Below are 144179 nucleotides of genomic sequence, written 5' to 3' on the forward strand. Positions count from 1 at the left end.
ATATTAAAACTTTTAAAAGAAGAAAAATCTTTTATAAGTTAACGTTGACATTAAGTCACTAACCACATGTCTCGAGCTAAATATCATCAGCTTCAGTTTGTTGACTACTAGTGGCCTGGCCTGTGCCAATAATCACTCTCAATTATGATAAGACAAAATATAAAATCAGCTAGACTGACGCTATTGTCCAGTTCTTTTCTAAACCAATTCATACCATTGCAACTTTTATGACTATTTTGAAATGCTTGAGCTACATGTCCCACTCAAACGGAGAAGGAACACCAAAAGACCATAAAATCATTGATATTCTTTCAACTATTTAAACATCACAAGTTCTGTTAACCAGTACTCGTTGATCTTCATGTTTATATAAAATTAAACACTTGTACTAGAACATATATCGTTAATATATTTAGGGGAAATGACTATTTGGGTTTGAAAAGATATTAATATGATAAAAAAAAAGTCTACATAATTTTGTATTAATCATTAGTTATCAAATTATTAGGGTTAATAACAGGTTAAGTTTAAAATAATTTAGTTAATCATTATTGAGGTCAAAATTTTAAAACAATTTTTTCTATATTCCAAAACTGCCCCTTTTAGTTTTTTTCCCTATCTCTCTTGTTCGATGGAAACTTTCCTCTCTCTCTCCACCTTGTTCGATGGAAACCACTAGATGGAGTTTTCTTTTAGCTGAAGATCGAGAAGTGATTTTCAACTTCTCTGTCGTGGTATCTTTCTCCATTAAAGAGCCCTAAAGCAAGCTTGTGATATGTTCTTCCACTTAATTCAGAAAATCTTATGAATCTTACTGTTTTTGTTGCGAACATGGAGTCTATGAAGCCACTGTTCGTCGTCTTGCTTCGGCCAAACGTTTTGAATCAATTGAACAAATCTTTGGACTTCATAAGAAATTGCATGACATTTCAAATGAAGGAATCATAGTCGGCTATGGGAAATCAGGTATGTTTGAATAAGCCTCCTACACGTACGACGAAATGCCTGACTTAAGATGTGATCCAACATTAACATCTTTCAATGCCTTTTTAAATAATTGTGTTGATTGAAAAACTTGAAGCTGGAACTTGTATATGCTCCTGAATTGCATTACGTAACTATTTCCTTATACATATTCTGTAGTCTAAACCTTGATGATTAGTATTGAACAACTGTGAGAAAATGAAATTCTTAATTTCCATAGTAACTCAGTCGTAATTCTTGAGCTTTCTTTGTTTAGGTTCTAGTAAAGGGTTCATCCCATTTTCTTGTTTGACGTTGATGTACAAGTGAAGTCTTGTAGCGATTCATTTTATGATGGTCAAAATTGAGTCGTTTATAAAATGCAAAAAAACGAGTTCGTACAGACGCGATACTTATGTTATCTGTCAGAAGTCAAACTGAAGGACCTTGCGTGAAGTCATACGTATTAACTCCACTCCCGCAGTGGTATAATAAGAAATTTTGTACTTAGCGTCTTGCAAGACTGAAACATTTTTGTGATTAGTTGCTAGTTGCTACCTGCAGGAAAAACATGACATAGACTTGTTGATGACAAAGATTTACATGCCCAACTGCTGGATAGCTAATTTAGAGATTCCTCTGTGAAATGGATGGCCGAAAAAGTGTAGTGTTTTGCTTTTACTTTTAACAAATCAGAATTCGAATTCTCATGGAGAATGGAAGGATATTGCTCCTCACTCGTCTTAGGGAATCCCCCGTGGTATTGATCCACTTTTGGATCATTTTTTAATATGGAACTAGTCTATCGACATTTTAGAGATGGAACCTAAAATTGAAGATAGATATATGTGATGTATGTATGTACTACCCCATCAAATGGAAGAATTTGAATAAACTAACTTATTTATATATGAATGGATAATGAACAGATTGTTGCAAACACGTTTGCATAACAGATTATTGCAAACACGTTTGCAGAAAAATGTTAAGGAAAAAAACGCCGATTTTTCTAAGTTTTATTTTTTGAAAAAAAATATTGAAAGTAGATCTTGTTAGAAAAATAATGAAAAATCATTTCTAAATATATAATTTTTATAGATTTCCGACATCTCAAACAAAAGTTATATCGATTTAAAGTTTAAAGAAAAATAAAAGAATTTAGTTACACAAAATGACAAAAAAAGGTATTTTAGTATTTGCACACTTTTTTACCTGAATAATAATTTTCAAATGTTTTGTACTTTTTTACTCATTTTTAATATTATTTTGACCTTTTTAAAAATTACCCCATATTTTTAAGTAGTTTTAATTCAAGCAACTTTACTGTAAATTTCTAGCCTTTGATTGAAATCCTAAATTTAAATACATCATAAATAATAATGTCAATTTAAAAGTAAATTGTTGGAATCAATGGGTAATCCAAGTATTCCATGAATAATAACAAATATTTATTAAAACCAAATTACATTTCATAAACATTCCAAAATAGTTTAAGTTGAACTTGTCAATCAAGATCTAAAAGTAGATCATATCCTTTAAAGTGGGTATGTGCATGGGTAGCAATCTCAGTATGATATTCATCAGTCTCTACTAGATAGAGATGGGGCTATTAACCAACTAAGTTGGTGTTACTAGTGGCTTTAAGTGGTAAGAGTTCACTGTTAAGTTTACTGAAACCTAACATGGGTGCTAGAATTATAAAAGGAATTATACTGAAATTTTAAGTTCATGTTTAAAGCCTTAAATACATTAATTGCATAAAACACATTATATGCTAGATGAAGTATGAAACAACAAAAATACGGTTGTGTTTGTTTTTTTATTTTCGTCTGAATCTGACTTTTCTGAATCTGAAATGGCTGAATTGAATTGGCTGAATCTGAAATGGATGAATTGAATTGTGATGAGCCATGAAAATGTCTCATCGAAGTCTCTTAACTTGGGCGAGTTAGTCCATATCGAGCCGTTACTCTAATAAATTGCTACTATTTTCTTTTTCAGGTGTGTTTACGGGGTTGAGCGCATAAAACGGATAAAATCGGGAGAAAGACACACTTGAGGGCATTTTGGTCATTTGGAGATTAGGGTGTTCTGGAAATTTTAGTACTCGGTTGAAAAATAGAGCCCAAGACGAACCCAACGGCGAAAGCGGGGATCAAATTGGAGTTCGGATGCAAAAACTAGGACGGGTCAAAGTTTGGTTCAAACGCCATCAACCAAGTCAACGGGAGGACACGTGGCGGGGTCGTAGAACGCAAGATGGATGGTAAGATGTGCGTGTGGTACAAGTTCGGGCTGTTAAAGACGGTGCTTGGGATTTTTTTCCGAGAACTTGATTTGGTACTCACTCATATCCAAGCTTCGGTAGGACTTGTGTATATCTGACGACATCGGTAACTTCCATGCTGATCTGATGGCTGTCCTTCTATAGATGAATTTTAATCCAGTAGGTCCTGCTATACTAGATCATCTTTGAAATTAAGCCAGCAAACTTCACGTCAATTGTTGCCAAAGAAATGGGGTCTTTTTAGAGTATTCTCTCTTTTTATTTTAGAGAGAGAAAAGGCAAGTATTAGAAGATGCCTTGCCATGAACAGGAAAGTTTTCTTCCTTTCTTAGAGTATGAAATCTCTAAAGAGAAAACTAAAAATCAAGAGAGGGAAATGTTTATTGAGATCTTATCCGATGGAAACATCGTGTGAAGATTTGATGAGCAAAGATAAGCATTTTCGATGGGAGATGGAAGAAACCAAATCTAGAGAGAGATTTTCCATGATCTCTCTTCTCTATTAAATCTGAAAATACTATTGAAACAAGAAGGCTATCTTCTCTTATGGAAAGAAGATATTCTCAGAGAGGGAGAAAGACTGATTATTCAGTTTCATTCGGCTATATAGAGAGTGGAGAACAGAGGAGCAGGGAGGATCGGATATTTTAATCTCCTCTTTGGGCAGTAAAACAGGGAGTCTTGCATCATCTTCTTCTTCTCTTGAGCTTCATGTATAATCTATAGAAAGAGAGAGAGAGACAGAGAGAGAATTTTATGTTGTTACCTGTTAAGTTTTAGTGAGAGAGAAAGGGCTGGACTGAACAGAATACCTGGAACAGGGAGGCTTCATGAATTGATCATCATCATCTCTTCAAGGAGCTTTTATCTTCTTCTTCTTTGCTTGTAATTGAATTTTTTGTGAGAGAAAGTTGAATCTCAGTGAGAGAGAGAGGATAGGAGTTGGATGTAACAGAGGATGATTTCAGAGAGAGAGAGAGAGAGACTTAAGAGGCTGCCATCTTCTTCATCATATCATCTTGAAGTCTCAATTTGGTGATCTCTATCTTGTTCTTTCTTTGTTCTAAATTTTCCAATGAAACCCTTGTCTGAGATGCTTTAATGATCATGAGTAACTAATTTTCTAGTCTAGGGGTTTGATGAAGTTATGGTTTTACTTTTACACGAATATTGATTTATTATCTTACAAATTTGATAGGCAACTCATGTGAATTGATTTTTGATTAATGTTCGTAATTCTTCTTCGCTTTATATTGTTAAGTTGATTTGTCATATTTAGAGTAACATCTTTAATGACTAATGCTTCTTAGTTAATAGTCGAATGTTGAAACACGGATAATCTTTCATTGCTTATGCTTCATAAGTCTTGATCCATCATATTTAGGTTAGGTTCTTTAATGATGGATACTTGATAGTTGATAAGTAATAGTTAGAGTCGTCAATGATTAATCATAGTGAGCCATAAAAGATATGAGATTTAGGTCAACGGTTGTGGATGATTAGAACGGATTCGAAATCCTAGGTCATCTCCCCCCATTTGAGTTCATACATTTGTTTTAGTATTTTATTATTTTATACCAAAAACTAAATTTTCAAAAACAAAAAAAAACTGTCTTACTTCCAAGTCTTAGAATAGGTTTCACTTAGTCTCTGAGGAACGAACCGGTCTTACCGGAATTATTACTTGACGCCCGTGCACTTGCGGGTGGTGACCTATTTAGGGTAACCTTTCTAGGCCCATCAAGTTTTTGTGAGAATGTTTGTTTTTCAGTCTGAAATACTTAGGTCTGAATCTTTATTTGACATTTATACCCTCAGTTTTAATTTTCAATCACCATTGACCCAGTAAATTTCTTTTTAAAATCCCAGACCAAATAAAATAAATTTTTCTTGTCATTTGCTCCCCACTTAAACCCTAATTTATGGCATCTTGGTCTTCTTCAACCCCTCTTCTCTTTCTACTCATTTTCTTTCTCTACTTTCTCTCTCTGCGATTTCAATTGTTCAAAGCAGCCTTTCTTGGCTATTTTGCAACTTTACCTAAAAACTCAAGCAAATTCGACCAGTCAAAACCCTTTAGTTCTTCTCTTTTTTGGAGATCCTCTAAGAGAACTTCATACGACTCCTTCTCCTTAATATTTAGGTCTCAGAAATCGTCAACCATGTTCTGGTTAGAGTCTGATTACAGATCTGACATAATACTCGAGTTTTCTATACTTGCATCTTGTCGGAACGACGAAACTTCTTAGGCCGAAAGCTAAGTCCAGTTCCTACTCGATGGAAAGGTTACTTTTGAAACTAGTGATCAGATCTGTGTTTGTAAGGTTGTGGTTGTCATTGGTGAGCAAATCTGTGTTTCTTATCTCGGTGGTGGAGATTCGGTCTGCGTTTGGTGTTGGTGTTGGTGGTGGTGGTGGTGTTGGTGGTGGTATTGGTGTTGGTGGTGATGGTGTTGTTGTTGTCGGGGGTATTGCCGGTGGTGGTGGTGTTGTTGTCGGGGGTTTTGCCGGTGGTGGTAGGCGAGAAAGATGAAGAGGGAGATACAACAGATTTTTTCTAATTCACAAGGGTAAAATAGTGATTCAACACATTTCAGAATTTGTACTCTTTTCAGACTTGTTTTAAAGTCTGAAATGAGTGGGCTTGTTTTCAGCCTATTCAGACAAATATTCAATTCAGCCCAAATTCCAGATTTTCTTAAATAAAAGAACAAACATCTGAAATCTGAAATAAGTCCTAATTCAAATTTCAGATCTGAAAAAATAAAAAAACAAACACAACCTAAGTCAGAAAATAGAGATAGGAACTAGTTTACTCTTCTTGACATTTCATCAAACAGTTGTCTACAATAATATAAAGTGTTAAATTATAAAACTAATGCAAGATAGATGTGATCCTAACTTTTTTCTTTTTTTGTTGAAAGGATGTGATCCTAACTTAATAAAGTCATGATGATTAACCAATATCTTTACATCATTTATATTAAGCAAAAGAAGATACAATAGTAGCAACAATTTTATGACTTCATACTTTTCTCTCAACCATTATAAATATGAGTAAACAATCAAAACAATGAAACACAAAGAATGAGAGAAAACAACCAAATCAATGAAATACAAAGAATGGGATAGTTAATCTATAAGACAGCAAGTAGAGGTTAATGCAATATGAGCTGAACAATCTTGAAGATTGTTCTGAATTTTTTTGCTGAAAAAGATCTTTATGCAAATCTCGGTTGAAGAACTTTTGCAAATATCGGGTAAAGAAGAGTTATGAAAATGTCAAAGTAAAGTTTGATTATAGAGAGATGAAGGTGGGTCAAAGTTGTTGGGAGAAATATGGAAGGTGGGAAAGATGGACGTGAGAAAACAACCAAAACAATGAAATCTAATTATTTAGAGAAACTGTTTCTATTTTCAAATTCTATCCTACTAACTTAGTTGTTTCAACATCAACAGAACCTAGTTGTTTCTGAAAACATGAACAAAAAAATGTAATCTCTCTTTCTCTCTATACAAGATAACAATACAAAACCGTCTTAATACCAGAATTATTGTTCTTCCAATTCAGATTCCACCAAGTCTAGTATTTTCAAGTCAATTTGAAGTGATACATCATTGGGCTTCTTCCACCATGTTTACGACTTCCAAAATTTCTCTCAAAACAACTCCTGCACCAAGTTCCACCTCTTCCCCTCAAGGCAAATTTTCATCCTGTTAAAGAAATCAATAAAGAGAAACTTTAGAAATTTCTTTCTTTGCTAGGAACAATAAGAAATAATGAGTAAAAAGGCAGATAACTGTAATAAGAATTGCATTCTCTCTTAACAAACCCATTTTTCAATTCATGAACAACTTGCATATTCCCACCTACTTTTAATAAATTTGTGGAATGTGCCAAGACATTGACATTATATTAGCAAACATAATCTATATATCATAATGTATAATCTTATAATGCATTTTGATGCTTGGTTATAATGCATGAAGATGATTTTATTATCCAAGTTACTTCTTACATTTTCTTTCTCTTACCTATCTACCCTGATCATATCATCATATCAGATGATTCTTTCTATCACCCAAAGGGGCTTGTTACATCATCCAAGCATCCCAGTTGAATATCGTGTCTAAGTGAGATACATCCTTAAAATCTTTTATGGCACTGGACCACGTAAAAAATTGTCCCCTTGATGTCTTCTATATCAACTTGGCTATTTAACTTTGTTTCCTTATAGATTGTGTTGTTCCTGTCCTTATAAATGTTCCAAATTATGGCAGCTGGAATGAGCTTCCAAATGGGTTGCCTAGATTTTTTATTTTTGCCCCTGCCGGTTGTTCCAGTGTTTGTTGAATAGACCTAGGAAAGCACCAGTTTAGCTTGGTGGACTTGAGGTAATATGTCCAAAGGTCTGACGCTACTTGGCAATGAAGAAATAGGTGGTTTACTGATTCTTCTTCCTTTGCATAGAACACATCTGTTGATTAGATTCATACCCATATGCTCAAGTTGGTCTACTGTTGGTAGTTGCTGAAGAGCTGATGCCCACATTGTAAAGCTTATCCTTGGAGACATTGGGATTTTCCATATCATCCTAATGGATTGTATGCTTAGCTGCTCCTCTTTCATAGATACCCCGTTGTAGTAGTTTTTAACGGTACTTCTTCTTCTTTGGGTTTCCAAACTCTGCAATCATCTCATTCGATAGGTGTTAAGTGTCAACAAGAGCAAGGAGGTCTGTTACCCTCTGAATCTCCCAGTCATTTAGGTTTCTACGAAATTGTATCTCCCAAGCTTCCTCTTGTGTCTAGAACTGTTAGGTCCATGTATTTCCCGACCCTGTTCTGAATTCCCCTCCATACTCCACTACCATACTTCCTCTTGTGTCTAGAACTTTTCCAATATTCTATAGCTGGATCGCATTTCTCTGATATGATTCTGGTCCAAAGTTTTGCCTCCTCATTTTCAAATCTCCATAACCATCAAAGCATCTCTTCAGACCACCAATCATCTTATCTTACTGAATTTGAGGATTCACATACTTATTCATACTCAGATTTCTCAACTACCTACTCAAGCCCTTAATCTACTCCTTATCCTTATGATTCTGACCCAATTCACTCCTTTCCTGGAATACATCAATAGCAGTATCATATCCCTGTTCAAAGCACCTATTATCCTAACCGTCTCATCAATCACCACTTTCTTCTACAACTTGGAATCCAGATTCAGGAGCAACTCACCATGTTACTTCCGATCTTGCAAATTTAAATATTCAATCTGATTACGAAGGAAAAGGATATATCAAAATAGGTAATGGCACAGGTTTTCCCATCTCTCACTCTGCTTTTTCTTATGCATGTTGGGATTCTAATTCCTTTTCCTTCATAACATTCTTCCTGTACCTCATATTATCAATACATTTTGTAAGGATAATAATTATTTCTTGCAACTCTTTCCTGACTTTTTCAACACCAAGGACCTTAGAAATGATAGGGAGCTTCTCTCTGGCCCGTGAGAAGATGGTCCATGTCATTTGCAACTTCAAACTCAGCCTCCTTCAAATTGCGAAGCTTACCCCACCTCTTTAGCTACTGATTGGCACTCCAGGTTGGGTCATCCTGCCTTCAGAACATGTGTCCAATAAACTTGCATTTGTCTCTCTTTCACCTTACATAATTAATGTCAAATGGCCAAGAGTCATTCTCTTTATCATAGTCATTGCTTGTCTACAGTCACTTGTCCTTTGAAAATTGTTCACTCTGATATTTGGGGACCTTCTCCGTATCCCTCTGTCAATGGTTACAAGTACTACATAACATTCTTAGGCACATTTACAAGATATACTTGGATATTTTCTATTACTCAAAAGTCTAGTGGGTTTCTAACCTTTCTCTCATTCAAAGCGTGTATCTGAGGATTAAATACTTACAATCTGATTGAAGTGGTGAATACAGAAATGTATTTAGGTATCTTGAAACAAATGGTATTGGTCATTGAATCTATTGTCATCGCGAAAATGCCCAAAATGGGATGATTGAGAGGAAGAATAGACATATTGTCGGGACTGGCCTAGCCTTACTTGCTCATGCTAAACTTCCACTTTCCTTTTGGGATTATGCTTGTGAAATTGCAGTATATCTAATCAATAGACTTCCTTGACGAGTGTTTAAGAATCAATATCGAAGCTTCCTTTCATACAAAACCAGATTACAATTTCTTCAAGATTTTTGGTTGTTCTTATTATCCATGTCTTAGAGTACCCTATAGACATCATAAATTTGAATTCAAGTGATCTTGTCACATCTTTCTTGGCTATAGTCCCAAACATAAAGGTTATAGATGTCCAACCAACAACCAAATTGTTATCACCTCAAATGTAGTGATTGATCAAACCAATTTCCCATACTCACCTCCTTTACCCCTTCATCTATAACTATAGTTGTTACTTTCCTCTCACTCCTCCACCTCCATTTTCTTCTCATCTCCCAACTCTTATTCAGTTCTCTAAGATTCGAATGCTATCCATCTTTTATTGATCTATTTCCTCTAATTTAATAGAATCATACTTCCTCCTAACCTTTATTTGAAACCTAAACATCTAAGACAACGTTATATTCATCCCTCGGAGTTTCCTACACCTATGATTATTGTTTAGAAACAGGAGGAACACTATTGTAGGATTGTCGTCTGTATCCATCCCCTGAAGGAACCAGACGTGATAATTTTTCAGGAGTATATTTATGCACTTGCTCATGATCATGGTTCAAATAGATCGATTCTTCATGAAACTGTGAAAAATGTAGGTTATGGCAATAAATCCAGTTCACTGCTTGTGAAACATTTAATTACTCGAATGTATCAACAAAAGTATTTGATTATTTCGGCTAATGTTTTTAAACAAAAACAATTTGTTGGGCACAATAAAAATGTTTATTATCAAATGATATCCGAGGGATTTGCAGTTATTGTGGAAATTCCACTTTCACTGTGATTAGGATCTTCTATAGAAGGAAAAGGTATAACAAAATCTCATAATAGACGAAAATAGACGGAAATATTTGAATTGAATTCTAAATTCATAAAAATAAATGTTTATGTGAGATTCTACGCACTCCAGAATGCCTTCCCGCGTCAATTGTAAATTCTTGGTCATTGAGATTCATGGTCAATTCGGATTAATATTTAAAGATAGATATTACCTCTCTTTTTTCTTCCCCTTTCAAACATCAAACAAATCGAAATGATTGAAGTTTTACTATTTGGAATCGTGTTAGGTCTAGTTCCGCTATGAATCATTATATAATCTCATATTCTCATAGTGATATGATACATGTTCTTATATGATCTTCTAGTAATAAATTTTCAGAAAAAATAATCTTCTAGTAATATGATACATGTTCATGCATGAATACTAACCGATGTTGCTGGTTAAGGTGGCAGTGGGCCAACATAAACACCGATCTCTTGCAAAAATAACCTTGGAACCTCTCGATCCTTGTTACGACGAATGACAAACTTAAGATCACACTTCCTCATTCCTTGGAAGAAATAGGGGTGGTAAGCATGATAGTTTCCTCTAAACTGAAAGATGATAAAACCCTAAAAAAGAAAATGAGACAAATCAACATCAATACTTTATGATCAATAAAAAAAGTAAATCAGAAAACCTAAATAAATAAAAAATTTGTAATATGCTTACGATATTGCTCAAAGCGAGTATGAATGCGGTTAAAGATGCAAATCGATAATCGTCATGATTTTGAAAATCGTGACGAAATTGACTTGTCTCGATTCGCAGAATACTCGGACTTGCGAACTCAATACTCTTGTAATCATGTGATATGACACATGCTCGTACTATTCTAGCCAACTCCACCACCGACCTTCTTCTTACTCGTCGGTCATCAGCCATAACTGCGAGATCAAACACAATAATAATTCAAGAACAAACATGACTTGGTATTGAAGCTAAAACCAAGGTAAAGACTTTTAGAGAAGATTGCTGTAAAATAAATTTCTCGACTGAGTCCCTCCTTAATGAGAAAGCAAAGTCAACTGCGAATGTGAGGGACAACACTAAGAAATGTCCTTAAATATCTTAAGTTGTAATGTTAGAAGGCTAGGGAGCCCAGCCAAGTCGTTCGCCCTCATAAAGGTGGTCAAAGATTTTTGTGTGCTTTTTTTGTGTCTCCAGGAGACTAAGGTAGAACTTGTCTTTCTCTTTGTCTCTTGTCATCCAAAACAAATCAGACAATTTACTTGGCTTTTCACTAGGGTATATGGCGCGTGTACTAAGATCAGGAGAAGAAATCTTTGGGTGAAACTTGATAATTTTTCGGCTAGATGGAATATGCCATGAAGGAATTCGGAGAGTGGATTGATAGTAACAAGTTGATGGACCTCCCCAAACAAGGTATGGATTTCGTACAATACTAAGCAGCTTACTAATCTACTGGGCAGGAGTGCGCGTTATACCGAAGAGGACCATTAATGAAATAAACAACATATTCGGTAGATTTCTATGGACCGTTGTAGACATGCAAACTCGGAAAGCATCAATTAAGTGGGAAATAATTTGTTATCCTACTGCCAAAAGGAGGTCTGGGCATACAAAAGATAAAAACTCTATTTGAGGCCTTGAACCTTAGACACATATGGGACCTAGTCAGTGGAAAACAAACTCTTTGGGCTCAATGGGTCCGAGTAAATCTAATAAAGAATAAGGATATCTGGATGATGAATACGCAGGCTGATTGTACAAGGTGTAGGAGGCGAATCTTGAGCAGTAGAGACACGGACAGGAAACTAGTAATAACACTTGTGGGTAAGTGGAAGTACAACATAGTTCTGGGTGGATTTGTGGCACCCAAGTGGGATCTTGGTTGACTCTTTTGATGAACGGTTTCAACACGACCCTGACCTACATGCAAATTCGAAAGTAGCGGACTTTCTGGGAATAGAGGGATGGCAATTCCTATCACACATCTCTGACATGCTCGGACACATAGCCTCCGAAGCAGTGACAGTCGAAGTAGACCCAACCACTCAGGATGAAATAATCTGGATACCTAGCACTAATGGAGTGTATACGTTAAAAGAAACGTATGAAGCAATCCGACCTCGGCGTCAACAGGATCTCGGGGTGTATACCACGCCATAGTTTCATTGCCTGGCTGACCCTACATCGGCGACTCAAAACTAGAGCGATTGGCTTAGTGGGGCCTATATAATTTCAAAGGCAAATCTATTGGAGCACTTGTGGGCCGACTGGTAACTCTAATTAATTTCCCATTCAATGAAGTATGACTCAATTCTTTTTAATAGTTTCTTAAGTTATAAAGAAAACAACAATCAAATCAAAGATGAAGAAAACCTAAACCTAAAATGCAGAACAACAACATAGAGCATAACCTTAACCTAAATTACCTAAAATGCATTCAAGAACTGAATCCATAACAGAAGAACAAATCCATAATGAAGACATTCAATGATAAAGAAGAAAGAAATTGAAGCAAGACAAATACCGTATCCGAAGTTGAAATCTCTGCAAATTCGTATCAGAAGAAGATTGTTGAAGACAGAAATTTGGGACGAGAATAGACACACCAGTATCAGAGCTAAACCTAAATTGTAAAAGAGTAATCGTTAGAATAAAAAAAAAATCAAGAATGAAGAAACCAGGAGTTGAAAAGAAATTCTAAGGTGTACCACTAGAAGTTGAAAGAAAATAGAGAAGACGAGAGAAAATATTGAGAAGGGGAGATGGTGGTGATGGCCGGCCGGAGGAGGTGGTTGTGGTATTGAGAGGAGGGGAGAACGGAGAATAAACTTTTCTTTTTTATTTTAATGATGGCCGACCTCCGGCCATCGGCAAGGTTTTTATTTTATTTTTTGGAAACTGCATTAAACAACTGAAAACATACAAACTAGGGTCGTAGTAAATATGGAAATACAGTACAAATAAAATATTTTTTTACCAGGTTTGAGTCCGAGGTTTTGGCTTAGGTTTTCGGGCAGTCCAATTCGAGACTTATGGTCTCAAACTATTTAGTCCGAAACTATTTAGAATATTTAGTCTGATAAACTCCTAAATATTTACAAATTCTTCTAAACCATTTGATATCAATCCAAATCTGATGATAAACTTTTTTCGAACATTTAACTATTTTGAAAATTTTCAAACATTATATTACGAAAGAAATTATATAAAAAAATTTGGATTTTTAGAAACGCTTTCTAGTAAAAGAAACCGGACCTTTTGAACCATTTCTTTAGCCGCTTTCTTCAAAGAACGAAGAATAGATGATGCCGGTAAAAAACACGAAGAATTTAAGGTTTTGATGAAAATCTTGAAACAAAATATCGGAATTGAAATGAATAAAGAAGAGCTTGTCAAGGAGTGCTCGTTGCGCCTACAAATAAAATAGGTGAATATGTGGTGCGAATATAGAATGGCCAGCCTAAAGCAAAGTTGGGCGCCTGTAGAGGCACCTTAACTAAAACACCGCCACTTTAGACCATCCAAATTATTCTTTAGGACATTAAGACTTTGGCAATTAGATTGGCCTGAGAAAGTAACTTTGTTATGAGTCCAAAAATCTAACTTATTTGTCTTGAGAAATATTATATACACTTATCGTATTTACGGAACACACTCACGGGTTTTCACAAACTTGTTTTTACCCTACCACAATCGCTTTTTCTATACACACACATGTTGGTCAAATGTCTTGACTAATTTTCGTTGGTAAGATGAATTAATTTTATACTCAAACTATTGAAAAGATGAAACCGTTGTGTAACGTAAGGAGTCGGTACAATTATACCAACATATAGTAGAGAAGCAAAATCGAAAAAAATTTTGACAAGTTATAATAAGATGAAGCCGTTACAATTCTCAAACGGTCGGAAAGATGAAACCATTGCTTTACTCAAACTGTCAGGAAGTTTTTGATAAGTTTTCCGTCAGTAAGATAAAACCGATTTCTATTACATATCGGTAGCTTCGCGTCGACTAATAATGCAATCCGTCGAACTAATACTTCTGATAAGTTACCTTTATGAAGTTTTTTGCTTTCGAGAATAACACAATTTTCATTGAAAGAAGAACTTAAAACGAAGATTCATAAGATGTTTCTAATCCTTTTTAGTGGGTGATTCTTTATTTGGATCAACAAAAGAACTTAAAGGACTCCCTTTTCAAGATTTTCACCATTAAAACGCCAATAAAAGACTTCAATTACCTTAGAAAAAGATAATTGTTTGGCTTCGGGATGTTTCCAACCACAAAAACGCTTTAAATGGTGAGATACCGAGTGAATAATGGAAGAATTAATGGAGGTTCCTAGGTTTTGTGAGTGTTGGAAGATTTAAATAATTTTTAATCGATCAATATTGACTTAGTGGTGAGCGTGTGTAAATTTTACTCGGTCAATGCAACCAGACCAAGTCAATCCGAATGTGAGCATGGCAGGTAAAACTGATGAGTGTATATAGAATTTTTCATTTGTGTTTAACCTTTACCTTCACCTCTAACCATAACCACCACCACCATTTATCTATCCCTCTCCTTTTTCTCTCTAAATGTTCCAGCAAAGAGCTCCCTTTCTGCCACAAAGATTATATACAGAGAGAAATGGTGGTGGAGGGCGGATTTGGTGGGGGTGGTAGGAGGTAATGGTGAAGATTACGGATAAAAATAAATTAATTAATTTTGGACTCAAAACAATATTTTCTTTAAAAGAAATTTGATTGACCATCTTTATGTCCCGAAGTTAGGATGCCCCAAAACTACGGCCAACCAAACTACCCTTCTGATATCACATTTGACACAACGATTGTAGAGTAAAGCAACAACGACGTACAAGTACTCTCTACATTACTGTAACGCTCAAAGATATAGATTGTAAACAACAAACTTAAGAGACTTGAGAGAAGTTTAACATAGGCGGCTACAAGTCCAAATTATTTTAGTTGCCAACGAGATTTTCAAGCACATCTCCTCCATCTTGAACCGTAGCTGACAATAATTAAATCCTAGAAAAAATAGTAAATTTATGTGGGTTTTCTACTGTGCTTTTGCAAGCGCTCAAAATAATATTTTTGCAGGTGTTTTTGGTAACAATTACAGTGACACCTTAAGTTAAACTGTGTTGATACTTTCATTGACAATTTTGCGAACCATTAACCATTGCAAAAATTTCAAAAATGTCATAGAAAGTGGCACCATCACTTCATTCATGAATATGCAAGAACTTCCCTGACATCAAATTTCAATGAGAATTAGGCTACCTTTGGGTTCGCGAAAAAAAACTTAACTGAGAAAATCTATTCTTTCTAATAGAGATGATAGAGATGATAGAGAGAGACGATGTAATGGGAGTGTAATCGTGATGTAAAGGGAGTGTAAACTCGGCTTAAATAGGTAGTGCCCATAACGAGGGATATTTTCGTCTTTTAAGCTGAAGAGAAAGTTTGTTATAACAAACTTTCCCTCCAACTCTTTCTCTCTCTACTCGAGCTATATAAACTCGATTGTAATGATATTTGATCATAATAATAAACACATCTTCTCAAACTCAATCTCTCTTCTCTCTCTAAACTTCCCTAAATCACACATGGTATCAGAGCTCTAGGGTTTTCTTCGACCTAACAATGGAGGAAACAAGCTCACACTCAAATCCTTCTTCATCTTCTAATTCAAATCATCTTCCGTCCTTTAATGTTACAAATTTCATAGCAGAGAAGCTTGATGAAACAAATTTTTTGCTTTGGAGAGATCAATTCGAAACCATCTTGATCAGTAATGATCTAATTGGCTATGTCGATGGATCTGTAACTGAACCAGAAGCTTCGATCTATGAAAACGATAGAGAAATTCTAAATCCAGCCTATCAGATCTGGAGAAAGCAAGATAACTTTGTTAAATCGTGTCTAAAAGCTACTTTTTCTAGATCTGTTTCTTCAGATGTGCTTGGATTGAAGACTTCTCAACAAATTTGGGAGTATTTGAATACTGTTTATGCAGAAGAATTCGAAGCTAAGCAAGATCTTCTTCGAAGAGAGATTCAAAATACGAGGAAAGGATCAGCTACAATTAGTGAGTATTTACGAAAAATCAAATCCTTATCTGATTCTTTAATTGCTGTTAATGATAAGATTTCTGAAAAGGAGATAATTAGAATCGTTTTAGCTGGATTAGGAAAGGATTATAGTCAATTTATAGTTGCTATTGATAATAGAACAACTAGAATAAACTTTCCTGAACTTAGATCTCGTCTTCTTCATCATGAGCAATGGCTATCTGCTCAAGAGAAGTTTGATGAACAATCTGCCTATTATGTGAAGAACACAGATTATCATAAACCATCCACATATAGTCAAAAGAACAATTATAACCAAAACAAGTCAAATTACTCAAAACCAGGCTATACTAGATACAATTCAGATCGAAATCAGACATCAAATCAAGTTAAACCAAGAAACTTTTCTCAAACAAAGCCTCAAACATCTGAAACACAACATCCACTTCATAACCAAAAAGCTGAGAACTTTGATTTCTCTAGCATTCCTTGTGGATTATGTCACAAATGGGGTCATAAGGCTAGCAAATGTAGATTTCGATATGCTCCTCCTTCTAGACCTTCAGATTCACCCTCATTTGCTGGACTTCATATTGGAGAATCATCAAAATCTCCTCAAATTGATGGTGATTCTGATCCATCTCAAGAGGAGTGTCATATTGCTGTAACAGAAGAAGGTCTTACTGCTAGTATACTTTCTTCATCTAACTCAAAGTCCTGGATAGCAGACACAGGAGCATCAAGTCATATGACACATGACTCAAAGGTACTTACACACTCTACTCCTTATCTTGGTAGTGAATCAGTAATGGTTGGTAGTGGTAACACCATTAGTATTGCTAGTACTGGTAGCTCCAAAATGATGTCTGCCTCACAAGAATTTGATCTTCATGACATTTTACTTGTACCAAGTATTAGGAAGAACCTACTGTCCATTTCAAAATTCACAAAAGACAATGATTGCTCAGTAGAATTCTTTCCTTGGGGTTATAATATCAAGGACTTAGCTTCTCAATCTACATTGCTAGAAGGACCAATGGTTAACAATCTTTATCCTATTGAATTTACACCATGGTCCATTAACCAAATTGAGGCTTTATCAGCTAATTTAGTAGCTTCTCCATCTTTGTGGCATCAAAGATTGGGACACACTGCTCATGGAGTTCTTGAAACTTTACATAAGTCGAATCTTATTCAGCTTACATCTGAAGACTCATCTAAGCTGTGTGATTCATGTCTTTTGGGTAAAAGTAAATGTCTGTCATTTGAGTCATCTTCTAGTGTGACTTCAGCTCCTCTTCATTTAGTCCACTGTGACATATGGGGACCTGCTCCTATATCATCAGCTAATGGATTTCGATACTATATTCTATTCTTGGATGACTATAGCAGATTTTTGTGGCTTTATCCTTTAAAATACAAAAGTGACAGCTTAGCTTGCTTCAAGAAATTCAAACTTACTACTGAAAACTTGTTATCTACAAAGATTAAGCTTTTTCAAACTGATGGTGCTCCAGAACTTACAAAAGGAGAGTTCAAGAAGTTTCTTGATGAATCAGGCATTACATTAAGAATTTCTTGTCCATATACTCCTCAGCAAAATGGAAAAGCTGAGAGAAGAAATAGACAAATAACAGAGATAGGAAATACTTTGTGTTTTCAAGCTTCAATTCCTAAAGAGTATTGGTTTGATGCTTTTGAGTATGCTTCTTTTATCATCAACAGATTACCTACTAAGATTTTAGATGGAAAATCACCTTTTGAGGTTCTATTTGACAAAGCACCTGATTATTCTGCTATAAAAGTATTTGGCTCAGCTTGTTATCCTCATTTGGGAGCAATAAGAAAGGACAAGCTCAGTCCTAAGTCTGTGAGGTGTGCTTTCCTTGGATTCAGTCCTCTTTACAAAGGATATAGGTGCCTTGATGTTCATTCTGGCAAATTCTATATCTCTAGACATGTAGTGTTTGATGAAGGTTCTTTCCCTTTTGAGGATTTTAGCCTACTTTCCTCAAGTACTCTTCCATCTGAACCTTCTACTCAGGTTGTACTTCCTATCCCTTCCTCAAACATTTCTCCAGTACCACAGTTATCTTCTATTCCTACTACTAATGCTGTTACTTTTGAAAATTTTGTCCCCACAAGTGGAGAATCAAGTTCATCTTCTTCATTTCCTGTCTCTGCACCTCTTGCTCCTCCACCTATTCATCATATGACCACAAGAGCAAGAGCTGGTATTCATAGACCCAAAATTCTTCCTGAATTTGTATCACATCACACAGTATGTCATCCACTTCCACAAGCTTATGTTACTCTTCTACACCAATTCATTGATCCCACCTCTTATACTCAGGCTTCTAAGTCTCCTGAGTGGTGTCAAGCAATGAATGAGGAATTCGAGGCTTTACATAAAAATAACACTTGGTCACTTGTTCCTGTTCTTCCTTCTATGAATGTGTTGGGATGTAAGTGGGTTTTTAAGACTAAATTGAAGGCTGATGGGTCTGTGGAAAGGTATAAAGCCAGACTTGTGGCTAAGGGTTTTCATCAAGTTGATGGCTTAGATTATACAGAGACTTTTAGTCCTGTGGTGAAGGCTACAACAATTAGAGTTGTTCTCACTGTAGCTGTTTCAAACTCTTGGGAAATAAAACAATTAGATGTTTCAAATGCCTTTCTTCATGGCATTTTAGAAGAAGAGGTGTATATGAAGCAACCACCTGGTTTCTCTGATCCTAAGCTCAAGGATCATGTGTGTCTTCTTCATAAAAGTTTATATGGTCTTAAGCAAGCACCTAGGGCCTGGTTCACTAGGTTTGCTGGTTTTTTACTTGATTATGGGTTTCAAAAGAGCCTCACTGATCACTCCATGTTTGTGTATACTGTTGGTGCTGACACAATGGTTCTTCTCCTCTATGTTGATGATATTATACTTACAGGGTCTTCTGCTTCTCTCATCAATACTCTGGTTTCTCAACTTAGTTTGGAGTTCTCTATGAAGGACCTAGGATCACTTCATTACTTCTTGGGAATTGAAGTTCATCCTGACAAGACAACTGGTGGATTGCTACTTACACAAACTAAGTACACTCTTGAGCTCTTACAAAAGGCTGGTTTACTAGAGAGTAAACCCATCTCAACTCCAGTCCCTTTTGGTCAAAGGATGTCTGCACTTGATGGTGATTTGCTTGAAGATCCTTTGTTATATAGAAGTCTTGTGGGAGGCCTTCAATACTTAACAACTACTCGACCTGACATTGCTTTTGGGGTCAATTATGTGGCTCAATTCATGGCTGCTCCTCGAACTTCTCATTTTCAGATGGTAAAACGCATTCTAAGGTATCTAAAGGGTACTGTTGGCTCTGGCATCACCATCAAGCCTGGTAATTTGTCTTCACTTTGTGCCTATAGTGATTCAGATTGGGCAGGATGCCCTGATTCTCGTCGATCAACTGCTGGGTATGCAGTATTTCTTGGTTCTACATTGGTTGCCTGGTCTTCGAAAAAGCAACCTACTGTGGCTCGATCGAGCACAGAGGCTGAATATAAGGCAATGGCCAATGCTACTTCTGAATTACTTTGGATATCCTATGTCATGGATGAACTAGGATACTCAATTACTCATCCTTTTATATTGCTTTGTGATAATATGGGTGCTAAGCACTTAGCTGCTAATCATGTCTTCCATGCTCGCACCAAACATGTGGAAATCGATTATCACTTCATTCGAGAGCTCGTGACCTCAGGCATATTACAGATTGATCATGTTTCTTCTTCCAAACAACTTGCAGATGTGTTTACCAAAGGTTTGGCTAACCCACTCTTTACTTCTCTCTTATCCAATCTGATGTCTCTTGTTCAGATTGAGGGGGAGTAATAGAGATGATAGAGATGATAGAGATGTTGGGTTTTACACCCTTCTACTAGTGTTTATAGCGGAATTAAGACATCTAATGTCTACACTAGTATTCCCAGGATCACATGCATAAACCTATGATAATCATTAATTAAAACTAGAAAGATAAATACCTTGTTCGCTAGTTTTCCCTCGAACCTTTCCAATTGCTTATGAGAAGACCAAGAGCTTCAAGTGTAGCTCCTCTACTTGGGACACGAGCAAACAATTTGATCTCCCACCTTGTTGTATAGCTAGCACACCAATGGTGGTTGGAAAAGAAGAACTCCTTTCTTCTTGACTAGATAGATAGTTAATGGGAATTAGCTCACTTTCTCCTCTCTACTTGATGTGGTAGAGTAAGAAAGCTTAGAGAGAAATTCCACACCTTATTCTGTGCCCTAAGAGTGTTTATATATAACCCTAATAAGAATCCACCTCCTTTTAGGTTTCCTAAAACACCCTTTAGAATAAGATTTAGGGAAATAGTCGAAAATAGCAACTATTGGTATTTTCTCAATTCCCTAAGGAGGAGGTGCCCAAACACCACAAAAATTGGCAGATATAATTTTTATTATATCAGCAACTAACCCTCCAAAATTCAGCCCAATCCGAGTCCTAGAAGTACCCGAACCGGTCTAGGCCCAAAAATCCTGTTTTTGGCCCTTTTGTACTATCTTTGCCTAATTCCCTTTTAGGCCTATGAGATATGTTTATGGGACACTCCCATGATTATATCTCACTCCCACTAGTCATATCCTAGATCAATTTGTCACTCTTATGTGTAACCCGTTGTAGGATCCGATCGAAGTTAGCCGCGAATTACTCCGTAATTCGACGATCGTAGTTGGTCTCTAGCTACAACTCTACGATCCCTAAATCAATCGGACTTGATGATCTTCCACATCAATTGTCCTATCCGACAAATTGTTCGCATTGTCACCTTGGTCGAAGGACATCTCCTTCAACTCCTTCAGACTCCCACTTGGACTTAGAACAAGTACAATGCTCGATTCCCATGTCACTTAGTATCCCATCTGATACGTCACGTCATTCAGACTTTCTTGATCTCGAGTACAACTGTCAAAACAATTGATTAACTTTTAATCCATTTGAGCACGGCCATGCATTTTCAGTTGTTGCTCGTCAAGTGGCCCGAGGACACTGTACCCTAACATGGTTAGGAGGACATAATCCATTCTTGCGCTCCCACTCAACTTCATGTCTATCATGTCCTTCCCAGTATCCGCCTTTATAACCTCCTTTTACGGCGCGGCGTTTAACGGAACCAAAGTCAGACATTCCTTACATAAGATGAGCTGAGCACTCATGTTTTGAGGAATCTCTTCAATCTTGTCTTTGTGAGAAGTTTGACGATTTCATCATTCTTTGGATGAACTTCTCACGTTGAGGGTTATTCCAGCGTATAATCCCTATTATGCACTCACGTAGTCGAATCGAATACACTATTCCTGTAGCCCATGAAACTGCGCTATCCCATCGACTCCCGTACTAGTCTTCGTGAGTCATTGTTGTCCATGCAATGACCTGGACTAGGGAATTGATAATGAATCACTCCAAGTTCACTTAGTAGGGTTTCATTCATCAGATCACGTATCTGACAAGCCTACTCGGAGCGTTTTCTTTATCGTGTGGACTGTCTCTTAAAATACCAAACCAAATTTTAAGGACAAAATAAAATTTCTTTTATTTTATTTATCGAATGTAAGTAATTAGGCACATAAACTCTATTATGAATCCAAATTACATTTGTTGCCATTCCCCAATGCGCTTTATACCAATGTCCCTCATGTGTGAATCATGTTTGGGCTGAGGTAACGGTTTGGTTAACGGATCTGCAACGTTATCATCCGTATGAACCTTGCAAATTACCACATCTTTTCTTTCTATGATTTCTCTAATCAAGTGGTACTTCCTTTGGATATGTTTGGATTTTTGGTGCGCTCTTGGTTCCTTGGCTTGGGCTATAGCTCCGTTGTTGTCACAATAGAGAGTCACGCCCTCTTCCATGCCAGGTACGACACCAAGTTCTATCAGGAACTTCTTGATCCAAACTCCTTCCTTTGCAGCTTCCGAGGCTGCTAGGTATTCTGCTTCAGTGGTAGAGTCTGCAACTGTGCTCTGCTTGGAACTTTTCCAACATACCGCTCCTCCATTCAGACAGTAGACGAACCCAGATTGTGATTTGAAGTCGTCTCTATCCGTTTGAAAGCTTGCATCCACATGGCCTACAACTTTTAGTGTATCTTCCCCGCCATATACCAGGAAATGATCCTTAGTCCTTTTCAGGTACTTTAGGATATTCTTGGCGGCGTGCCAGTGCGCTTGGCCTGGATTTGATTGGTAACGGCTACACATGCTCAAAGCATATGAGACGTCTGGGCGAGTGCAGATCATGGCGTACATGATTGATCCTATTGCCGAAGCATAGGGTACTTTCATCATGTGTGCTAGCTCATCAGGACTCTTAGGACACTGATCTTTGCTAAGCACCATACCATGTGACATAGGAAGGAATCCTCTTTTGGAGTTTGTCATCTCGAACCGTTGAAGAATCTTATCTATATAAGTTTCTTGATTAAGTCCGATCATCCTCCTTGATCTATCTCTATAGATCTTGATTCCCAATATGTATTCTGCTTCCCCTAAGTCCTTCATAGAGAAGCATTTCCGAAGCCAGTCTTTAACTGATTCCAACATCGGAATATTGTTTCCTATGATTAATATGTCATCGACATAAAGGACTAAGAAAACTAGGTCGCTCCCACTAACCTTCTTGTAAACACAAGATTCTTCTGCATTCTTGAGAAATCCAAATTCTTTGATTTTCTCGTCGAATCGAAGATTCCAACTCCGGCTTGCTTGCTTGAGTCCATAAATGGATTTCTTAAGCTTGCAAACTTTTCCAGCATTTTTGGAATCTACAAAACCTTCGGGTTGTGTCATGTACACATCCTCTTCCAAGTGTCCGTTCAGGAAGGCGGTTTTGACATCCATTTGCCAAATCTCATAATCATAATGAGCTGCAATTGCTAGAATGATCCGAATGGATTTAAGCATTGCGACAGGTGAAAAGGTTTCATCATAGTCTATGCCATGAATCTGTTTGTATCCTTTTGCCACGAGTCTAGCTTTGAAAACGCTAACGTTTCCATCCTTGTCAGTTTTTACTTTGAAAACCCATTTGCATCCGATTGGTTTTGCTCCATCGGGCAAATCGATCAAGTTCCATACTTGATTTTCTGACATGGAATCCATTTCCGATCTAATGGCTTTTAGCCATTTTTCGGAGTCGGGGCTCGTCATAGCTTGGTTGTAGGTACTCGGCTCATTATCTTCTAACAGTAGGATATCTGTTTTCTGAGATAATTCCTGGAGCCTTTGAGATCTACGAGGGGCCTGAGCAACTTTTGGAGTGTTCTCAACTAGTTGAGATGTCTCCTGCGAATTTAATTCGACTTGAGCGGGAGGTACTCTCTCGACCTCATTTTCCTCTTCCATACTTTGTGTATAGATAGGAGCCACTAAACCTCTTGATATTTCTATATCTGTGTTTATTTGTTGCTCATATCGAATTTCATCGATATCTACATTTCTCCCACTTGTCTGTTTGGAAAGGAATTCCTTTTCAAGGAAGACACCATCTCGAGCAACAAACACTTTGTTCTCAGATTCGTGGTAGAAGTAGTAACCCCTTGTCTCTTTTGGATAGCCCACATAGAGACATTTGTCTGATTTAGGTGCGAGTTTGTCTCCTTGTAAGCGTTTTACATAAACTTCGCATCCCCAGACTTTGAGAAAAGACAGCTTTGGAATCTTTCCAAACCATAACTCATATGGCGTCTTTTCTACAGCTTTTGACGAAGCTCGGTTAAGTGTGAAAGCAGCCGTTTCTAGAGCATACCCCCAGAACGTGTTTGGAAGATTTGCTAAACTCATCATAGATCGAACCATGTCTAACAAGGTGCGATTTCTCCTTTCAGAAACACCATTCATCTAGGGTGTTCCTGGCGGAGTGAGTTGAGATATTATACCACAACTCCTAAGATGATCGTCAAATTCTTGACTCAAATATTCACCACCTCGATCGGATCGAATGGCTTTTATTTTCTTGCCAAGTTGATTCTCTACTTCGTTCTGAAATTGTTTGAACATGTCAAACGATTCGGACTTATGCCTCATCAAGTATATGTAACCATAACGAGTGAAGTCATCCGTGAACGTGATGAAGTAGCCATAGTTACCTCTCGCCGGAGTACTCATTGGTCCGCATACATCCGTATGTATGAGTTCCAAGGGTTCTTTGGCTCGGTCTCCTTTTCCTTTAAAAGAAGACCTCGTCATTTTACCCATTAAACATGATTCGCATGTGTCATATGATTCTAAATTATACGAACCTAGAAGTCCATGTTCATGGAGCTTCTTCATGCGTGTCATGTTAATGTGACCCAAACGACAATGCCAAAGGTAACTTGGATTTGAATCATCTGACCGTAGCCTATTGGTTTCTATGTTGAAGACTTCGTTCTCAATATTCGTAATATAGAGACCGTTGTATAGCTTAGCACTGGTATAAAACATTTCACCTTTGTATAAAGAACAACGATGGTTTTTTATTAATAGGTGATATCCCTTTTTGTCTAATTCTGAGACAGAGATAATGTTTCTAGAAATAGAGGGTACATAATAGCAATTATGAAGTTCTAAAACTAGACCAGTTTCTAGAGGTAGACTGAAAATTCCTACAGCTTTCGCAGCAACCGTTGCTCTATTTGCTACTCGTAGGACAAGCTCCCTTCCAGATAAATACTTGATTCCCTTAAGGCCCTGCACATCATAAATGATATGAGCACCACATCCGGTATCGAATACCCAGGATTGAGAATCAAATGTATTTGCTAAGTTAACTTCGATAACATAGATACCTTGGTCGGAATCGTGAGTTCCTTCCTTTTTCCTTTTGTTCTTCTGAATCAGTTGAAGTTCTTTCTTTGATTCAGACATTCCAATGCCTCTCCAGATTGCCTTAGAAGTTCCGTACTTCCTCAACCGTGATTTGTTTCGGGACATGTCCCTTAATCGACGGATGATTGTATGCGCATCCATTTTCCTGAATCTCTTTTGAAGATTAGGCTCCATGGTTGCCAACATAAGGCAAGTTACTGAAATTGATTTCATCCGGATACTTTTGGCCTGCTTTTGTTCCTCAATCTTTGAGTTCGCAGTTATTTTTGGAATAGGGGTATCCAGTACGTTTTCTTTGTTTGTAGATTTGAGAACACTTCTCAATCTCTTTTCCCAATCAAGGAAGTTATCCATGTTCAATTTGTCCTCATCAAGGATTGAACATAGGTTGAAAAGATTGATTTTTGCCATAGTATAACTACATGAAACAGAAAAAGGATTTTGCTAAGTATTACATTCGATAATTTTTGCAAAAAGTCCTAAGTTTTTGCCACATTATTCAAGATAAAACGTGTCCCTAGATGAATAATGCGATTCCAAGATCCCATCTCTCAAGGATTAAGCGGACTAGGGCCCTGCCCTTAATTCCCATTGATTTAGGTGAGTGAATACTTTCACTGATCATACTATATGATTCTCGGTTGATGGATTACATGTTTAGTGTAAAATCCATCCTTTTGCCTCGAGTATCCAAGACTCTCTTGCTGATCTCGTTGAGTAGAACCATTTAGACATGTAGGCCTCTTCTATAGGCCTACCCGCAATGTCCCAAGGTAGAGGAGGTACTCTGCGAAGGCCGACCCACCTTCCTCGAACAAGGGCGCAAGGAGTGTCTTAATTTGGATAGGCACTGTACTCAAAATTACTTTTAGGGACTTTTACGCTAGTCTGGCATTCGTTTTAGTGAACTAATTAGCCTAACTAACATCCACGACATAAAGCGTAAATAAGTAAGTAAATGCGCGCGAGAAAGTAAATCAAGCACATATGGATCCTAGTATGGCCCCTAACCTAGAAGATCTAATCTCCTTTGGTTTGCTTCTTGTTTTGCCTTTTAGTTCGTCTAGATCTCCGTCTTTGAACCTCCATTGATTTCTCCCACTCGCCTTTGGATTTCTTCCTTGAGTTTCATCAATGGACTCATAAACCCTAAACTCTAATTACAAGACTCAAACGATTCGCAGATCGTGTAAACTTGAAATTAAAATTATTACAAAACATGCACCCATCCGTGCTCAAAACAAGAATAAGAAATAAATTCTATGGCCATACTAGTTTCCGCATTCACATCACATGCAATCATATAATATATTTCAAGGCTATCAATTATATATGCATGTATATCCGGGAGATACTTTTGTCGACATCCGTATGTCATGTACGCACCTTAAGTCTACATCAAAAGATTAGACTAATGGTGTGTCTTGGTTTGATTTTAAAATTTGATTTTACAGAGAAATTCCGTTTGGGCCTTGAATGGCCCGGGTTAATTTCGGAAATATTTGGATTGGAATTTTGGGAGAAAATTTGGATAAAACTCCCACTCGAATAGTGGTCCCTTTTCGTGGTCCGAAAAGCCTTGAAAAGACCCGGGACAAGTCCTAGACAAGTCCCGGCCCAAGCCCACAAAAGGGCTTGGACAAGGTCCGGATATGGCACGGCCCATAGGGCCGGCATGTCCGAGCCGAGGCCAATAGGCCTGATCTCGTCCTGGCCGGAGCCAGGACGCTAGTCCAAGCACCAGACGCGTCCTAGACGCATCTGGTGCTGGACCGGACCAGCACTAGGTGTCTCGGACATAGTCCGAGACACCCAGGACCCCAGACGCGTCTCCAAGATGCGTCTGGTAGTAGCTACTGGACGCGTCTGGAAGACGCGTCCTGGTTAAGCTACTGGTCGCGTCTGGAAGACGCGTCTGGTAGTAGCTACTGGACGCGTCTGGAAGACGCGTCCTGGTTAAGCTACTGGTCGCGTCTGGAAGACGCGACCTGGAGCAGCTGGACGCGTCCTCAGACGAGTCCATCAGTAATCTGGGACTCGTCTACCAGACGCGTCCTCCAGGCTACTGGTCCGGCCAGGAAGCTTCCTGGCCGGACCTATTGAGTTTCTAAAAAAAACTCAATAGTCTCCCCTTTTTTTTTTTTTGTGTTGCAATTTTAAATTGCTTTTTCCAAAATTTGAAACACTTCTAAATATTTCAAATTCTTTTTAGAACAATTCTAAGTTTCCAAATTTTGTTTTTCACAAGTTTCCAAAAACTTAAAAACAACTCTTTTAATCAAACCAATTTGGATCAAAATTTTAGGTTTTGAAACTCTTTTCAAGAACAAATTTTGAAATCTTTTGACACAATAATCTATCTAGGAAAGCATGGAATTGGTCCAAAACTTAGATAAGATAGGCTAATCGCAAGAGGCTCTGACGCCACTGTTGGGTTTTACACCCTTCTACTAGTGTTTATAGCGGAATTAAGACATCTAATGTCTACACTAGTATTCCCAGGATCACATGCATAAACCTATGATAATCATTAATTAAAACTAGAAAGATAAATACCTTGTTCGCTAGTTTTCCCTCGAACCTTTCCAATTGCTTATGAGAAGACCAAGAGCTTCAAGTGTAGCTCCTCTACTTGGGACACGAGCAAACAATTTGATCTCCCACCTTGTTGTATAGCTAGCACACCAATGGTGATTGGAAAAGAAGAACTCCTTTCTTCTTGACTAGATAGATAGTTAATGGGAATTAGCTCACTTTCTCCTCTCTACTTGATGTGGTAGAGTAAGAAAGCTTAGAGAGAAATTCCACACCTTATTCTCTGACCTAAGAGTGTTTATATATAACCCTAATAAGAATCCACCTCCTTTTAGGTTTCCTAAAACACCCTTTAGAATAAGATTTAGGGAAATAGTCGAAAATAGCAACTATTGGTATTTTCTCAATTCCCTAAGGAGGAGGTGCCCAAACACCACGAAAATTGGCAGATATAATGTTTATTATATCAGAAACTAACCCTCCAAAATTCAGCCCAATCCGAGTCCTAGAAGTACCCGAACCGGTCTAGGCCCAAAAATCCTGTTTTTGGCCCTTTTGTACTATCTTTGCCTAATTCCCTTTTAGGCCTATGAGATATGTTTATGGGACACTCCCATGATTATATCTCACTCCCACTAGTCATATCCTAGATCAATTTGTCACTCTTATGTGTAACCCGTTGTAGGATCCGATCGAAGTTAGCCGCGAATTACTCCGTAATTCGACGATCGTAGTTGGTCTCTAGCTACAACTCTACGATCCCTAAATCAATCGGACTTGATGATCTTCCACATCAATTGTCATATCCGACAAATTGTTCGCATTGTCACCTTGGTCGAAGGACATCTCCTTCAACTCCTTCAAGAGAGAGACGATGTAATGGGACTGTAATCGTGATGTAAAGGGAGTGTAAACTCGGCTTAAATAGGTAGTGCCCATAACGAGGGATATTTTCGTCTTTTAAGCTGAAGAGAAAGTTTGTTATAACAAACTTTCCCTCCAACTCTTTCTCTCTCTACTCGAGCTATATAAACTCGATTGTAATGATATTTGATCATAATAATAAACACATCTTCTCAAACTCAATCTCTCTTCTCTCTCTAAACTTCCCTAAATCACACACTTTCCAATGAGAAAAGAAATGAAAAGAACGGAGAACTTAAATTTTGTTGTTCGGTCAACATGATTGGAAGGTCGAGTCTTCAGAGATTAGACTAGTCTTCTCCATCAACTTCACTGCCCAATGTTTGAACATTGGTTAGGAAAAAATATGCATTCCAGTGGGGATCCTAACTTAACATTTGATGCATACAAAGTTAGAAGTCAATAATTTCATCAAAAAAAAGAAGAAGTTAGAAGTCAATATAAATTTTTCTTTTTTTATACTCCCTCCGTCCCAAAAAGAATGACCTATTTTGAAAACCTAACTTATTAAGGGAACATCATTAATTGGTGTTTGACTTTCAAAAATAACATAGTTTTTCCAATTGTATCCTGGTTAACTATTATAATTTACAATGAAAAAGTTGAACTTACCTTTAAATAAAGTTGTTATTAAATTTATAGTAGTAGGTATTATTGGAAATAGTGAAAAGTTTCTTTCTTTATTTTTAGAATTAGGACACTAAAATGGGACAAACCAAAATAGAAATTAGGTCATTCTTTTTGGGACTGAGGGAGTATTATACTCGAAATCGAGAGAAATAAATCCACATGGTCATAAAAATACTGTTACCAATTGAATGAAATTATCAGTGAAACAAGTTTGAGTTGAAGCACATTCCACTGGTTTTGCCTGACCTGATAAAAAGTTAACATTCAACAACCACCATATATAGGCTTTAATGCCAGATTGCAAGATCTCAACAACCAATTGAGAAAGTTGAACAAGGAAGCTTGCCAAATTTTACACGTTATATTTTTCTTTCTTAAATTTGATCAAAATTGGATTCAGAATTATTCGGATTTCCCTTCGCCCATGATGAGATTTTCGGCAGTGTTACCCTGTGTGGCTGTGTGTGTGTGACCTAAATGACCGAGCGGAAGGACGGGGTTTAGACAAATTTCAATCACAGCTCACATCAACTCCCTTCTGCTTCAAGAATTCATTGGCCTCTGTAATGTCCTGCAAACAACTATAGTTCTGAATCTCACATAAAGGAAAGAAATCAAGCACATATAGATTAAATCTAAACATCCTTCAGTATTGCCCACACAAGTAAGATCAACAAGAAATCGAATATAAGATTGGTAAAATATGGAATATTGTGATTGTAATAGTCCCACATTGCTCACAAGAGTGTCCAGAGACTGGGCTATATGTGTAAGCTCAAGCTTACTAAGTACCGAGGCCTTTTGGGTAGGCTTGTGGTGCCTTCGCCAAGGACAAAACCCCGTACCTGTGTGAGGTGGTTAAAGCGGGGACAATATCGGCTACTGCTAAGGCTTGGGGCGTTACATAAACTTCGAGAAAAAGTTGCAACTCCAACTTTCGTCTAATTTTCCATTATATTATTCATGTCATATCGGAGTTGTCCAAGAATTGAATTACACTGTCTTAACACTTTTTGGGGGAGAAGACTTCTATGACACACATCAAAGACTTTGAAGGGTATAAGAAGATCAGATGTACAAGTCCGTTCTTCTAAGAACCTAGGTGGTTGGTTAGCCACTCAATGTGGAATATCACAAAACAACGTAAACAAAATGGAGATCAAAAGACGAAAAAAAATATAATAGTGAGTTAGTGACCACGCCCCAATCTAAGAAACAGGATGCTCAAAAGAAGGGAAATCTCCTCATGAACATTACTAAGCTACAGTACAGATGTGTACATAAAATCAGTTACACCGATACACTCAAAACTATGATGTCAAATGGTCGAGCAATTAGTCTCAATCCTGTTGGAGCATGTTATTTCTGCTAAATTCGATCTCATGTAAATTGTTTCAATTTATAATTAAACAACATAGATATCAAATATCCTATTATAATGAATAACCAAAAGGGTTCACTTTTAGTGTTTCGGTTCCGTTCAGTTAAGTCTTTGTGTTTCTAACAGAGAAAGGAAATAACAAAGTTTCGAAAGTAAAGAGCTTAAGATCTTTTGCAGCAGCCCTGCTTCTTTAGGGCATGTAGGAAATTTTATCAAACCAACTCCAAGCATCAAAAGACGATAGCACCCTAGCGACACAATGAAGTATACTGGTAGCTGGCAAGCCAAACGCAAAAAAGTTAAGCAAAAACCCGAGTAAAACTGACTGTATCCATTAAGGGTATGACAATTACAAAAAGGTAAGCAAAAAACCAAACAATATAAACTCCATAAGATAAGGTATTAGACAGGGGCGGATCCATGGGGGTGTGAGGGAGTGTGGCAGCACCCCCTAGATCCTCCCAAAAAAAGAGTGTAGTAGTAGTAATAATTTTTTTTATATATATGTAGATATGTATATAATGATGTCTGTTGATGACATTAAGATGGCTTTAGCGTAATGGTTAAAACACGGATTTCAAATCAATTTGACCGTAAGGTCATGAGTTTGAACTCCACCCATAGCATTTTAATTTTTCATTTTGAAATGCACGTGCCTTTTATGTTGATATTTAAATGAGCGTGTACAGCTATAATAGAGTAAGAGCTTGGTCGGATGGTGGAGCGAATTGTCTTTTGGACAGGGTACCTAAGTGGAAACCGGAGGGAAGCTCTCCTTTCCGCTAAGGGTTCGAGCCCAACCTCCCCCAATTTTTATTTTATTTCTTAAAATATAATCAATTCAACTACCAACCTATATAAAATCAATACATCTACCCTAAACCCATACAAACTTCAATTCATCTACCATAAACCTCCTACAAACTTCAATCCATCTGTTCTAAACCCCTACAAACTTCAACTCTAAACCATAAATGTTACAAACTTCAACTCATCTACTCTAAAGCCTAAACTCTATAAACGTCAAATCATCTACTATAAATCTTATAAAATTCAATTCATCTGCCCTAAACACCTATAAACTTCAACTCATCTACCCAACCATCCAACTACACAATTTTCTACCTCTATATATATCTCTCATTTCTTCATCTCAAATCACACCAAAATCACTTCTCCTCTACTAGTACTTTTTCTTCTTATTCATCTAATCAAGTATTCAAGTTCAACTAGTAACTATGGAAAGGTATTTTAAAAGAAAATTTTCTTCGGGTTCATAGAGTTCATCACCAGAAATTTCGGACTCGAATCCAACGTTATTTTCCATTCCAACACCGGGATCGACTCCAACACCGGAACCGACTCTGACATTGATAAGTCCTGTCGAATTTAATTTATCATCTTTATCAATTGATCCGGGGCTTAGCCTACCAATTTCAAGTTATGAATCCAAATATAGGGATGAAATTCGTAGACAGTATTTACAGCGTTGTCCATTTCAACCAAAGGACCATAATCTAGAATCTAATATGTACGAGACCATGAGTGGTCATCATTGGTCTGGAATGTTTGTACTTTTTGTGAAAAAACATAATATTGAAGTTGTTGATCTTAATGGTTCGTACATAGTGCAAGGGAGAAGCAGAAGGAATGCACAACAAATTAGAAACATGTGTCACTATCAAGTGTTTATTTTCAATATCGTTATTGATATGCAACATCAAGAATTAGATGCTCGTTTCACTGAGAATAATACAAAGTTGCTCCGTTGTATGGCATGTTTGAGTACATCTAGAGATTTTTCCCTTTTCGACAAAAATAAATTGATGCGTCTTGCTGAATTTTATCCGTCGGATTTCAGTAGTCTTAACATTATGCTACTAAGTTCTCAGCTTCATAATTAAATTTACGATATGAGGCAAAATGATGATTTCTCAAATTTTGATGGAATTGGAGATCTTGCTAGAACATTGGTGGAAACTAAGAGGGGTAAAGCATATCATTTAGTTTATTTGCTTATTACTTTAGCATTAACTTTGCCGGTTGCAACTAGTGATGGCCAACGGGCCGTGCCGACACGGAAACAGACCGGCACGACCCGTTTATTTGAGGACACGGAACGGTCCGTTCCGTGCCGTGTCGACCCGTCACGGGTCTGGCGTGCCGTGTCGGGGCTAGGATTTTAGAGCCCAGACCCGTTAAACACGGCCCATTAGACACGCAGGAACGACACGGAACGGATCGTACACGGCACGACCCATGGGCACGGAACTACACGGAACGGAAACGGCAACAACGACACGCTAGCAACGGCCCAATTTAGTTATTTGAATTTTTAAGCATTACCTAGGGTGTACTAACATCCTCAAAACACATTTAATTTTTTTAATTTTAAAAAGTTACTTAGGGTGTACAACACTCTCTTTTGAGGGTGTTGTACACTCCCACCCCATTTATTAGTAATTGGTGTAGTACAAAAGAGGTTTTACTTTTTTCTTTTTACTTAGATTTTTTTTTTTTTTGAAACAAACTAAAACTTATTTTCAAAAAAATAAACAAATAAAGTGGTAAAGATAGTCCCACACCTAAACCACAAAATATAAAGTAAATGTGGAGAGTCTTTATACAACTCTTTTCCAATAAAATAAACAAAGATATGACATAGACTCTAAAGTTTTTGTACATCACAATTTTTTACTTGAAAAAAATGTAATATTTCTTTTATTACTTTTTTTTGACAAGTAAAAAATATTTATGAATGGGTTGGAGCCACGGGAGCGACTACGGTAACGCCACGGAACGACCACGGGAACGCCACGGAACGGCCACAGAAACGGCCAGAAACGCCACGGGAACGGTCGGGCCGTTCCCATGGGCCGTTTCTGTGCCCAGACCTTTGTGGTCTGGGCACGGAACGGCACGGCTCAAGCCGTGCCTGGCGTGGCCGTGGCGTGTTTGACACGCCACGGCTGCCAAACGGGCCGTGCCGACACGGCACGACCCGTTGGGCACCACTAGTTGCAACTGCCTCTGTTGAAAGAATTTTTTCAGTTATGAAGCTAGTTAAAACACGCTTAAGAAACAGGATGAGTGATGCGTGGCTAAATGATAGTTTAGTCGTAGTCTTTATTGAAAAATAAGTTTTTGGTAAAATTGACAATGAGTCGATTATGCGAACATTTCAAAAAATGAACTCTCGTATAGGTCAATTGCGTTTGTAATCGTTGATGTATCAATATAATTAATGAATATAAATATTTTATTAGTATTGTCTTTACAAAAAAAAAATTATTTAGGTATATAATTCCGCACCCCTAACTGAAAATCCTGAATCCGTCACTGATACTAATAGAACTTTAAAGATCAAGAAACTCACTAGCCAAGTCTGTTTATGTGGGATTACTGATGCCCCTAAAAGACCAATCCAAAAGGCAGTAATTGCCACAAGAAACGTCAAAATCTTAGTAACATGCCTCATCGAACCTTCAAGTGGAATGTTGATTCCTAACTAGTTCCAACACAAAACAATAAAATCTAATTCTAAGTAAACGTTATGAACAAAACTAGTATATCTTTTTCCACAAATAAAAAAACATTTACACAAGTTCCTCCACTGGAACTATCCAGATACAAGTTATTTTTTTACTATAAATGTTTACGTAGTAATTCAACAGAAACCCGAATCAAATACGAATCTGACTAATTTAAATATGAAGCGCCTGGATAAAATAGACCCAAAATCACAAATTAACCATTCGAAAAAACCAACAAAAACATATATTCTGAAATCCGATTGGAAACTATTCCGACCAACTACTTAATACAACAAAAAACAAACTGTAATCAGAATCCGACAAAAAAAAAATGAACGGAATAATGTCTGTGTAGGAGGGATCGAACAATTGACCTCTACCTTATTACTAAAGAGCTTCACCACTGAGCTATTGCTCAATTCTTGCATACAATTTTGTTATAATTTTATTTAATATAAACAGACTACCCCATAAACTCGATGAGAGAGGCCCTCGGGTATGTTGGGGCCCAAAACAACCGCTTTGGTTTGGGTCTGGGCCGCCCCTGTATTCTTTTTAACATTTTGCTATTTGGATGCATTTCTTTTATTTTTTAAAACTAAAAATCTAAAAGTTGTAAAAAAAAAAAATCGAAAATATGTGATATGTATGTAAAATCATGATACAAAAATATTACATTCAATAATTCACTTTTAGATTCAAAATTATATTATACAAAGAAAGAGTACTTTTAATTTTTCTTTTTTGTTTTTCAAGGCCCATATTCAAATTTCCCATTGGCACCCTAAATTCTCAACCACGGCCCTGTAAGCCAACTGAGATCAACCCGAAGCTGATGATAAATGTTTTTTTAGGTATTTAACCAGTTCAGAAAAATTTCAACCACTAGATTAAAAAAAGATAAATTATAGAAGAAAAAGTTGTAATTAAGTTTTCATACTTTTAATCTTTATTAAAAAAAAAATATTAATAATTATATTATACATGTTAATGCATTAAAATTGGCATTGGCATTGTTATTGTTGCTTATGCATGGAATTGTAGTTCTTGGTCTTCTCAATAGCGATTGGAAAAGTTCGAGAGAAAACTAGCGATAAAGGTAGTTATGCAATAGTTTTACTTAGTTCATTATTATTGCTTATACATGAGATCTTGGGAATACTAGTGTTTCACATTAAATGTCAAGTTATCCGCATATAACACTAGTAGAAGAGGTCATAACTCTAAAGTGGCTTCAGAGCCTCTTGCAAATAGATAATTTTGGCTAAGTTTCAGACCAATCAATGTTATTTTAGATAGATAGATGTGTTTAAAAGGGTTTTAAACATGAGAATTTGATTAATTTTGAGTTGGACTCAAAGATTATTCAAATTGATTTCAAAAACCAAGAATTTTGATCTAAAATTGGTTTGATTAAGAGTTGTTTTTCAAATTTTAGAAGTTTGAAAAACAAAAATTTTTAAAGTTTTAGAAAGGTTCTAAAAGTTGGAATAATAACTAGGAGGTGCACAAAAGAAAAATTAGAAAGAGAAGTTTTGGAAAGTTTTTTAGAAACTTCCAAAACTGGTCGGGATGCATGGGAGCATCCCGGGCTAGCTGTCAGTGGCGAAGCCAGGAATTTTCTTTTACGGGGGTATTTTTAAAAAGAGAAACCCACAAAAATTACAAATCAAACAATATATATTAGCCCGTTGTATTTTAATTTAATGTATTGAATACTTTCTGGATAGAGTCAATAAAAAACGATTCGTCCTACACTATGGTTTATTATATTAAGAAAACGACAAACTTGGACGAAATTTTTCTTCCAATCAACCTATTGCTATTTTATCTTATTTGCATGATCTTAAAAAATACGTAGATGAATACCATAATATTCTTAATTATATTTTTAGAGTAATTAAGTTTAAATTTTTAATGAAATATAATACTCGCAATTTAATTTAGAAATATAAATACTAAGGGAAGCAAAAATACAACACTTACTTTTTAGTGGAAGAAATTTACACGTAATCAAAATTCTAAAGGTAAATAAATTATATATATTCATGTGTTTTATCTTATTTGATTTCCAAGGCAACTGACTATCTATCACGTTTTCTACTAAAATATTTTACGTTCTATTTTGGTTGTAATTTAGTGGTTACACTCTAATTTATGGGGGCGGTAATTATAAGGCCCAAAATGGAGAAGTTAAAGAGAATCGGACCCACTACTAAATAATAATGAGGAAAAAACTCAGTAGGTAAAAATACAATTTTATCCTCCAAATTGAAATTTTTCGCCCAAATCAACGCCAAAAACAATTTTGAACATTTCTGAACAATTCTTGGTTTGCTCTCAACGTAAATTTCTGAACAAATCTTAGTTTGTCTCAACTATTTGAAAATTTCTGAACAAATTCGTTTTTGCTTAGACATTGTTTTGTCAAAATATTTCGCATTTTTTTCTTTTGCATTTCACATAGACAAACTGACACAAACATTTTTTGTTTTGCTTTCGACATAAATATTAAGACTAAAGCATTTATTTATTTGTCCTTTACAAAAATTAAAATGTTATGCATATTATCCTTTATATTTAACAAATCCGTTAACAAACAAATAATATTTTGACTAATACATTATATATGTTGTTAAGAACATAATTATATATGACGCCTTCATTTTATAATAAGTCGGGACATTATTATAGATATTGTGAACATTTTATAACAACACAATGATATATGTTGTCAACATATAAGGGTAAAAACGGAATTATGAAAAAATATGTTGTCTTGTTAACAACATAATTACATATGTTGTCAACATTTTGAAAAATGTGCAAAAAATTGGTTTTTTTGACATTATTATTTTTGAGTTGGTTTTTTTCCTATTAAGGTCTAGATTTTTGGGGTTTTCACTCATTTTTATGTAAATAATCAAGTTAGGTAATTAATTTAACATATAAAAAAATGTAAATGTTATGCAAAAAAGTCATTTTATTTCAAAGAAGAGATGATTAGGTAAAATCATTTTACTCATCAGATTAGGTCTACCAAAAAATTAAATTACAAAATAATTGGTATACGTAATTTCACGCATAAAGAATGAGATTATGGTGAGATGAGCTTTACACTATTTTTTTCGTGGTCTTCAATTATAATTGCTTAATTTTTGTGGTGGGTACATACGAGAAGTTGAGAAGTGAGTTTTCTTTAATAACTAAATAGTGAATTCTCTATGAAGAGAAGAATTTAAAAAAAAATCAGCAAAGAATGAAAAAAATGATTTAAGATTACTGTTAAGGGGAGGTCTTGGGAGCATGTGGGGTCACATACCCCTTACTAACCCCGCCCCTGCCAGCTATAGAAGGGTTTCAGGTAATACCGAGACGCGTGCAAATCTCTGGCCGAGACCGAGTGCATCTCGGCCAGGAGTACTAGTCCTCCAGAAGCTGTTGGACGTGTAGGACGCGTCCAGTTGAGCCGAGAAGGTCTCAGTCTTGGAGACCGAGACCAAAGATAGCTTCCTGGACGCGTTAGAAACAAAATCATTACAAATACAAAAAAAAGTTAAATTTAATAATTTTGAAGAGTTTTTATATTTGATATTAAGCAAGATAAGTTATTATAGATCCTTTTTTACTTTTAAAATATAAATAAAAAAAAACGTAAATCTTAATTTTAAAATGTAAAAAAAATTATGAAATAAGACTTAATTTTTTTAAAAAAAATACAAACTTTTAGTTAGAGAACATTTTAAAACGTTTTGCTACGTTTTTTCATTTAATCTTTAAAAGTTGATTCATTATCGTTGTAATGAACAACCTAATTCAAGATTAATTTTCTTAAGTTAATAATTTTAAAATCTTTATTGACAAGTTATATTACTAAAAAGATATAAATTTTTGTTTAAAAGATTTAAACCTTTATTTCAAACATATCTCAAAAAGTCAAAAGGGCCTTAGGTTTTATTAGTTCTAATATTAAAAAAAAATATATCTTCTATCAACATTTTACATGTTAGATATACTTGGAATGAACAGGATGATATGTATAGTAATGTCTTTCGTAAGGATAGTATGCATGGTATTTCATCGAAGAAAAATGGATGGTATGCATGTCTTGTCCCTCGTAATGATATATTCTGTTTCATTCCTACTTAAACCTATAGGGTAAGAAAGAGATGCAAAATAGTAGAGACTTAAAGGTCGAAAGAGATTTTATCGTTCGTGTAATCCAATTAATAAATATTCATTTTAAAATATAAAAAAAGTACATGAAAAAGTCTTAAAACTTTATTATAAAGACAAAAATATTTATTTAAAACAGATCCACATTGAACATATAAAAATGTATAGTTGAAATTTTTTGTTAAGATTTAATACTATTTTTTAATAAATTAGTAAAAGTCGATACCCTATCATGATAACTGGTATCAACATATGCTTCACCTGATACCCTATCTTTGTAATGCATAACCTAATTAAAAATTGTTTTTCTTTTTTTATAATTTTGGAATCGTTACTAAAAACATATTATTAAAAAATTATAAATCTTATTTAAAATATTTAAATCTCAATTTAGAAGAAAACTCAAGAAAGTCAAATGTAATGGGCCAATTAAGTTTTCATACTTTGAATCTTTACTAGGTTTCCTCCCCGTCCTACGGACGGGGAAGATCCCTCTTGGCTAACGCCTGAGAAAATAAATAAATTTAGATTACAACATTCTTGGAAAGAGAATAAAGAAGATAATGGAAAATAAATAGGGAGAGATATTAACCAACAGTTGTAAATCTGACTGAAAATGGTGAGGGAGAGAAATACGTGGGAAGGAAGTTAAATGGGAGAGAAATACGTGTGAAGTTAAATGGTGAGGGAGAGAAATACGTGGGTAGTTATGTAGGGATATCCTAACCACTTTTGGTCGTTTTATACTATTACCCTTCTATTTTGAAGGGATTTACACGAAAAGGGATTTTATAACAGCCATTAGATGTGATCTTTATGAAAATCCCAATAAAAATAGACGGTCAGACTTATCCCCTGGATAACCGACTAAGCTGTTTTAATATAATAGATTAAAAAAACAAAATATCTAATAATTATATCTTACGTGTTAATGCATTAAAATTGGCATTGTTATTGTTCTCATTTGTGTCTGGTAATGTTTAACTGATTTAAGATATATTTATATAATATGGTAAATTGTATTTCCGTACATCACAATCATAATAGAATATAAGTAACACTTGATCGAAAATAGATGAGTCCAAATCCGCGAAATATTTTCACTTTTGAACGCGATAATAGGGTTTTTTGGGCTTACCCCCTCGTCACTAATTGGTAATTGAGTTTACTCCCTTCAATAATGGGTAATTGAGCTTACCCCCTTGAACTTACTATTAGTGACAAAAACACAAAGGCTATGTTTGGCGTACATGAAATAATTGCCACTACCAAGAACAATTATTCTTCAATATGATTCATATTAGGGATTCTATCTCGTTTTATTGTTTGATTTGGTCAGGAATATGATTAGTAAAGATCGATTTTGTTTATATATTATTTACTTTCTGATTTTATTATCACATACCAAACATATCTTTAGTAGTTTTGACAAAAAATCTAAATTCAAGGGGATAAGCTCAATTACCAATTACTGAAGGGGGTAAACTCAATTACCAATTAATTGTGAGGGAGTATTGTTGTTGGATGTGTGTTAGAATTTGATAAGGATCGACACCGCGACTAGCTCGACCACCGCAACCCTGAGTGTGTCCAACATTAGCTTTAAGAAGAAGGAGACTCAAAGAGAAAGAACAGAGAAACGAGAAACCTAGAAGTCTAAACAGATAAGTGAGAAAAAAGATTGAGTGCGTCTATAGCATGTCTAGCTACCTTAAAGATCGTATCCCATAATTGTGAAATGTTCACCCTAGTTTCGAAGAGACTTTTACATAAAAAATTGTGTTCGTCTAATCGGATAACATAAGTACCCACTTATGCTCGTACGGGTCGATTTCACCACCACTAGTCATATAGGAAACCGACATGGTTTGATTAAAGCTCGTATGTGTTTGATGCCTGGTAACTTTTGGATTTGATCATAACTCTGACTTATTTCATCCGTGAACACAATTGTGTTACGGTGCTAGTCTGTTATATTTTCTAGACTTACGATATTTTAGTGCCTATGCAATAACTGTTTCGATTTATTGCATGCCCCAACTTTAACCACAAATAAATATCCTCTAGGAAGTTCACGACTACTTAGCCCACTTCCAATGCTTTCTCCAGAGCAATAAATCCGTCAAGGTCTTTAGGATGTCATTGTTGATCCAGTTATGCATGGCTGCACGTTGAGGAATTTTTGTGATAATTTAGCCCTTAGTGATTTTTCAAATCCACTATTAAACTCTATATCTGAGTTTTCGTTGTGATCCACATATCTTCGTTATACTTCTTTACGATATGTACAACTAAACACCAAGAATCTACTCAGATACCTAAGAACTTTTTATTACTCAAATTTATCTTGCTTGGATTTGTTTAAATTAAATTATTCATGCTTATTGTGGTTCTTGAGTGATCTTTCATCCACTCAGTTCGATCAAATCATTTGAGTTATCAATCTAAAGTAACACTTAAATTTGAAAAACATCGGAATTATCCTTTCTCCAATTCTTTCTTATTCCTAAACAGTAATGTTTGTTATTCTGAACAGATATCTTTCCACATGGGATTTTATACTTGTTTAGTGAATTCTCTTACTTAGACGTTCACTTCGTCAAATATATTCACACACTTGATTTCTTAATCTAGTCACGACTTAGTGAATATTGTGTACAGTTTTTATTTCATAGTTTGTTCTGACTTCAAGGTACTTCATGATTTTCTTTTTCTCACGTCCTTATGGCGTTATATCTTTAGGGTAATTTGGAAATCTTTATGTCATTTATTTCTTTTATGGATTTTCAGTTCCTTCTCAACCCCCCCCCCCCCCCCCCCCCCCACATTGCAAGAGTATGTTATCTTATTCATCGACTTAGATAGAATCTTCTAGTATTCTGTGTAGGGTACCATCCAGAATCCAGATACTTAATAGTATCTCCCCCATATTTCTAGGGGAATCAATGATTTCTCCGTTGAGTTCAACAAACTTAAGGATCCGTTTGAAAGATTACCATCGTAATATATCATAATGATATTTCTGAGTGTATACAATATGTTATTCAAAATAATTTATTTTCTCGAAGATAATTTCAATTTCAGACTTTTGCATTCTCCGTCAACTTTGTATTCGAGAATGTTTTGTTAGAATAATATATTATAGTTAGGGGTTATTTAGTAATTTGCCCTTTAGGGGTCTTTTAGTCTTTTATCTTTACTATATATTTGCTTTCTTGTAAACCTAATTGCACTAATGAATAAGTCTCCATTAGAGTGTTTTCTCTCTTCTTCTTCTCTTTGATTTGTTGTTTGCTTTCACATGGTATCAGAGCGTTTACGATTTAAGAGAAGATTGATGTATATATTTGGGTTGTTTTGATTTTAGTGGTGGTCTTCCTCACGGTCTTCCTCACGGTATTTAGTAGCTAGTGGTTTTTGAAGGGATTTAATAAGTTAGTTTTGTTTGGCAGTAATTGACGGTATTTCAAAGAGGCAGCTTGATTGATTTGTTAATTTGATAGGGATCTGGTATTATTAACGGTATTGACTGGTACTATTGGCGGTATTTAAAGAAGGCAGGATTGAATTTAGTGGCAGTTTTTGGTTTTGGTTTTGAAGAAGTCAGTTTTGTATTTTGTATTTGAAGAAGGCGGTATTGGATTTTGAGGCAGTATTAGTTTTAACAATTTGTTGGTGGTTTTGGATTTTGAGAAAGCTAAAGTGTTTTAGTATTTGGATTGGTGGTTTTTGGCTATTAAAAATATTTTAGTATTTGAATTGGTTGGTTTTGGATATTAAGAAACAGGAGAAATTTGATTTGGGGGTTTTATAAGAAGGAAAACCAGGGTGAGGTGGTTTTGGTGATTAGGGTGCATTTGGATTGGTTTCACTAGTCGGGAAATTATTTTCTAGTTGCACATCTGAAATTTCTAGCTATGCAGCCACATGCTATGTCTACCTCTGCTCCGCAAGACCCTTTAGCTTCTAAGTCTTCTAGTATTACATTAGACTCACTCTCATATCAGTTTCAAAGATTTTTAGCCATGCAACCCCATGCCTTGTCTTCTTCTGAAGGTTTGTTTTATCCTACTTCTTCGCCAGGTATGCCTTCTTCACCTTGGATTTTAGATTCTGGAGCTTCTCGTCATATGTCTCCTGACTTATCATCCTTTGTTTCATTAAAGCATATATCTGATCTTCCAGTCCGAACCGCTGATGGCACACCAATGTCATTAGGTGGTATTGGTTCTGTTGTCACACCTAATCTATCTCTTCGCAATGTTCTGCATGTTCCCAATCTTACTTTAAATCTTGCTTCTATTAGTCAGTTGTGTGATTCTGGATGTTTGGTTTTATTTTCTTCCGCTGGTTGTTATGTGCAGGATGTACAATCACAGAAGTTGATTGGGACAGGCCGTAGGCATGGGGCATTATATTTTGTAGAGAAGCTGCAAGTACCTGATGTTGCAGCTTCTACTCCTGACTTGTCATCCTTCCGTTTGAGTCATTCCTCTTCTAGTTTTTACTTATGGCATTCTCGTCTTGGTCATGTTTCAGCATCTAGGCTCAAATATTTAGTGTCTACTGGTGCATTAGGAGATTTGCAGGTGAAGAACATTTCTGATTGTAGTGGTTGCAAACTTGCAAAATTTTCTGCTTTACCTTTTACTCGTAGTCTGTCTGTCTCAGTTAAACCTTTTGATTTAGTTCATTCTGATGTATGGGGTCCTTCTCCTGTTCCCACAAAAGGAGGTTCTCGATACTATGTTTCCTTTATTGATGATTGCACTCGTTTTTCCTGGATTTTTCTTATGAAACATCGTTCTGAATTTTATGATGTTTATCAACAGTTTCGAGCCTTAGTTAAAACACAATATTCCTCCATCATTAAGTGTTTTAGATGTGATTTAGGTGGGGAGTATACTTCAAATAGGTTTCGTGAATTGCTTGTTATGGATGGAACTGTTCATCAATCTTCGTGTACAGATACTCCTGAGCAAAATGGTGTTGCTGAAAGGAAGCATCGGCACATCGTTGAAACTGCTCGTTCCTTGCTATTGTCTGCCTCTGTTCCTAGTGAGTATTGGGGTGAAGCTGTTCTCACTGCGGTAAATTTAATTAACAGAATTCCAACTTCTCATTGTTCAGGTTTGTCTCCATTTCAAAAATTGACAGGGCATGCCCCTGACTACTCGTCCTTAAGAGTCTTTGGGTGTATTTGTTTTGTTCTTCTTCCTCGTGTTGAGCGTAGCAAGTTATCTCCTCGTTCTGCCATGTGTGTGTTTCTTGGTTATGGTGAAGGTCAAAAGGGTTATCGGTGTTATGATCCAGTTACACATAAATTTTATGTCTCTCGTCATGTTGTATTTTTAGAGCATATACCTTATTTTTCTATTCCTGCTAATGCTCATGATGTGACTCCCTCTAACCTAATCCATATTGATCCATTTTCTGATGTTTGTGATACTCCTACTACTTATGTTGAACCTGTTGCACCTGATGTTGTTGATGTCCCTCCAATCCCTACGGCTGCCCAACCTCCTAATGAGATTGCACATCCAACTTCTCGTTATCCTCATCGTGTTCGTAAGTCCACTCAGTTACCTGATTTTGTTTATTCTACTTTTTCACCTTCTTTTACTTCTTTCTTAGCATCTATTCACTGTCATTCTGAGCCTTCTTCCTATAAGGAGGTCGTCGTTGATCCTCTTTGGCAAAGGGCAATGGCTGAAGAACTCTCTGCTTTGCATAAGACTGATACATGGGATTTGGTACCTTTGCCCTCTGGTAAACGTGCCATTGGTTCTCGTTGGGTATATAAAATTAAAACAAAGTCCGATGGGTCTATTGAGCGGTACAAAGCTAGACTAGTTGCTAAGGGGTTTTCGCAGGAGTATGGGATGGATTATGAGGAGACTTTTGCTCCGGTTGCAAAAATGACTACTGTTCGTATGCTTATTGCAGTTGCCTCGGTTCGTCAATGGCATATCTCTCAAATGGATGTTAAAAATGCTTTCTTAAATGGAAATCTTCAGGAAGAAGTTTACATGACTCCTCCTCCTGGTGTTCCACATAAACCTGGAGAAGTTTGTAAGCTTAAGAAAGCATTATATGGTCTCAAACAGGCACCGCGAGCTTGGTTTGAGAAGTTCTCAAATGTAGTTACATCTCTTGGCTTTGTATCTAGCAATCATGATTCGGCTCTTTTTGTCAAATGTAATGCTGCAGGTCGCATTCTTTTGTCGTTGTATGTTGATGACATGATTATTACTGGTGATGATGTTGATGGTATTGCATCTTTGAAGTTGCAGTTAGCTAGCCAATTTGAAATGAAGGATCTAGGCACTCTCCGTTATTTTTTGGGGATTGAAGTAGCCTCTACCCCACAAGGTTATCTTCTCTCCCAGTCTAAATATCTCTCCCAGTCTAAATACACTGCTGATATTCTTGAGCGTGCTCGTATTAGTGATACTCGGACAGCCGACTCCCCTATCGAGTCTAATGCTCGTTATTCTTCTACAGATGGTACTCCTTTAGCAGATCCTACACTATATCGTACTATTGTTGGCAGTTTGGTTTATCTCACTATTACTCGTCCAGATATTGCATATTCTGTGCATGTTGTTAGCCAGTTTGTGGGTTCACCTACTACAGTTCATTGGGCAGCTGTTCTTTGTATTCTGAGATATCTTCGAGGTACTTGCTTTCAAAGTTTACTTCTTTCATCGACTTCTTCCTTGACTTTGCGAGCATATTCAGATGCAGACTGGGCGAGCGATCGCACGGATCGTAAGTCTATTACAGGTTATTGTGTATTCTTGGGTGATTCTCTTATTTCTTGGAGGAGCAAGAAACAGACTGTTGTATCTAGATCATCTACTGAAGCTGAGTACCGTGCTATGGCGTCTACGACAGCTGAGATAGTTTGGTTACGTGAGTTACTTGCAGACATGGGTGTTTCCATTCCAGAGCCTACTCCTATGTATTGTGACAATCAAAGTGCTATCCATATTGTTCATAATTCAGTCTTTCATGAACGCACCAAACACATTGAGATTGATTGTCACTTTACTCGGCATCATTTCACTCAAGGCACCATCAGTTTGCCGTTTGTGTCATCCACTATGCAGATTGCTGACTTGTTCACCAAGTCACACTCGGTTCCACGCTTTCGTTTCTTAGCTAGCAAACTCTCGATGCTTTTCAACACCACACCGTGAGTTTGAGGGAGGGTGTTAGAATAATATATTATAGTTAGGGGTTATTTAGTAATTTGCCCTTTAGGGGTCTTTTAGTCTTTTATCTTTACTATATATTTGCTTTCTTGTAAACCTAATTGCACTAATGAATAAGTCTCCATTAGAGTGTTTTCTCTCTTCTTCTTCTCTTTGATTTGTTGTTTGCTTTCACATGTTTCTCAGAACTTTCATCATCTTAGACTGATGAATTCTTTTGAATACTTCATCATTTTGCCACCAGTTAAGTGGGTAGTCTTTAGTGACTATCTATGGGGACTATCTATTTAGATGTTTTAGAGTCGTCGTCAAAATCATTATTTTCCATGGCGACTATTTATTTAGTCTCATCCTTGCCACATGTTAAGTGGGTAGTCTTTAGTCAGAGGCTTCACACAACACAGAGAGATAGACAGATCACCATTTTCAGTCCTGTGATTAAAGTTTATCCCCTTTTAATATTTTTAACTTTTTCACAAAAATGGTGGATGTTGAAATCATACTATCTCGTACTTGCTTCTTTGTTTTATACAAAACACAAACTTTCTCGAAAAGCTAAGACCAGGAAAAAGATATGTAAAATGTCTTAAGATTGTTGTTTCAGTGGTTACGGTCGATATTTTTGTATCTCTTTCTCTTGTCTTGATTATGACAAAGCATCCTTTGAAGTGGGGAACTTCTTTTCTCTATATTATAGAGAGATGGACAATAAGTGAATACTAACTTATCAGTAATTCTTCTTTCAGATTAGCTGAGATAGACAAAATTAAAGAAGAAAAGTGAAGGATAAGAAGAAGAATTATGGAGTCGAGGCGAGAATAAATTCTCTTCTCTTAAGACATTTTGCACCCATGTCACAGTACCAACAGTTAGTGTGTATGCCTACGAGGTAAAACGATTATCCTTTCAGTGTTTTGATGGTACTTCAATGTTCTGAAAGCGGACGAACCTTCGTAAATAATATGAGCTCCTTGACTGGTGCGACTTGATCGTTCTAGATATTTGAATGCTTATGACTATTTTCAAAATCAGAATTATATTCCAGACGCACTTGGAATACTGAGTGCAGAAGAGAAGCAGAAGGGAATAGACGGAATTGAATTGGAGGCTCCTTTTTCAGAGTTTTAGATATACTAGAACATTCTGAAATCAAAATTGTATTCCAGACACACTTAGAATACTGATTTCAGAAGAAAAGAAAAAAAAAAAAAAGAAAGAATGGGATGAAGAATTGAATGAATTTGGATTGATTATATAGGAATTGAATATGTACTTTGTTAGGGACACATCTCTTTGTTAGGGATGCAACTCTTGAGAAAGAGTTAGTTACATAAATCTGGAGCGTCAGGTTTGGCTTAAAACAGGGATGGAACGTCTAACCTTAGATATGGCCGAAAGCCGGTCCAATTGATGAAGAATTGGTCGTTAGATGGAGATCTCGCGAGATCCCACCATTCCCCAACGCATGGAGGACGAGGGTCGTTGGATCCTTGTTGATTCAACGCTTTTGGTCTATCCCGAAGAAATGCGGAGTCAATCAGAGCGCGACCGTTAGATTTCCTCCTACGCGGTTGGGTGCGAGCCGTCAAGATTTGGATGTGCACGTTTCACCCAAATGGCCCCCAAACGGATTTGTCACTTTTGCCTTTTAGTCCCTAGTTTAACCGATCATTGTCAAACCTTAAACTTGAATTTTTCATTCAACCGGAATCGAATTTGAGTGATTATTGGCTCTAAATTGAAGAGATCACGACCTCAATGACGCCTTTTATTCTGAATTTGACGAGTTAGGTCGAGCCACTTCCAACATTGTGGTCTTCAAGAAGTCTTTACTTCTCAACTACTTTTTCCTATTAAATATATGTGTAACATATGAATATATTAGAGTTTTTTTTAGAGTAAGGTTATTTCCCAAATAGCCTCCAACTTTGTGACTGGTTTCCTACTTAGCCCCCTACTTTATCAAAAATACTCAGATGGTGCCTTGTTTTAAAATTCTGTTACCACACCGTTAACTAGTCATCATTTCTCTCTCCTCCATCTCATAACTTCTCTCTGCCACCTCGTCTTCTCGCCACCTCATCGTCTTCACCGGCGAAAGTCGTCGGCCGACTAATTTTCCGGCCGGCGACCTTCAAACATAAAAAAAAAAGTACTCTCTCATGTTTTTTTCTTTCCTCTCTCTCTTGAACAGATCCAGAGAGAGATATGTTCATCACGAACAGGCCTTGGTCCGTTTGTGATGAACACGAACAGATATGGTCTGTTCAATTAGGGCATCAAACAATCATCGAAGTTACTGTGCTAATTCTTTAGTTGTTTCCGATGATGAAAAGTACGGAAAGAAACAAATTATTAGTGTAACTTCTCAGCTTTATGAATATATATTAGCAAATGTTCGTGAACCAGAGGTAGATTTTGTTCTTTAGTTTATATTTTACTTTGTTCTTTATAGAAGTTCTTAGTTCGAAAATTAAGTTTAAGGATTTGAAATTTGCATTAATTAGATCTTAAAGAAGCTTCGTGGTTGGTGGTGTTAATTGTTTTTTTCCCTTGATCAGTTAGGTTGGGATCTTTGATTGTTGTTGGGTTCATACAAGTACTTATTTTTCTTTCTTCTCTACTGATTATGGGTAATGATGGTTTTTAAAGATTACAGGATTTTTGAGGTTGAATTTCAAACTAGTAATGGGGGAATACAGGTTCCCTTTTCGAGTTGTATTGGGTTTGATTGCTTTGGTTTCTACTACTATTTTCCAATTATGCCATTCAAATCTGGTAAGAACTCAATTCCCTCCCAAATTTCATCAATGTTCATGAAAGAAAACCCCATAAATTTGATTTAATTTGTGATGGGTGGTTTGATTTATACAGGTGTCTAATGAGTGCTTTAAAGAATCATTTGGTGGGACATGGATTGTTTCAGAAAATGATGGATATGAAGGTAATTTGTTGGTTATTCTTTTACTAGAGTTCATTAATCCTTCTCTCTTTTCATTACCTGAATGGATTTAATCTGTTGTTATTAAATTTCCTAAGTGGGTATTTGTAATCGCAATTGATAGAATTAGGAGGTTGATCTCTTTTCCCACCGTGATTGTGATCTGGTCTATTCGTGGTGAACAGACCTCTCTCTCCCTAGATTTGTTCTAGAGAGAGAGAGGAAAAAAAAATGAGGCAGCAGTCCAAATAATGGGAGGGTAAATGAGAGCCCATATCATTTTTGTCAGAAAATGAGTTTTCAGTCCAAATGTCAGGGACAGCTCATTGTTTCCTAGTTTTCGTTTTTTTTTTCTCCCCCTCTTGCCCTTAGACAGGACATTCTGACGTTTTCTGACAATCTGACGCGGGTTAGTAATTTTTTTTTGAAAATTCGAAATTTTTGGCCGAAATTTTGGGATCCCGCCCGGCAAACTCACTCTTCTCGTTTTCTTTCTCTCTCTAAAACCTTCAGAAAACCATGGATGTTAATTATCTTCTTCCTCTCTCTCTCTAAACTAATCTTCCTCTCTCTCTAAACTATTCTTGCCCTCTCTATCTTTTTGAAAGATTATCGACTTCTGAAAATCTATCTTTTTCATTAAAAATCTTTAGAAAAATATACCAACATATAAGCGAGAATGTTTGAGAAAAAGAAAGTAGTAAGATTAGAGAGAAAAAATATGTTTAAACAGAAATAAAAATAAATAAATAGGAAATATGGAGAGTGAAAAATTTGGAGAGAAAATATGAAAAGGGAACAAAATTTAGAGAGAGAGAAAATAGAAAAAATTTAGAGAGAGAGAAAATAGAAAAAATTTAGAGAGAATTTCGAAAAGTGTCTAGTACATAAAATAATTCCCGGTGCACAAGAAAATTCTCAGTACAAAAGTTCTAGTACATAACCAAATGGGTAGTACATAAAACAATTCCCGGTACGCAAGAAAATTCTCAGTACAAAATTGTCTAGTACATAACCAGATGGGTAGACATAAAACAATTCCCAGTACACAAAAAAAATTCTAAGTACAAAAGTGTCTAGTACATAACCAAATGGCTAGTACACTAGACAATTCCCCGTACACTAGACAATTCCCAGTACAAAAGTGTCTAGTACATAACCAGATGTCTAGTACATAAAACAATTCTCGATACATAAATATTCCCAGTACAAAAGTGTCTAGTACATAACCAAATGGCTAGTACACAAAACAATTCCCGGTATACAAGAAAATTCCCAGTACAAAAGCGTCTAGTACATAACCAAATGGTTAGTACATAAAAAAATTCCCGATACATAAGAAAATGTCCAGTACACAACAAAATGCTAGTACATAAAAAAAATGTCCAATACATAACAAAATGTTCTGTGAATTTTAAGTGAAAAGTTGAAAAGAAAAATTCGAATTGGCTAGAAATTGGTTAAAAATTGGAGAGAAATTAGGAATTGGTTAAATAAATAAATCTGGAAATTTATGGAGAAAAATTCAAAATTAGTTAAAAGTTGGAGAGAGAATATGTTAAAATATGAGAAAATATGGATTGGAGAGAGAAATCTTTGAGATTGGAGAGGGAGAAAGAAAATAAAAAAATAAAAAAGAAATAAATCTGGAAATATGGAGAGAGAAATTCGAAATTGGTTAAAAATATGAGAGAAAATAGGAACTGGAGAGAGAGAGAGAGAAATCTGGAAAGAGAAAAAAAAATGGCAAGTCCGTAAATTCCGTAATGACAATTCCGTTAATTCATGGAAAGTATAGATTTTGATGGGTAGGGCGTCAGATTTTGTTTCAGAATTTTTTAAATTTCCCGGACAATTTTCAATGGCATTTTCCGTAAATTTCGAAAAAGATCAGGGTGTTTCGGAATTTTTCCATACCTGTCTGACCCCATGGACCTGCATTTAACTTTTTGGCAACAATAGACTTGGCTCCCATGTTGAGCCCAGTTTTGGGCCATTCGTCCAATTCCCAAAAAAAATTAGAGAGAGAGAGGAGAGATAATTTTTTTTTTTATGTTTGAAGGTCGTCGACCGAAAAATTGGTCGGCCGACGACCTTCGCCGGTGAAGATGATGAGGTGGCAAGAAGATGAGGTGGCAAGAAGATGAGGTGGCAGAGAAAGGTTATGAGATGGAGGAGAGAGAAATGATGACTAGTTAACAGTGTTATAACGTAAGCCTAAAAAGGGGGCATCTGGGTATTTTTTTTGTAAAGTAGGGGGCTAAACAAAAAACCAATCACAAAGTTGGGGACTATTTGGGAAATAACCCCTTAGAGTATTGCATTGGAGAATGACTTGAATTAGAGACACTCAAGTTAGTCACATACGAAAGAGAATCTCAATTGAGACTCAACACATAAGCTAATTAGAGTTCTTTTAGGTTTTGCGTCAGAGATGCTCTTAGTCTCCCAGTGTCACGGTGAGGGTATTCTTATGGAAAGCTGCTACCTTGGATATGCTGCCCTTAGCTAGCTTCGGTTTTGATGAGGTGGATTTCTTTAGATAACACCTTGTGTCCCAATCCTATAACTAGAACACTTTGTTTTTCTTTACCTTTGTGCTATCCGAACTGATTCTCATCCTCTACACTTATTTAAAGAGGAGATAGCATCATACACTTCCTTCAGTTACTCACAAGCTTCCAATTTCCTTCACTCCTAATTACACTCAACATAGTCCATTCTATGTATTTGAAGATAGAATTTGATGCCTCTATTTGAGACGGTTACAGAGGTCTATGCTATTGCCTTCTTTGTTCATGATTACACATGTGAATGTATGGCCGGCAGATCCATCTTACACTTTACTCGATCAGTAGATGAAGGAGAAGCTTTAGCGTCACTTAGAGCAATACTTTGGGCTAAAGCTTAATGGAAAAGTGTAAATTTTGTTGTTCGGTAAAAAAAAAAAAAAAAAGGTGGGATCTTCTAGCCAAAGTTATTTGGTTCTTACAGAGACTAGACTCTGTCTTCTCCATCAACTTTACTGCATAATGTCCCATAGGAAATTAACATTTAACAACCACCATTTATAGAATTTAACTCGATATCTCGAATGCAGAAAACAAATTGAGGAAGTTGAAGAAGGTAGTTTGCCAAGTTTTAGACGTTTTATATTTCGTTCTTAAATTTGATCAAAATTGGATTGAGAATTATTTGGATTTCCTCTAGACAAATTTCAGTCACAGCTCACATCAACTCCCTTCTGCTTGAAGAATTTCTTCGCCTCTGCAATGTCCTGCAGAACAATTACAGTTACGAATCTCACATAAAGGAAAGAAATCAAGAGCATATAAATCATATCTAAACCTCTTTCAGTATTGACTGTATTGTCCACACAAGTAAGATCAACTCAAAATCGAATATAGGATTGGTAAAATATGGAATATTCGTGACACGGACATGTACAGACCCCCAATCTATGAAAATGGTTGCTCAAAACAGTGGAAATCTTTTCGTAACACGGACATGTACTAATCTACAGCATAGTTATGCACATAAAATAAGTTAACCCATAGGCTCAAAACTAATGATGTCAGGATGATCGAGCAAAATTAGTCTCAATCCTGTTTGAGCATGCCATTCCTACTAAAACACAATTTCATAAAAATTGTTTCCACCTATTATTAAACAGGATAGAAATTTAATGTCCAATTTATTATAAATAACCAAAAAGGTTCACTTTTAGTATTTTGGTTCAGTTTAGTTAAGTCTCTATTTCTATGGGAGAAAGGAAATAACATAGTTATGTAAGGAAAGAGTTTTAAGACCTTTAGCAGCAGCCCTGCTTCTGGAGGGCATGTAGGAAATTTTATCAAACCTACTCCAACCATCAAAAGACCATAGCAGCCTAGCGACACAATGAAGTAAACTGGTAGCTGGAAACCCAAATGCAAAAAAGTTAAGCAAAAAAACGCACAAAACGGACTATCTTGATTAAAGGTATGACAGTTGAAAAAAGGTAAGCAAAGAAGTCGATCAATATAAACTTCATAAGATAAGGGAATAGAGCTTTCAAGATCAAGAAACTCACCAACCAAGTCTGTTTACGTGGGATTACTGATGCGCCTAAAAGACAAATCCAGAAGGAAGTAATTGCCACAAGAAACGTCAAAATCTTAGTAATATGCCTCATTGAACCTTCGAGTAGGATGTGGATTCCTAACTAGTTCCAACACAAACAATAAACTCCAGTTCAAAGTAATGGTTATGAAGGAAACCATATCCTTTTCCACAAATGAGAAAAACATTAACACAAATTCCTCCACTCAAACTATCCAAATACAATACAAATTAGTATGTTTGCTATAAATTTTTACGTCGTAATTCAAAGGGAACTTGAATCAAATACGAATGTGGCTAATCGTATTACGAAGCGTCTGAATCAAATAGACCCAAAATCACAACCCGAATCAACAATACACACAAAAACAAACGTTCTCAAATCTGACTCTGAGACAATTCCGACCTAACTACTTAAAGAAAAAAACAAAAACTAATCAAAATCAGACAAAAAACTGCAATCCAGAGAACGGACTTAATTTAAGTAATAATCTTAACCTCATTTCAGTAGGGAGATCAGAAAATCAGCTGCCTTTCAGCTACATTCTGATCGAAATCCTTAACAAGGTTAGGTTTTCCGAAAAATATGAATTGAACAGTTCAACGAGCAAAAGAATGCCCTAAAAATTTCAAATGATTGATGCTATACAAATAATTCTGAGGGATTAAGAGCCATCAGAGGGGAAGAAAAACCTAAAGATTTGATCTCATTGCGTCACTGTAAATACAATGAACAACTCAAAGCCCTTGCGCAATATCCCAACATCATATGGCTACTTTCTCTTCAAATACACAAAAAGTGATTTAAATATGATCGGTGAAATAGATCGAGCAAAGATTCAATGATTTTACCTCTTTTAAGATGGTTGATTGTGAAGTGGGTTTGCCAGAACTCAATATCCCAACTGAAAACAGAGGGTGAAAAAATCGGATCGTCTAGAGATTGAAATTAGGGTTTCGAGTCTCGCTGGGTAGATAACCTTTCGGTCACAAATGTTGTCGACAAATGTGCCACTGACACATATGAGAAATGACTAAAGGTGTCCACGAACATAATAGCATCTCGAATGGGGCACTCTAACAAACACTCTAAAAGTCCTAGTTGTCAAGGACCAATAGAGATTCTCTTTCCTAAATGTCAATATAGAGACACTCTAATTTTTGTTGGTCTCCAATGGAGATCTCTAAAGTGTCTATGCTTAATACACATGTTTTTTTTCAATTCATAGATAAAAAGTGGTTGAAAAGCAAGATTTTCTATTGGTTGAAATTTAAAAGTAACACTTAGAGAGTCTCAAGTAGACACTCTCATTTTAGAGTTTCTCTCTCTAGACACTCTATAATAAATGTGTCCACCTCATATTAGAGTGTCTAATAAAGTGTTCCATTGGAGATGATTTTTTAACAAAAACTCCAAAAAATCTATGTGGCACTCTAAGGGTGCCTCTATACACAGCCCACTTTTTAACTGTGACGTTTCGCTTGAGTCATTGACTACGGTCAATCCAATTTCCAATGTGAGACAGTAAGCATGTTGTCAGACTGGTTTCAGTCTTAGGTTCGAACTGTCCAATCTAAAACCTTGTTTATAAGTTCGAACTGTGTAGTCTGAAACCATTCAGAGTCTTTAGATTTGATAAACTTCATTAACATTTACAAATTATTGAGAGTCTTTAGATTTGATAAACTTCATTAACATTTACAAATTATTGTGAGTCATCAAGGTCGTGTTTGAGGGTGTATGGACAGGGTGCCCGTACAGAGACCCCACCTATAAGAGGCCCGTTTTCGATCTTAACAGTTGAATATATAAAGATAAAGATACATACCTATGACATAAGAAATCTCTTAGTCAAAATGTTAAGGTACGTTTCATTCCATCTATGTGGTATATGCTTACAGGTATAACAAACAGTACAAAATTGCTGAAAAATCAAAAAAAAAAAACAGAATAGAAAGATGTTAATTTGATATGGGGAAAGTAACATTGGGCCTTATGCAATTGTGGCCCAAGTCATGTTCTATAAACCATAAAACTTAAAAAAAAAGAATTTGGATGTTCCCTGCGAGATTTAAACCTACAACCCTTGTGGTGTTAGGCCACTATTACACCAGCTAAGCTAATCTCATCATATATTTTAAATAGGATTTAAATCTATTATATCGCTTTAAATTTTTCGGGAAAGGGGCCCTAGGGAGAGGAGGGCCCGGTGCAACCGCACCGCTCGCATCCCCTCACCCGCGCCTTTGATTAGTAAATGCATGATCCACGATTGAAAACAAATTATTAGCTCGTCATATTTCTTAATATTTTAAAAATCATTCAAAAACCCCATGTATGATTACGTCTTATCAATTATCGCTATTGTCTCATTTTCTAACACCTAAGCATTACTTAGTTTTGTTTCCGACAATAGTTCCACGAGGTCACCTAAAGACATTAACTCTTGCTATGTTTGACTCTATTGTCTAATAAGATTTGTTTCCTAACTTGTTAATTTATCTGTTTAAATCATCCTCTATATTATTTCTAAAACGTAATTTCTAAAATCACTTTCACGAAATCTTTTCAAAAATCTTTCTTAAACTTGTTAACCTATTTATGTAAATCATCTTCTATTTATATAAATCATCCTCTACTAATTAGTTTCAAAATATAATTTCTAAAATAATTTCCCAAAAATCTTTTCATAGAATCTTTCCTAAACTTATTAATTTATTTATGTAAGTCACCCTCTATTAATTATTTCCACATAGTAATTTCTAAAATCAATTCAAAAAACTCTTTCTAAAAATCTTTTATATACTTATTTATGAAAATTACATCCTATTAACTAATAACTATTCCTAAAATCTTTCCAAAAGTCATTTCATTATTTATAGAAAATGGTCTCTAAAGTTTTAATTTTTTATACTCAAAATAAACAATAGATTTGTATTTTTTTAATTTAAATTTTGATTTTTCAATTTTTTTTAAAAAAAATATATTATAGAAAATCCGGGCTGGCCCGGCCCAGCCAGGCCTGGGTTTATACCCAGTCCCGGGCTGGGCCCTTGTATAGCCAACCCGGGTTGAGCCCGGCCCGGGACACTTTCAACCCGGGTTGGCTAGGTCCGACCCGGTTACTGGCCCGGCCTGGACAGGCCCGGGCTGGGCCGGCCCGACCCGGCCTTTTAAGCATCACTACTGGCTAGAATGGTAGATAGCCTTTCCGTCACATATCGTATTATAAATGCGCCGTTGACACATATGAGAAATGACCAAAGGTGTCCCCGAACATAACCAAAAGGGTGCCTCTATACACAGCTCACTTTTTAACTATGACGTTTCGCTTGAGTCATTGACGCCCGTCAATCCAATGTCCACTACGAGACAGTAAGCATGTTGTCAGACTGGTTTCACTCTAAGGTTCGGCTAAGACTAAGAGCATCTCCAATGTAACACTCAAGAAAAATTCAATTAATCTAATGTGTCAAGTATGAATTGAGTTTCTCTTTCCTAGGTAGCACAATTGAGATACTCAATTCAAAATACTTCTCCAATGCAACACTCAAAAAACCTCAACATTTACTTTAGATTTACTCTTGTTTTTTATTTTAATATATAAAATGATGATGTGGACCAATTGAGACACAACAATAAATGTTGAGATACTCAAAAGAAAACTCAATTGTTGAGTTTTCTTTTAAGTAACTCAACATTTATTGTTGACACATCGTATTGAGTTTCTAGTTGAGTGTTGCATTGGAGAGTGTTTTTTGTTAAAAACTCAAATAATTTTATGTGTCAAATTGAGTTTTACAAGTTGAGTGTTGCATTGGAGATGCTCTTAGGTTTTGGGTCTGTCCAATCTAAAACCTTGTTTACAGGTTCAAACTGTGTAGTCTGAAACCATTCAGAGTCTTTAGATTTGATAAACTTCATTAACACTTACAAATTATTGTACATCATCAGGGTCGTGTTTGAGGGTGTACAGACAGGGTGCCCGTACAGGGACCCCACCTATAAGAGGCCTGTTTTCGATAATGTCTTAACAGTTAAGTATATAAAGAGAAGGATACATACCTAAACATTTGAAATCTCTTAGTCGAGATGGTAAGGTACGTTTCATCCCATCTATGTGGTATATTATTGCAGAATTTATAACAAATATTAAAAAAAACGCTGAAAAATAATAATAAAAAAAAAAACAGAAGAGAAAGATGCTAATTTGATATGGGAAAAAATAACATTGGGCCTTAAGCAATTGTAGCCCAAGTCATGTTTCCATAAACCATAAAACTGAAAAAAGAATTTGGATATTCTCTCCGAGACTTAAACCTACAGCCCTTTGTGGTGTTAGGCCACTATTACACCAGCTAAGCTAATCTCATTACATGTTTTAAATAGGATTTTAATCTATAAGTATATATCGTTTTAAATTTTTCGGAAAAGGGTACCTAGGGAGAGGAGGGCTCGGTGCGACCGCACCCCATCCCCCGCGCCTCTGAGTAGTAAATGCATGGAAAATAAATTATTAGCTCATCACATTTCTTAATATTTTAAAAATCATTCAAAAACCCCATGTACGATGACGCCTTATCAATTATCGCTATTGTCTCATTTTCTAACACCTAAGCATTACTTAGTTTTGTTTCCAACAATAGTTCCACGAGGTCACCTAAAGACATTAACTCTTGCTATGTTTGAGTCTATTGTCCAATACGATATCATTATCATGACATCCAATCCTTAGCATTCATCGAAATTATCCTTACCATACCAGACCAAGCGACAAGTACGAGATAATGTTCATAGCGATGTTTCCAAGAGCCAGTCCAAAAAAGCACTGACACTAAGCTTGAGTACACACTTCTTTTTTATATGGGTTCAAGAATCATTAAATTACATGATAGATGGCATGGATACATCGAGAATCAAACTTGGGACTTCTGGTATGGGGATTGAATGTCCAACCACTAAGTCAAATGGCAGTGGACGTTTGGAAACATTTTTTTTTGTTGAAGGGTAACATATTAAGATAAAGAGTCTATTACAACAAACAAAGTAGAAAAACAAAATTACAATAAGTAAAGTAGAAATACAAAATAGCAGAACTGAGGAATTGCATAAGATAACGTCGATTTTTCGAGCATTCTTCATTCTGTAGCTTGCAAATCTGGCAGCTCCTCTTGGTAATGATATGGAATTTGATCTTAAGAGTCCTTCTGGTTGGTTGAGAGATGAAACTTCTATCTAACTTTCTGTAACATTGAAGATGGATTAAACATACATCCATAGTTTCAAGAAGAAACGAGGATGTCTGCAAGATGGAACCATTAGATGGTTCCGAGTTGTCCCGCCAGTATTCTCCATATAAAGAGGGCATATCAACTCGAGTTCTACATTGTGGAAACAGGTTAGATACCTGGAAAATGAGATCGCCGACATAGCCCGAGTATAAATACCCAGCTAATCCGACAAATGATCGCAAATGAATTGCGACAAGGGGTGGAAGTGAAATTGTTACGGAACTTTGATAAAGAGTTAAGTCTATTAGCTAACCAAATACAAAGGTGATCATCAAAAAGTGAGATGGAAGATAAGAAACAAAAACAACACGCCAGAGGTGGAGATTGATGTTCGAAATATTGTGTCATCCAGGGTCGAAGGGAAAGTTGAGATGAATGCTTTTTATTTTTGTTTTGGTTGAGAAACAGAAGTGCCCAGCAATGGTACGAATAATGTTCCTAAACTGTATAGGGTTAAAGATGGGTGAAACTAGGATGGCTAGCAGTTCAACATGATCGTCAGTGTGTCGACTATAAGATAACACTATGTAACTAGCAAAAGTACTATGATTGAGGTAGGCGTAAAGGTTCAACCTGACTTGAAGACAGAAGGAATTGAAATCAGATAGTAGATTTTTCTCAAAAGTGATGAATACCATAAAGTTTGAATTGTGCTTTGTTAGGATTAAAAAGAAGGTTGAATCTAGGGATTGGAAACATACTTGTAACCCAAATTCTGGGCTCTATTTAACTACTATCATTAGGTAGCCCAAGTGTACTCGTCTGTAAACTCTCACAAACCCCACCAAAATACATCACATTCTAAAATATTACCACCACACTTATAGTGGAATCCCCGATCACTCCAGACTCCTTCAAACAATGTACAATGTACAATTATTACTTAAGAGTCACAACAGGAGCAACCCTCAGCCAAAGTGACCAAAGCAGTCGCTTTGGGCACTGAACTTAGAAAGGGCCCAAATGTTTTGGCAGTAGATGATTATGTATAAGAACGAGTCTACTTTTAAACATCAATGGAGTTCCAGCACAATGGTTAAGAGTTTTTTTTTCTTATGAGAAATGGTTTAGGGTTTTTTTTTTGAAACCAAGTGAAACCATATTTCATTCATAAGTGATTCGACCACAAGTTACATGGATGTTAATTTTTATTTCTTTGAGAACTACATGAGAGTTACATATGATAAGTTTATAGAACTTTCCAATGTAAAGTGCCTCATGAAGGAAAAGAAAATGACCAGACACAGATTGAAAAAGAAAAGACCCTAAAAGCCGACAAAAGATCCTGAAGATCGAAAATGAAAAGACCCTAAAGGTCGAAAAAAATACATAGAACTGAAACTAAAATTGCTCCAACCGAGAGAACTACTGCCGATGATGAATGTAAATCGCAAGGCCAACCACCACCATCACTGCCGAACAAGTCTTTGAGTCCTTCTGTTTAGGCTTGTTACTTGATAGATCCAAATATTCAAGAAACTTCAATCAACCAAATGTTGTTGTATCAATTCCTGTTGAACCCTAGAAATCCCAAATCTCTCTTGTTTTCTGCCTCTCTCACTCCATCAATATGTTACTAAATCTTTCGAATCCTTTAAAAAATTGAAAGAATCGATCAGCTCGCTTTGGGCCACCAAATTTTGGGGGCCACATTTGCAGATGCGCCTGTAGAATTTTGTAGCAGTCACGTTTTTGAACTTAAGCCGTAGAAACTGAAATAAGAGGCACGTATTCAAGAGGAGCTGGTTTCAACAAATGGGCCCACCAAAAGTTTGAACTTTTCAACCAAATGACCATTCCACACGTCTGTTTTTACTCCTACTTCATCTCTCTAGATTCCATGTCTATTGGTATCTCTTAGCCACTCTCTGTTACGGTCTAACCTCATCCCCACTTCTCTCCACAATTAATACATGACCAGCGTTTTGGGGAAAGCTAAATAGTTTTCGGGGTGTAAAATTTTAAAGGGAATATGCAAATTTTTGAAAATTTTTTGGAGAAATATATTTTATGGAGAATACTTTTTACCTCTCTCTCTCCCCACCTCACCTCTCTCTCTCTCTCCACCACTCTCTCTGTCTTCTCCGATCAGGTCGCCGACCGGAAACTTTTCTGGCCGGCGACCTGGAAAGATTAAAACAAAAAGTTCACCCTCTCTCTCTAGAAACTCCGGCGAAGGGGTAAAAATTTTTCCGACCGGCGACCTGGTCGGAGAAGACAGAGAAAGTGGTGGGGAGAGAGAGAGGTAAAAAAGAAAAACTTTTTTTATTGCAAATTTATAATATAAGTTAATATTATATTTTAAAGTGGATACATAAAGTTTTTTTTTTTATCATTTAGCATATATGTAAGTTTTATTTTTACTTTATTGCCTTGTTTTTGTTACGTTCAAGTTATTCCTGATTGATTTTCGTTTGTTGTTAAAACAAAATTAATTTAAATTTCATCTTTTTGGATGGTTTCTATTATTTATTTATTTTTGTTATGTTCAAGTTATTCCTCATTAGAATTTTTAATGAACTATGGTATTTTTAACTATTCTAAATGCTAAAACTCATTTATAACAACTCGAACTCTTCTCATAACAGGAGGTTTAGAATATGGTGGCTGATAGCATAAAACAACTTGATATTTTTCTTTTTGACCGTATAAAACGTAAAACTATGTTTTATACATAATGTATTTGTCTTTTAAATTAGACAAACACTGATGGAGACCATCAAGATGGGCCTCACGGCCGAACTAGTTAGAGGGCCTCATGGCCGAGCCCATTAGGGTTAGAGTTTAGGAGTTTCCATGTTTTAGTATTTCCTACTAAGAGGGTGTTTGATTTTTTAGCACTTACAAGTGCTACCACTTACTAAGTGATAATCACTTAGTAAGTGATATCAAATGTAAGTGCTATGGCGTTTGTTTTCTATCGGTTCTAAGTGCTTGATTTTAATTTTTATATTAATTCTAAATATTATAAAAATGAAAAATTGTCTGTTTTAACCTTAGTGTATTTACACATTAGCATTTTATACTAATTCATAATAAGTTCGTTAGTTTAGGTAAAAGAAAATTATGGTTTACGAATGTTATGTCAAAAATATTAATCGTAAATAATTAAGAATTATGAAGGTGAAAGAAATTAATTGTATCATGGAGTTTGGGTGTTCCATGATTAGTGAAGGAAGAGATGTTAAAAAAATTTAGGAGGAAAACTTAGGTGAATGATGAGTGAAGATAGAGAAGAGTCATAAAAAGATTTTTTATTTATCAATTGTTTAAGATTTTCTTCTTAGTTAAAATTATATTGGTAATTACAATATTAGGAGAAGGATAGAAATGTCTTCTTTAGCACTTACAAAGTAAGTACAGAATAATAAGCTCCAACTTGGAGCTTACTATTTTGCACTTACTTTGCCACCACTTAGAAGTGATTTTCACTTATTAAGTGAAAAAACAAACGACCTAAAATTGCCGGCTCGCACTTAATAAGTGAAAATCACTTAATAAGTGCAAAAATCAAACACCCTCTAAGTCTAGGTTTAGAAGTTTCTATGTTTGAGTATCTTTGATATTTAGAAATTCTAATTTGAGTCTATCTAAAAGTTTATAAATTCCTATAAAAGGAAGTCAGGTCTGTCCTTGTTACTCAGATCAGAGAATATTATCAACCAAGTTTATTATTAATCAAGTTTATTGTTTATCGTTATTTTATCAGTTTTATTTCGTTAGTTTAGTTTATTAACAATGGTGGATTCCATTACTTTTACGCTTCCGCAACAATCTACATCAAACACATTATTAAGAATTTATTAGACACCCTTCAACAAAAAAAAAATATTTGTTGGGCACATAACTTCCAAATACGTTGGATACATATAAGTCTTGGTATCATATAATCAAGGTAGTCTGGGAACTAAGATTACTTCTTTACTTCAAGTCATTGAAGGATTCTTAATTTTTTTATGCTTAACCAAAGTTGGGGGAAAATAAAATAAAATAAGAAACCGACCAAGTATCTCTAATCCTATTTTCGCATTAGAGAATGTGAACCTGTGTCAAACTATTGATTAATATATTGGAATAATCTTATATATACATCTTCGAATGAAGTTGGGATAATGGGAAAGATGTTAAATTTTTAAACATATTTCCGTAGTCGGGACGGCCTTAGGTTCTGGAGAGTTTAAGAGAAAATTTGAATTTGTGTTTAATAGAGAGGGCCCCAATTTCAGATTTCGTTTCGGACCACCAAAATCATAGGGCCGGCCCTGCTCAGAAGGAGAACAACCTTAAAAACTATTTATTGAAGGAGAACAAACTACAAAATGAAACATAAAAGGGTCCTGACGAACGGAGGACTTTTCACCATTTTGGGCTTCCTAACGACTAGGGCAGGCCCTGTCACTGAAGTACACATAACACACTATCTTTTTTTTTATCACAGCCACATGAAATCATATTTGACCTATAGTTTCTTGATTATGACCAGATCACCATCACCAAAAAAATAAGAATAAAATCTTATTCACCCTCACAACCAGCACGGGCACTAAGAACAGAGTAAAGATCAACAGAACTTCTTTCACTTATTACAACAGGACCCTAATTTCAAATTATACCAACTCAAACAAATCCAAGTTCAACTCTATCACAAATATCTTCACCAGGACAATATTATCAATTCACATACCTTGAATCCATATGTTATTGAGATATGTGAGTGGCTGAGATGGCAAATATCACAGATTTTTGCAATCTTCAATGTTTAAGTAACTAACTCCATATGTAACTCTGAAACAATGAATGAATTATGCAACCTCTCCTTTTAACATAAGTGTCAAGTTTGGAATGTGGGCAATCTTGTACCAATCGGTTCCCTTGTCCCTGTCACATCGTCTGTGTAGATCTGGATGACATTCTAGGATCCATAGTTCATTGAGAGATGTGAGTGGTTAGGAGGGTAAATATTTCAGATTATGGCAATCTTTAATAATTAAGGTATCAAGTGAAGTGAGGTTGGCTATCCACCCCGGCAAAGATGTCACCTTAGGTAGGACAAAAAGACACAGAGAACGAAGAACAGGGAGGTTGTGAAACTCATCTGTTGGAAACTCAAATCCCGGACAATCTGCAAAAAATAAAACATAACAAGTGATCTTCTTAGTTATCAGATTTTCTTTGATTTCATGCAACGAAAACTGGAAACATAAAACGAGACAAAGAAAATAAATGATCACTTACTATGGATGGTCAATTTAGTTAGTGAAGTGAGATTATTATAAAGCTCCTTAGTGAGATTCTTTAGCTTATCACAATTACTTATTCTAAGAATTGTAAGATTTTGCAATGTCATCATCATTGTCGTCCCTGATACCCCAAAGGATATTAAATCGTCAACTAAACCAATCTTAAGTTCAAAAAGTTGAACGGAGGAACTTTCTAAACAGCTGACCAAAAACGATTCTGCGCAATTGCTTAACTCTAAAGCTCTTAAAGGTAGCTGCAACTGGGGAATTTTTCTGAACTTGGTACACTCAGAGATGATTAAGGTTGTAAGGTGGGGGAATGAAGTTTGTCTATCTTCTTTTATTCCGTTTTCCACTTCTGATGACGGTGACGACCATTCCTCCAAACTAGGCATCTCAGATATTGATAATTCTTCAAGTGATGGAAAGAAGACGAAACCTGATTGACCAACATGATTTCCATGATAAAACTCATCCCTGATGTATCTCACCGAATCCATTTTACATAATTTAAGATTCTCAAGTACCGGTAGTAGCCCAAGCGCCGGTAGATTTTCCACCCTTTGACAACCATAGAGTTTGATACGGACTAAATTACAGAGGCATGATAAATCGCTTGGAAACATTGCACCTCCATACCCATTTATACGAAGCTCACTCAAATTAGGTAGATGTTTGAGGCTTTCCGCAACAATTTCCAGCACCTCTTCTTGTTGTTCGCTGGTGCTGTAACTATTTCCTTGCTCGAGACTAATTGGCGGTGACCACTCTAAATTTACGACACGCAAATTGTGCTTTCCGATTAAGTTGGCTTTTTTAACGTCAACTACGTTTCTCACATTGTTCATTGCTTTTATCGTTAATTCTCCTTTCAGGTTGTTCAGTCCTTGTAATTGCTCAATAGTAGAACCACTCTCTGCACCTACAATGAAGAAGCTTAATGTTTGGAGATTAACCAATTCTCCCATACCGTTTGGCATTCGGGTTAATGCATCACAATCCTTAATGCATAGGTGTCTGAGGCTTCTCAGTTTCGATAAGTCTTTAGGTAACATTTGGATCTTTTGACAGTAAGTTAAGTTCAATGTTTGGAGATTAACCAATTTTCCCATACCGTCTGGCATACTGGTTAATGCAAAACAACCACTAATGAATAGGTGTCTGAGGCTACTCAATTTCGATAGGTCTTTAGGTAACATTTGGAGCTTAAAACAGTGAGTTAGGTCCAACGTCTGCAGATTTCTTAGTTGACAAAATGATTTATTGTGTAATGAAGTTATACCAGTGTCGGAGAGATTGAGGTACCTCAAGTGCTTCAAATTGCTTATTCCGTCAAGCTTTGTATTGCTTATTCCGTCAAGCTTTGTATTGCTCCTGCTTAAACGTAATGCCCGCAAATTTCTAAGCTTTTTGAAGTTTAGTTGAAGAGGAGTTCCATCGCCAGAATCTTTATATATAAGAGTGCGCAAATTTGGCTTTGATCTTTCCACGAAAGGCACAAGATTGCTCCGCAGTGAACTTGAGAATGACGAAACAAAAGACACATGCCTTAATCTTCTATTACCAGTATTATTTCTTGTTTTGTCATTCCCAATCACAGAGCATTCTTCCCTCATTATAGAACATGCAAGATCATGCATTAAATCATGCATTTTACATGATATCACATTGCCAAATTCATCGTTATAGGTGTCTTGGAAGAAGGACCTCCACAATAAATCGTTAAAAATCTCAATTCCTACATCTTCCAACTCTAAGTGACTACCTTTGAATGGAACAAAACCGTTTGCCATCCATAAATGAATCAATTCTTCTCGGTTGAATTCGTAATCTTTTGGAAAGACGGAGCAATAAGCAAAACAGGACCTCAAATGTGAGGGTAAATGATTGTAGCTCAACCTCAAAATTGCTAAGATATTGTCTTCATTTTCTAATTGAAGTTCCCAAATTTCATTGTCTCTAACAAACAACCACTCTTTCTCTTCTCTTTTAAAGCGAAGTAGTGCTCCTAATGTTTTCGCAGCCAAGGGTATACCTCCACACTTAAGCGCAATCTCCTTGCCAATAGCTTCCAATTTCGGATAAACTTCTATTTCGTTCTTTCCCGTGTCGAAAGCACGATGCTTGAACAATGAAAAACAATCCTCATGGGATAAACCTTTTGGGCGACACACTGGAAGCGTAGACATTATCGATGCCACTTTTTCAAGTCTGGTGGTCACAATAATTGAACTACCTTTGCTTCCACATCTGAATGAGGATTTCAAAACATCCCACTTGTTCATATCATCATTCCATACATCATCTAAGACCACTAAGAATCTCTGCCCATTAAGTTTCTCGTGAAGGCGACGTTGCAAAGATTCTAAGTTTTCGAGATCATTTGCAACTCCTCCTAACGATTCTATAGTAGCTCTGAGCAGGAATTTCGGGTCGAAGTCGTCAGAGACACAAACCCAACATCTAAGCGGAAAATGATCGACAACCCTCTCATCATGGTACACCATTTTAGCAAGAGTAGTCTTCCCAAGACCACCCATTCCATGTATGACACATACGGAAGCGTCTCCTCCTCGACTATGATTTCCATCCTCCTCAACCCCTGTATTTTTTATCAATAGGTTCACCATGTAATCTTTATCATCTTCCCTTCCATAGACTTCTTTCTCGGCTATAACGGAGCTAGTTTCTAGGTGCTGAGTCGATCTCGGTTCAACTTTATTTCTCACTTCCAAATGGAAATCCAACCTTTCTCTGGCAAGCTCATCGAACTTTCTCTGAACTTTTCTCATTCTTTCTGCAATTGCCCGACGAGAATAAACTTGTTTGAAATTGATACAAGATGAGAGATGTAATACCTTAACCTTGTCGGAAGTCTGGGTCTCCATTGTTTGAATGGTTAAAGCTTCAGTAGCTAACTCATCCAAGATGTCCTCGGCATCATAAGCTGCATCCTTGAGTTTATTCAACCAATTCTGAAGGGGTTTGTTTTTAAGTTGTTTTAACTCGGCATCTTCAATGACATCTTTAATGGTGGATAGTGTGCTGGAAAATTTCTCCAACTCGTGTTTGAAACCAGAAAGCAGAGCAAATTCAGATTGGATAAGAGAACCGAGATTACCAAGAACAGTTTCAACTAAAGGAGAGACTAAAACTTGAAGAGCCATTGAAGCAGCCATCTCTTTGTCTGGTGGTAGGGAGATAGGTCTATAGCAGGACTTTACAAAGTGATATCTCTCTCATTGAAGTAAATAAAGACTTAGAATATGAGGTAGAAAACTGAGGCTGATCAAGATAAGTGGACTTGCTGGGGCCTTTCATTAAAGTAAATAGTTGGGGACGGGGAAGGAAACAGTTCTATTATGCCAAATGATAGGCTTATGCCTTGATCTCTTAATTAAGAGAGAGTAAGCTGAGTTAGGTAAGGTTAACTCAGTGGAGAGGACTTACACATTTTTATCATTGGCAACTAGGTCACCCTATTGGTATTTTGGGCTAATCTCACATGCCCCCTCACTTTGTGAGGTTTTTCTGGGCTAAGCATTTTTTTTTCGGGTAACAGTATACATATATCTTCTAGGCCTATTACGTGTAGGTTTAGTTCTTAACATATTAGTCATCTTCTATATTTATCCGTCTTCTCTGTCACCACCAACATATCACCGTCATAAAGCGAATAAAAATGACCCATTATCAACTATAAAACAATAGATAGGCAAACTCTATGTACAAATTTCAACAAAAAAAAAAACTCTATGTACAAAGGATGAGGCTTAAGCAGTTCTAGTCATCAAGAAACAGAAAGCTAATTCCTTTCCAAAAAAATATCGGTAATTTGGGAAATTCTATGTACAAAGGATTTTTGACAAAACCCTTGACTGGATGAGTCATACGGGTAAAAGAACGATCCAGATTAAAGTCAAACTTTAGAAAAACTGTCTTTTAGTAAAAGTGAGTCATTAAGTCAAAGATTTTGTTATTGTACCACACCCCAAATGATTTATGTGAGTACGTGACTGTCGGCATTCTTTGAGTGATGGATCAGAATCCAGCATAATGTTTTTATCATCGTCATCAACTCAAACCCCATCATTGGTCATTGCTTCAGTTTTCTCCGATCACTCTTCATCGTATAACTGCTCTATTTAATTTTGGAAAAGCTCCTATAAACATAGGTAAAACCAAAATATGTAAAACCAAAACGGAATCAACCTCAAATGCCCAAGAAAAGAGTGCATACCAACTAAAATTTGAGCAAGCAAAACAAAACGTAGTAACTGCAGACAGATGATAGTTGTGCTTCTATATTATCATCACTAGACTAATCCCATGTGCCAAAATTCTGAGAAACATCAGTCAGTATCAAGTTTGGAATGTGGGCAATCTTGGACCAATCAGTTCCCCTGTCCTTTTAACATCGTCTGTGTAGATCTGGATGACAATCTTCTATCCATAGATTATTAAGAGATGTGAGTAGCTCGGATGGCAAATATTTTAGATTTTCGCAACTTACAATGGTTAAGCTATCAAGCGTTGCAAGGTTGGCTATCCACTCCGGCAAAGATGTCACTTTAGGTAGTCTAACAAGACTCAGAAAAAGAAGAACGGGGAGGTTATGAAACTCATTTGTTGAAAACTCAAATTCCGGACAATCTTTCAAGATCGAGAAACTCACCAACCAAGTCTGTTTACGTGGGATTACTGATGCGCCTAAAAGACAAATCCAGAAGGAAGTCATTGCCACAAGAAACGTCAAAATCTTAGTAAGATGCCTCATCGAACCTTCGAGTAGGATCTGGATTCCTAACTAGTTCCAACACAAACAATAAACTCCAGTTCAAAGTAATGGTTATGAAGGAAACCATATCCTTTTCCACAAATGAGAAAAACATTAACACAACTTTCTCCACTCAAACTATCCAAATACAACACAAATTAGTGCGTTTGCTATAAATTTTTACGTCGTAATTCAAAGGGAACCCGAATCAAATACGAATGTGGTTAATTGGAATACGAAGCATCTGAATCAAATAGACCCAAAATCACAACCCGAATCAACAATTCAAACAAAACACACAAAAACAAACATTCTCAAATCTGACTCTGAGACAATTCCGACCTAACTACTTAAAGAAAAAAAAAACGAACACTATTCAAAATCAAACAAAAAACTGCAATCCAGATAATGGACTTAATTTAAGTAATAATCTAAACCTCATTTCAATACGGAGATCAGAAAAGCAGCTGCCTTTCAGCTACATTCTGATCGAAATCCTTAACAAGGTTAGGTTTTCCGAAAAATATGAATTGAACAGTTCAACGAGTAAAAGAATGCCCTAAAAAATTCAAATGATTGACGCTATACAAATAATTCTGAGAGATTAAGAGCCATCAGAGGGGAAGAAAAACCTAAAGATTTATCTCATTGCGTCATTGTAAATACAATGAACAACTCAAAGCCCTTGCGCAATATCCCAACATCATATGGCTAGTTTCTCTACAAATACACAAAAAATGATTTAAATATGATCGAGAAATAGTTTAGTTGCCGAGCATAAGAAACCCTAAGTGTTATCAATCGAGCGAAGATTCAATGATTTTACCTCTTTTAAGATGGTTGATTGTGAAGTGGGTTTGCGAGAAATCAATATCCCATCAGTCTAGAGAATGAAATTAGGGTTTCGAGTCTCGCTGGGTAGAATGGTAGATAACCTTTCCGTCACATATCGTATTATAAATGCGCCGTTGACACATATGAGAAATGACTAAAGGTGTCCCCGAACATAACCAAAAGGGTGCCTCTATACACAGCTCACTTTTTAACTATGACGTTTCGCTTCAGTCATTGACGCCCGTCAATCCAATGTCCACTACGAGACAGTAAGCATGTTGTCAGACTGGTTTCACTATGAGGTTCGGCTAAGACCAAGAGCATCTCCAATGTAACGCTCAAGAAAAATTCAATTAATTTAATGTGTCAAGTATGAATTGAGTTTCTCTTTCCTAGGTAGCACAATTGAGATACTCAATTCAAAATACTTCTCCAATGCAACACTAAAAAAACCTCAATATTTTTAGATTTACTCTTGTTTTTTATTTTAATATATAAAATGATAATGTGGACCAATTGAGACACAACATTTATTGTTGACACATGGTATTGAGTTTCTAGTTGAGTGTTGCATTGGAGAGTGTTTTTTATTAAAAACTCAAATAATTTTATGTGTCAAATTGAGTTTTACAAGTTGAGTGTTGCATTGGAGATGCTCTTAGGTTTTGGGTCTGTCCAATCTAAAACCTTGTTTACAAGTTCGAACTATGTAGTCTGAAACCATTCAGAGTCTTTAGATTTGATAAACTTCATTAACACTTACAAATTATTGTACGTCATCAGGGTCGTGTTTGAGGGTGTACGGACAGGGTGCCCGTACAGGGACCCCACCTATAAGAGGCTTGTTTTCGATAATGTCTTAACAGTTAAGTATATAATGACAAGGATACATACCTAAACATATGAAATCTCTTAGTCGAGATGGTAAGGTACGTTTCATCCCATCTATGTGGTATATTATTGCAGAATTTATGACAAAAATTAAAAAAAATGCTGAAAAATAATAATAAAAAAAAACAGAAGAGAAAGATGCTAATATGATATGGGAAAAAATAACATTGGGCCTTAAACAATTGTAGCCCAAGTCATGTTTCTATAAACTGAAAAAAGAATTTGGATATTCTCTCCGAGACTTAAACCTACAACCCTTGTGGTGTTAGGCCAATATTACACCAGCTAAGCTAATCTCATTACATGTTTTAAACAGGATTTTAATCTATAAGTATATATCGCTTTAAATTTTTCGGGACAGGGGTCCTAGGGAGAGGAGGGCCCGGTGCGACCGCACCCATCCCAGCGCCCCTGAGTAGTAAATGCATGGAAAACAAATTATTAGCTCATCACATTTCTTAATATTTTAAAAATCATTCAAAAACCCCATGTACGATGACGCCTTATCAATTATCGCTATTGTCTCATTTTCTAACACCTAAGCATTACTTAGTTTTGTTTCCAACAATAGTTCCACGAGGTCACCTAAAGACATTAACTCTTGCTATGTTTGAGTCTATTGTCCAATATGATATCATTATCATGACATCCAACCCTTAGCATTCATCGAAATTATCCTTACCATACCAGACTAAGCGACAAGTACGAGATAATGTTCATAGCGATGTTTCCAATAGCCAGTCCAGAAAAGCACTGACACTAAGCTTGAGCACACACTTTTTTTTTATATGGGTTCAAGAATCATTAAATTACATGATATATGGCATGGATACATCGGGAATCAAGCTTGGGACTTCTGGTATGGGGATTGAATGTCCAACCACTAAGTCAAATGACAGTGGACGCTTGGAAACATTTTTTTTGTTGAAGGGTAACATATTAAGATAAAGAGTCTATTACAACAAACAAAGTAGAAAAACAAAATTACAATAAGTAAAGTAGAAATACAAAATAGCAGAACTGAGGAATTGCATAAGATAACGTCGATTTTTCGAGCATTCTTCGTTCTGTAGCTTGCAAATCTGGCAGCTCCTCTTGGGAATGATTTGCAATTTGATCTTAAGAGTCCTTCTGGTTGGTTGAGAGATGAAACTTCTATCTAACTTCCTGTAACATTGAAGATGGATTAAACATACATCCATAGTTTCAAGAAGAAACTAGGATGTCTGCAAGATGGAACCATTAGATGGTTCCGAGTTGTCCCGCCAGTATTCTCCATATAAAGAAGCCATATCAACTCGAGTTCTACATTGTGGAAACAGGTTAGATACCTGGAAAATGAGATCGCCGATATAGCCCGAGTATAAATACCCAGCTAATCCGACAAATGATCGCAAATGAATTGCGACAAGGGGTGGAAGTGAAAATGTTACGGAACTTTGATAAAGAGTTAAGTCTATTAGCTAACCAAATACAAAGGTGATCATCAAAAAGTGAGATGGAAGATAAGAAACAAAAACAACACTCCAGAGGTGGAGATTGATGTTCGAAATATTGTGTAGTCCAGGGTCGAAGGGAAAGTTGAGATGAATGCTTTTTATTTCTAGTTTGGTTGAGAAACAGAAGTGCCAAGCAATTGTACGAATAATGTTCCTTAACTGTATAGGGTTAAGGATGGGTGAAACTAGGATGGCTAGCCGTTCAACATGATCGTCAGTGTGTCGACTACAAGATAACACTGTGTAACTAGCAAAATTACTATGATTGAGATAGGCGTAAAGGTTCAACCTGACTTAAAGACAGATGGAATCGAAATCAGATAGTAGATTTTTCTCGAAAGTGGTGAATACTATAAAGTTTGAGTTATGCTTTGTTAGGATTAAAAAGAAGGTTGAATCTAGGGCTTGGAAACATACTTGTAACCCAAATTATGGGCTCTATTTAACTACTATCATTAGGTGGCTTAAGTGTACTCGTCAGTAAACTCTCACAAACCTCACCAAAATACATCACATTCTAAAATATTACCATCACACTTATAGTGGAAGCCCCAAACACCCCAGACTCCTCCAAACAACGTACAATTATTACTTAAGAGTCACAACAGGAGCAACCCTCAGCCAAAGTGACCAAAGCAGTAGCTTTGGGCACTAAACTTACAAAGGGCCCAAATGTTTTGGCAGTAGATGATTATGTACAGAAACGAGTCTACTTTTAAACATCAATGGAGTTTCAGCACAATGGTTAAGAGTTTTTTTTTCTTATGAGAAATGGTTTAGGGTTTGTTTTTTTTTTTTGAAACCAAGTGAAACCATATTTCATTCATAAGTGATTCGACCACAAGTTACCTGGATGATAATTTTTATTTCTTTGAGAACTACATGAGAGTTACATACGATAAGTTCATAGAACTTTCGAATGCAAAAGTGCCTCATGAAGGAAAAGAAATTGACCAGACACATGTTGAAAAAGAAAAGACCCTAAAGGGCCGACAAAAGATCCTGAAGATCGAAAATGAAAAGACCCTAAAGGTCGACAAAATACATAGAACTGAAACTAAAATTGCTCCAACCGAGAGAACTACCGCCGACGATGAATGTAAATCGCAAGGCCAACCACCACCATCACTGCCGAACAAGTCTTTGAGTCCTTTTGTTTAGGCTTGTTACTTGATGGATCCAAATATTCAAGAAACTTCAATCAACCAAATGTTGTTGTATCAATTCCTGTTGAACCCTAGAAATCCCAAATCTCTCTTCTTTTATGCTTCTCTCACTCCATCAATATGTTACTAAATCTTTCGAAATCTTTAAAAAATTGAAAGAATCGATCAGCTCGCTTTGGGCCACCAATTTTTTGGGAGCCACATTTGCAGATGCGCCTGTAGAGTTTTGTAGCAGTCACATTTTTGAACTTAAGCCCAGTAGAAACTGAAATAAGAGGCCCGTATTCAAGAGGAGCTGGTTTCAATAAATGGGCCCACCAAAAGTTTGAACTTTTCAACCAAATGACCATTCCACACGTCTGTTTTTACTCCTACTTCATCTCTCTAGGTTCTATGTCTCTTTGTATCTCTTAGCCACTCTCTGTCACTCTCAGTCACGGTCTAACCTCATCCCCACTTCTCTCCACAATTAATACATGGCCAGCGCTTTGGGGAAAGCTAAATAGTTTCCGGGGTGTGAAATTTTAAAGGGAATATGCAAATTTTTGATAAGTTTCCGGAGAAACATATTTTGTGGAGAATATTTTTTACCTCTCTCTCTCTCCCCACCTCACCTCTCTCTCTCTCTCCCCACCACTCTCTTTGTCTTCTCCGATCAGGTCGCCGGCCGGAAAATTTTCTGGCCGGCGACCTGGAAAGATAAAAAAAAAGAGGTTCACTCTCTCTCTCTACAAACTCCGGCGAAGGGAAAAAAAGTTTTCCGACCGGCGACCTGGTCGGAGAAGACATAGAGAGTGGTGGGGAGAGAGAGAGGTAAAAAAGAAAAACTTTTTTATTGCAAATTTATAATATAAGTTAATATTATATTTTAAAGTGGATACATAATTTTTTTTATCATTTAGCATATATGTAACTTTTATTTTTACTTTATTGGGTTGTTTTTGTTACATTCAAGTTATTCCTGATTGATTTTCGTTTGTAGTTAAAACAAAATCATTTTAAATTTCATCTTTTTGGGTGGTTTCTATTATTTATTTATTTTTGTTATGTTCAAGTTATTCCTTATTAGAATTTTTGATGAACTATGGTATGTTTAACTATTCTAAATGCTAAAACTCATTTATAACAACTCGAACTCTTCTCATAACAGGAGGTTTAGAATATGGTGGCTGATAGCATAAAACAACTTAATATTTTTTTTTGACCGTATAAAACGTAAAACTATGTATTATACATAATGTATTTGTCTTTTAAATTAGACAAACACATTATTAAGAATATATTGGACACCCTTAAAAAAAGTATTTGTTGGGCGCATAACTTTCAAATACGTTAGATATATATAAGTCTTGGTATCATATAATCAAGGTAGTCTGGGAACTAAAATTACTTCTTTACTTCAAATCATTAAACGATTCTTAATTTTTTTTTATTCTTAACCAAAGTGGGGGGAAAATAAAATAAAATAAGAAACGGACCAAGTATCTCTTATCCTATTTTCGCATTGGAGAATGTGAACCTGTGTCAAACTATTGATTAATATATTGGAATAATCTTATATATACATCTTCGAATGAAGTTGGGATAATGGGAAAGATGTTAAATTTTTAAACATATTTCCATAGTCGGGACGGCCTTAGGTTCTGGAGAGTTTAAGAGAAAATTTGAATTTGTGTTTAATAGAGAGGGCCCCAATTTCAAATTTCGTTTCGGACCACCAAAATCACAGGGTTGGCCCTGCTCAGAAGGAGAACAAACTACAAAATGAAACATAAAAGGGTCCTGGCGAACGGAGGACTTTTCGCCGGAGGAAAGAGACGTAGATCTGAGTACTAAGAGCGAGAGAGGCGGTTATATATTTATTTTTTTCGAGTGAGGGAGGAGACGGTTTACAGAGAATGTTTAGGGCTTGTTACTAGTTCTAGTAGACCCATGTTCAATTATGTCTTTAATTTTAATAAAAGGAAAAACAGAACACAAGAGTATTGAAGTCTCTATCCCTGCCTCTCCATTTTCTATTTTTCCAATAGACACTACACATTTCTAATAAGGAGGTGCTAGAGTGACTCAGAGGATGACTTTAAAGATGACATAATGACGTGGAATTCACTAGTTCTGTTTTTGTTCAAAATGAAGGATGATGCTATATTTGGTATGGATTCAACTAGTATAGATACATCGGATATTTGATTTTACGATTTTTTTTTTTATATCAAGCAAATCATGTTTAAAATAATTTATTAAAATAAATTGATACTAGTGATGGATTCAAACCTGGGACCTCCAGGGAGGTCTGGAGTTTAAGTCAACACCTTGGAACCACTTGGGCTACCAACTGTTGACTCTTACAACAGTTCTTAACATATAAACATTCCTTTGAATACATGTCAAGAAAGTGTTACATTCTATTAATTTTATTTCTTTCACAAATCTCTAACTAAGTTGGAGCAAGAAATCAAGGAAACATATCTAAATCGAAGAGAGTTTTCCAATTCCAAAATTTAAATGAAAATTAGTATGTTTTCTGTTTTAGCTCAATTAAATTAATGCTGCTCTCTTTATAAATTTTGCAACATAATTTTACCATGTGATTTTTTTTTTCTAGAACGAAACTCCAATTTTGTTCACCACTTTGGGCTTCCTAACGACTAGGACCGATTTTGTTGTTCACCACTTTGGGCTTCCTAACGACTAGGGCCGGCCCTGTCACTGAAGTACACATAACACACTATCTTTTTTTTTTTTATCACAGCCACATGAAATCATATTTGACCTATAGTTTCTTGATTATGACCAGATCACCATCACCAAAAAATAAGAAAAAAAATCTTATTCACTCTCGCAACCAGCACGGGCACTAAGAACAGAGTAAAGATCGACAGAACTTCTTTCACTTATTACAACAGGACTCTAATTTCAAATTATACCAACTAAAACAAATCCAAGTTCAACTCTATCACAAATGTCTTCACCAGGACAATATTATCAATTCACATACCTTGAATCCATATATTATTGAGATATGTGAGTGGTTGAGATGGCAAATATCAGAGATTTTTTCAATCTTCAATGTGTGAGTAACTAACTCCATATGTAACTCCGAAACAATGAATGAATTATGCAACCTCTCTTTTTAACTTAAGTGTCAAGTTTGGAATGTGGGCAATCTTGTACCAATCGGTTCCCTTGTCCCCGTCACATCGTCTGTGTAGATCTGGATGACAATTTTTGATCCATAGATAATTGAGAGATGTGAGTGGTTCGGAGGGTAAATATTTCAGATTATGGCAATCTTCAATAGTTAAGGTATCAAGTGTTGTGAGGTTGGCTATCCACCCCGGCAAAGATGTCACCTTAGGTAGGTAAATAAGATCCAGATAACGAAGAACAGGGAGGTTGTAATGTTAGTAAATATATTTAACCTTATTATACATGCATATAACCAAATACAAATACCATACAATATGACATGTATAATCTAAACTAGACATGCTCTCCACAAGATTCAAAGAGATTAAACTTAATCACGGAAGCGTACCTTGATCCATAGCTAAAAGATGGTTGGGTAGGGTTGATCTTCCACTTGGTTCTTCTTCTCCTTAGAATCTCTTTTGTGATGAAGGGATTTCACACTTAACCAAAAAATGTTGAGATTAGGGAAGAAGCCCAAATGGGGACCATAACCCCTATTTATAGACTTTTATTTCTAATTTGGCCCCTCATCAAATTAGAAATCACTTAATGGTCTCTACACGTTTATTCCATGACATACCTACTATTCAAGTCAATCCATATTAGACCACTTTACGACTTGACAATTTACTGAGATAGCCATACACATGTCTATACATATGTGAGCCCACATATATTGGAATTTCTTCCAACAATCTCCCACTTGGGCCACATATGCTATCTAGAAATGTGTACATCCTTATGAGCTCAAAATGTGCTATCAAATATTAGGTATCCCAAACAATCTGGTCCATCAGTTGTGCTAGTAAGGGATTAAAGGGACTTTCGTAACATTCAATCGTCACTAAATCCATCAGTAGTCACACATACCAACATAACCAAATGACATAGATCAATCATGGACGCGTAGCATGGAAATTACATGCAATGTGATCTTACCATGTCTATTTCCAACTGGTCCTACCGAAACTTTATTGAGATCGACCTTAACATAATATCACAGAGTGTAAAATAACTGAATACCTTATTTCTGCAGAAAATATCCAAAACATAGAGCAATGTCTAAATAACACCAAACCATATGTGTACAAACTCCCACTAAACCTTATTACCATATAGTGATATAACACCAATGAGAACAATGTTCTCATTAAACAACCTTCGGTGTTAATCCCTCAGTTAGCGGATCCGCAATAATGGAGTTTGTCTTAATATGCTCTATAAGAAACCCACTCTATGTTCTTTTATTCACAACCGAGAACTTTAAATTTTAGTTCTCATTGTTGTTAATATGAATCAGATGCAAAATAATTGTCACAATATGACTTTAATGGTATTTTAATACCCTTAGAATGACATTTTTAGTGACAAAATACTGCAATCCTAATCCAAAATTGGATGTCTTAAAACTGCTACAAGTTCTATTACATGATCCAAAAGAAGCTATGAGTGTTTAATTAACACTCTTCCTAACATAGCTCTTTCAGTAAATAGATGAATGTAGCCTTATACTGATTTTGTAATTATTTGCATCCACTATAGTCGGAATCAAATGCTTTATGATCTCCCAGAGGATCCGACTTCTTGTATGTGAGCATATAATCTTTATTTCTCTGTTAGTATCTGAAAACCCTTTTGACTGCTTTCCAGTGATCCATTCCAGGATTACTTACATATTTGCCTAACATAACGACAATGAATGCTATATCTGAATGTGTACAAACTTGAGCATACATCAGACTCCCAACTGCTGAAGCATAAGGAATCTGTTGCATTTCTTTAATTTCCAGATTGGTTTGAGGGCATTAGTTTAGACTAAATTTGTCTCCTTTAGCGACTGGGGGGTCTCCTGGTTTCGACATATAAAACCAAGAATACCAAGTTACTCCCACTGAACTTGTGATACACACAATCCTCAACAATATTTGTCTCAAAACCAAATGAGACTACGACTTGATGAAATTTGTAGTACCACTGACGGGAAGCCAGCTTGAGCCCATAGATGGATTTCTTTAATTTGCAAACCATATATATTGTTTCATCAATGTCTCCATTGAGAAACGCCGTTTTGGCACCCATTTGATGTAGCTCAAGATCAAAATGTGTTGCAAGTGCCATAATTATCCTAAAAGAGTCTTTCAAAGAAACTGGAGAGAAAGTCTCTTTATAATCTACGCCTTCCTTTTGAGTGAAGCCTTTAGCCACAAGACGAGCCACATTACCTTTCGAATCCCTTTTAGTTTTAAAAATCCATTTGCAACCAATGGGTTTCTTACCTTCAGGTAATGGGACAAGATCCCAAACTTGATTGTCTTGCATTGATTTGTATTCTTCATTCATGGCGTTGATCCATTTTTCAGAGTTAGAATCCTGCATGGCTTGACGAAAGATGATTGGATCATCTTCTGTCAATCCACCAGTGTCCTCATGTTCTAGGAGATATACTACGTAATCATCCGAAATAGCACTTCTCCTCTCTCTGTTGGATCTCCTTAATGGCACTTCCTCTTGAGGTTGTTGAGTTTGTCCTCCAGGAACAACTTCCTGAACTGGAGTGGGGAGTTGTTCAACATTGTCTTCTAAGGGTTCCAAATCTCCTTCTTCGACAATTGTACGCATGAAGATTGGTACATTGTCAGAAGTAGTACTAGGGATCACAATCGATTCCTCCTCAACGACAATGTCTCTGACCTTATTTCTCCCCCAAACTCAACATCCTCAAAAAATACTGCGGTTCCCGTCTCAAAAATAGACTTTCTTGTGGGATCATAAAATTTGTTGCCCCTAGATCGCTCCGAGTATCCAATAAAGTAGTTGCTTATTGTTTTGGAGTTCAAATTCTTTTCGTTCGGCCTATAAAGCCTTCCCTCAGATGGACATCCCCAAATATGTAGATACTTTAGACTTGGCTTTAGCAACTGCTTTAGATGGTACTCTATTAAGGATTTAAGCTGATGTCTTTAAGGATGTATAGCTTATCATAAGCACTTAGGGAACCAGTACCACACTTATTTGAATTTAAAGAAAGACTAAACTGATTGTTTCCAAATGAACAATGATAACCAAATTTGTCCAAAACAGAAACTGAAACCAAATTTCGTCTGAATGACGGTACAATAAAAGTGTCTTTCAAATCCAAATAAAAACCAGTTCCTAATAATATCCTGAAATGACCCGTTGCCTTGACCTCTACCGCCTGCCTGTCTCCCACATAGATGTATCTTTCACCATCAATTGGCTTTCGGTAGCTCAGACAACCCCTTCTTGGCACGCCAAGTGGCATACTCGGTACATTCTTTCTTCATATGCCCAGGTTTTCCGCAAAAGAAACAACTGTTTTGTTCCTTAGGCTTCTTTTGCTCTGGACCCTTAGCAGCTTCATTATCCTTATTCCTTTTCTTGCCCTTCCCTTTTGAGGTACTGGCCAAATGAGCACTTTCATAGTTCTCATGCTTCACTCTTTCCTCTTCTTGCACACAATTTGAAATGAGCTCATTAAGAGTCCACTTCTCCTTCTGACAGTTGTAACTGACCTTAAATTGACCAAATTGTGCAGGAAGAGAATTCATTACCAAATGCACGAGTAAGTCCTCAGACAGCTCGAGCTTCAGTGCCTTAAGTTTGGAAGCTATATGAGACATCTTCATGATGTACTCCCTTATGTTTCCCTTGCCTTTATACCTCATAGAAGTCAGGTTCGCCAAAAGCGTTCCTGTTTCTGCCTTATCGTTCTTTTCATACCTTTTTTCGATTTCGGCAAGGAAATCAATGGCCTTAGTTACCTCAACAGAGATTGCGCCTCGAAAAGCTTCTGGAATGCCGCGCTTAATGATCATGAGACTCATGCGATTGGAGCGATCCCACCTCTCATAGTGTCTCCTTTCATCAGGAGAACTATCATCCGTAAGAGGGGCAGGTTGCTCCACCCTAAGTGCAAGATCCAGATCCATGCAGCCCAGAACGATCAGAACGCTCTCTTTCCAGTCCTTAAAGTTGTTCCCATTGAGAATGGGAAGGTTGTTAGCATTCATTGGTATATTTGCAGCAACTACACAGAGAATTGACATAATAAATTTACATGTTCACATCATAACTAAAGTGAGATTTAAAATTTAAACAATAACTAGATACATAGCAGAATACCGAGCACAACATTAGCATCAAGTCTTTGGACAGTAATACTAATTTGTAAGTGGTATCTCTGTTGCAGTAATCAAACATAGACGATAAATCCTGTCAAACAATAAGTCTATCTTTGGACCGACTCATTATTCACATGGACACCTTACAATCATCTCACATTTATCACCGCAGGTGTATATGTAGTTCGGCCAAATATTAAACTACCTTTGGGTCGACTTAATATCCGCATGAATTTACATACACACAACCTACTCCAACATTGTCATTGAACTAGTCTACATAAAAGAGGTCACTTTGGCGACATTTTACTTCAATTAGTTCTATCGAATGTCGGATATTGTTTGAGGGATGTATCAGTTATTAGTTGTTTAAACTTTACAAAATAAATGTTCAAAAAGAACCTTTAATTTGGTCTGTAATTGACCCAGTCAGATCGGTCTGACTCAGACCGGTCTAACACACTAACATGACACCTGACTCAGATCTGTCTGACTCGGCCCGAGTCAGATCTGAGTCAAGTCTGTCTGACTCGGCCGAGTCAAGTCTGTCTGACTCGACCGAGTCAGATCTGAGTCAGACCTGTCTGACTCGACCGAGTCAGATCTGAGTCAGACCTGCCTGACTCGGTCGAGTCAGATCCGAGACAGATCTGACTGACTCAACCCAGTCAGATGGACCAGTCAGTCCGGTCTTCCTACGTTCCACATTAAAGTGGAACGTGGGTACCCCACTTTAATGTGGGTAACGCCCCACTTTAAAGTGGGGCAGTAACTCCTCCCACTTTAAAGTGGGGGCGTTACCCCACTTTAAAGTGGGGGTGCCGTTTAATTCCCCACTTTAAAGTGGGGAATTAAACCACCCTGTTTTTTTTTTTTTTTTTTTTTTAATAATTTATTATTAAAATAAAATTAAAAAAAAACAGGAACATCACCCAAAAAAAAAAACTTTACCCAAATTTTTGATAAATAAGATGTTTATCCAATATCAAATTTTTACTAATCATGTGTGTAAACTAAATCAATAACACTAATTTCAATTCAAATGTAAAAGATTAATATGGCTCAATCTTATATCAAAACTTTGATTCTTAAACATTGAAATGAAATCAAATCACATGATATAATTATTTATATGTCAAAATAACCTATCTACAAATTATCTGAACTTAATTTTCATGGAAGATCATGATAACCCCAAGTTTTAGACATAAGAAAACCTTGATATATATTCAAAAGATAAATCAAATACCATAGACTCCTAAATTTCTCAATGAACCTTAAAAATGGAGTGGCTCTAGATACCAATTGTTAGTAAATATATTTAACCTTATTATACATGCATATAACCAAATACAAATACCATACAATATGACATGTATAATCTAAACTAGACATGCTCTCCACAAGATTCAAAGAGATTAAACTTAATCACGGAAGCGTACCTTGATCCATAGCTAAAAGATGGTTGGGTAGGGTTGATCTTCCACTTGGTTCTTCTTCTCCTTAGAATCTCTCTTGTGATGAAGGGATTTCACACTTAACCAAAAAATGTTGAGATTAGGGAAGAAGCCCAAATGGGGACCATAACCCCTATTTATAGACTTTTATTTCTAATTTGGCCCCTCATCAAATTAGAAATCACTTAATGGTCTCTACACGTTTATTCCATGACACTTTGATACCTACTATTCAAGTCAATCCATATTAGACCACTTTACGACTTGACAATTTACTGAGATAGCCATACACATGTCTATACATATGTGAGCCCACATATATTGGAATTTCTTCCAACATGTAAAACTCATCCGTTGTGAACTCAAATTCCGGACAATCTGCAAAAAATTAATAAAACATAACAAGTGATCTTCTTAGTTATCAGATTTCTTTGATTTCATGCAACGAAAACTGGAAATCTAAAACGAGACAAAGAAAATAAATGATCACTTACATTCGATGGTCAATCCAGTTAGTGAAGTGAGATTATTATAAAGCTCCTTAGTGAGATTCTTTAGCTTATAACAAAAACTTATCTCAAGACTTGTAAGATTTTGCAGTGTCATCATCATTGTCGTCCCTGTTACCCCAAAGGATATTAAATCGTAAACTTGAACAATCAGAAGTTTAGAAAGTTGAAGGGGGCAACTTTCTAGACAGCTTACCAAGAATGATTCTACGCAATTCCTCAACTTTAAAACTCTTAAAGATAGCTGCAACTGGGGAAATTTTCTGAACTTGATACACTCAGAGATGATTAAGGTTGTAAGGTGGGGGAATGAAGTTTGTCTATCTTCTCTTATTCCGTTTTCCACTTCTGATGACAGTGATGACCATTCCTCCAAATTAGGCATCTTAGATATTTCTACACGTTCAAGTGAAGGAAAGAAGACGAAACCTGATAGACCACCATGATTTCCATGATAAAACTCATCTCCGATGTATCTCACGGAATCCATTTTACGTAATTGAAGAATTTTAAGTACCGGTAGTAGCCCAAGCGCCGGTAGATGTTCCACCCTTTGACAATCAAAAAGTTCGATATTGACCAAATTAGAGATGCATGATAGACCACTTGGAAACATTGCACCTCCATACCCATTTATAGAAAGGTCACTCAAATTAGGTAGATGTTTGAGGCTTTCCGCAACAATTTCCAGCACCTCTTCTTGTTGTTCGCTGGTGCTGTAACTATTTCCTTGCTCGAGACTAATTGGCGGTGACCACTCTAAATTTACGACACGCAAATTGTGCTTCCCGATTAAGTTGGCTTTTGTAACGTCAACTACGTTTCTCACATTGTTCATTGCTTTTATCGTTAATTTTCCTTTCAGGTTGTTCAGTCCTTGTAATTGCTCAATAGTAGAACCACTCTCTGCACCTACAATGAAGAAGCTTAATGTTTGGAGATTAACCAATTCTCCCATACCGTCTGGCATTCGGGTTAATGCATCACAACCACTAATGCATAGGTGTCTAAGGCTTCTCAGTTTCGATAGGTCGTTAGGTAACATTTGGAGCTTTTTACAGTAAGATAGGTCCAATGTTTGGAGATTAATCAATTTTCCCATACTGCATGGCATTCGGGTTAATGCACGACAACTATTCATGAATAGGTGCCTGAGGCTTCTCAGTTTAGACAGGTCTTTAGGTAACATTTGGAGGTTTGCACAGATCTTTAGGCTCAACGTCTGCAGATTTCTTAGTTGACAAAATGATTTATTGGGTAATGAAGTTATATCAGTGTAGGAGAGATCGAGGTACCTCAAGTGCTTCAAATTGCTTATTTGGTCAAGCTTTGCATTTACGTTGCTTAAATTTAATGTCCGCAAATTTCTAAGATTTTTGAAGTTTAGTTGAAGATGAGTTCCATCGCCAGAGTCTTTATATATAAGAGTGCGCAAATTTGGTTTTGATCTTTCCACGAAAGGCACAAGATTGCTCCGCGGTGAACTTGAGAACGACGAAAAAAAAGACACATGCCTTAATCTTCTATTACCAGTATTATTTCTTGTTTTATCATACCCAACCTTAAAGCATTCTTCCCTCATTATAGAACATGCAAGATCATGCATTAAGTCATGCATTTTAAATGATATCAAATTGCCAAATTCATCGTTATAGGTGTCTTGAAAGAAGGACCTCCACAATAAATCGTTAAAAATCTCAATTCCTACATCTTCCAACTCTAAGTGACTACCTTTGAATGGAACAAAACCGTTTGCCATCCATAAATAAATCAATTCTTCTCTGACGAATTCGTAATCTTTTGGAAAGACGGAGCAATAAGCAAAACACGACCTCATATGTGAGGGTAAATGATTGTAGCTCAACCTCAAAATTGCTAAGATATTGTCTTCATTTTCTAATTGAAGTTCCCAAATTTCATTGTCTCTGACAAACAACCACTCTTTCTCTTCTCTTTTAAAGCGAAGCAGTCCTCCTAATGTTTTCGCGGCCAAGGGTATACCTCCACACTTAAGCGCAATCTCCATGCCAATAGCTTCCAATTTCGGATAAATTTCTATTTCGTTCTTTCCCATGTCGAAGGCACGATGCTTGAACAATGAAAAACAATCCTCATGGGATAAACCTTTTGGGCGACACACTGGAAGCGTAGACATTATCGATGCCACTTTTTCAAGTCTGGTGGTCACAATAATTGAACTACCTTTGCTTCCACATCTGAATGAGGATTTCAACACATCCCATTTGTTCATATCATCATTCCATACATCATCTAACACCACTAAGAATCTCTGCCCATTAAGTTTCTCGTGAAGGCGACGTTGCAAAGATTCTAAGTTTTCGAGATCATTTGCAGCCCCTTCTAACGATTCTACAGTAGCTCTGAGAAGGAATTTCGGGTCGAAGTTGTCAGAGACACAAACCCAACATCTAGCCTGAAAATGATTGACAACTCTGATATCATTGTACACCATTTTAGCAAGAGTAGTCTTCCCAAGACCACCCATTCCATGTATGACACATACGGAAGCGTCTCCTCCTCGACTATGGTTTCCATCCTCCTCCTCAACCCCTGTATTTTGTATCAATAGGTTCACCATGTAATCTTTATCATCTTCCCTTCCATAAACTTCTTTCACGGCTATAACGGAGCTAGTTTCTAGGTGCTGAGTCGACCTCGATTCAACTCTATTTCCCATTTCCAAATGGAAATCCGACCTCTCTCTGGCGATCTCATCAAACTTTCTCTGAACCTTTCTCATTCTTTTCGCAATTTCGCGACGAGCATAAACTTGTTTGAAATTGATACAAGATGAGAGATGTAATACCTGAAGATTGTTAGAAGTCTGGGTCTCCATTGTTTGAATGGTTAAAGCTTCAGTAGCTAACTCATCCAAGATGTCCTCGGCATCATAAGCTGCATCCTTGAGTTTACTCAACCAATTCTGAAGTTGTTTGTTTTTATGTTGTTTTAACTCAGCGTCTTCGATGACATCTTTAATGGTGGATAGTATGCTGGAAAATTTCTCCAACTCTTGTTTAAAACCAGAAAACAGAGCAAATTCAGATTGGATAAGAGAACCGAGATTACCAAGAACAGTTTCAACTAAAGGAGAGACCAAAACTTGAACAACCATTGAAGCAGCCATCTCTTTGTCTGGTGGTAGGGAGATAGATCTTTAGCAGGACTTACAAAGTGATATTCTCTCTCTCCCTCTCTCTCTCTCTCTCTTTCTAGTCCTTTCCTTTTGGTGGATAAAGGGAAATTAGAATATGAGGTAGAAAAATGACTACAATCAAGATAAGAGGACTTGCTGGGGTCTTTCATCGAAGGGACAGAACCTTGATGAAGAAGACACAGAGCAGTCTCCACCAGGTGCCTAATCTTTCTTTCTGCCAACCCATTCTGCTGAGGGGTGTGAGGGCAAGAACGACGATGTTGGATGCCATGGTGAATGAGAAATTCAGAGAAAAGAGAATTAACGAATTCCCCCCACCATCAGATTGAAAATTTTTTATTGGAGTACCAAATAGTTTTTCTACAAAGGCTTTAAAATTTTTAAAATGAAAAAGAACTTCTGATTTTGAATGCAGAAAATAAATCCAGGTAAATCTCGTAAAATCATCAATAAGAAGTAAAACATATCGATAACCTGACGGAGAAGTCACCGGCGATGGACCCCAAAGGTCAGAGTGTATAAGTTCATTTGGAGCAGATGAAATATGAAGAACATGAGAAAAAGGAAGACGATGGTGTTTTCCAGAAACACAACTTAAACACTTAGAATCCATTACAGACTTTTTAATACTTAAACCATTGTTTCTAATGACAGAATTTAAAACTTGCAGATTAGGGTGAGCTAATCTTCGATGCCAGACGTCAGAGGAAACAGGAGCAGCAGAGGATAGAGATGAAGTGAACAATGAAATTGGTGGTGAGGCAGCTTTAGTTGGAGATAGACGAAAGAGACCATTATCAATTTTGCCGACGAGGAGCATCTTCCCTGTTGGAAGGTCCTGAACAAAAAAGCCATGGCGATGAAACACAACGAAGCAATTAAAATCTCGAAGAAGATGAGACACAGAGATTAAATTCTTTTTGAAAGAGGGAACAATTAAAACATTTCGAAGTTGAAAATTAGAAGAAGTAGGGAGAGTGACATTACCCACACCAGCCACTGGAGTTACTTGACCAGTGCCTACCATTACATGTTCAGGTGCAGAAATTTCAGACCGAGAAGGAGTTGAAGTAATATCAGAGGCAATGTGAGAGGTAGCTCCAGAATCGACATACCATTGGGGGTCAATAACAGGGGAGTCAAAACCCATAGCAGTGAATGACTGAGCAAGATCATTAGGAGAAGGAAGACTGTAGCAATTACGAGCTGAGTGACCTGGTTTGCCACAATATTGGCAAATGAGCTGTTGAGGGGGAGGACCAAGAACAGAGGAGGTATTTCTCTGATAATTTCCTCGATTTGAATTGTATCCTCTGTTCCCTCTTCCTCCCCTGTAATTTCTTCCTCTTTGACCCCTGTTGGAAGAAGAATGATAAGGACGAGCAGGTTGGTTTGGGTGAGAAATAGCAGGTTGGTTGGGGTGAGACAACAGAGCAGTGGGTTGAGAAATTTGTTGAGAAATTTGTTGACGAAGAAGGTCTAAGCGAAATTCATGAGTGAGGAGAAGAGAATGAAGTTCAGAGTAAGTGGGGGGTACCAGTCGAGTAGTGATGGAGGTTACAAAACTTTCATAATCAGAACCAAGTCCAGAAAGAACTATCAAAACAAGTTCAGAATCAGCAACAGCATGTCCGATAGCAGCAAGAGAATCAGAAATACCTTTGATACGAAGAAGATATTCAGAAACAGAGAGAGAGCCTTTCTTTTGGGTTTGTAATTGAAGCTTAAGATTCATTAAGCGAGCTGAGTTAATGGACGAGAAATTTCTCTCAAGAGACTCCCAAACAGCACGAGAAGTAGTTAATCCTAGAACATGAGTAAGAACTGGTTCACTGAGTGTAGCATTAAGCCAGGACAAGAGCATTTGATCAATGCGATACCAGTAGACAAAATCAGGGTTAGGGAGAGGAGGAGAAGAGATGTCAGAAGAAGGAAGAAACTCGGCTGGGGGTGGGTGAGAGCCATCTACATATTTGATAAGAGATCTTGAGAATGAAGTATTGGTAGGAGCTGACTCCTCCATAACAGATAGTTTGTGTTATCCAATCTTATGGAAACCAAATTTGCAATGTTTGATAAAGCAGGGAAAGAGGGAGAGGAGTGAGAAGGAATAGGTTGAGAGGATAGAACAGTAGGGGAAGAAGGGTGTGCTGATGATTCAGCCATGAAGAGCTAGAGACAAGAGAAAAAGAAAAGAAAAGAATAAAAGGAAGAAGAAGGAGAGGCGGCACTGAAACCCAGAAAAAAAAAAACTTTAGGGTGTTTTGGTTCTTGATACCATGTAGAATGTTTGAGACTCAAGATGCCCTAAAGCTAGGGCATGAATGTATATTTATAGAATAAGAAACGTACACAAAATACAAGTATACCCTTGGACAAATAAGTAAATACAAATGTATATCATATACTAACACTATTATGCCTAATGATAGTTGACAGGCTTATGCCTTGATCGCTTCATTAAGAGAGAGTAAGCTGAGTTAGGTAAGGTTAACTCGTTGGAGAGGACTTAGACATTTTATTATTGGCTACTATATCACCCTATTCGTATTTTGGGCAAACTCACATGCCCCCTCACTTGTGATGTTATTTTGGGCTAAGCACTTTATTTTCAGGTAACAATACACATATATCTTCTGAGCCTATTACGTGTAGGTTTAGTTCTAATAACATAAGAGAAATTTTATTCATCCCTCCATTTTGATCCCCCCGCCAACCCTCCGCCGATGTGGCGACATATCACTTGAGTGTGGAGCAATTGGAGAGAGAATGGTGAGAAAATATACTTCAGTGATATGCCACCACATCAGCGGAGGGTTCGGGGAGGGACCAAAGTGGAGGGATGGATAGAATTTTTTAGAAAAGAATGCATACCAACTAAAATTCAAGCAAGCAAAACAAAATGTAGTAACTGGGTACATATAATTTTAGGATAATTTCTAAAAAGGTCAAAATAATATTGAAAATGAGTAGAAAAACACAAAACATTTGAAAATTATTATTCAGGTCAAAAAGTGTGCAAATACTAAAATACCCATTTTTGTCATTTTGTGTAATTAAATTCTTTTATTTTTCTTTAAATCGATATAACTTTTGTTTGAGATGTCGGATTTCTATAAAAATTATATATTTAGAAATAATTTTTCATTAGCTTTCTAACAAGATCCACTTTCAGTACTTTTTTTCAAAAAAAAACTCAGAAAAAAACGGTATTTTTTTCCTTTACGTTTTTCTGCAAACGTGTTTGCAACAATCTGTTACGCAAACGTGTTTGTAAAAATCTGTTACGCAAACGTGTTTGCAAAAATCTGTTACGCAAACGTGTTTGCAACAATCTGTTACGCAAACGTGTTTGCAACAATCTGATCTCCAAACATGTGTTTGCATAATGTAAACTGCAAACTGTGTTTGCAAAATATAGATTCCAAACATTGCATATGTGATTTCGGTTTGGAGATCTTGCAAACTGATTTCGTGAAGAAAATTCAAATTCCAATTCATAATCAACAATTTATTACAGTCGGTCTGTTGGGTCCATCATGAATGCACAATTGTAGTTCTGCACCATTACAATCATCTCCAACACCATACCCACTAATCCCACCTGTAACTAAAAAGCTTATCTTCCCCAAATTAATTTTGTTAACATGATTCAAGATGTTTAAAAAAATCGCGGTGGTATAAATTTATACTCCCTCCGTCTCACAATGATAGTCCATTATTCCTTTTTGGGTTGTCTCACAATGAAAGTCCCATACCATATATAACCTATAATATCCAATATTTTGGCAAATATACCCCTCTTTAATTCTATCAACATCAAGTGCATTTATTAGGAAAGATAGTGCATGCACTAGTTTTGTCCAATAAAATTCACTAGATTGTATTACAATAAATGCTAGCACTCTTATTTAATGAGGACAATATGGGAACACACAAAACGAAAATAAATCGGGTGAGTTTCGATAATGGACTTTCATTGTGAGACGGAGGGAGTATTTCTCAGATCAGAGAATGATGAAATAGAGAGAGAAACTTGATCGATGAATCATATACAAAAACACAACAAGAAGCAAGAAACAAATGAATAATAAGTCAATACAAAATCGAGGCAAATAATGGAGCCATTTACGGTTTATCGAACTCTTTTTGAGAAGGTTCCATATCTCTAGACATGATTCAATTCCCTGTAGCTGCATTTTTTCATTTTCAGTGTTCCAATCAACTCTTTTGTTCTTGTTGAGACCAGCAAGATATACCATTCATTACCCACAAATGCAATAGTACTAGTCTCGAGAAATTTCAAAAGTTTCCAAACTTCTCTCCTCCCTACCAGTCAAAGGGCCTATTCTATCAACCTTTGCCTTCACTAGATCAAAGTTGTAAATGAACTTTCTTCTTCCTGCTGCTATAACTTGAGAACCGTCAGGTGAGAAAATAGTTTTTCGAACGGGACACTCCTCAAAGAAGATGCTTTACATTTTGGTGTTCCTTTTGCCGTCGATCTGGAAAAACCCTAGTCTTTTATCTAATCCAGCAGTCAGAAGCAATTGTGCAGTTCTATGGAAATGGACGGAATTTATTGGACCTCTAGAGGGGTCTTCAGTATTTGCATCTACTAGTTTCAAGAACTCAAGATGCACAGGCAAAAGCTTCACACCACCCTTAACAACGACTCAACGAGTTCTTCATTTGTACGCATGGTACTGTTAGAATACCCAACATTATGCTCCATACCATCCTCTACCTCCGAATCCGATTCATCCCCATAGCTGTTGGAAAGACGGTCAACTTGAGCCCACTCTGTACCTGTGTTTATCTTAACATATTGAGATTTCAACCTCTCAACAAATTCTAAACCAGAAATCAAAGTCTCTTTCTCATACTTCCTCAACTTCCTCAGTTTGTTCATCGTAGCAATATCTATATTTGTGTTTTTTCTTAATCATCTACCCATGCAGGCTTCCTATCCTCGACATTCATTTCATCACTGATTTCATTTTGGGATTCCGCATCTTCATCATCATTAGCCATCTCCAATACTCCAGTTCTATCTATAATGGTCAAAGCATATGTTACATCAGTATACTCCAGTTCTATCTATAATGGTCAAAGCATACGTTATGAAGAAGAGATTGGAGATTTGGAATCCATTTGTCCTTCCATATGTTGACCTCTGTTCCTGAGTGAATTTCCCAACAAGTCAGATCTTGAACTTGGTTATAAACTTTATTGATATTCTTCCATATCCAGGAATGGGGGTTTTTACTTCGACCTGGAGTATCAGTATTAGGGAAATATTTGGCTTTTAATAGTTGGACCCAAGCAGCTTTCGGCTCCGTGCGTAATCTCCAAGCGAGTTTACTGAGAAAAGCTTTATTATTCAGATTCGGCAGGTGGATACCCAAGCCTCCCTCTTGAATCAGGTTGTTACCGAATTATCTGTTACTCCAGGTGTAGGGAGTTCCCATAAAACCCATATCCAAAAGTTCGAGTTTAGTAATGATATTGTTAACTTTGGGAGTGTTAGAGTTAGTGTTTGAACTGCCCCCACTCTTGTCCTGTGGATCCAGAATAATGTTAAGATCCCCGATAACAATCCACGGCTTATCTGAACCCGGATTAAGGTCGAGTAACTTTTTCCAAGGTTTCATTTTGTGGTTATTATAGGGACTTCCGTAGAAGCCCGTAATAAAAGAAGGACTAGAATTATGAGTATCTTGAAATTCCATGTGAATCATATTGCTATCCGAAAAAAGAATTTTGGCTTTAATATTGTGGTTCCAGTACATGACTAGACCACCTGCCTTGGTCACCGGATCTATGAAGTGACTAGCGTATTCTTTGCCAATGCGAATATTTTTCATGATGTTGAAAGATTTGTTCTTTGTTTCGGCCAGGAAGATAATGTCTGGTTTTTTCCGAACTATGATGTTAAGTAAATGTTTCTTCGTAGTAAAAGATGAGATACCACGAACATTCCAACTTAAGATAGTTGGGCTGCGTTCTGGAAGGTCCTGAATACTCATGGCGCTAAAGGCACACCTTCCAAAGAACCAACCAAAAAAGAGCTGAAACCAAACAACCACACTGTCCACTCTAGCAGACCACAAGAAGAGCTCAACCTACTAACGGCCAACCAAGAATCAGCCAATAAAACTATCCAACAACGAGAATCAAAATCTAAGCAAAGCTAAACAAGAAGAATAAAAACAAGAAGAATAAAAGGAAGTAAAAGAAAGAAACTTAAAAGTCACAGTCGACCTAGCTTCTTGATTATGACCAGATCACCATCACCAAATAATAAGAAAAAAAAATCTTATTCACCCTCACAACCAGCACGGGCACTAAGAACAGAGTAAAGATCGACAGAACTTCTTTCACTTGTTACAACAGGACTCTAATTTCAAATTATACCAACTAAAACAAATCCAAGTTCAACTCTATCACAAATGTCTCCACCAGAACAATATTATCAATTCACATACCTTGAATCCATATATTATTGAGATATGTGAGTGGTTGAGATGGCAAATATCAGAGATTTTTTCAATCTTCAATGTGTGAGTAACTAACTCCATATGTAACTCCGAAACAATGAATGAATTATGCAACCTCTCTTTTTAACTTAAGTGTCAAGTTTGGAATGTGGGCAATCTTGTACCAATCGGTTCCCTTGTCCCCGTCACATCGTCTGTGTAGATCTGGATGACAATTTTTGATCCATAGATAATTGAGAGATGTGAGTGGTTCGGAGGGTAAATATTTCAGATTATGGCAATCTTCAATAGTTAAGGTATCAAGTGTTGTGAGGTTGGCTATCCACCCCGGCAAAGATGTCACCTTAGGTAGGTAAATAAGATCCAGATAACGAAGAACAGGGAGGTTGTAAAACTCATCCGTTGTGAACTCAAATTCCGGACAATCTGCAAAAAATTAATAAAACATAACAAGTGATCTTCTTAGTTATCAAATTTCTTTGATTTCATGCAACGAAAACTGGAAATCTAAAACGAGACAAAGAAAATAAATGATCACTTACATTCGATGGTCAATCCAGTTAGTGAAGTGAGATTATTATAAAGCTCCTTAGTGAGATTCTTTAGCTTATAACAAAAACTTATCTCAAGACTTGTAAGATTTTGCAGTGTCATCATCATTGTCGTCCCTGTTACCCCAAAGGATATTAAATCGTAAACTTGAACAATCAGAAGTTTAGAAAGTTGAAGGGGGCAACTTTCTAGACAGCTTACCAAGAATGATTCTACGCAATTCCTCAACTTTAAAACTCTTAAAGATAGCTGCAACTGGGGAAATTTTCTGAACTTGATACACTCAGAGATGATTAAGGTTGTAAGGTGGGGGAATGAAGTTTGTCTATCTTCTCTTATTCCGTTTTCCACTTCTGATGACAGTGATGACCATTCCTCCAAATTAGGCATCTTAGATATTGATAATTCTTCAAGTGATGGAAAGAAGACGAAACCTGATTGACCAACATGATTTCCATGATAAAACTCATCCCTGATGTATCTCACCGAGTCCATTTTACGTTAGCCAAGATTCTCAAGTACCGGTAGTAGCCCAAGCGCCGGTAGATTTTCCACCCTTTGACAACCATAGAGTTTGATACGGACTAAATTACAGAGGCATGATAAATCACTTGGAAACATGGCACCTCCATACCCATTTATAGAAAGGTCACTCAAATTAGGTAGATGTTTGAGGCTTTCCGCAACAATTTCCAGCACCTCTTCTTGTTGTTCGCTGGTGCTGTAACTATTTCCTTGCTCGAGACTAATTGGCGGTGACCACTCTAAATTTACGACACGCAAATTGTGCTTTCCGATTAAGTTGGCTTTTTTAACGTCAACTACGTTTCTCACATTGTTCATTGCTTTTATCGTTAATTCTCCTTTCAGGTTGTTCAGTCCTTGTAATTGCTCAATAGTAGAACCTGTAAGAGGCAGTTTCCAAAAGTGATGAGAGGCGGTTTTGGATGCATATAGGCGGTTTCAAATTTGGAAATTGATTAGTAGCGGTTTGGATTGTTTCCAATTTTTGAGCCAATTTGGAGTCGGCCATTCCAATCCCACCGGCTTATATATTATATAAATAGGGGTCTTGAGTCTTTGTAATACATCACCAACACAACTACTCAACAACAACTCTTCTTTAGAGAGCTAGAGAGAGAGCAAGAGTGAGAGAAATTTTTCATAGTTTTTGAGCGGTGTTAAATTTCTCGGTCGTCGAAGATTTAGTATAGAAGGTTATTACTATACGGTACCATCTTGGGACGAACTTGCGGGTTGTGTGAGTCGTCTTCATCTATCCTTCAATAAAGATTTCTTGTTCGCCCGAGGACGTAGGCTTTAAAGCCGAACCTCGTTAAATTCTGTTCGCATATTTGATTTTGGCTTAGCTTTTCGATTAATCTTCATAATCGGATCAATTTCTGGGTAGGTTCGATAGCTTCCGCGACTTTTAGTTTTAACAATTGGTATCAGAGCCTTGTTGAGATTGAACGAAGAGAAGATGGGATCGAGAAGTGGTACGGTCAAATCAGGGAAATATGAGATAGAGAAGTTCAATGGGAAAAACGATTTTTCTTATTGGCGGATGCAGATGAAGAATCTGTTAATCTCGCAGAAATTACACAAGACGTTGACGGGAAAGAAACCAGGAGATATGTCAGATGAGGATTGGGAGGAGTTAGATCTCGAAGCACGGGCCACCATTATGTTGTGTCTTGAGAGGGACGTGGCGTTCCTAGTAGACGGAGAAGTAACGGCGGCGGGTGTGTGGTTAAAGCTAGAAAGCAGTTTCTTGACGAAAACTTTAACGAATCGGGTCTACTTAAAATCCAAATTATTCACATGTAGAATGGAAGAGGGTTCTTCTATTCAGGAATATGTGAATAGGTTTGACAGGATTATCTCAGATTTGAAGGATATTGATGTTAAGGTTGAGGATGAGGACCAAGCCCTCATATTGTTACTTTCATTACCTAAATCCTATGAGAACCTTGTTCAAACTTTGATGCTTGTTGGTGATAGTCTAACCATGGAAGAGACGAGAAATTCGCTATTAGCGGATGACCTTCGTAAGGTTGCTACTAGCAGTATGGCGTCGGGTGGAGTAGACAAGGATCAAGCACAAGGGTTGTTTGTAACGAGGGGGAGGAGTAATGAAAGGGGAAAGGGAAAGGGCGGGAAATCTAGAGGCTCTTTCAAGAAAACGTGCTTTAGTTGTGGTGAGCTTGGCCACTTTAAAGCGGCTTGTCCAAAGAGAAAGTTGAAGCAAAAGAACGAAGGCTACAAGGAGAAACAAGAGATGCAAGAGGCGGGATATGTGTCAGAAGTGGCGGACGAATGTTTCTCGGTGACAGAGGTGTCTGAGAAGATCTTCGATAAGTGGATGCTTGATTCAGGGGCGTCACACCATATGTGCCCAAATAGGGAGATGTTTACTACCTATAGGAGTATAGATGGTGGTACAGTTATACTGGGTGATGATAGTATATGTAAAACTGTGGGACTCGGAACAATACGGATCAAGATGCACGATGGAGTGGTGAGAACATTGACGGACGTAAGACACATACCTGATTTGCGGAAAAATCTAATTTCCCTTGGTGTGTTGGAGCGGAACGGCTGTAAGATAATTATAGAGAATGGCTCCATAAGAGTCGTTAAGGGTTCTTTGGTGGTAATGAGAGGTACTCGTTACGGTAATTTATACAAACTTTTGGGGACAACAATTACGGGAGATGTAGCAGTAGGAATCAGTGGAAGGGATCCAACGGCTAGTACGAGGCTTTGGCATATGCGCCTTGGGCATATGTCAGAAAAGGGTCTATCTTTGATGTGCGGGAAAGGCTTGTTGAAGGACATGAAGAAGCCTTGCATGGAGTTTTGTGAGCATTGTGTGTTCGGGAAGGCACACAGGGTGACGTTCTCTACAAGCAAGCACAGGAGCAAAGAGGTATTAGACTACGTACACACCGATGTCTGGGGACCGGCAAAGTTACCTTCCAAGGGTGGTTCCAGGTATTTTGTTACATTCGTTGATGATCATTCGAGATTTGTCTGGCTTTATTTTCTGAAGCATAAGAATGAGGTATTCAACACATTCCTGGTGTGGAAAGCAATGGTTGAGAACAAAACTGGTCGAAAGCTGAAGACGTTAAGGTCGGATAATGGGACCGAGTACACGGATGGGGCATTCAAGGAGTTTTGTAATCAGGAAGGCATTGTGAGGCACTGGACAGTAGTAAACACACCTCAGTAGAATGGAGTCGCAGAGAGATTGAACCGTACACTACTTGAGAAGGCTAGATGTATGCGCTCCAATTCGGGATTAGGCGTAGAATGGTGGGCAGAATCTGTTGCTACAGCTTGTTATATTGTGAACAGGTCTCCACATTCTTCTTTAGATGGCGGCATACCTTACGAGGTGTGGTCGGGTGAACATGCAGATTACGGGAGACTTAAGGTTTTCGGTTGTACGGCCTATTACCATGTTAAAGGTAACAAACTTGACAATAGAGCAAAGAAGGCAATTTTCTTAGGATATGCTACAGGAGTCAAGGGTTATCGGCTATGGTGTACGGAAGACAAGAAGTTTGTAATCAGCAGAGATGTGGTGTTTGATGAGTCATCTATTGTAGCTATGGCGAAAGCTACGGTGCCTAATTGTGGTGATGTTGGGTCTACTAAAGCTCAAGTAGTGGAAGTAGAAGCCGAAGACCAACGGGTTTCTAGGAATCATGATCAGGTGGAGCATCAGGATAAAACTCAGGATGAGGAAATTGATGAACCCGATCATGAGGAGGTTCAAGGGGAAGGTACACAAGTTTTACAACAACAGCAGCAGGATGTTTCTGTACACACTAGGCCGAAACGGTTATATAAGCCGGTACAGAGGTTAGGGTCAGACAAACCTCTTAGGCATTACGGGCAGGCAAATGTGGTTGAGTATGCACTCTCGGTGGAAGACGACGAGCCGGTCACCTTCAAACAAGCTATTACCGCGGCGGAAAAAGAGAGTTGGTTGGTTGCTATGCAAGAAGAGATGGAGTCTCTTCACAAGGACCAGACATGGGAGGTTGTCCCATTGCCCGAAGGTAAGTCTGTTATTGGTTGTAAATGGGTGTACAAGAAGAAAGAGGATTCTTCCGAGATCAAGGATACAAGGTTGAGGGCAAAGAAAATCAAGTATGTCGTTTGAGGAAGTCTCTTTACGGATTAAAACAATCCCCTCGCCAAATGGTACAAACGATTTGATTTTTTCATGCTAAAACATGGTTTTCGCAGAAGTGACTATGATTGTTGTGTATACATCAAGAAGCTTCGCGAAGGTGACTTTATTTATCTCCTTTTGTATGTTGATGACATGCTTATTGCTTCTCGAAGCATGGTGGAGATAGATAAGTTGAAATCTCAACTCAGTCAAGAGTTTGAGATGAAAGACATGGGCGCTGCAAAGAAGATACTGAGAATGGAGATTAAGAGAGAGCGGTCAAGTAAGAAACTGTACTTGAATCAGAAAGGTTACATCGAACGAGTAGTTTCTCGATTCGGGATGCAAAATGCGAAGGCGGTGTCAACACCTTTGGCACCACACTTCAGGCTCTCGGGAAAACAATCTCCCACTACTACGGTGGAGAAGGATCATATGGATCGTGTACCGTATGCTAGTGCAGTTGGCAGTTTGATGTACGCTATGGTGTGTACTCGTCCGGATATTTCACAAGCAGTCAGTGTGGTTAGTAGGTTTATGGCAAACCCGGGGAAGACACATTGGGAAGCTGTGAAGTGGGTCTTGAGGTACTTGAAGGGTACCGTTGATACGGGTTTGTGCTTTGGTGGAGACACATGTCAGGTAAGCGGTTATGTTGACTCGGATTATGCTGGCGATCTAGATAGAAGACGATCTACTACTGGTTATGTATTTAAGGTACATGGTGCTCCAGTTAGTTGGCGATCGATGTTACAATCTACAGTTGCGTTATCTACTACGGAGGCCGAGTATATGGCTATGGCCGAGGGTGTGAAGGATTGGTAGAACTACGGTAGGCTTGATCCTATAAAAGGGTACGTAGGCAGCCATGGTCATATGGTGCAGTCGGATGAAGTTACAAGAAGCAGATATATCTTACAAGGAGTATCCTGGTGTTCGTCCAAAATTTGAAGTATATCAAATTATGTACGAGGTGGAGAATTGTAAGAGGCAGTTTCCAAAAGTGATGAGAGGCGGTTTTGGATGCATATAGGCGGTTTCAAATTTGGAAATTGATTAGTGGCGGTTTGGATTGTTTCCAATTTTTGAGCCAATTTGGAGTCGGCCATTCCAATCCCACCGGCTTATATATTATATAAATAGGGGTCTTGAGTCTTTGTAATACATCACCAACACAACTACTCAACAACAACTCTTCTTTAGAGAGCTAGAGAGAGAGCAAGAGTGAGAGAAATTTTTCATAGTTTTTGAGCGGTGTTAAATTTCTCGGTCGTCGAAGATTTAGTATAGAAGGTTATTACTATACGGTACCATCTTGGGACGAACTTGCGGGTTGTGTGAGTCGTCTTCATCTATCCTTCAATAAAGATTTCTTGTTCGCCCGAGGACGTAGGCTTTAAAGCCGAACCTCGTTAAATTCTGTTCGCATATTTGATTTTGGCTTAGCTTTTCGATTAATCTTCATAATCGGATCAATTTCTGGGTAGGTTCGATAGCTTCCGCGACTTTTAGTTTTAACAGAACCACTCTCTGCACCTACAATGAAGAAGCTTAATGTTTGGAGATTAACCAATTCTCCCATACCGTTTGGCATTCGGGTTAATGCATCACAATCCCTAATGCATAGGTGTCTGAGGCTTCTCAGTTTCAATAAGTCTTTAGGTAACATTTGGAGCTTTTGACAGTAAGTTAAGTTCAATGTTTGGAGATTAACCAATTTTCCCATACCGTCTGGCATACTGGTTAATGCAGAACAACCACTAATGAATAGGTGTCTGAGGCTACTCAATTTCGATAGGTCTTTAGGTAACATTTGGAGCTTAATACAGTGGGTTAGGTCCAACGTCTGCAGATTTCTCAGTTGACAAAATGATTTATTGTGTAATGAAGTTATACCAGTGTAGGAGAGATTGAGGTACCTCAAGTGCTTCAAATTGCTTATTCCGTCAAGCTTTGTATTGCTTATTCCGTCAAGCTTTGTATTTCTCCTGCTTAAACGTAATGCCCGCAAATTTCTAAGCTTTTTGAAGTTTAGTTGAAGAGGAGTTCCATCGCCAAAGTCTTTATATATAAGAGTGCGCAAATTTGGTTTTGATCTTTCCACGAAAGGCACAAGATTGCTCCGCAGTGAACTTGAGAATGACGAAACAAAAGACACATGCCTTAATCTTCTATTACCAGTATTATTTCTTGTTTTGTCATTCCCAATCACAGAGCATTCTTCCCTCATTATAGAACATGCAAGATCATGCATTAAGTCATGCATTTTAAATGATATCAAATTGCCAAATTTATCGTTATAGGTGTCTTGAAAGAAGGACCTCCACAATAAATCGTTAAGAATCTCAATTCCTACATCTTCCAACTCTAAGTGACTACCTTTGAATGGAACAAAACCGTTTGCCATCCATAAATGAATCAATTCTTCTCGGTTGAATTTGTAATCTTTTGGAAAGACGGAGCAATAAGCAAAACACGACCTCAAATGTGAGGGTAAATGATTGTAGCTCAACCTCAAAATTGCTAAGATATTGTCTTCATTTTCTAATTGAAGTTCCCAAATTTCATTGTCTCTAACAAACAACCACTCTTTCTCTTCTCTTTTAAAGCGAAGCAGTCCTCCTAATGCTTTCGCAGCCAAGGGTATACCTCCACACTTAAGCGCAATCTCCTTGCCAATAGCTTCCAATTTCGGATAAATTTCTATTTCGTTCTTTCCCATGTCGAAGGCACGATTCTTGAACAATGAAAAACAATCCTCATGGGATAAACCTTTTGGGCGGCACACTGGAAGCATAGACATTATCGATGCCACTTTTTCAAGTCTGGTGGTCACAATAATTGAACTACCTTTGCTTCCACATCCAGTGGCGAGGCCAGAAAGTTTTAGTTGTGGGGGCACGTTTTAGTGACAATAGTCAGTAAATAAAAATTACATATGTCAAAGAAAAAATACAAGGAAAGTTGGAGTCAAAAGTGAAACAGAAAGTTATATATTCACACACCATTCAACCAATCCATCGGAAAAATTAGGACTCATTACTTATGAACACAACATAAAAAGATATCGCCAACAACTGGTAGCCCAGTTGGTAAGTGCGGAGGTCCCAATTTTGATCCTTCCGTAGAAGTGCAAACCCAGGAATATTGAACTTGGGTATAAATAAAGTAGCTGCTGTGGACTTTAAGCCAGTGAGATGTAAAGTGAGAAAGGGGGAATCTTTCTCTCCTGCCTGTGGCAAAAGGACTCTCTACTAACAGGTCTTCTTTGTCTCCTTATCTCTCTCTCTCTCTCTCTCTCTCTCTCTCTTAACATGATGATCTCTAATCTTAACAGACAACTCTCCTTCCGTCCCTCTCGAATTTACTCTCTTTTCTATCTCTTTTGATGGTTGTCGATATCGCTGACAAAGAGTTTCCTCCCGATTATGCATATTCAACTCCTCTTTTATTTCGGACTTAACAAAAATTTGGTCCCAAGAATTCGACTATGACCAAGACAAAGATGAACGCCGCGTTGGGTTCCTAACAGAAAATATGTTCCAACATGAGATAAGAGTTAGTTATGGTGAAGTAATGATAAGTATATGGTTAGTGATATGCCCTGGCTTGGTTTGAAAGAAGTTTGAACTTCATACCCACAGGAGTTCATGTTTGGGCTGTGGGGGCATGTGCCCCCACATGCCCCTATGTGGCCTCGCCATTGTCCACATCTGAATGAGGATTTCAAAACATCCCACTTGTTGATATCATCATTCCATACATCATCTAACACCACTAAGAATCTATTACCGCTGAGTTTCTCGTGAAGGCGACGTTGCAAAGATTCTAAGTTTTCGAGATCATTTGCAACCCATCCTAACGATTCTATAGTAGCTCTGAGAAGGAATTTCTGGTCGAAGTCGTCAGAGACACAAACCCAACATCTAACGTGAAAATGATCGACAATCCTCCCATCTTGGTACACCATTTTAGCAAGAGTAGTCTTCCCAAGACCACCCATTCCATGTATGACACATACCGAAGCATCTCCTGCTCGACTATGATCTCCACCCTCCTCCTCAACCCCTGTATTTTTTATCAATAGGTTCACCATGTAATCTTTATCATCTTCCCTTCCATAGACTTCTTTCTCGGCTATAACGGAGCTAGTTTCTAGGTGCTGAGTCGACCTCGGTTCAACTTTATTTCCCACTTCCAAATGGAAATTCGACCTTTCTCTGGCAATCTCATCGAACTTTATCTGAACTTTTCTCATTCTTTTCACAATTTCCCGACGAGCATAAACTTGTTTGAAATTGATACAAGATGAGAGATGTAATACCTGAAGATTGTTAGAAGTCTGGGTCTCCATTGTTTGAATGGTTAAAGCTTCAGTAGCTAACTCATCCAAGATGTCCTCGGCATCATAAGCTGCATCCTTGAGTTTATTCAACCAATTCTGAAGGGGTTTGTTTTTAAGTTGTTTTAACTCGGCGTCTTCGATGACATCTTTAATGGTGGATAGTGTGCTGGAAAATTTCTCCAACGCTTGTTTGAAACCAGAAAGCAGAGCAAATTCAGATTGGATAAGAGAACCGAGATTAGCAAGAACAGTTTCAACTAAAGGAGAGACTAAAACTTGAAGAGCCATTGAAGCAGCCATCTCTCTCTCTGGTCTTTGTTTACCAAGAGTGATATAAGAGTATTAGGTAGAGAAAGGGAAAATAAATACTTTACTTGGAATATTAGGTAGAAAATGAGGCTGATCAAGATAAGAGAGTTGTTAGGGTCTTTCTTTAATCAGTATTATTACCTTCATGTAGGTAGTGGTCTTTCTTTAAGGCAATGAATATAATATTGAAGACAGAGTGAGTTGGTCAAGGTTCACAAAGTGAAGATACATTTTATTCTCGGTTACTAGGTCTCATTTTCTGCATACACGCCCCCACATGAGGGGGCTTCTTTCAAGAGAGCCGCATGCTTTTCTTGGTGAACGTAAAACAAATGTGTCTTTTAAACTTATGGGCCTAGTTCTACCATGTTAAATTTGTGGTCATCCAACTCAAAACTAATAGTGATGAGTGGAATGGACCTAGACATGTTACTCTTGGTTACTAGATCACCCTTTTTCTCATGGGGGACTATTGTAACCATTATTGTATTGACAAACATTCTTTTCAACTTTGTTTCGCAAATTGCTCATTCAAGATCTAACCAGATTAAAGTTATGTAGCGTTTGTCTTGTATACAACTCGAAGCTGATATCCGATTCAAAAGTCTGAATTGACTCGAGTTAGGTTCCAAATCTCAAGTCAGATTTCAAATTGTTTTGTTTAATGTCCGACTCGTTTTAATGACTTATTTGAGTTGATTTTAGGTCCATTTGATTCAGACGAGTTAGGTGGTTCGGATACATCGGGAACCAAGCTTGTACACACTTGTTTTTCATATGGATTGAAGAATCATTAAATTACATCATACATGGCATTGATACATCGGGAACCAAGCTTGGACTTCTGGTATGCGGAGTGAATGTCCAACCACTAAGTCAAATAATAGTGGACGCTTGGAAACATACTTGTAACCCAAATTCTAGACTCAATTTAACTACTATCAGTAGGTGGCCTAAGTGTACTCGTCAGTAAACTGTCACAAGTCCACCACAATACATCACATTCTAAAATACTACCATCATACTTATAGTCGAAGCCCCAAAGACTACCAACTCCTACAACGTACAATTATTACCGTAGGAGACACAACACGAGTGACCCTAGGCCAAAGTGGCCAAAGCAGTCGCTTTGGGCCCTAAATTTAGAAAGGGCCCAAATGTTTTAGCAGTAGATGATTATGTATAAGAACAAGTCTGCTTTTAAACGTCAATGGAGTTCCCGCACAATGATTTAGAGTTTTTTTTTCTTATGAGAAATGTTTAGGGCTTGTTACTAGTCCTAAACTCCCACTAGACCCGTGTTCAATTAAGTCTCTAACTCTATAACAAAAAACAAGAGTAAGTCTCTAACCCTGCCTCTGCATTATCTATTTTTCCAATAGACACTACACATATCTAATATTGAAGGATCATTTAACTAGTTCTGTTTTGAGTCCATGGGTATATAGACCAAAATCATTTTGATAATAGGTTTATAGACCATTCCTCTTAGATTATGGATTTTTAGTCCTTTTACAAGAAGGGCATAAAGTATGGATAATTTTTTGGATATTACCCAATGTATCCTAAATCTAAAAAACCCGGGATATTTGAATTTCCGAGGGTTTTGGGAAACTTTCCCAAAACCGCCGGGCGTGATTTCGGGCGTTTCAAAGGAAGGCGAAACAGAAAGTGATAAATATCCCTTCATAAATATATTTTCTCTCTCTAAAATACCCGATTTCTATTTTCATCAAATTTCTTCAGAAAGATCGAAACGATAAACCCTAAATAGATCAAGAAACCCGAAAGTTTATATCATTTCATCTTCTCCATTCATCTTTTACATTGAAGAATCGCTTCAGGTGAAAAGGTAAGTTGTAAAGTAAACCCCTTTTCGTTAATAAATCGATTGAAAGCGAAACGAGAGGTTCTTTCAGTTTAAATCGTTATAAATAGTTGTTGCATGTCAGTTTAACTTCATATTGAAGAGGATTGTTGATTTTGGTAAAGATTTCTCTGTAGATATGATGTTTGTTTTCGGTTTAAAGGAGATTAAAACAGATTTAGGGTTTTTTCGTTCGTTATTATTTAAAAAAGGGGTACAAAATCGATTTTGTCTCATGAATAATAGATCTTTAGATGTTTACAAAGAAGGGATCGACATTAAAATCTTTTGTTTTACTTGAAAAACCTAAATATTCTTTTTAAACTTTTATTTCTGTTTAATAATAAGATAACTTTGTGTTATAAAAAACATATAATTTATATAAAATTAAACAATATTTCTTACAAATGGTTTAATGAAATATTTGATCTTGGTTTAGGGTTTAATGAGATGTCCTTTACATTGCAGCAATAGTTTGATAATGGCTCCAAAAGGGAAATCTAAAACGAATGTTACAGAAGAAAAAAGCACATTAAGAAGGAGTCCTATGAAGAGAAAGGCCACTGTCGAAGAAGTAGTTGTTAAGAAGAAATCGAAAACAAAAGAAACATCAGTAACTGAGGTAAAGTATATGGAATTTGTTCTAATTTATTGTTATTTTGAAGAAAAATTGATAAATTATGATTTACATACATATATGGATTTTTCTTTTAACAAATTATGCCTAGTTTGATGTACAAATTTGGGATATAACTTTAAAATATTCATTCTGTCTAACAAATTTCCAATCATGTTAGTTAAAGTATGCATACTTTAGATGAAGCATGGCTGACAGTTTACAATTGTGTTTTTTTGTCGTATTTGCAGGCTGGAAATAGTTCTAAAAGTTTGAAGATTAAGGACAAAGGAAGCTCTAGTAAGTGGATTGATATAGTAGGTGAACAGAAATTAATACCGGTGCAAAAAACATCGGCACTATTCAGATACACTCTCAGCAAACCAATAGAGTTAATCAATAGCATACGTACCTACATGACTGAAGAAATGAAGGAGGAGATTAGCAAAACTCCTTTCAGTCAATTGTTTGATGCTATGGCAGAAGGTACGATATTAAGGGAGAATTATACTATTCGTCCTACAATTGCCATTTTGGATGTTCTTTGTCGATATAAAAAATCGACAAAGAAATTTGTTATTGGGGGTAAAGAGTTAGAATTCAAACCCGAAGATGTATCTTTGTTGTTGGGAATGCCAATGGAGGGTTCTGAATATGAGGCATTCCCTAAGAAAAATGACCTAGATCCTTTGAAGTGTGCTTTCTTGAACAAATACTTCAAGGAAACACTTGAAGCATCAAGAAACAAAAATATGGGTCTCTCAAGTGCTGTTGTTGGGAATGCACTTCAGAAATGCGTAAGGAACAGTGAACCAGCAATAGAATTTGTTCAACTTCTAATTATGATGTTTTCGGCAAGCTTCCTATTTGCTACTTTGGCTGGTTTCACTGTATTGCCTAGTATTTATAAGAACATCCAGTCTAGAAGAGCAATCAACAGGGTGTCATGGCCAAGAGCCATACATTCATATATGATGGAAACGATCGAGAAGCATTCAGAAGACCCCACCAAAGCATCTGGTTGCTTGTTACTGTTGCCTGTGAGTATTCTTTTTTGAATTAATTTGTTATTTAAATAGCATATTCTTTCTTATAAAGTATGAGTAATTTTTAATACTTTTTTTTTTGTTTCTTTAGTTCTGGGTGTGCATGCATACTAATCTGTATGCGAAGAATGCACTGAATGAAACAAGAACCCCAAGGTTCTTGAGGTGGTCTGTTGATGGATTCAAGAATGGAATGGAAAATGAATTAGCTGGTCTTGAACCTGAGGAGGTAAAACCAACTTTTTATGTGAACTTTTATTAATGAAAGTTTAATTTCTTTATAAATATATTGTATTTCTTTTTCCATTATATGTGATTTATCATACAATACATATAATTTATGTTAAATTATTCGAATGCATATATAGAACACCCTGTGATTTATGTAACTCTTTACATGCAGGTTTATGAGGATGTTGTGGATGATGTGAGTGAAGAAGAGAAAGAAATGTTGAAGTTTACAGAAAAGGTAGTTGTGGATATACCTTTTGATGAAGAGTTGAATAGGGTGGAGAAAATCGAAGCCCTAAGTAGAGAAGTAAGTAATCAAAGAGAAGAATTAAAGAAAAAGGATGAGGAAATTGAAAGTTTGAGGAATGAAGTAATACAATTGAAGTTACTTCTAAAGTCTGAAAATAGGGAGGAATCAGTGATGGATGATTATCATAATGAAGGAATGGGTCAAGATAATGGTGACCAGAATGAGGATGTAGATAATGTTGGGGATAAAGAAAATGTCAATGATGAGATGTCTGATGGAGTAGAACATGATGATAAAGTACAGGAAGATGAAAATGTGGAAGAACAACAACAGGAAGGTCAGTATTTATTCATACTTTTACTTTTGTCTATTACTCATTGTGGTAAAGTATGCATACTTTACATAAAATATAATTATCACAGAATAAATGATATAATATTTATATGTCAATTTCGTGATGAATCCATTTTTTTTTGTATGATTGATCTTTTCAGTTGATGATGGAAACGTGCCATGCACGGCCATTGTGTTGGTGCCTAATGAGGAAGAGAAGCAATATAGTTCAACTCCCAATTTTGATTTGGGAATAGATTTCACAAATGCACCCGACTTCACCGACGTTGTTCAAGTTGCTCAAGCATATCAAGAGAATGCTGAAACAGAAAGACTCGTAGATGATGACTTTGTCGAGACTACTCCAACATCAGTAAAGAAGAAGAGAACAAAATCAAAAGCTATTAAGGGTGGATCGGACAGAACAGTTGATGGGGGTGAAACACCTAAACAGAATTCTCTTATTAAGAGAATCAAACAAGCTCCGAGAACAAGGAAACAAACTGAAAAGGCCGAGCCAAAAGAAAAGGCCGAGAAAGATAAAAAGAAGGAAATTGGGAAAAAGGAGGTAGTCAATGTTGAAGAACAAGATAAAAAGGGGAAGGGAGTTTCGATTGATGATGATGAACCACTTAGCAACTGGAAGAAGAGCAAGGTTTGGAAGAAAGTGAAAGACAATGAGAAGGGTCTGCTTGAGGAGTTCAACCAAGGAGTGAAGATGAAGTAATGAATTTGAAGTTCTTCGAATCATTTTCAATAAGTTATGAAATGTTTTGTTGTTTGTGTTACATTATGATGATTGTAACAAACATAATCTAATATATCTAATATAATATAAATATTTTGCTATAAATTCATCTCTTAAACTAACAACAATTAACATGCAGAACAATTGTATGGGAATCAAATCTAACAAGTGATGTTAGAGGAAGAGAGGTGAATTGGCTTATGATGAACTGTGAAACCGATGCTCAGCTTATAAATTGGTGGTCAAAGCATCTATCTTCAAAAGTTTTAAAAGGGGCTGGACAAGTTTTCGTTCTCGCATCTGAATTATGGGTAAGTTTTAATTACAGAAGTCATAATTTCATAATAGAAAAGTTTTTATTTGTATAAATTACATGTTTTGTCAAATAAAAAGGTTTGCATGATAAGAAAACTATGCATACTTTATTAGGTTCAAGTGTTTTGTCTGTTGTAAAGTATGAATACTTTATAGCAGTGTACCTGTTTTGTTTTATACAGTATGTTGTTTTTATTTGACAGACAATGATAAATTGCAAGTCAGCCCAGTCAAACATAGACCCCCACCTATCCGGACGGTTATTAAAGGAGGCTGAAAGAGGGCTTATATCTTATATAGTGGCTCCAATGTGTCATGCGATGAGTACAGATGTTAGTAGGGGTATTCATTGGACTTTGTTAGTATTTGATTACTTTGATCAGTCTTGGACCCATTACAACTCGTTGTTCTTTGACATAAAGCTACGTAAACAATGTGAAGAAAATGCTGCAAGATATGGACAATACATATTAGATGTGCTTCACAAAACAAAATATGTGAGTCCTGAATTTAAGAAGAAATGTAAGATTTCGAAGACGCCGTTTGATCATCAACAAGGAGAAAAGTAAGTACATAATATTTCACATTTTTATGATTACTGTAATGCATACAGATAGTTACATAGTTTATAAATTATTTTGTGGTTTCATACTAAATGTTATATCAATGATTGACAGTGCGGATTGTGGACTATTTGTTATGCTTCATATGGATTTAGTATTTATGAAACATTACAAATGGGCAGTACCGGATGAATACCTTGCAAGAGATTGGATTGAATTAGCTCAGCGTAGAAGAGCGGAAGTGACGTACGAGCTATTGAATGAAACCAGAGATTTGTGGAAAAAATCTTTAATATAGTTTAGATTAAAGTATGGTTTTATGTTTTGAAATTTAAAATAGTTGTAATGAATTATAATTGCCAGTTTGAAGTATAAAATATTTTGATGGGTGGAACTGTAAATTTTAATTAAAAATTCATATTTGTTAAAAAATGTCTGAAATATATCAAGTTTCTCCCTTTCATTTATTACATAAACATGAGTAGCTTGTTTGATAAATAACGTATTATGTAGTAAACACGTAAGAAATATGAAATAAAGTACGGACAACATGAGACAAAGTATGAATATTTAAGAACAAATAACAGTAAATTTATGAAACAAAACAAGAACTTTTAACCAGAACACGTTATGTAAATTTAAATCCTGTAAAAACTTTAACAATTTCGCACCAAAATACATAAATTGTACTGTATTTTGTGTAATTGGTTTTGCTAACATATTAACCACATATGTTAGGCAAGTATAACCTTCATGTAGAGAATAAACTTCTGATAGAGAATAAAGATAGAATAGTGAAACAAAACATAGGAAAAAACGATTGCATATTTGAAAATTATGTGGATTGAAAGTGTTATGTAACATATATTTAAATACATCAGATGTTTACCCTACATGTTTTCCGATTGTGGTATGAAGGTTGCTTACACCTACCACATATCCTTAATTTTCTTGGCATATTCCCAGAGCTCTCGATCCGTACTGTTCTTGGACGACCTGGTCTACGACGAATCAACGGTGGGAGAATTTTGGTGGCTTCATCAAAAATCCTTGGTTCATCAACATTGGATATAGGCATTATATGTTCCTGGTAAGTCTTCACATAAGACTCCGTTGTCCAAATAGGATCGTAAAAACAATCTTGTTGGTCTTCAGACAAGCTTTTAATACACAACATTGCGTGTTCACAAGGAACACCATCAACTTGCCACCTTCTACAAGTACAAGAAATCTGTAGAAGATTAACACAATGAGAAGGTTCTGAGTAAACCTCGAATATAAATGGGGCAGCCTGGGCAATATTACAGGTTGCAGCACTATCATGTTTTGCTTTCAACAAATCAGTTATGGTTGGACACAAGAACGTGGTCCATTTTTTAGACAATTCTCTTGCTGTGTTCATTTTGTTCATTATATGAATACGAATTGCCTCCAACATTGCTGTAATTGGTAGTCCACGAGCATGTCGAATCTGATTGTTAAAGGATTCTGAGAGTTGAGATGATATCGCCGTGTATCTGTATCAAATAAAACGTATATAAATTTTAAAACTTTCATTATGAAGTCGATAATTTTTAACAAAAAGAATACATACTTTTCTATAAACTATCGGATATGCGGTGTAAAATACATGTTATTTGTTATTTAAAGTCAAAACTGTATACGGTACAATATGTACTGTCAACATAAATTATCAACATAGTAAATGAAATGAATACACAAATTTATCGGATCGTACCTTATACCGGGAAAGAAAGCATCTGCCCAAGTGGCAGGGTCTAAGGAATTAAAAAATGCTGCAACTTTTGAACCACCCATTTGTATCATCTGATTAATAGTTGCGTGATATTCAGATTCGGGGAGAGCTCTAGCAGCCTTGAAAATTAATGTTTGGAAGAATTTTGATTTTCTAGCTCCATTTGCCAATCTTAAATTCAGATTGTTCCTTAGATGCCATACACAGAAGGAATGGTGTGCTGTCGGGAAAATGTTCTTGACACCGTTGATTATACCATTGTGACGGTCTGAAATAAAGATATACGTCTTTTCCATATTCAGAGCATTGCGCAAATGCCTTAGAAACCAGTCCCAATTTTGGTCATTCTCAACATCAACAACAGAATATGCTAACGGAAAAAGACCTGTAATTTGTAAATATTTTAGTGAAAGTATGAAACTTTAAAAATTCATCAAGCATACTTATGTAAAATCCTCATATTGTATGGTAAATTTAACATAATGTTCATACTTTAAAGTATGAAACCTTAATAAAGTATGACAGTATTATGTACAATTATGCATACTTTATTGTAAATGTAAGATAATCTATATAAAATGCTGAAAAATGATGTTGAAAAATGAGATACTTTTATAGATTAAATTGGATGAATTCTAGAATGTTCAGAAATTACCATTGTTGCCGTCTTTAGCCACAGCAGCCAGTATGCAACCGTTAAAACGAGTCTTGCAAAATGTACCATCCACATATAAAACTGGTCGACAATATTGAAAGCCAGCTATACAAGCATGTGGTGCAATGAAAATTCTTTTAAATCTCCGAGACACATCGTCAACTTCAAGTTGTACTATGCTGTTTGGGTTGGTACGTGAAAAGGCATCAGCATACCATCTAAGTTTTGCATATGAGTCTCCTTCTTGACCAAATGCTTCATTCATTGCTACTTTCTTCCCCTCATAAGTGTAGTAATATGGAAGTTGGACAGCGTAATCTTTCAAGAAGTCTTTTTTCAGACTTGCTGTCGAACGATCCGGGCTTCTTGTAACATCATCTAAAATAAGTTTCCCAACAAATGAACTGTTTAGTTTGGGTTTCTTGGTCTTCTTAATGAAATCTTCACAGTCATGTTTCATTTCCATGTCTTTCAAAATAAAAATGGATTCGCATTTCAATGGCGCACATCCATGTACTCTCCATTTGCAATCTTCAACAGGACATACAGCAGTTACCCGCTTCGAATCATTTTTAATAAATTTAAAATCATGGCCAGTATTTATACTATATTGACGAAGAGCAAATCGAAATGCTTTAGCACCCCCGGGAAATAATTGACCAGGTTCTGTAAACATTTTATCCCAACCATCAGATTTTAATATCGTCTTCTTGCTTTGTAATGATAAATCTGCTTGAATCTCCATCTGTTCTGTAAAACATAATTATTGATATTGTAAAACAGACAAATTGTTTAGATACGAAAACAATTCAAAATGTAAAGAACAAATTACGTACTTATATCTGTATGTATGAGAATATCATTCATTTGTAAATAAAGTACGCATACTTTGTCGCATGTGAAATTGTAATTTATACCTATTACAACATTTTATAGACAACTATGTAAGAAAGTATGCGTACTGTGTGATAAATTACATATATGTACATGTTATTTACAACATAATATTATTAAAAAGTATATATAATGTAACGTAAATTATACATAATGTATATTACATACTAAGTGTTTTCCATACAGATCTTAGATTAAATGACTGAAATCTAATACCCAACATTACCTGTACTATCAGTTCAATTTGATGTGAAGATAATATTAGCTGTGAAAAATCGAAATATTTGAATGAAAACATCAGATCTAGATTACATGGATTCAATAAAAATGAAACAGAGATATCAAATACATGAAATAACACTTTAGTTATGGAAAATAACAGCAATACAGATTCATTTTAAATGATGAATGGAAAAGACGATCATTTGATATTTATGAAATCTTCAATATGAATCGTTAACTATAAGCAAATGTACATAAGATGTTAAACCTGAATAGTTGTGGCTAGAATAAAGAGAAGATGAGTAAAAACTGAAAATGACAATGGAGTTTCTGATGATGGCTCTTGATTGAATACTAATCAATGGAGTTTTTTACAGCTGGGCGAGAGTTTAATGAAGGTTTAATGATGGTTTCATTTTTAGAGAGGTAATGGGAAAGTTTCTGGATTTCGGTTACGGAATTATAGAGAGAGAGTTGTTAGTTACATAAAGAACGTGATTGGAGAGAGAAAGTTGAGATAAATATGGAGAGAAATCTAATACGGTTTAGAAGGAAAATCACGATTAGATATTAACCGAAGGTTAATATAGGTATTGCATATATAATAAATATTATATGGATTTGTGTAATCTCTCTAGATGACACTAAAAGGACCGGATATCTATTAAGATTATTATTTAGGTTTTCAAATCCTTTTTAGGATTATAGAGGATTAAATCTCCTATTAGGACCCTATTTTTGGTCTATAGACTCAAAAATTATTCTGTTTTTGTTCAAAATGAACTAGTTGCGAATGGATGCAGGGCCGGCCCAAGTATATCGGAGGCCCTAAGCGAAATTAAAATTGGGGTCCCATTCACTGTATATTAGAAAAAATTAAATAAAATTTAAACAATGCAAAGGGTAGGAGAATTGAACCCTTGACCTCTTATCCAAATTTGAACTCTTTACCACTTAACTACGCCTTAAATTATGTTTGAAATTGGTTTAAAATATAATTAATTTTTCGAAAGTTACATAGGAAATAGGAAACATGAGGCCCTTGATTATTTGGGGCTCAAAGCGGCCGCTTTGGTGGCTTTGGTCACGGGCCGCCCCTGAATGGATGATGCTATATTTGGTATGGATTCAACTAGTATAGATACATTGGATGTTTGATTTTTCGATTTTTTCTTTATATCAAGCAAATCATGTTTAAAATAATTTATTAAAATAAATTGATACTAGTGATGGGTTCCTACATTTTCAAATTTTTTATTTTCTTACAACAGTTCTTAACATATAAACATTCCTTTGAATACATTTCAAGAAAGTGTTATATTCTATTAATTTTATTTCTTTCATAAATCTCTAACTAAGTTGGAGCAAGAAATCAAGGAAACATATCTAAATCGAAGAGAGTTTTCCAATTCCAAAATTTAAATGAAAGTTAGTATGTTTTCTGTTTTAGCTCAAGTAAATTAACGCCGCTCTCTTTATAAATATTACAACATAATTTTACGATGTGATTTTATTTTTGTCTAACGAAACCCCAATTTTGTTCACCACTTTGGGCTTCCTAACGACTAGGACCGATTTTGTTCACAACTTTGGGCTTCCTGACGACTAGGGCCGGGCCCTGTCACAGAAAGTACACATAACACACTATCTTTTTATCACAGCCACATGAAATCATATTTGACATAGTTTCTCGATTATGACCGGATCACCATCACCAAAAATTAAAAATAAAATCTTATTCACCCTCACAACGAGGCACCAGCACGGGCACAAAGAACAGAGTTAAGATCAACAGAACTTCTTTCACTTATTACAACAGGACCCTAATCTCAAATTGTACCAACTCAAACAAATCCAAGTTCAACTCTATCACAAATCTCTTCACCAGGACAATATTATCAATTCACATACCTTGAATCCATATGTTATTGAGATATGTGAGTGGCTGAGATGGCAAATATTACAGATTTTTGCAATCTTCAATGTGCGAGTAACTAACTCCATTTGTAACTCTGAAACAATGAATGAATTATGCAACCTCTCTTTCTAACTTAAGTGTCAAGTTTGGAATGTGTGCAATCTTGTACCAATCGGTTCCCCTGTCCTTTTCACATCGTCTGTGTAGATCTGGATGACAATCTACGATCCGTAGATCATTGAGAGATGTGAGTGGTTCGGAGGGCAAATATTTCAGATTATAGCAATCTTGAATTTGTAAGGTATCAAGTGTTGCGAGGTTGGCTATCCACCCCGGCAAAGATGTCACCTTAGGTAGGTAAAAAAGATACAGAGAACTAAGAACAGGGAGGTTGTAAAACTCATCCGCTGTGAACTCAAATTCCGGACAATCTGCAAAAAATTAATAAAACATAACAAGTGATCTTCTTAGTTATCAGATTTCTTTGATTTCATGCAACGAAAACTGGAAATATAAAACGAGACAAAGAAAATAAATGATCACTTACTTTGGATGGTCAATTCAGTTAGTGAAGTGAGATTATTATAAAGCTCCTTAGTGAGATTCTTTAGCTTATCACAACTACTTATCTCAAGACTTGTAAGATTTTGCAGTGTCATCATCATTGTCGTCCCTGATACCCCAAAGGATATTAAATCGTAAACTTCAGCAATCTCAAGATCAGAAAGTTGAAGGGGGCAACTTTCTAAACAGCTTACCAAGGATGATTCTACGCAATTCAATAACCGTAAGACTCTTAAAGATAGCTGCAACTGGGGAATTTTTCTTAACTTGGTACACTCAGAGATGATTAAGTTTGTAAAGTGGGGGAATGAAGTTTGTCTATCTTCTTTTATTCCGTTTTCCACTTCTGATGACGGTGACGACCATTCCTCCAAACTAGGCATCTCAGATATTGATAATTCTTCAAGTGATGGAAAGAAGACGAAACCTGATTGACCAACATGATTTCCATGATAAAACTCATCCCTGATGTATCTCACCGAATCCATTTTACATAATTTAAGAATATTAAGTACCGGTAGTAGCCCAAGCGCCGGTAGATGTTCCACCCTTTGACAATCAAAAAGTTCGATATTGACCAAATTAGAGATGCATGATAGACCACTTGGAAACATTGCACCTCCATACCCATTTATAGAAAGGTCACTCAAATTAGATAGATGTTTGAGGCTTTCCGCAACAATTTCCAGCACCTCTTCTTGTTGTTCGCTGGTGCTGTAACTATTTCCTTGCTCGAGACTAATTGGCGGTGACCACTCTAAATGTACGACACGCAAATTGTGCTTTCCCATTAAGTTGGCTTTTTTAGCGTCAACTACGTTTCTCACATTGTTCATTGCTTTTATCGTTAATTCTCCTTTCAGGTTGTTCAGTCCTTGTAATTGCTCAATAGTAGAACCACTCTCTGCACCTACAATGAAGAAGCTTAATGTTTGGAGATTAACCAATTCTCCCATACCATTTGGCATTCGGGTTAATGCATCACAATCCTCAATGCATAGGTGTCTGAGGCTTCTCAGTTTCGATAGGTCGTTAGGTAACATTTGGAGCTTTTGACAGTAAGTTAGGTTCAATGTTTGGAGATTAACCAATTCTCCCATACCGTTTGGCATTCGGGTTAATGCATAACAACCATCCATGAATAGGTGTCTGAGGCTTCTCAGTTTAGATAGGTCTTTAGGTAACATTTGGAGCTTGTTACAGCTCTTAAGGTTCAACGTCTGCAGATTTCTTAGTTGACAAAATGATTTATTGGGTAATGAAGTTATACCAGTGTAGGAGAGATTGAGGTACCTCAAGTGCTTCAAATTGCTTATTCGATCAAGCTTTGCATTTATCCTGCTTAAATTTAATGTCCGCAAATTTCTAAGATTTTTGAAGTTTAGTTGAAGATGAGTTCCATCGCCAGAGTCTTTATATATAAGAGTGCGCAAATTTGGTTTTGATCTTTCCACTAAAAGCACAAGATAGCTCTGCAGTGAACTTGAGAACTGCGGATGAAAAGACACATGTCTTAATCTTTTATTACCAGTATTATTTCTTGTTTTGTCATTCCCAATCACAGAGCATTCTTCCCTCATTATAGAACATGCAAGATCATGCATTAAATCATGCATTTTACATGATATCACATTGCCAAATTCATCGTTATAGGTGTCTTGGAAGAAGGACCTCCACAATAAATCGTTAAAAATCTCAATTCCCACATCTTCCAACTCTAAGTGACTACCTTTGAATGGAACAAAACCGTTTGCCATCCACAAATAAATCAATTCTTCTCGGTTGAATATGTAATCTTTTGGAAAGACGGAGCAATAAGCAAAACACGACCTCAAATGTGAGGGTAAATGATTGTAGCTCAACCTCAAAATTGATAAGACAGTGTCTTCATTTTCTAATTGAAGTTCCCAAATTTCATTGTCTCTAACAAACAACCACTCTTTCTCTTCTCTTTTACAGCGAAGTAGTGCTCCTAATGCTTTCGCAGCCAAGGGTATACCTCCACACTTAAGCGCAATCTCCTTGCCAATAGCTTCCAATTTCGGATAAATTTCTATTTCGTTCTTTCCCATGTCGAAAGCACGATGCTTGAACAGTGAAAAACAATCCTCATGGGATAAACCTTTTGGGCGACGCACTGGAAGCGTAGACATTATCGATGCCACTTTTTCAAGTCTGGTTGTCACAATAATTGAACTACCTTTGCTTCCACATCTGAATGAGGATTTCAACACATCCCACTTGTTCATATCATCATTCCATACATCATCTAACACCACTAAGAATCTCTGCCCATTAAGTTTCTCGCGAAGGCGACGTTGCAAAGATTCTAAGTTGTCGAGATCATTTGCAACCCCTCCTAAGGATTCTATAGTAGCTCTGAGAAGGAATTTCGGATCGAAGTTGTCAGAGACACAAACCCAACATCTAAGCGAAAAATGACCGACAATTCTCTCATCATGGTACACCATTTTAGCAAGAGTAGTCTTCCCAAGACCACCCATTCCATGTATGACACATACCGAAGCATCTCCTCCTCGACGATCTCCATCCTCCTCCTCCTCAACCCTTGTATTTTCTATCAATAGGTTCACCATGTAATCTTTATCATCTTCCCTTCCATAGACTTCTTTCTCGGCTATAACGGAGCTAGTTTCTAGGTGCTGAGTCGACCTCGGTTCAACTCTATTTCCTATTTCCAAATGGAAATCCGACCTTTCTCTGGCAATCTCATCAAACTTTCTCTGAACCTTTCTCATTCTTTTCGCAATTTCCCGACGAGCATTAACTTGTTTGAAATTGATACAAGATGAGAGATGTAATACCTGAAGATTGTTAGAAGTCTGGGCCTCCATTGTTTGAATGGTTAAAGCTTCAGTAGCTAACTCATCCAAGATGTCCTCGGCATCATAAGCGGCATCCTTGAGTTTATTCAACCAATTCTGAAGGGGTTTGTTTTTAAGTTGTTTTAACTCAGCGTCTTCGATGACATCTTTAATGGTGGATAGTGTGCTGGAAAATTTGTCCAACTCTTGTTTGAAACCAGAGAGTAGTGCAAATTCGGATTGGATAAGAGAACCGAGATTACCAAGAACAATTTCAATTAAAGGAGACACTAAAACTTGAAGATCCATTGAAGCAGCAATCTCTCTAGTCTTTCCTTTTGGTTGTCTTTGAAGTCTGAAGTGAGAGAGAGGTAGATCTAGGGAAAGTGAATACTTTACTTGGAATATTAATTCTCTCTCACTCCAAGTAGAGTATTTACTTTACTTGGAGTATTTGAAGACAAGATAAGAATTCTGTTATGCCTAATGATACTACGTACCTTTATAACTTTGGGTTAATTCCATTTTGGCCCCTAATGATGACCATCATCCATTTTGGTCTCCTTTTGATCTTTTTTGTCAGACTTTAACGAGTTATGTTTTTCTTTTCTACCTATCTCTTCAAAATTCTTTCCTCTTTATCCTGTCACTTTCTTCTTGTCGGTCGCCGTAGGTCGTGTTAGAGTATAAGGATCTAGATGAATCGAAGAGAGTTTTCCAATTCCAAAATTTAAATGAAAGTTAATATGTTTTCTGTTTTAGCTCAATTCAATTAATGCCGCTCTCTTTATAAATTTTGCAACATAATTTTACGATGTGATTTTATTTTTTTCTAGAAGGAAACTCCAATTTTGTTCACCACGTTGGCCTTCCTAACAACTAGGGCCGATTTTGTTCACAACTTTGGGCTTCCTAACGACTAGGGCTGGGCCCTGTCACAGAAGTACACATAACACACTATCTTTTTATTTTATTTTTTGAATACTTTGATTAAATTAATGAAAGGAAACGGGAATACAAAGACGCACATGGCTAGTTAGGCCTAGTGACAGAAAACAAAAAACAGAAAAACACCGCATGAGGATCACTCCAAAGACCCCCCACGACACAATAAAAACATCAAAGACATCCTTTCCATAGACCACCACAACACCGGAACACCGGATACCAAGGTTTGCCCATTAAAGCGAGTCTAAAAAACCATCCCATGACTCAACCATGCAATTAAACGAATATACTTTAGCCCACTTGTACGATCTGCTCCAATGGTAAATAAGACATTTAGCCGCGAAGAAGATGTACTCTGATGATCGGGGTTTATCTCTGAAAATTCCATCATTTCTAGCACTCCAAATTGCCCATATGATTGCTTTAGGGATAATGTTGAGAATAGCCTTCTTATGTTTACTACCTTTGATACCTTTCCAAGCCAGCATAAGATCGGTAATGGAGTTGGGGGTACACCAGACAATCCCGATATTACTCATGAATCTGTTCCATACGCCCCTCGCCGTGTCACAATGGAGAAATATATGCGAGGAGGATTCTTCATCATTCCCGCAAAAACCGCATCGATTTGGCGATATGAAACCCCGTTTCCTCAAGTTGTCCATGGTTGGAATCCTCTCCCAAATCACAGCCCATAAGAACACACACACCCTCATGGGTATATTCTTTCTCCAAACATCTCTAAAAACCGGTTTAGCCTCCAACTCCTGGTTTGACAAAAGTGAGAACATCGCTCTTACTGATAACTCTACCTTCTCCGGATCCGGGTTTGAAATCCATACCCTAGCGTCTGGTTGATTGATGAGGCAGAACGGTTCTAAGTCGTTTAAGAGGCTTTTAGCCTCCTCCAACTCCCAATCATAGATCCCTCTCCTAAAATCCACCCTCCAAACCTTCGAGTTAATGTCAAAGTAATCACTAACAGTCCCATCCTTCGATTCGGAGAGCAAAAAGAGATTCGAGTACGCTTCTTTAAGGGATGTGTCCTTAGCCCAAATATCACCCCAGAAACTCGCATTTATTTCCGTCCCCGACCTTAATCTTGGACATGGAATGAAACTTATGACACCTACTATATATCCCCCTCCAAACCGAGACCCCATACGCTTTTTTAGGTGGTTTCGACATCCACCCTAACTCCTCTTCCCCATATTTTTCCTTAATAATTTTCCTCCACAGAAGGTTCTTTTCCTTACCGAATCTCCATAGCCATTTAGATAATAATGCATCGTTCATCCTCCTCAGACTTTTGATTCCCAAGCCCCCTTGAGCGATCGGCTTACAAAGAATCTCCCACGCCACCCAATGGGATTTCTTGTTGTCCATCTCACCATCCCAAAAGAAATCCTTGAACTTTCTTTCCAATTCATTACAAATCGAGACCGGAGCCGAGAAAAGAGATAAGAAATAGATAGGAAGAGCCGATAAAACCGCCTTAATTAGAGTCAATTTCCCCCCTCTTGACAAAAGTCTTGCCTTCCACGGAGAGAGGCGTCTAGCCACCTTCTCGATGACTGGATCCCATAGGTGTTTAGATCTATAAGAGAACCCCAACGGCAGACCTAAATAGGAAATAGGGAGGGATGCTTTAACACATCCAAAAGTCGCAGCCAAGTCGTCTAAGCCCTCCACCTTGCCAACTTCAATCACTTGGCTTTTACCGAAGTTTACCTTGAGACCAGAGGCTGCTTCAAATCATATGAGAGTGTCTTTTAGCTTGCGGATCTGGTTGATGTCTTCTTTAATGAAAAATAACGTGTCGTCCGCAAATTGTAGGTGGGTAATAGGCGTTCCATTATCAAACACCCTGAAACCATCGAACCATTGAACCTCTTCCCCTCTTTTAACCATACAATTAAGAACTTCCGCCACGAGCAAGAATAAAAGAGGCGACAATGGGTCTCCTTGACGGATCCCCCTGGAATTCATAAACACCGACGACGTAGTACCATTTATCAAAGCCGAGAACGAAACCGATGAGATGCAGTTAAAAATCCAAGTTTTCCATTTATATTTGAAACTCATCTTAGTCATGATGTCGTAAAGGAAATCCCAACTGATTTTGTCGTAAGCTTTTTCCAAATCAACCTTAACCATAATACCCGAGGACTTCGATTTCATCTTGGGGTCCAGCAATTCATTAGCAATTAAAACCCCGTCGAGAATTTGTCTATCACTAATAAAAGCCCCTTGATTAGGAGATATGATGGATTCCAGAACCGACTTAAGTCAGTTTGCCAAAACCTTGGAAATGATCTTATAAGGTCCCCCCACTAAACTTATCGGCCTGTAGTCGTTCAATGACTCTGTAATATCCTTCTTAGGGATGAGCACGAGGAACGATTGATTCAATCTCCAATCTAAACTACCCGAGAACCAGAAATCCGAGATTACCTTCATAAAGTCTCTCCCAATAATACTCCAGCATTTGTCGTAAAATTTGATGGAGAAACCATCCGGCCCCGGAGCTTTATCTTTCGCCAAATCTTTGATTGCGAGAAGGACCTCCTCCTCCGAGAAATCCCCCTCCAGTGACTCAGCTTGGAGATTCGAAATCAAAGGCAAGTTTAGACTACCCCACACCAGGTCTCCACATAGCCGGCTCCTTGTATATATTTGCAAAGTGCTCGACCACCCGACTTTTGATCTGCTTGTCCTCCATGATAAGCTCATCGCCTACTCTCAAAGCTGCTATCCGATTCGACCTCTTTCTACAATTTATGATTCCATGGAAGAACTTTGAATTCCTGTCTCCTGCCTCAAGCCAATTGATTCTCGATTTTTGTCTCAAACTAATTTCCTGAAGATTAAGAATTTTCTCCAGCTCCACTCTCATACTCTGTCTGAGCAAAAGATCCTCATCACACAAATTAGTAGTTTCCTCCAATTTGTCGAAATTGTGGATCCCCTCCTGGAGTCTAGCCAAAGTCTCCTTCTGACCTTTGAATTTTTCTCTTGACCATTTATTTGCCTTTTCTTTCAATATGTTCATTTTAGCCCAAAAAGAAGCACCTCTATCCATCTCCTCCCACTAAAGTTTAACCTGGGGAATAAAGTCCACATCCAAAAGCCAAATATCTTCAAGTCTAAAAGGAGGGTTACCTGTGGTCTTGATATTTGATTTCAGAAGAATGGGAGCATGGTCCGACAAAGGCTTCGACAGAATAATCTGAGAAACTGAAGGGAACTGATCCTCCCAAGCTTTGTTAATTAGGAACCTGTCCAGCCGGCTCATCGCCGGAACTGATTGATTGTTGGACCATGTGAAAGCCATCCCATTCCCTGGAAGGTCAATGAGCTCATTTCTCCCTACCCATTCGTCGAATCTCTTCATTTTAGAGGTGATGGAATGTTTGTTCCTCTTCTCATATTCGAATCTAGTGACATTAAAGTCCCCACCGATACACCAAGGTAAATTCCAAAGATCATAAATTGAATCTAATTCACTCCAAAATGACTCCCTAAGCGAGGAAATACACGGACCAGAAACCGAAGTAGCCATCCATTCAAAACCATCTGATACATTACATAACTTTAGAGAAATGGAAAAACTACCTATGACCCTGTCGGAACAAGCAAAATAAGAAGGATCCCACATACATAGAACACCCCCTGCCGACCCAGTAGCCGGTAAAGCACACCAGGCCACATTACAATTACCCCAAAGACTAAACACAAGAACGTCATTAATATTTTCTAACTTAGTTTCTTGAAGAAACACAAAATTCGCCTTCATCTCTATCCTTAACTTCCTAACTGCAGCCTTCTTCTTTGCTGCTCCCAAACCCCTAATATTCCAGCTGATGAAGTTAATTGACATAATCAAGACGAGTTACCACCCTTGAACACGAACGAGTCCTACTTCCTCCTGATTCTGACTCCCTCATCGTCCACTTTAGCCTTCTAGCCTCCCTTTCTAACTTAGATGTTGTTCCTGCCCTCTTCTGTCCACTGCTCTGATCAGGAGTCTTATCTCCATCGACTGAAACCCTATTTTGAACCGGAGTATGAATCACCATTGCAAGATCACTATCCATAGGCGAAGCCTCTGTACTGTCGATGACCCCTTCTGATTCCCCCAAATTCACTAGATTATTTACTTCTGGACCCATGGTAGCTAAAGGTTGAGTAAACAGTACTAAGTCTTCTTCGCCCTTGTCAAAGTTCTCCTTGAGATCCGATCCTATCAACTTAAGAAGGTTCTCCATCTTCCTCTTGGCCCCTTCCTGATCCAACGCAAAACCCAACTCCTTGCCTGTTGCAAAGAACTCCTCCATCCTCTGTTCCATACTCGTGTTGATCACCGCTACTGACAAATCATGAGATAGAATACTAGCTGGGGTGATGGCTGGATGAGGGGGAGAAAAGGCACCTGTCCATTCTTTGTCAAGGGTAATACTCTTGGAGATCCTTGGAAAGTCTCTGCCCATGGTGCCCTTAAAAGAATCCATTAGGGCCTTACCCAAGTCCGTGATCAGGAGAGGGGGCGCCCTAGGAACCCTCCTGGGCTTTCTATTTCTCTTCTTGGATCTATAATATATCTTAAACCTTTTCTTTGCTGGGCCCGTCTTCTTTGGGCCCCCAACCTTTTCCCCTGGCCTAGTACCTCTGTCTTCGGCGCACCCCGCTGAAATTTGAAATTTGTCCGTACCCTGACTTATCTCTGATACATTGATCGGAGGTTCAGCCACCATATCATCTGACGAGACGAGACCTTGATCTATCACCGAAGTGGTAATAGGATCAGACCCCATCGGCCATTTCTCTTTACGAGGGTCCCTTAACAAGCTATTGAACCTCGTTTCTTCAGCAATAGTCAACTCCTTGGATTGCTCCCTGATGTACTGGTTTGTATCACTGTCACCTCGGTCTTCTACATCCGAGGAATGAGCTGACCCGAAAAACCTCGGACTGCTTTCCGGCGACACCATAGTTTCCGGCGAGAACACACAGTGGAGAAAAACTTCCACCACATCCCCCCTGTCCAGAAGGATCAATCTCTCCGGTATCTTTGACGTGATGTCGCACCTGATGTAAATAGAAGCGAAAGCTAACACCTTGAAAGACTTAGTATCTTCATCAATCATCAAAAAATCTCCAAACGTCTCGCCAATATCATGGAAAACCTCTTCATTCCAAAGGTTGAAAGGGAGGCCAAAAATCTTCACATTGACCCTACACATGGACAAGTTGACCTGATTACAATCCGGGGGCCATCGGCGAAAGAACATCCTCTCGACCTGAGACAGATGAATCTCGCCTAAATCCAGCAGGGGTTTCGTGTTGTGTTTAGTCTTGATTACTGCTCGAACCCTGTTAAAAGGGATCAAAGATACCTCCCCAGTCTTCAAAATCCCCCTGATTAAATCTTCCACACCCCCCCAGTCGTCAATGGCATATGTAGCTTCCACCAAAACCGTGTCTTCCCAACTGATGGTTCCATTAGGGGTCAAGGCCATAGCAGAGCAATGAAGGTTTTCAGTTTTGGTACTTTTAGAGATGGATATGTTAGGGTTTTTAGAAGGTCTCTGTTGAAGAAGGGCTGATTTATAAGAGGTTGAGTGAAGTTTTGGTTGAAAAGATATGTTCTGAACTTGACATGCATTGGCTATGGGAAAATAGGATATTCCCGGTTTGTTGACAGATGTCGAAGATGATAGGGTTGTGGACTTGGATTGGTTGTTGTTAAGGTGGGAATGATGAAGGTGTTTAGGACTGGATTTGGCAGAAGACGAAGATGAATCGATGGTGTAATGGGGGTTGTTGGTCTCGGGAAGGTGGATGGGTAATGGGGGTTGAATGGGTATCGAACTCTTCACTTGATCCGGCGGAGGTAAGGACCCATTGACATTAAGCCGGCGGAGAATAATGGTCTTTGATTTCTGGGAAAAAAGGAGCGTGAGATCTAGGTGATCTGCAATAATCTTCCAAAAAATTCCATTAACGCCAGCTGGAAAACAGAAGGAACTTCGGGCATTCTCCTTGCCACCTGTACGGTACACTCTGATGAACGGACCAAAATTGTTTTCTCTCGTCTCCCAGAACTACACGACTCCATTATCCCTACATCTTCCCCTCCTTTCCATGTCCTCCTTCAACGACGGGAACTTGTACGCCTTTGACCTTACGAAACATGCTAGACCGAAAATCCCTTCTACTGGTAAATTGCAGGACCATTCCATGGAGTTACGGATCTCCCGAACCCTAGTGAATTTAGGGTTCATCTTCTCGAACCAGAATATCTTCTTGTCCACCTCTACAGAAACCGAAGTCTCAACCATGGCGGAGGCAAGCCAACACCGAGCGCCACCTCTCTCCTCACTTTCTCTCTCTTCACTTTCTCTCTCCTTATAGAATTTTAAATTTCCATTGGGAGGCGTTAAAAGCCTGTAACTCTACTTCACACTATCTTTTTATCACAGCCACATGAAATCATATTTGACATAGTTTCTTGATTATGACCGGATCACCGTCACCAAAAAATAAGAATAAAATCTTATTCACCCTCACAACCTGATGGAGACCATCTTCCTATTGGGCCTCACGGCCATGGTGATAGTGGGCCTCACGGTCAAGAAGCTACATTAGCGTAGTTTCTATAATGAAGTATTTAGGGTTTCCATAATTATGAGTCTTAGCAATCAAGGAAAGTATTATTAGTAGTTATCTTATTTCCTTATTTGAGTCTATCTAGGAAAGTACAATCTCTATATAAGAGAAGTCTAGTCTGTCTTTGTTAACCAGATCAGAGAATGTTATCAACCAAGTTTGTTATTAATCAAGTTTATTGTTCATCGTTATTTTATCAGTTTTATTTCGTTAGTTTAGTTTATTAACAATGGTGGATTCCATTACTTTTACGCTTCCGCAACAATCTACATCACAACCAGCACGGGCACAAAGAACAGAGTAAAGATCAACAGAACTTCTTTCACTTATTACAACAGGACCCTAATTTCAAATTGTACCAACTCAAACAAATCCAAGTTCAACTCTATCACAAATGTCTCCACCAGGACAATATTCTCAATTCACATACCTTGAATCCATAGATTATTGAGATATGTGAGTGGTTGAGATGGCAAATATTACAGATTTTGCAATCTTCAATATGTAAGCAACTAACTCCATTTGTAACTCTGAAACAATGAATTAATTATGCAACTTCTCTTTTTAACTCAAGTGTGTAAGTGTGGAATGTGTGCAATCTTGTACCAATCGGTTCCCTTGTCCCTGTCACATCGTCTGTGTAGATCTGGATGACAATTTTCGATTTCTAGATTTTTTTTTTTTTTGATGAGAGAATTTTCGATTTCTAGATTAATGAGAGATGTGAGTGGTTCGGAGGGTAAATATTTCAGATTATGGCAATCTTTAATATGTAAGGTATCAAGTGTTGTGAGGTTGGCTATCCACCCCGGCAAAGATGTCACCTTAGGTAATCTTAAAAGATACAGATAACGAAGAAGAGGGAGGTTCTCATCTGTTGAAAACTCAAATTCCGGACAACCTGCAAAAAATAAAACATAACAAGTGATCTTCTTAGTTATCAGATTTTCTTTGATTTCATGCAACGAAAACTGGAAATCTAAAACGAGACAAAGAAAATAAATGATCACTTACTATGGATGGTCAATTCTGTTAGTGAAGTGAGATTATTATAAAGCTCCTTAGTGAGATTCTTTAGCTTATCACAATAAATTATCTCAAGACTTGTAAGATTTTGCAGTGTCATCATCATTGTCGTCCCTGATACCCCAAAGGATATTAAATCATAAACTTCAGCAATCTGAAGTTTAGAAAGTTGAACGGGGGAACTTTCTAGACAGCTGACCAAAAACGATTCTACGCAATTCCTCAACTTTAAAACTCTTAAAGATAGCTGCAACAGGGGAATTTTTCTTAACTTGGTACACTTAGAGATGGTTAACTTTGTAAGGTGGGGGAATGAAGTTTGTCTATCTTCTTTTATTCCGTTTTCCACTTCTGATGACGGTGACGACCATTCCTCCAAACTAGGCATCTCAGATATTGATAATACTTCAAGTGATGGAAAGAAGACGAAACCTGATTGACCAACATGATTTCCATGATAAAACTCATCCCTGATGTATCTCACCGAATCCATTTTACATAATTTAAGAATTTTAAGTACTGGTTGTAGCACAAGCGGCAGTAGAATTACAGAGGCATGATAAATCACTTGGAAACATGGCACCTCCATACCCATTTATAGAAAGGTCACTCAAATTAGGTAGATGTTTGAGGCTTTCCGCAACAATTTCCAGCACCTCTTCTTGTTGTTCGCTGGTGCTGTAACTATTTCCTTGCTCGAGACTAATTGGCGGTGACCACTCTAAATGTACGACACGCAAATTGTGCTTTCCGATTAAGTTGGCTTTTTTAGCGTCAACTACGTTTCTCACATTGTTCATTGCTTTTATCGTTAATTCTCCTTTCAGGTTGTTCAGTCCTTCTAATTGCTCAATAGTAGAACCACTCTCTGCACCTACAATGAAGAAGCTTAATGTTTGGAGATTAACCAATTCTCCCATTCCGTTTGGCATTCGGGTTAATGCATCACAACCATCGATGCATAGGTGTCTGAGGCTTCTCAGTTTCGATAGGTCGTTAGGTAACATTTGGAGCTTTTGACAGTCAGTTAGGTTCAATGTTTGGAGATTAACCAATTTTCCCATACCGTTTGGCATTAGGGTTAATGCAAAACAACGTTCAATGAATAGGTGTCTGAGGCTACTCAATTTCGATAGGTCTTTAGGTAACATTTGGAGCTTAATACAGTGGGTTAGGTCCAACGTCTGCAGATTTCTTAGTTGACAAAATGATTTATTGGGTAATGAAGTTATACCAGTGTAGGAGAGATTGAGGTACCTCAAGTGCTTCAAATTGCTTATTTGGTCAAGCTTTGCATTTACCTTTCTTAAATTTAATGTCCGCAAATTTCTAAGATTTTTGAAGTTTAGTTGAAGATGAGTTCCATGGCTGAACTGTTCACATAGAAGAGTGCGCAAATTTGGTTTTGATCCTTCCACGAAAAGCACAAGATTGCTCCGCAGTGAACTTGAGAACGACGAAACAAAAGACACATGCCTTAATCTTCTATTACCAGTATTATTTCTTGTTTTGTCATTCCCAATAATCACAGAGCATTCTTCCCTCATTATAGAACATGCAAGGTCATGCATTAAGTCATGCATTTTACATGATATCACATTGCCAGATATATCGATATAGGTGTCTTGAAAGAAGGACCTCCAACATAAATCGTTAAAAATCTCAATTCCCACATCTTCCAACTCTAAGTGACTACCTTTGAATGGAACAAAACCGTTTGCCATCCACAAATAAATCAATTCTTGTCGGTCGAATATGTAATCTTTTGGAAAGACGGAGCAATAAGCAAAACACGACCTCAAATGTGAGGGTAAATGATTGTAGCTCAACCTCAAAATTGACAAGATAGTGTCTTCATTTTCTAATTGAAGTTCCCAAATTTCATTGTCTCTAACAAACAACCACTCTTTCTCTTCTCTTTTACAGCGAAGTAGTGCTCCTAATGCTTTCGCAGCCAAGGGTATACCTCCACACTTAAGCGCAATCTCCTTGCCAATAGCTTCCAATTTCGGATAAATTTCTATTTCGTTCTTTCCCATGTCGAAAGCACGATGCTTGAACAGTGAAAAACAATCCTCATGGGATAAACCTTTTGGGCGACACACTGGAAGCGTAGACATTATCGATGCCACTTTTTCAAGTCTGGTGGTCACAATAATTGAACTATCTTTGCTTCCACATCTGAGTGAGGATTTCAAAACATCCCACTTGTTCATATCATCATTCCATACATCATCTAACACCACTAAGAATCTCTGCCCATTAAGTTTCTCACGAAGGCGACGTTGCAAAGGTTCTAAGTTTTCGAGATCATTTGCAACCCTTCCTAACGATTCTATAGTAGCTCTGAGAAGGAATTTCGGGTCAAAGTTGTCAGAGACACAAACCCAACATCTAACCTGAAAATGATTGACAATCCTCCCATCATGGTACACCATGTAGTCTTCCCAAGACCACCCATTCCATGTATTACACATACCGAAGCATCTCCTGCTCGACTATGATCTCCACCTTCCTCCTCAACCCCTGCATTTTTTATCAATAGGTTCACCATGTAATCTTTATCATCTTCCCTTCCATAGACTTCTTTCTCGGCCATATCGGAGCTAGTTTCTAGGTGCTGAGTCGACCTCGGTTCAACTTTATTTCGCACTTCCAAATGGAAATTCGACCTTTGTCTGGCAATCTCATGAAACTCTGTCTGAACTTTTCTCATTCTTTTCGCAATTTCCCGACGAGAATAAACTTGTTTGAAATTGATACAAGATGAGAGATGTAATACCTGAAGATTGTTAGAAGTCGGGGTCTCCATCGTTTGAATGGTTAAAGCTTCAGTAGCTAACTCATCCAATATGTCCTCGGCATCATAAGCTGCATCCTTGAGTTTATTCAACCAATTCTGAAAGGGTTTGTTTTTAAGTTGTTTTAACTCAGCGTCTTCGATGACATCTTTAATGGTGGATAGTGTGCTGGAAAATTTGTCCAACTCTTGTTTGAAACCAGAGAGTAGTGCAAATTCAGATTGGATAAGAGAACTGAGATTACGAAGAACAGTTTCAACTAAAGGAGAGACTAAAACTTGAAGAGCCATTGAAGCAGCCATCTCTTTATCTGGTGGTAGGGAGATAGATCTTTAGCAGGACTTTACAAAGTGATATTCTCTCTCTCTCTCTCTCTCTCTCTCTCAAATTAGAATATGAGGTAGAAAAATGACTACAATGAAGATAAGAGGACTTGCTGGGGTCTTTCATTAAAGTAAATACTTGGGGAGAAAACAGTTCTATTATGCCTAATGATAGTTGACAGGCTTATGCCTTGATCGCTTCATTAAGAGAGAGTAAGCTGAGTTAGGTAAGGTTAACTCATTGGAGAGGACTTAGACATTTTATTATTGGCTACTATATCACCCTATTCGTATTTTGGGCAAACTCACATGCCCCCTCACTTGTGATGTTATTTTGAGCTAAGCACTTTATTTTCAGGTAACAATACACATATATCTTCTGAGCCTATTACGTGTAGGTTTAGTTCTAATAACTTAGAGAAATTGGAGAGAGAATGGTGAGAAAATATATTTCAGTGATATGCCACCACATCAACGGAGGGTTGGGGGAGGGACCAAAGTGGAGGGATGAATAGAATTTTTGAGAAAAGAATGCATACCAACTAAAATTCAAGCAAGCAAAACAAAATGTAGTAACTGGGTACATATAATTTTACCCTGAAAATGCAAACTGCAGACAGATGATAGTTGTGCTTCTATTTCAACTGAATTTCAAATTACACCAATATCAAAAGATCAACAAAACTTCCCTCACTTACTCCAACAAGACCCTAATTTCAAAATTCACCAACTAAACCAAATCCAAGCTCAACTCTTTCCCAACTTTCTTCACCAAGACAATATTATCATCACTAGACTAATCCCATGTGCTAAAATTCTGAAAAACATCTGTCTCCTCTAACTCATAAATCTTCTGTGTAGATCTGGATGACAATCTTCTATCCGTAGATTATTAAGAGATGTGAGTAGCTCGGATGGCAAATATTTTAGATTTTCGCAACTTACAATGGTTAAGCTATCAAGCGTTGCAAGGTTGGCTATCCACTCCGGCAAAGATGTCACTTTAGGTAGTCTAACAAGACTCAGAAAATGAAGAGCGGGGAGGTTATGAAACTCATCTGTTGAAACCTCAAATTCCGGACAATCTGCAAAAAAAAAAACATAACAAGTGTTCTTATTATCAGATTCTTACGACTTCATACAATGGCAACTGGATATATATATAACGAGACAAGAAAATAAATGATCACTTACCTGTGATGCTCAATTCAGTTAGTGAAGTGAGATTGTCATAAAGCTCTTTATTGAGAATCTTTAGCTCAAGACAACCATATATATCAAGACATGTAAGATTTTGCAGTGTCTGTTGAAACTAAAGATACTTTTGTTGCTCAAACAAGAGGTGGCAACACTATGGGATAAGGTGGCATCATATGGGTGTGGTGGCATTCATATAGGTGTAGGTGGCAACATATGGGAATACTAAGTTTGAGGTGTCTTCTTCTCATGTGAGTCTTCATTTGAGTGAGACACCTCATCATATTGAGGTGTCCATCGTATGACAAATGCCAATCCCATGATGAGACACGCTATATGTACAAAGACACCTCAATGGTGAGGTGTCACCATAATGTCCATTCTCTACACTATAAAAGGAGAGAAATGGTGATGTTCAAAATCATCTCATTCTCATCCCATCCATTCCATCTCATAAGCAAGCCAAGTGAAGAGAAAGTGAGTTAGTATTAGAAAGAGAGTTTAGTTTCTTCTAAATACTTGTCTTTTCTTTGGTAAAGAGAGAGTTGATAGTATATCTCCTAGAATAAGAGAGAGGTTGTTCATAATTGTTATCTCCTTATTTAGAGAGAAGAAGTTGTAAGTAATTCATCTCTAAGTGTAAATTTATCTACAAAGTTGTTCATCTTCGTGTTATTCGATATTCGACTTTAGTTGCAATTAAGTGTCTAAGACTCACAACCTTTCTAACAGTGGTATCAGAGCTAGGTTCTTGTCGGTTTGGTTAGTGGAAGAAGACACCAAAATAATGGTGGCAAAGTACGATATAGAAAAATTCAATGGGAATAATTTCTCATTATGGAAAATGAAGATGAAGGCAATTTTGAGAAAAGATAATTGTCTAGCGGCAATTGAAGATAGGCGGGTTGATATGCTTGATGACGCTAAGTGGAACGAGATAGATGGCAATGCTATTGCAAATCTACACCTAGCACTAGCCGATGGAGTATTATCAAGTGTAGCTGATAAGACGTCAGCAAAAGAGATATGGGATACTTTAACAAAGTTGTACGAGACCAAATCACTACACAACAAAATCTTCTTGAAGAGACGACTCTACACTCTTAGAATGATGGAGTCAACAACGGTAACAAACCACATCAACACCCTTAATACTCTATTCTCTCAACTTACATCAATAGGGCATAACATGGACACGGTTGAACGTGGGGAAATTCTACTTCAAAGTCTACCGGATTCATATGATCAACTCATCATCAATATTACCACCAATATAGAAGTTCTGTCCTTTAATGATATTGCTGTTGCAGTTCTTGAAGAAGAAAATCGACGCAAAAACAAAGAAGATAGACAAGAAAGCTCACAACATGCTGAAGCTTTGACGATGATGAGAGGGCGATCAATGGAACGTGGCTCTAGTGGGAGTCAAAAGCAGAGTAGATCAAAATCAAGGAGTAAGAAGAATGTGAAGTGTCACTATTGTGGAAAGAAAGGGCATTACAAAAGGGATTGTTGGAATCTCAAGAAGAAAGAAGGAAAAAGTCCTGAGTTGCCAAACGCTCAGGGTTGTGTAGCAGGTACCTCGGATGAAGGCAAAATTTTATACAGCGAGGCAACAACAGTTCATGAAGGCAAAAGAAATTTTGCTGAAGTTTGGCTAATGGATTCAGGAGCCACATGGCATATGACCCCTCGGAGAGAATGGTTCCATCAATATGAACCCACCTCTGGAGGATCTGTGTACATGGGAGATGATCATGTTGTGGAGATTGCTGGTATTGGGAGCATCAAACTGAAGATGTATGATGGTACCGTTCGCACTATCCAGGAGGTACGACATGTTAAAGGTTTGAAGAAAAATCTATTGTCTGTAGGACAATTAGATAGTCTCGGGTGTAAAACCCATATTGAAGGAGGGAAAATGTGATCAAAGGTGCGCTTGTGATCATGAAAGCAGAAAAGATAGCTGCTAATATGTACATGCTTCAAGGAGAAACACAACAAGAGGGAGAAGTTTCAGTTGCATCAACAAGTTCGATAGAAGAGTCAACAAATCTTTGGCACCAAAAACTCGGTCACATATCAGAACAAGGTATGAAGATTCTCGTCGAACAAAACCTTCTTCCAGGGCTCAAAAATGTTTCTTTACCATTTTGTGAGCATTGTGTTACTAGTAAGCAGCACAGATTAAAGTTCAGTAGTTCAAATGCTAGAAGCAAGACTATTTTAGAACTTGTTCACTCTGATGTGTGGCAATCACCGGTTATATCCCTAGGAGGTGCAAGATACTTTGTATCTTTTATTGATGATTACTCCAGGAGATGTTGGGTGTTTCCAATCAAGAGGAAGGCAGATGTATTTGCAGTTTTCAAAAATTTCAAAGCGCAAATAGAGCTTGAATCTGAGAAGAAGATCAAGTGTCTAAGGTCAGACAATGGAGGAGAATATACTGGTATTGAGTTTGATACCTTTTGTCAAGAAGAAGGCATCAAAAGGCAGTTCACAGTGGCGTACACTCCACAACAAAATGGAGTAGCAGAGCGGATGAACAGAACCTTGTTAGAAAGAACAAGAGCAATGTTGAGAGCTGCAGGAATGGACAAATCTTTTTGGGCGGAAGCAGTCAAGACCGCGTGCTATGTGATCAATCGGTCTCCATCAACCGCAATTGATCTAAAGACGCCAATGCAAATGTGGACAGGTAAACCAGCTGATTATTCTCGCTTACATATGTTTGGAAGTCCAGTATACGTGATGTACAACACCCAAGAAACATCAAAGCTAGATTCGAAATCTAGAAGATGTATTTTCTTAGGGTATGTTGATGGTGTGAAGGGGTACCGCCTGTGGGATCCCACTGCCCACAAGGTAATAATCAGCAGGGACGTGATATTTACAGAAGACAAAGTACATACAAATGATAGCACTTCAAAGGAGAAACCAGATACTAGTACAGTCCATGTTAGAAATGAACAAGAAAATCAAAATTCTTTTGAAGCGGAACTAGAGCACGAAGAACAAGAAGAAGCTGAGACTGAAACTCCACTAATTCGACAGTCAACTCGGGAACGGAGAGAACCAGCTTGGCACTCAGATTATTTTATGGAAGGGAATATTGCATACTGTCTACTAACGGAAGATGGAGAACCTTCAACTTATCATGAGGCTATAAAAGGTCAAGAAGCTTCTCTATGGATGGCGGCAATGCAAGAAGAAATAGAAGCTCTCCATGAAAATAATAAATGGGATCTTGTTCATCTACCACATGGAAGGAAAGCTATCGGAAACAAATAGGTCTTCAAGATCAAAGGGGATAGCAATGACCAAGTGGAGCGGTATCGTGTTAGACTAGTAGTGAAAGGGTTCGCTCAGAAAGAAGGTATTGACTTCAACGAAATATTCTCACCTGTTGTACGACTTACAACAGTTCGGGTAGTCCTGGCGATGTGTGCTACATATGACTTGTACTTGGAACAATTAGATGTGAAAACTGCATTTCTTCATGGAGAACTTGAAGAAGAAATTTATATGCTCCAACCAGAAGGTTTTGAAGAAAAAGAGAACTTGGTTTGCAGGTTGAACAAATCTCTATACGGTCTCAAACAGGCGCCGAGATGTTGGTATAAGAGATTTGATTCCTTCATTACGAGCCTAGGATACAACAGACTTAATGCAGATCCTTATACTTACAACAAGAGATTTGGTGATGGTGATTTTATAATTTTGCTGTTGTATGTAGACGACATGTTGGTTGCAGGCCCCAGCAAAGATCGTATTGAAAATTTGAAGGCTCAAATGGCTAGGGAATTTGAAATGAAGGACTTAGGACCAGCAAACAAGATTCTAGGGATGCAAATTCACCGAGACAGAAGTAATAGGAAGATTTGGCTTTCTCAAGAAAACTACTTGAAGAAAATCTTGCGACGCTTCAATATGCAAGATAGTTAGTCAATCTCTACCCCTCTTCCTATTAATTTCAAGTTATCTTCCAGTATGAGCCCTAGTAGTGAAGCAGAGAAGATGGAGATGTCTCGAGTACCGTATGCATCGGCAGTGGGTAGCCTAATGTTTGTTATGGTATGTACAAGACCAGACATTGCACAAGCAGTGGGAGCGGTTAGTCGGTACATGGCAAATCCTGGTAGAGAGCATTGGAATATGGTGAAGAGGATCCTGAGATATCTCAAGGGTCCCTCAAATGCTGCATTATGTTACGGAGGACCGGACTTTCTTGTTAAAGGCTATGTTGATTCGGATTATGCAGGTGATCTTGATAAAAGCAAATCCACCACAGGGTATGTGTTTACTCTTGCTAGAGGAGCAGTAAGTTGGGTTTCGAAACTGCAGTCTATCGTGGCCACTTCCACGACGGAAGCAGAATACGTGACAGCTACACAATCTAGCAAAGAGGCAATCTGGTTGCAAATGTTATTGGAAGAGCTTGGACACAAACAAGAGAAGGTAACTTTGTTTTGTGATAGTCAAAGCGCTTTGCACTTGGCAAAGAATCCAGCATTTCACTCGAGGACGAAACACATACGAGTTCAATATCACTTTGTTCGTGAGAAGGTGGAAGAATGAAGCATTAGTATGGAGAAAATTCATACAAAAGAGAACCTAGCAGACATATTAACAAAGCCAGTAGACAGTAACAAGTTTATATGGTGTCGATCCTCCATCGGCCTAGCAGAAAACGTGAGCAGCATAAGAGCAAAGTAGAAGGATGGAGAAGTTACAAACAAAAGTAACTTTAAGTGGGAGAATGTTGAAACTAAAGATACTTTTGTTGCTCAAACAAGAGGTGGCAACACTATGGGATAAGGTGGCATCATATGGGTGTGGTGGCATCCATATAGGTGTAGGTGGCAACATATGGGAATACTAAGTTTGAGGTGTCTTCTTCTCATGTGAGTCTTCATTTGAGTGAGACACCTCATCATGTTGAGGTGTCCATTTCATTTGAGGTATCCTCAAATGAGATTACCATATGACAAATGCCAATCCCATGATGAGACACCCTATATGTACAAAGACACCTCAATGGTGAGGTGTCACCATAATGTCCATTCTCTACACTATAAAAGGAGAGAAATGGTGATGTTCAAAATCATCCCATCCATTCCATCTCATAAGCAAGCCAAGTGAAGAGAAAGTGAGTTAGTATTAGAAAGAGAGTTTAGTTTCTTCTAAATACTTGTCTTTCCTTTGGTAAAGAGAGAGTTGATAGTATATCTCCTAGAATAAGAGAGAGGTTGTTCATAATTGTTATCTCCTTATTTAGAGAGAAGACGTTGTAAGTAATTCATCTCTAAGTGTAAATCTATCTACAAAGTTGTTCATCTGCGTGTTATTCGATATTCGACTTTAGTTGCAATTAAGTGTCTAAGACTCACAACCTTTCTAACAGTGTCATCGTCATTGTCGTCCCCGTTACCCGAAAGGATGTTAAACCGTTAACTCCAATAATCACAAGTTTAGAGAGACGGAGGGGGGGAACTTCTAAACACCTTACTAAAACCGATTTTGTGCAATGGAATAACTCAAACTCTTAAAGATAGCTGCAACCGTGGAATATTTCTTAACTTGGTGCCAAAGATGGTTAATTTTGTAAGGTGGGGGAATGAAGATTGTCTATCTTCTTTTATTACGTTTCCCACTTCTGAAGACGGTGACAACCATTCCTCCAAATTAGGCATATCAGATATTTTAACATGTTCAAGTGATGGAAAGAAGATAAAACCTGGTAGACCACCTTGATTTCCATGATAAAACTCATCTCCCATGTATCTCACCGAATTCATATAACCTATTTCAAGAAACTTAAGTACTGGTAGTAGCCTAAGCGGCGGTAGGTTTTCCACCCTTTGACAATAGTAGAGTTTGATATTGACCAAATTAGAGATGCATGATAAATCACTTGGAAACATGGCACCTCCATACCCATCTATACAAAGGCCACTCAAATTGGGTAGATGTTGCAGGCTGTCTGCAACGATTTCCAGCACCTCTTCTTCTTGTTCACTGGTGCTGCAACCATTTCCTTGCGCCAAACTAGTTCGTCGTGACCACTCCAAATTTACGACACGCAAATTGTGCTTTCCGATTAAGTTGGAATTTTTAGCATCAACTACATTTCTCACGTTCTCCATTGCTTTTATCCTTAATTCTCCTCTTAGGTTGTTTAGTCCTTGTAATTGCTCAATACCAGAACCACTCTCTAGCCCCACAACGAAGATGCTTAATGTTTGGAGATTAACCAATTTTCCTATACCGTTTGGCATGCTGGTTAATGCAGAACAACCACTAACGAATAGGTGTCTGAGGCTACTCAATTTCGATAGGTCTTTAGGTAACATTTGGAGCTTAAAACAGTTGGTTAGGTTCAACGTCTGCAGATTTGATCAAGCTTTACATTTCTTGAGCTCAAATCTAATACCCGCAAATTTCTAAGATTTTTGAAGATTAGTTCAAGATAAGGTCCATCAGTGAAGTGGTCCACTAGGAGAGAGCGCAAATATGGTTGTGGTTATAGTTTCACGAAAGGCTCAAGATTTGGCACTAGACCTGTCACCGAAATTGAGTATGGCGAAACAAAAGACACATGTTTTAATCTTCTGTTACCAATATTATTTGTTGTTTTGTCAAACTCAATCACAGAGCATTCTTCCCTCATTATAGAACATGCAAGATCATGCATTAAGTCATGCATTTTACATGATATCACATTGCCGAATTTATCGTTATAGGTGTCTTGAAAGGAAGACCTCCACAATAAATCGTTGGAACAAAACCATTTGAAATGAATCAATTTTTCTCGTTTAATTATGTAATCTTTTGGAAAGACGGAGCAAAAAAGCAAAACACGGCCTCAAATGTGAGGGTAAATGATTGTAACTCAACCTCAAAATTGATAAGATAGTGGCTTCGTTTTCTAATTGAAGTTCCCAAATTTCATTATCCCTAACAAACAACCATTCGTTTTGTTCTCTTTTAAAGCGAAGTAGTCCTCCTAATGTTTTCGCAGCCAAGGGTATACCTCCACACTTGTGCACGATCTCCCTCCCAATAGCTTACAGTTTCGGATAAATTTCTATTTCGTTCTTGCTCATGTTGAAAGCACGATGCTTGAACAAAGAGAAACAATCCTCCTCGGATAAACCTTTTGGGCGGCACACGGAAAGCGTAGACATTATCGATGCCCCTCTCTCAAGTTTGGTGGTTACAATAATTGAACTACCTTTGCATCCACATCCGAACGAGAATTTCAATACATCCCACTTGTTCATATCATCATTCCATACATCATCTAACACCAGTAGAAATGTCTTCCCACTAAGTTTCTCGTGAAGGTGACGTTGCAAAGAATCTAAGTTTTCGAGATCAGTTGCAGACCCTACGGACGATCCTATAGTAGCTCTAAGAATGGATTTTGGGTCGAAGTTGTCAGAGACACAAACCCAATATCTAAGCTGAAAATGATCTTTCTTTGTTAAATTCACGATTATATAAATAATCGGAGATATGAACATGAAGTAAAAGACACGATAATTTAACGTGGTTCGGTCGAATACTCAAGACCTACATCCACGGAGAAATAACTCTTTATTAATAATCATCACATACAAGTGTATGTGGGTTTGATCGGTTACATTGGTCAGACATAACTCGATGAGTTTGATTCCTAAACCCTCTCCTATTTATAGATGGCTTGGGATTTAGGGTTTCCTAGTTTCTGATTACTAAACTAGGAAATAATACAAAATCTATCTAAAATTACCATTAGATAGTTACAAAAGATATTCTGAATATATTATACTAAATATTACATATCTTAACATATCTTCAAATATCTTCATATATATTCTGAATTCTTCTTAATCGTCGGATCTCGTCTTCTCGATCCGTCACGTACATACACGTGTTACACACGTACATTATTTCTGGAACTCATGTTGACCGTCGGATCTCTTATCTACGATCCGTCATATATCATGTATCCTATTACCCCCCCCCCCCCCCCCCCCCGCAAGTTGGAGCACGTAATTTTTTGAAGTGTCTGACTTGGAGAGAGAAAAAAAATATTTGTCGGTTCTTCGTATTCGTCTTCTTGCAACTCTTAGATTGTGGATGCGTTGGAAGATGATTGAAGGATTAAGTCACAACTAAAAAGTTGGTAATTGCGGTCAAAGATTGAACTAATATCAATGACAACGAAATTACATGTAATGTGTCATGAATTTAAAGTTGGTCATTGGGAAAGAAAATGTCAACACAAATGTTGTTAATGTGAATGTCGACAAGAGAATCATTGTCGGGTGAAAATGGTCAAGTGACCTAATGAGTAACAAAATAATTTTGTTTGAAATCGACAAGAAATCATTGTCGTAATTGCCAAAAAATATTGGATAAGTAACAACCAAAACAATGGTCGACATGAAATTCATTGCCAAAAAAAGGCAAGATCGCAGATATAATTCCGGAATTAAAAATAGAGATATTCTATTCGTTGAAGAGATATTCTATTCGGTGAAGAAATATTCCAAAATATAATTTGGTAAGAAAGACAAGTCATCATAGACAAAGTATGAGTTGGAAAATGTCACGGGAGAATCCGGAAATAAAGGTCAAAATAGATATATTCTATTCGTGGTAGGAAAAAATCCAAAATAGAATTGGAAGAAAGAAAATAATCATGAGAAATATATGATTATGAAAATTTCGCGGGTTGAATTCCAGAATTAAAATCCAAAATAGAATTCTCCGTTGAAGGGAAAGTCCAAAATTTTGGTAGAGAAATAAAATTGTCATAAACAAAGTATGACTTTAGAAATATCACGGGTATATCCGGAAAGAGAAATAGATGGAATTAATCTATTTAGTGTCACAAATAGAATAGGAAGTGACAGAAAAATTGTGTCGCAACTAGAAAAATTGGATATAAATGACAGTAACATTCTGTCGCAAAAAGAATTTCCAGCAGCAAGAAACTGTGACAAAAGACTCACATAACAGTGGTAAGATTAGCTGTCCCAAATAAAATTGGGGTAATTGAAATCCCTAAATTAGGGTTTTCTTAAGAGACTAAGACCTTCTCAATTAGAGGTATAAACACAAATATGGTACTGGAAGATCCCCAATCAATGTGCATTAAGTGAATACCATGTCCAAAAGCCAATGAATTTGAGCCATATATGAGTACTAGGGGTGGGAATCGGGCGGGCTCGGTCGGGCTCGGGCTACCAAGTGCCGGGCTCGGGCGGATCGGGCTCGGATAAGCCGAGCCAGAGGTAGTGAGTCGGGCGGATCGGGCCGGGCGAATGAAAGACTTGAAGTGCCCGTAGCCCGTCCGAGCCCGACTACCCGAACGGGTTTCAACGGGCTCGGGTCGGGCGGGCTCGGGTTTTAATGAATTATTAAAAAAAAAATAAGCAATAATTTAATAATAAAACAATAATTTAATAAAAAAACAATAATTAATTAAAATACCAACCATTATATATATGATTATCAGATTATATCATAAACAAAATTACATAATCACCCATTTTAATAACAAAAAGTACATTTCCCTCCCTCCAACATTTTAATAACAAAAAGCCCAAAATATAAACAAAAAGTTACATTTCTCTCCTTCATTCATTAATCGAGCAATTGAACTTGAGAAATGCTAGGACTAGGAGTTAGTTCGGGAAACCCGTCGTTTAACGGATCAAACTCCTTCAAAGTAACATTAAGCTCATGTTTCCACCAATCCTTAAGACAAACACAACACTCCAACATTTCCGGAGTTAGGCTACTCCGATAGTCCCCAAAAATTCTTTTACCTAAAGAGAAAGCCGACTCGGAAGCAACAGTCGAAACCGGGACAGTAAGAACATCACGTGATATTCGGGACAAAATCGGATACCTCTTCTCGTTCTCACTCCACCAACCCAAAACATCGAACTTTTCAATATTATCGACCGCAGGATCTGGCTCAGACTCATATCTAGATATTTCTTCGGAAGCGGTAGCTATAGGGTCCTTTCGGACTCTCTTAATACTTCTCCAAAAAGCACCACGCCTAGACGGTCCATCGGGCTCACTCTGGGGTTGATCAACAGTAAACGACGAAGAAACGGATGAAGGCACACTCAAATCAGCCGTATACTCTTTAAATAATTCATGTAACTTGCCGATCATGGTGGCAGATTGCTCAGTAGAACACTTGATAACATGAGCCGAAGTATCGAAACAATTCTCAAGTTCGGTTAAGAGCATATCAACTTTCATTTTGATCCTTGGATCTAAAATACATGCAACACCAAACAAAACGGGAGTTTCACCCCAATACTTGCAAAATTTAGCCTCCATGAAATGAATAATGCCCGCAAACATAGGATCATGTCGATTATTTAAAAATACCATCCCAATATCAACCAAATACTCCAAGACGAAGTAAGAAGTCACATAATCAACACCAGAAAAGAAGTTGGTTGCCTCATAAAAAGGCTTCAAAAACTTGTACAACAAATTGGCGTGCTGCCAATCACTACTCGATAAGACAAAAGGCGGAGATCGATCAGATAAGAACGAGTCAATCGGATCCTTAAACGGAAAGGCACTTCTCAACATAAGATAGGTTGAATTCCAACGATGTTTTACATCCAACTGCAATTTTTTAGGAGAATAGTTCTTTGATTCACAATGTGTTCGAAATTGTGCATTTCGAATCTCCGATGCAGAGATATATTCAAGACAACCTTTCAGCCATGTAAGCATTTCTTTAAACTGGGGAACTTTAAAACCATCCTGAACAACCAAGTTCAAGATATGACAGCAACATCGAACGTGAAATAATTCGCCTCTCAATGGTAAATGAGGCATTAACTCGATTAAACGAGAAACAGACACAGTATTTGCACTAGCATTATCCATTGACAAGGAAAACACTTTACCAGATATCATCCAATCATTAGTTAGCTTATCATACAAAACATTGGCAATGTGTTCCCCAGTATGAGACTTGTCCAACAGAATGTAAGAGATGATTCTCTTTTGGACACACCAAATTTCATCAATGTAATGCGCTGTTATGGACATGTAACTAAGCCTCTGGTTCGAAGACCAGATATCAGAAGTAAGAGCAATTCGACCAGGAGCACTAAGTAAAACATTTTTGAGTGCATCTTTTTCTTCCTTAAAGTATTTAAGGATATCATTTCTAACAGTGCTCCTAGAAAATGACTTGAACCCAGGATGGAAGGAATCAGTAATATAAAATTGAAAGAAGGGGTCCTCCACAAATTGCATCGGCAACTCGCGAAGGATTAAAAGCTTGATCGTGTTTTTGCGAGCTCTCGCTTGACTAAACTGAAATGAACCCATATTTCCACTGTTTGGATCTTGTACCAACTTTGATTGAGTCAAGTCGATTTTTAGTGCTTTAGCACACTTAAATGTGTGTCTCTTGAAATGTGTTGTCCCGTTAGAAGATTTCGAATTTCGAGAAACACCACAAAAGTTACATTTGGCCATTTTAATGATCTTGCCTCCATTTTTAGGATCAGGAGCATCATGAAAGGAATAAAAGTCCCAAACCTTAGAAGTTCTGCCTCTCGTACAGGTTGACGTTCCAGTCAGCACATCTACTTCGCCTGCGGGAGAACCAGCGGGAGCAGACACACCAGGAACAGGAGGATCAGCAGTACCAGCAGGAGATATTTCTCCATGAGCACCACTCTGACTCTCCGTCAAATCAACCAAGTAGAACCACAGCCAACATAGAAAGTCATTCTACTAAGCTGAGTTCATGAGAGATCTAAGATAACGAAATTCATCATCGGTTTGTAGGAACATCAATATTCGTTCAGACATTCAATTTCTAACCAGCTTCCTTGAATCACCCATTTTGGTTACAGTGTTCTAACAACAAAGAAGTGTCCACAATTGGGAGAACCATTTAGGTTCTTCATCAATTCGGTCCTTCTAAGTGTTTAAACAACGCATCCAAAACTGGAATGACAAGTGATCCAGTCTGAAATCATGAGTCCTACAGAGAAGGTAAGAAACATAGAAGTTAGAAATAGACAAGTTCAAAAACAGACAAGTTTAAGAACTTAGAAGATAAGTTGTTTTAGAATTAGAAAGTAAAGAGAAGTGAAGGTTAGAAAACTTGTTTTAAAAAAGAAAGAAAGAGAAGAAGAAGAGTAGTTTTGAAAAACAGAAAAACAAAAGTAGTTTTAAAAAAGATTTGTTTTAGAAAAAGAAAGTAAATAAAAGTGAAGGTTAGAAAACTTGTTTTAAAAAAGAAAGAAAGAGAGAAGAAGAGTAGTTTTGAAAAACAGAAAGAAGAGAAGTACTTTTAAAAAAGATTTGTTTTAGAAAAAGAAAGTAAAGAGAAGGTTAGAAAACTTGTTTTAAAAAAGAAAGAAAGAGAGAAGAAGAAGAGTAGTTTTGAAAAACAGAAGAAGAGAAGTAGTTTTAAAAAAGATTTTTTTAGAAAAAGAAAGTAAATAGAAGTGAAGGTTAGAAAAGTTGTTTTAAAAAAAAAAGTAAGAGAGAAGAAGAGTAGTTTTGAAAAACAGAAAGAAGAGAGTAGTTTTAAAAAAGATTTGTTTTAGAAAAAGAAAGTAAAGAGAAGGTAAGAAACCTTTTTTAAAAAAGAAAGAAAGAGAGAAGAAGAAGAGTAGTTTTGAAAAACAGAAGAGGAGTAGTTCTAAAAAAGATCTGTTTTGAAAAAGAAAGAAAGAGAGAAGAAGAAGATTTGTTTTTAATTGTCCTGAATATGAAGGCAAGATCATCATGTTGGCTCAGATCTGTGATCAAGTCTGACTGAGTTGTTTGAAAAAAAAATACTTTAATCTATGATCAAGTCTCATTAAGTTGTTTAAAAAAAAAGATCTAATGGTTCTAAAACAAGAGATCTATAAATATTATTAATTACCTAATGGTTCTAAAACAGAACACTCGGATCTGTTTAATCAGACAGATCGATAGTTAGATGACTCAGATCTGTCTGATTAAACATATCAAACTCAATGTTTGTGTTCTGTTTCAGAACTAAAAAAAAAAGATTATTATCTATGATCTATCATCTTGTATCAATATTATCTAACGGTTATGAAACAGAACACTCATTTGAGTTTGATCTGTTTAATCAAATGAGTGTTCTGTTTCAGAACAAAAAAAAAAATTCCACTATTTTTTGTGTCTGTACATGGTACATCTTACATCGACTTCAAGTCATCAATCACAAAAAAAAAAAATTACAACAAGAACAGACCCTAATCCGATCTATATATTTGATCAGACAGATCAAAGGTTTAGAACTCTGATCTGTCTGATCAAACAGATCTGTTAACATTTTAAGATTAAACTAACTATCTAAGATCTAATAACAACATAGTATAACTTTTCACAAATCAAAAACAAATAACAAGATCATAACAGAAAATAAAAATAAAAAACCTATCTAAGATGAGTTCGAAGGCTTAACCGCTTCATTTGATCTTAAAGATCATCAGCGTATACCATTAACCGAACATCATCAGAACTCAGAAGTGATCGCCTTTCTCCAAAGTCCAAACTCGAAACCCACATCGCATGCAGAAGTAGAAACATATGAAGACTAAAAGTAGATAGAAGAAAAGGATTTACTAACCATTTTTGTAGATCCTTACTAGTCGATTTTGCTTTAGGTTTTCGATTTTTGTAGATCCTTACTAACCAGTAGCTTTAGGTTTTCGTTTAGGGACTAGGGTTACTAACAAACAAGCTCTAGCTTAAGGTTTTCGTGAAGCTTTAGGGTTTAGGGTTAAAGTTTCTGGTGTCTAGTGTGGTAGGAGAGAGAGAGGCGGAGAGGGAGAGAGAGGCGGAGAGGGAGAGAGAGGCGGAGAAGGAGAGAAGGGTTAGGGTTCGGCTGTGAGGGGTTTTATAGGCTCGTCGTTTTAATCCAACGGCTGAGATGTGATTTGAAGGGGAGCTCTATCTCAGCCGTTGGATTATAAAATGACACGCGGTATCTAACGGGTACCCTCTCGGGCTAACTGTCGGGCTATGTTGTCGGGCTCTGTCGTCGGGCTTGTAATCGGGCTATGCATCGGGCCGGGACTCGGACGGGCTTAACGGGCCGGGACTCGGAATTGAGAACCTGTCCGAGTCCCGGCCCTATTAGCCCGATATATCGGGCCGGGTTAGCCCGGCTCGGGGCTGCTTCGGTCATCGGTCTCTCACGGTTCGGGCCGGATCGCGAGTTTCCGGACCGTTTTCCCAGCCCTATATATGACCGGTAATGGTGATTTATTTCTAGAGAGAGAAAATGGACGAAGAAGCAAAAGAAATCGATGCTTCGTTACATTCGTTGCAGCAACACGACTTCGGCGGCGGTATATGGCAAAACGAAGGCACCTATTAGCATTAGCAATACTAAAACGGGGGAGTTACTCACTTGCTTAGTTGCTGGTTCAACAGCAATAAACCCTAAAAGGGTACTATCACGGGAAGAAGAAGAAATAAGGGGTAGGGCCAGTTTCTGGGTTAGACACGGGTTGAAAAAACCGGGTTAGAGATTGGTGTAGCACAGTCAACATGTGCGGACTGGTCAAAGGCGCGACTCAAAAGTCGGTGACTTGGTCAGCGTGTGCTAAGGGTTTGTTTGGCCGCGGGTTGTGGTAAAAACCGAGTGGAACTTTGTTCCAGAACAGGGAAACAAAACGAACCAGATCTGATAGTTTGGTTCAGAAACTTCTATTTTTAATTTCAGACCTAAAATAGGTCTACAAAACTCGAAAAAATTGAAAAAATGTAGAATCATACCTTGGTTAGAGAAGAAGTGCGTCTTCGATGAACTTTAATAATCCCATAAAATCATCGATAATTTTGGATCTCCTATTCTTGGTTGAAAAAATCTTCTATTTTTACTTGATTTTCGGATCTCCTATCACAAGACTAATCTTGGAAAATAAATGGTATACACGATTGAAATATAATATAATCACAACTAAAAGAAAAGTTGGAAATTTGCGGAAGCATTACTCAGGATCAATTAACCTGCTCATGATACCATGTTAAATTCACGATTATATAAATAATCGGAGATATGAACATGAAGTAAAAGACACGATAATTTAACGTGGTTCGGTCGAATACTCAAGACCTACATCCACGGAGAAATAACTCTTTATTAATAATCACCACATACAAGTGTATGTGGGTTTGATCGGTTACATTGGTCAGACATAACTCGATGAGTTTGATTCCTAGAACCCTCTCCTATTTATAGATGGCTTGGGATTTAGGGTTTCCTAGTTTCTGATTACTAAACTAGGAAATAATACAAAATCTATCTAAAATTACCATTAGATAGTTACAAAAGATATTCTGAATATATTATACTAAATATTACATATCTTCACATATCTTCAAATATCTTCATATATATTCTGAATTCTTCTTAATCGTCGGATCTCGTCTTCTCGATCTGTCACGTACATACACGTGTTACACACGCATATTATTTCTGGAACTCATCTTGACCGTCGGATCTCTTATCTACGATCCGTCATATATCATGTATCCTATTATTCTTTAATCAGTATTATTACCTTCATGTAGGTAGTGGTCTTTGATATGACTGAAGGCAATGTATATAATATTGAAGACTGAAGACAGAGTAAGTTGGTCAAGGTTGACGAAGTGGAGACCAG

At 37.1% G+C, this 144179-nt stretch overlaps 9 protein-coding genes, 1 long non-coding RNA gene and 3 pseudogenes across 22 annotated transcripts; 1 reads left to right on the plus strand and 12 right to left on the minus strand.

Moving 5' to 3' along the window:
* Positions 1–6613: 6613 nt before the first annotated feature.
* On the minus strand, positions 6614–13189 carry LOC147551292 (uncharacterized). Its single transcript, XR_015238945.1, has 5 exons — positions 12962–13189; positions 12778–12876; positions 10953–11167; positions 10670–10852; positions 6614–6963 (listed from the first exon to the last, which is right to left on the minus strand). It is a non-coding gene; the product is annotated as an uncharacterized LOC147551292 (long non-coding RNA).
* Positions 13190–29467: 16278 nt separating this feature from the next.
* LOC147551293 (dolichol-phosphate mannose synthase subunit 3-like) lies at positions 29468–34164 on the minus strand. Its single transcript, XM_086667042.1, has 3 exons — positions 34063–34164; positions 30857–30962; positions 29468–29878 (listed from the first exon to the last, which is right to left on the minus strand). Exons 1-3 carry the CDS (start codon positions 34162–34164, stop codon positions 29817–29819), a joined length of 270 nt encoding a protein of 89 aa, XP_086523168.1. The 3' UTR covers positions 29468–29816.
* A 17410-nt stretch (positions 34165–51574) lies between these two features.
* Positions 51575–68918, minus strand: LOC147551294 (dolichol-phosphate mannose synthase subunit 3-like). Of its 7 annotated transcripts, none has more exons than XM_086667040.1 (5): positions 53507–53643; positions 53348–53436; positions 52626–52753; positions 52363–52470; positions 51575–51830 (listed from the first exon to the last, which is right to left on the minus strand). In XM_086667040.1, the coding sequence occupies exons 3-5, from the start codon at positions 52725–52727 to the stop codon at positions 51771–51773; spliced, it is 270 nt and encodes an 89-aa protein (XP_086523166.1). In that variant the 5' UTR covers positions 52728–52753; positions 53348–53436; positions 53507–53643; the 3' UTR covers positions 51575–51770. The 7 variants fall into 7 exon arrangements, with proteins under 7 accessions (XP_086523166.1, XP_086523163.1, XP_086523167.1 ...); XM_086667037.1 differs by having other exon boundaries at positions 52626–52757; XM_086667041.1 differs by lacking the exons at positions 53348–53436; positions 53507–53643 and adding an exon at positions 68790–68918.
* Positions 62437–66595, minus strand: LOC147551295 (putative disease resistance protein RGA3). 4 transcript variants are annotated; one of them, XR_015237166.1, is made up of 4 exons: positions 64492–66595; positions 63182–64108; positions 62731–63068; positions 62437–62664 (listed from the first exon to the last, which is right to left on the minus strand). XR_015237166.1 is itself a non-coding variant. In XM_086667031.1 (2 exons), the coding sequence occupies exons 1-2, from the start codon at positions 66363–66365 to the stop codon at positions 63053–63055; spliced, it is 1890 nt and encodes a 629-aa protein (XP_086523157.1). In that variant the 5' UTR covers positions 66366–66595; the 3' UTR covers positions 62437–63052. The 4 variants fall into 4 exon arrangements, 2 of the variants coding, with proteins under 2 accessions (XP_086523157.1, XP_086523156.1); XR_015237167.1 differs by lacking the exon at positions 63182–64108; XM_086667031.1 differs by lacking the exon at positions 63182–64108 and having other exon boundaries at positions 62437–63068.
* A 6239-nt stretch (positions 68919–75157) lies between the features above and the next one.
* Positions 75158–81218, minus strand: LOC147551296 (uncharacterized). Its single transcript, XM_086667034.1, has 2 exons — positions 81130–81218; positions 75158–79593 (listed from the first exon to the last, which is right to left on the minus strand). The coding sequence occupies exons 1-2, from the start codon at positions 81137–81139 to the stop codon at positions 78776–78778; spliced, it is 828 nt and encodes a 275-aa protein (XP_086523160.1). The 5' UTR covers positions 81140–81218; the 3' UTR covers positions 75158–78775.
* Positions 81130–84910, minus strand: LOC147551297 (disease resistance protein RGA2-like). Of its 2 annotated transcripts, none has more exons than XM_086667032.1 (2): positions 81639–84910; positions 81130–81522 (listed from the first exon to the last, which is right to left on the minus strand). In XM_086667032.1, the coding sequence occupies exons 1-2, from the start codon at positions 84799–84801 to the stop codon at positions 81392–81394; spliced, it is 3294 nt and encodes a 1097-aa protein (XP_086523158.1). In that variant the 5' UTR covers positions 84802–84910; the 3' UTR covers positions 81130–81391. The 2 variants fall into 2 exon arrangements, with proteins under 2 accessions (XP_086523158.1, XP_086523159.1); XM_086667033.1 differs by lacking the exon at positions 81130–81522 and having other exon boundaries at positions 81556–81764; positions 81850–84909.
* Positions 84911–88892: 3982 nt separating this feature from the next.
* Positions 88893–91330, minus strand: LOC147551298 (U3 small nucleolar RNA-associated protein 18 homolog pseudogene; annotated as a pseudogene).
* Positions 91193–100722, minus strand: LOC147551299 (putative disease resistance protein RGA4; annotated as a pseudogene). The gene is made up of 4 exons (XR_015237461.1): positions 99774–100722; positions 97597–98970; positions 91874–92788; positions 91193–91757 (listed from the first exon to the last, which is right to left on the minus strand). The product of XR_015237461.1 is annotated as a putative disease resistance protein RGA4 (transcript).
* A 2352-nt stretch (positions 100723–103074) lies between these two features.
* LOC147551300 (uncharacterized) lies at positions 103075–106993 on the plus strand. The gene is made up of 8 exons (XM_086668549.1): positions 103075–103215; positions 103461–104249; positions 104347–104484; positions 104659–105073; positions 105231–105792; positions 105957–106128; positions 106336–106352; positions 106810–106993. The coding sequence occupies exons 1-8, from the start codon at positions 103075–103077 to the stop codon at positions 106991–106993; spliced, it is 2418 nt and encodes an 805-aa protein (XP_086524675.1).
* A 4945-nt stretch (positions 106994–111938) lies between these two features.
* On the minus strand, positions 111939–115996 carry LOC147551301 (disease resistance protein RGA2-like). The gene is made up of 2 exons (XM_086667029.1): positions 112688–115996; positions 111939–112571 (listed from the first exon to the last, which is right to left on the minus strand). The coding sequence occupies exons 1-2, from the start codon at positions 115836–115838 to the stop codon at positions 112252–112254; spliced, it is 3471 nt and encodes a 1156-aa protein (XP_086523155.1). The 5' UTR covers positions 115839–115996; the 3' UTR covers positions 111939–112251.
* A 3572-nt stretch (positions 115997–119568) lies between these two features.
* LOC147551302 (uncharacterized) lies at positions 119569–120273 on the minus strand. Its single transcript, XM_086668550.1, has one exon. The coding sequence runs from the start codon at positions 120271–120273 to the stop codon at positions 119569–119571; it is 705 nt and encodes a 234-aa protein (XP_086524676.1).
* Positions 120274–123657: 3384 nt separating this feature from the next.
* On the minus strand, positions 123658–127351 carry LOC147551303 (disease resistance protein RGA2-like; annotated as a pseudogene). Its single transcript, XR_015238838.1, has 2 exons — positions 124161–127351; positions 123658–124047 (listed from the first exon to the last, which is right to left on the minus strand). The product of XR_015238838.1 is annotated as a disease resistance protein RGA2-like (transcript).
* A 6682-nt stretch (positions 127352–134033) lies between these two features.
* On the minus strand, positions 134034–134774 carry LOC147551304 (putative disease resistance protein At3g14460). The gene has a single exon (XM_086668551.1). The coding sequence runs from the start codon at positions 134772–134774 to the stop codon at positions 134034–134036; it is 741 nt and encodes a 246-aa protein (XP_086524677.1).
* Positions 134775–144179: the final 9405 nt, after the last annotated feature.

Source organism: Eschscholzia californica, unplaced genomic scaffold (assembly GCF_041429995.1).
Source record: "Eschscholzia californica isolate CP2 unplaced genomic scaffold, dmEscCali1.0.p SCAF_3, whole genome shotgun sequence".
NCBI classification, from domain to species: domain Eukaryota; kingdom Viridiplantae; phylum Streptophyta; class Magnoliopsida; order Ranunculales; family Papaveraceae; genus Eschscholzia; species Eschscholzia californica.

Coding starts and splice junctions, on each gene's coding strand:
- LOC147551293 (XM_086667042.1), bottom strand. CDS start 34,164: ATGAGGCATGTTACTAAGATTTTGACGTTTCTTGTGGCAATTACTGCC. Junction 30,963..34,062: donor CACATAAACAGACTTGGCTA/GTGAGTTTCTTG, acceptor TTGGCTTGCCAG/CTACCAGTATACTTCATTGT. Junction 29,879..30,856: donor AGAAGCAGGGCTGCTGCAAA/AGATCTTAAGCT, acceptor ATAGTTGTTTGC/AGGACATTACAGAGGCCAAT.
- LOC147551294 (XM_086667041.1), bottom strand. CDS start 52,727: ATGAGGCATATTACTAAGATTTTGACGTTTCTTGTGGCAATTACTTCC. Junction 52,471..52,625: donor CACGTAAACAGACTTGGTTG/GTGAGTTTCTTG, acceptor TTGGGTTTCCAG/CTACCAGTTTACTTCATTGT. Junction 51,831..52,362: donor AAGCAGGGCTGCTGCTAAAG/GTCTTAAAACTC, acceptor ATTGTTCTGCAG/GACATTGCAGAGGCGAAGAA.
- LOC147551295 (XM_086667030.1), bottom strand. CDS start 66,365: ATGGCTGCTTCAATGGCTCTTCAAGTTTTAGTCTCTCCTTTAGTTGAA. Junction 63,069..63,181: donor AACTAAATTGACCATCCATA/GTAAGTGATCAT, acceptor TATTTTTTGCAG/ATTGTCCGGGATTTGAGTTT.
- LOC147551297 (XM_086667032.1), bottom strand. CDS start 84,801: ATGGCTGCTTCAATGGTTGTTCAAGTTTTGGTCTCTCCTTTAGTTGAA. Junction 81,523..81,638: donor AACTGGATTGACCATCGAAT/GTAAGTGATCAT, acceptor AATTTTTTGCAG/ATTGTCCGGAATTTGAGTTC.
- LOC147551300 (XM_086668549.1), top strand. CDS start 103,075: ATGGCTCCAAAAGGGAAATCTAAAACGAATGTTACAGAAGAAAAAAGC. Junction 103,216..103,460: donor AAGAAACATCAGTAACTGAG/GTAAAGTATATG, acceptor TCGTATTTGCAG/GCTGGAAATAGTTCTAAAAG. Junction 104,485..104,658: donor CTGGTCTTGAACCTGAGGAG/GTAAAACCAACT, acceptor CTTTACATGCAG/GTTTATGAGGATGTTGTGGA.
- LOC147551301 (XM_086667029.1), bottom strand. CDS start 115,838: ATGGATCTTCAAGTTTTAGTGTCTCCTTTAATTGAAATTGTTCTTGGT. Junction 112,572..112,687: donor AACTGAATTGACCATCCAAA/GTAAGTGATCAT, acceptor AATTTTTTGCAG/ATTGTCCGGAATTTGAGTTC.
- LOC147551302 (XM_086668550.1), bottom strand. CDS start 120,273: ATGAAGGCGAATTTTGTGTTTCTTCAAGAAACTAAGTTAGAAAATATT.
- LOC147551304 (XM_086668551.1), bottom strand. CDS start 134,774: ATGCCAAACGGTATAGGAAAATTGGTTAATCTCCAAACATTAAGCATC.